Raw genomic sequence first — 144,179 nt, forward strand, 5'->3', positions numbered from 1 at the left:
ATTTTAATTTGATTTTACGTTTTAAAGTTAATTTGTTTTAATTGCCGGTGCTTTTAGTGTCCCCTTCCCTTTTATAGGGGGCACTGGGGAAAAATTGTGATTTTAGTGCCCAAAAAAAAACAAAAAAAAAAGAAAAAACACAAAAAAAAACAAAAAAGGGGGGAAAAAAAAAAGGGCCTTGAAAATGTCTGGAGTGTCACCCAGGTCGGGTGGCACCGTTTAATGTTTTATGTTTTGCAGGTGAACTCCAAAAAGAGTTTCATGCACAAGGAACCAAGAGTGGAGCTGCTAGCAACTTGAGCTCCTGCCTGCAGAGCCCTGAGACCAGCCCAGGAAGAGAAGGAAGAAAGGGGCTTCAACACCAACTTCTATCCAGAGGGAGAGGAGGAGAACAGAAAACATTGCACAAGGAACCAATCGTGAAGCAGTAGAGGCGTGTCCTGCTCAGTTGGAGCTGTGAGCAGTGAGTGGAGCAGCTAGCAACTTGAGCTCCTGCCTGGAGAGCCCTGAGACCAGCCCAGGAAGAGAAGGAAGAAAGGGGTTTCAACACCAACTTTTACCCAGAGGGAGAGGAGGAAAAAGCAGAAAACTTTCAACATCTTTACCATTCTGCAAGGAGTTGGAGAGAGGGGGAAAAGACCAACAACATCTAGTGTGGAAGGAGAGAGACTCTACCATTCTACAGGTGGGTGTGGGTGCATTTCCCAAAAAGACTTTGTTGTATCGGTGGGGGGAGGAAAGAAGACCACTGAGGGCCGGAACATCGCGGGGGGTGTGTGTGTGTGTGGTAGTGTGCGTGGGGGCCGTGCTTACAACTAGGCCCCCCCCCCACAATTGGAACCCCCCCCACCCCCCCCCCATTTGCCTAGCCTGGGATAGCTGGAGCTACCAGGCTGAAGATTGTCATTAATCACCCTATTAAAGATCGTTTAGGATTGTGTGCCTGGTGGCTCCAGCTACCCCAGGTGAAGACGTCTTCTCCCCCCACCTGAAGACCAACCCAAAGACTGTGTTTTTTGTGTGTGTTTTGCCATCTGGGGAGTGCACCCACCCACAGCTGCGAGAGGAGACCTGCCCTCGCAGCCCCCCGCCCTTCCCACCCCCCTCTCTCTTTCTCCGTTACCCTCTGTTTCTCCCCTCTCTCTCTGAGGCCCCTTTTCTTCCTAATTTTAAAAAAAAACCAATTAAGACAACTGAGCAGAGGGAGCAAGGCCTCTCCCCAATTGCCAACGAGGGGAGAGGTGCCTCGTTAAGGGCTCCTTTGCTCAGTTAAATATACAAGGCCATTAAAGACCATTAAGGCCTGTGACTTTGGGGTGGGTGTAGCCCTTAAAGGGACCCCGTGATGGCGACCCCATCCACGCCGGTGGCGGGGCCAGCGAAGACATATGCGCAGGTGGCAACCGCTTCCACGGCACCTCCTGCGCCACCCGCTGCCCTGCCACCATTCAGACTCATTACGAAGAAACACGGGGTCAAGAGCTACACTCACCCCACAATGAGCATCGAAGAGTGCGTGCGGGCGATGGCTGGGGTAGTCGGCCCCTCGGCCATTGTCGCGGCCTCCAAGATGTCTGGGAAGGCTGTTTTCTTCCTGGGGTCGGAGCGGGCGGTGTCCCTGGCCCTCGAAAGGGGGCTCACGGTGGGCGGGACGTTCCTGCCGGTGGATCCTCTCGAGGCCACCGCGCAGAGGGTCATCGTGTCGAACGTCCCGCCCTTTGTTCCCGCTGAGCTCCTCCTCCCTCACCTACAACAACTGGGGGAGGTAAGGTCGGGGATCAACCCCATACCGCTCGGCCTCAGGGAGAACAGCCTGCGCCACGTGTTCTCCTTCCGCCGCCAGCTCTTTGTCCGGCTGGCGCGGGAGGAGACGACGGAGGGGAATTTTAATGTGGTGCACGAGGGGACTGCCTACCGCGTCTTCTGGACGTCGGACGGCGTGCGGTGCCATGCCTGCAGGGAGGTGGGGCATGTTCGTAAGAACTGCCCCGCCTCCAAGGCCGCCAAACCACCGAAGGCGGCCAAGGCTGGCGCCGCCGCCACCCCTCCCCCTAGTTGCGTCCGCGTGCCGGGAGCCGTAGGTGCGCGGGCATCGTCGGAGGCCTTTGTTTTCAGGGCCTCCGGCGGGGGGGAGGGAGAGCGTCCGACCGGAAAGAAGGCGCGGAAGAAGGCAAAACATCAAGAGGCGGGTCCCCTCGGTGCGCCAGATAATTTGATCACCGCGCTCAGCCCAACCCAGTCACCGGCGAGCGCGTGGTGCCCCGAGCCCGTGCCCGAGCCCTTGAATAACACCACAGAGGGGCCCGGGCGCGGGAAAGGAAAGGAAAAGGGGGGGGCGGAGCGGGAGGCCTCGGCAGACATGGGGGTCTCCCTGCCTCCGCGCGCCCCCAGGAACAAAAGGAGGCACGGCTCCGATGAGACGGAGGGGGAACAACATCCCTCCGTGGAGGAGTTGGTGCCCGCCGCGTGTCCCGCGTCCCCAACCAGCGCCCCCAAGCAGCGCCGTAGGCGGGAGGAGTCTGTCCCCGGGGAGGGTGAGACAGTTGAGGCTGCCCAGCCTCTGCCTCCCGGGGATGGAGTGGAAGATCTGCCTGTCGTGGGGGGCGTGGGGACCGCGGAGGAATGCGTAGCCGCCGGGCCGGGCGTCCCGGGGACTGAGGCGGGCGAGGCCGAAAAGGCCGAACCTGAGCCCGCCCAGCTATTATCCAACTTCCCCCGGGAGTCGCTCGACCCGGCAGAAACACAATTTATGGGTTTTAATGACACTGTAGATGCTGGGCCGGGGGGTGGCAGCGGGGAGGGGGAGGAACACCCACCCTCGCCCCTTACTTTGGAGCTGGTGCACTTGGAGGGCCTGGGGATTTCCTATGGCCGGGTCTCTCCTTGTTCCCCGGTTCCTGGGGCGGAGGGGGAACCCCTTCCGCTGTCATTTCCCGACCCAGCACCATTTTTAAAAGAGCCCAGTGGGGACTCCTCTGCCGACGATCCTGGGGGTGGGATCGGGGCAGTGCCAGGGCCGGTTGGAGCGGCCGGTTCATTTGCCGTACCTTGTGCGGTCGATGGGCCGGCTGCTGGCGGCCACCTCCCGGAGGAGGATGGGGACTCGGTGGGGGACGCGGGAGAAGAACTAGAGACCACCGCCAGGGAGGCGGTGGATCTGCTCGCGGCCGCCGCTGAGGCCCTCCTCATTCCTGCAAAGGAACTCCGGGACTTTTTGGCCCAGAGCCGGGGTCGCCGCGACCAAGCCCGACTGGCCCTGGAAAAATGGTCCGAGCCGGAGCTGATCAAGGGGTCCGTCCGCGCCGCCGTTAAAACCTTGGCCGCGGGCGGGCCCTTGACAAAGGAGCAGCACCTTGAGCTGCGCGAGCTCGAGGGACTCCTCGCTGGGCTGCGGAGGGAGCGGAGTTCAACAAAAGACTCCGCTCCCTCCCCCACAATAGGTTAAGGTAGAGGTTGCACTATGCTTTTGCCATGAAGATAACCATAGCCAGCCTCAACATCAACGGCGGCAGAGGGGCACGCCGTAGATTTGACAATTTTTCGCTCCTGCGGGAGGGGAAATATGCGGTGTGCTTCCTGCAAGAAACCCACACCGTTCCGGGAGACGAAGCCACGTGGCTCCTGGAATGGCAAGGAGAGGTCCGCATGAGCCACCTCACCGCCATTTCTAGTGGGGTGGCCATCTTGCTGGGCCCGCATTTTCAGCCGGAGATCTTGGGGGTCGAGGAGCCCGTGCCAGGCCGCTTGCTGCACGTAACGGTTCGCCTGGGGGACGTGCCGCTCCATCTCGTGAACGTGTACGCCCCTCATCCCGGCCCGCAGCAGACGCGCTTCTTTGAAGAGGTGTCCGCTCTTCTTGGCTCCGTCGACGTCGGCGACTGCATTGTCCTCGGGGGGGATTTTAACTGCACCCTCGAGGCGAGGGACCGCTCCGGTGCCCCGCAGTGCATGACGGCGATGGAGAAGTTGAGGGACCTGGTCGGGTCCTTCGACTTGGTGGACGTCTGGCGAAATCTCCACCCCGACTCCAGCGCCTTTACTTGGGTGAGGCCTGGAGCTGGATGGTCTAGAGTCGACCGCCTTTACGTGTCTCGGGCGTACGTTTCCTGCGTCCCGGCGGCCTCCATGCGGCCGGTGCCGTGTTCGGACCACCACCTGGTGTGGGCGGAGCTCGCTTCGCTCCGCGCGAGGACGGGGTCCGCGTACTGGCACTTTAACAACCGGCTGCTGGAGGACGTGCGTTTCCAGGACTCGTTCCGTCGATTCTGGTCCGACTGGAGAAGGAAGCAGGGGGGCTTCCCCTCCTTGAGGCTATGGTGGGACGTGGGCAAGGCTCACGTCCGCGTCTTCTGTCAAGAGTACGCGAGGGGGTCGACCAAGAGGCGGGCGGCCAGAGTCGGGCGCCTAGAAAAAGAGGTGCTCGACCTGGAATCCCGTCTCGGTCAAGTCGTCCGGGACCCGGCCCTGCGGACGGTGTACGAAGCGAAGAAGGCCGCGCTGAAGGACCTGCAGCTCGTCGGGTCCCGAGGCGCGTTCGTGAGGTCGCGGATCCGGTTCCTGCGGGATCTGGACCGCGGCTCCCCCTTCTTCTACTCGCTGGAAAAAAGGCAGAGTGTCCGTAAGCAGCTCTTGACGCTGCTGGCCGACGACGGCTCTCTCGTCTCGGATCCGGAGGGCGTCAACAACAGGGTCCGTGAATATTACGGGGCTCTGTTCTCTCCGGATCCGTCCAGCGAGGAAGCGCGTAGAGTTTTGTGGGAGGACCTGCCGAAGGTCGGCCCGGAGGGCGCCGAAAATCTGGAAGCTCCGCTAAGCCTGGCGGAGCTGACCGGTGCCCTCGCCCGGCTCTCGAGGGGAAAATCCCCGGGGCTGGACGGGCTGACCGTGGAGTTCCACAGGGCGTTCTGGGACGTCCTGGGGGGCGACTACGCGCGGGTCCTGGGGGAAAGTCTGGCGACCGGGGAGATGCCCCTCTCTTGGCGCAGGGCAGTCATCGTCCTGCTGCCTAAGAAGGGCGATCTCCGCCTCCTTAAGAACTGGCGCCCGGTCTCCCTCCTCAGCACGGACTACAAAATCTTCGCCAGGGCGATGTCTGCTCGCCTTGGTGCCGTGCTGGACCACATGATCCACCCCGACCAGTCCTACACGGTCCCGGGCCGGACAATCCACGATAACATCCATCTGGTCCGGGACCTCATCCATTGTTCCCAGGAGGCTGGTCTGTCGGTCGCCTTCCTATCCCTCGACCAAGAGAAGGCGTTCGACAGGGTGGATCACGACTATCTGCTCGGAACTCTGCGCGCTTTCGGGTTCGGGACGCATTTCGTCGCCCGGATCCGACTTTTGTACGCCGCCGCGGAGTGTCTGATTAAGGTTAACGGGTCCTTGACGGCGCCCCTTCGCTTTAGGAGAGGGGTGCGCCAGGGATGCCCCATGTCCGGCCAGTTATACGCCGTTTGCGTGGAGCCTTTCCTGCGCCTCTTGCGGACGAGGTTGACGGGACTGGCTCTGCAAGGGCCGGGCGTGGAGGTCGTCCTCTCAGCTTACGCCGATGACGTGCTCCTCGCGATAGAGGATCCCGCTGACCTGCGGAGGATGCGTGAGTGCCAGGAGATTTACTCGGCCGCGTCCTCCGCCAGGATCAACTGGGAGAAATGTTCCGGACTCCTGGTGGGTCAGTGGCGGGTGGACTCCCTGCCGGAGGAGCTCAGGCCTTTTGCCTGGAGCACGACCCATCTCCTCTATCTGGGAGTCTACCTTAGCCCCGACGAGGGAGCCTGGCCGGCGAACTGGCAGGAGCTGGAGGCCAAGGTCGCCGCTCGCCTAGGGCGCTGGACAGGACTGCTCCGAGTGCTGTCCTACAGGGGTCGAGCGCTAGTCATAAACCAGCTGGTGGCCGCAATGCTGTGGTACCGGCTGGTCACTTTGACCCCTCCCCCTGCGTTTGTCGCCAAGATACAGAAGAAGCTGGTGGACTTCTTCTGGAACAACAGGAAGCACTGGGTCTCTGCCGCGGTCTTGAGTCTCCCGCTTGAGGAGGGCGGTCAGTCGTTGGTGTGCGTCAGCGCCCAGCTCGCGACTTTCCGTCTTCAGACCCTGCAGAGATACCTTTACGTCGAGCCCCCTCCTAGGTGGTGCGCTCTGGCGAGGTATTTCTTCCGCCAGCAGCTCGACCTCAATTATGACACGCAGCTCCTGTTTGTGAACTTGGGGGGTGCCAGGACCGCCCTCCGGGAGCTGCCTGTCTTTTACAGGGAACTCATCAGGGTCTGGAACAAAGTCTCCACCAAGCGCAGCTCTCCGCCGGCTGGAGTGGCGGCCGTCCTGCAGGAACCGCTGCTCGGGAATCCGTACCTCCACGGCCGAGGCTTTATGTGGCGGTCGGAAGAGAGGGCTGTGGCTGGTGAGGTGACCAGGGTCAGGGACCTGCTCGATGGCGGAGGAGCGGGCTGGATGGCGCCAGACACGCTGGCGCGGCGCCTAAATTCTGCCAACGTCCGCCACGCGGCCGATGCCATCGAGTCGCTAAAAACAGCTCTGGGCCCTGACTCCGTTAGGTGCATCGAGGAGGCTCAAGCACGTGGGGAGATCCCGTCCGAACTGACCCCCGTCCGGACGGAATTCCTCATCGGCGCCAAACCCCGGAACCTCCCTCGGGGGCCGGCGCCTCACAACTTGAGCCGCCTCGGGGAAATCCCCTCCGTGCCTTTCAGTTCCGCGCGGAGGGGTTTCCTGTACGGGCTGCTCCTGCACACCCTCAACTTTGCCATCCTCGCCGGCCGTCCGGACACGCCATGGCGTACCATCTTGCCGTCCGGAGGAGGCGGGGGTCCCCGATGGAGGGCACTCTACGCAGGGGTCCTCCCACTATTCATCGGGGACTTGGCCTGGAGGGTGGTGCACGGAGCAGTGCCGTGCAACAAATTTTTAAGCCGGTTCACGGACTCCCAGGCCGCCTGCAATTTCTGCGGTCTGGAGGAGTCCGTGTTCCATGTTTTTATGGAGTGCACAAGGTTGCAGCCCCTGTTCCACTATTTGAAGGGGCTGCTCCTGAAATTCTGGCTGCACTTCAGTCCCACTCTCCTGATCTTTGGGCACCCTGTGCGGAGGGGAGCGGGTAGGTCCGAAGGCCTCCTCGTAGGACTGCTCCTGGGCACGGCCAAGGGTGCCATCATCCGGTCCAGGCAGCGGGCGGTCGAGGGGGTCGTTCAACCTGACTGCCTGCCTCTCTTCCGCTCTTACATCCGGTCCAGGGTGTCCTTGGAGATGGAGCACGCGGTGTCCACCGGTACGCTCGCGGCCTTCCGCGAGAGGTGGGCACCGGAGGGACTGGAGTGCATCATCACGCCCGGCAACCAAATTTTAATTTGATTTTACGTTTTAAAGTTTAATTTGTTTTAATTGCCGGTGCTTTTAGTGTCCCCCTCCCCTTTTATAGGGGGCACTGGGAAAAAAGGAAAAATTTGATTTTAGTGCCCAAAAAAAAAAACCACAAAAAAAAACCCCAAAAAAACAAAAAAGGGCCTTGTAAATGTCTTGTGTGTGTCATCCAGGTCGGGTGGCACGGATACATGTTTTATGTTTTCGCAGGTAAACTCAAAAGAGTTTCATGCACAAGGAACCAATCGTGAAGCAGTAGAGGCGTGTCCTGCTCAGTTGGAGCTGTGAGCAGTGAGTGGAGCAGCTAGCAACTTGTGCTCCTGCCTGGAGAGCCCTGAGACCAGCCCAGGAGGAGAAGGAAGAAAGGGGCTTCAATACCAACTTTAACCCAGAGGGAGAGGAGGAAAAAGCAGAAAACTTTAAACATCTTTACCATTCTGCAAAGAGTTGGAGAGAGGGGGAAAAACCAAAACAACATCCAGTGTGGAAGGAGGGAGACTCTACATTTCAACAGGTGGGTGTTGGTGCATTTCCCCAAACAGACTTTGTTGTATCGGTGGGGGGAGGAAAGAAGACCACTGAGGGCCGGAACATCGCGGGGGGTGTGTGTGTGTGTGGTAGTGTGCGTGGGGGCCGTGCTTACAACTAGGCCCCCCCCCACAATTGGAACCCCCCCCACCCCCCCCCCCATTTGCCTAGCCTGGGATAGCTGGAGCTACCAGGCTGAAGATTGTCATTAATCACCCTATTAAAGATCGTTTAGGAGTGTGTGCCTGGTGGCTCTAGCTACCCCAGGTGAAGACGTCTTCTCCCCCCACCTGAAGACCAACCCAAAGACTGTGTTTTTTTGTGTGTGTTTTGCCATCTGGGGAGTGCACCCACCCACAGCTGCGAGGGGAGACCTGCCCTCGCAGCCCCCCCCCTTCCCACCCCCCTCTCTCTTTCTCCGTTACCCTCTGTTTCTCCCCTCTCTCTCTGAGGCCCCTTTTCTTCCTAATTTAAAAAACAAAACCCAATTAAGACAACTGAGCAGAGGGAGCAAGGCCTCTCCCCAATTGCCAACGAGGGGAGAGGGACCTCGTTAAGGGCTCCTCTGCTCAGTTAAAGATACGAGGCCATTAAAGACCATTAAGGCCTGTGACTTTGGGGTGGGTGTAGCCCTTAAAGGGACCCCGTGATGGCGACCCCATCCACGCCGGTGGCAGGGCCAGCGAAGACGTATGCGCAGGTGGCAACCGCTTCCACGGCACCTCCTGCGCCACCCGCTGCCCTGCCACCATTCAGACTCATTACAAAAAAACACGGGGTCAAGAGCTACACTCACCCCACAATGAGCATTGAGGAGTGCGTGCGGGCGATGGCTGGGGTAGTCGGCCCCTCGGCCATTGTCGCAGCCTCCAAGATGTCTGGGAAGGCTGTTTTCTTCCTGGGGTCGGAGCGGGCGGTGTCCCTGGCCCTCGAAAAGGGGCTCACGGTGGGCGGGACGTTCCTGCCGATGGACCCTCTCGAGGCCACCGCGCAGAGGGTCATCATATCGAACGTCCCGCCCTTTGTTCCCGCTGAGCTCCTCCTCCCTCACCTACACCAACTGGGGGAGGTAAGGTCGGGGATCAACCCCATACCGCTCGGCCTCAGGGAGAGCAGCCTGCGCCACGTGTTCTCCTTCCGCCGCCAGCTCTTTGTCCGGCTGGCGCGGGAGGAGACGACGGAGGGAAGTTTTAATGTGGTGCACGAGGGGACTGCCTACCGCGTCTTCTGGACGTCGGACGGCGTGCGGTGCCATGCCTGCAGAGAGGTGGGGCACGTTCGCAAGAACTGCCCCGCCTCCAAGGCCGCCAAACCACCGAAGGCGGCCAAGGCTGGCGCCGCCGCCACCCCTCCCCCTAGTTGCGTCCGCGTGCCGGGAGCCGTAGGTGCGCGGGCATCGTCGGAGGCCTTTGTTTTCAGGGCCTCCGGCGGGGGGGAGGGAGAGCGTCCGAGCGGAAAGAAGGCGCGGAACAAGAAGAAACATCTAGAGGCGGGTCCCCTCAGTGCGCCAGAAAGATTGACCACCGCGCTCGGCCCAACCCAGCCACCGGCGAGCGCGGGGTGCCCTGAGCCCGTGCCCGAGCCCTTGACCAATACCGCAGAGGGGCGCGGGCGCGGGCAAGAAAAGGAAAAGGGGGGGGCGGAGCGGGAGGCCTCGGCAGACATGGAGGTCTCCCTGACTCCGCGCGCCCCCAGGAACAAAAAGAGGCACCGCCCCAATGAGGCGGAGGGGGAACAACATCCCTCCGCGGAGGAGGCGGTGCCCGCCGCGTGTCCCGCGTCCCCCACCAGCGCCCCCAAATTGCGCTGCAGGCGCGAGGAGTCTTTCCCTGGGGAGGGTGAGGCAGGCGAGGCTGCCCAGCCGCTGCCTCCTGGGGAGGGCGTGGAAGATCTGCCTGTCGTGGGGGGCGTGGGGCCAGAGGAAGAATGCGTAGCCGCCGGGTCAAGCGTCCCGGGGACTGAGGCGGGCGGGGCCAAAAAGGCCGAACCTGAGCCCGCCCAGCCAATACCCAACTTCCCCCGGGATTTGCTCGACTCGGTAGAAACTGAAAAAATAGGAAAATTTAATGAATCCGTACACGCTGGGCTGGGGGGAGGCGGCGGGGAGGGGGGGGAAGAAAAACAACCCTCGCCCCCTACTTTGGAGCTGAGGGACTTGGTGGACCTGGAGAATTTTCTAAACCAGGTCTCTCCGTGTTCCCAGGTTCCTGGGGCGGAGGAGGAACCCCTTCCGCTGTCGCTTCCCGACCCAGCACCAATTTTAAAAGAGCCCAGTGGGGACTCCTCTGCCGACGATCCTGGGGGTGGGATCGGGGCAGAGCCAGGGCCAGATGGAGCGGCCGGGCCGTTTGCCGTACCTCGTGCGGTCGACGGGCCGGCTGCTAGCGGCGACCTCCCGGAGGGGGACGGGGACTCGGTGGAGGACGCGGGTGAAGATCTCGAGTCCATCGCCAGTGAGGCGGTGGATCTGCTCGCGGCCGCCACTGAGACCCTCCTCATTCCCGCAGAGGAACTCCGGGACTTTTTGGTCCAGTGCCGGGGTCGCCGCGACCAAGCCCGTCTGGCCCTGTAAAGATGGTCCGAGCCGGGGCTGCTCGTCACGTCCGTCCGCGCCGCCGCTAAAACCATGGCCGCGGGCGGGCCCTTATTAAAGGCTCAAGGCCTTGAGCTGCGCCGGCTCAAAAAGTTCCTCGCTGGGCTGCTGAAGGAGCAGAGTTCAACAAAAGACTCCGCTCCCTCCCCCACAATAGGTTAAGGTAGAGGTTGCACTATGCTTTTGCCATGAAGATAACCATAGCCAGCCTCAACATCAACGGCAGCAGAGGGGCACGCCGTAGATTTGACAATTTTTCGCTCCTGCGGGAGGGGAAATATGCGGTGTGCTTCCTGCAAGAAACCCACACCGTTCCGGGAGACGAAGCCACGTGGCTCCTGGAATGGCAAGGAGAGATCCGCATGAGCCACCTCACCGCCATTTCTAGTGGGGTGGCCATCTTGCTGGGCCCGCATTTTCAGCCGGAGATCTTGGGGGTCGAGGAGCTCGTGCCAGGCCGCTTGCTGCACGTAACGGTTCGCCTGGGGGACGTGCCGCTCCATCTCGTGAACGTGTACGCCCCTCATCCCGGCCCGCAGCAAACGCGCTTCTTTGAAGAGGTGTCCGCTCTTCTTGGCTCCGTCGACGTCGGCGACTGCATTGTCCTCGGGGGGGATTTTAACTGCACCCTCGAGGCGAGGGACCACTCCGGTGTTCCGCAGTGCATGACGGCGATGGAGAAGTTGAGGGACCTGGTCGGGTCCTTCGACTTGGTGGACGTCTGGCGAAATCTCCACCCCGACTCCAGCGCCTTTACTTGGGTGAGGCCTGGAGTTGGATGGTCTAGAGTCGACCGCCTTTACGTGTCTCGGGCGTACGTTTCCTGCGTCCCGGCGGCCTCCATGCGGCCGGTGCCGTGTTCGGACCACCACCTGGTGTGGGCGGAGCTCGCTTCGCTCCGCGCGAGGACGGGGTCCGCGTACTGGCACTTTAACAACCGGCTGCTGGAGGACGTGCGGTTCCAGGACTCGTTCCGTCGATTCTGGTCCAACTGGAGAAGGAAGCAGGGGGGCTTCCCCTCCTTGAGGCTATGGTGGGACGTGGGCAAGGCTCACGTCCGCGTCTTCTGTCAAGAGTACGCGAGGGGGTCGACCAAGAGGCGGGCGGCCAGAGTCGGGCGCCTAGAAAAAGAGGTGCTCGACCTGGAAGCCCGTCTCGGTCAAGTCGTCCAGGACCCGGCCCTGCGGACGGTGTACGAAGCGAAGAAGGCCGCGCTGAAGGACCTGCAGCTCGTCGGGTCCCGAGGCGCGTTCGTGAGGTCGCGGATCCGGTTCCTGCGGGATCTGGACCGCGGCTCCCCCTTCTTCTACTCGCTGGAAAAAAGGCAGAGTGTCCGTAAGCAGCTCTTGACGCTGCTGGCCGACGACGGCTCTCTCGTCTCGGATCCGGAGGGCGTCAACAACAGGGTCCGTGAATATTACGGGGCTCTGTTCTCTCCGGATCCGTCCAGCGAGGAAGCGCGTAGAGTTTTGTGGGAGGACCTGCCGAAGGTCAGCCCGGAGGGCGCCGAAAATCTGGAAGCTCCGCTAAGCCTGGCGGAGCTGACCGGTGCCCTCGCCCGGCTCTCAAGGGGAAAATCCCCGGGGCTGGACGGGCTGACCGTGGAGTTCCACAGGGCGTTCTGGGACGTCCTGGGGAGCGACTACGCGCGGGTCCTGGGGGAAAGTCTGGCGACCGGGGAGATGCCCCTCTCGTGGCGCAGGGCAGTCATCGTCCTGCTGCCTAAGAAGGGCGATCTCCGCCTCCTTAAGAACTGGCGCCCGGTCTCCCTCCTCAGCACGGACTACAAAATCTTCGCCAGGGCAATGTCTGCTCGCCTTGGTGCCGTGCTGGACCACATGATCCACCCCGACCAGTCCTACACGGTCCCGGGCCGGACAATCCACGATAACATCCATCTGGTCCGGGACCTCATCCATTGTTCCCAGGAGGCTGGTCTGTCGGTCGCCTTCCTATCCCTCGACCAAGAGAAGGCGTTCGACAGGGTGGATCACGACTATCTGCTCGGAACTCTGCGCGCTTTCGGGTTCGGGACGCATTTCGTCGCCCGGATCCGACTTTTGTACGCCGCCGCGGAGTGTCTGATTAAGGTTAACGGGTCCTTGACGGCGCCCCTTCGCTTTAGGAGAGGGGTGCGCCAGGGATGCCCCATGTCCGGCCAGTTATATGCCGTTTGCGTGGAGCCTTTCCTGCGCCTCTTGCGGACGAGGTTGACGGGACTGGCTCTGCAAGGGCCGGGCGTGGAGGTCGTCCTCTCGGCTTACGCCGATGACGTGCTCCTCGCGGTAGAGGATCCCGCTGACCTGCGGAGGATGCGTGAGTGCCAGGAGATTTACTCGGCCGCGTCCTCCGCCAGGATCAACTGGGAGAAATGTTCCGGACTCCTGGTGGGTCAGTGGCGGGTGGACTCCCTGCCGGAGGAGCTCAGGCCTTTTGCCTGGAGCACGACCCATCTCCTCTATCTGGGAGTCTACCTTAGCCCCGACGAGGGAGCCTGGCCGGCGAACTGGCAGGAGCTGGAGGCCAAGGTCGCCGCTCGCCTAGGGCGCTGGACAGGACTGCTCCGAGTGCTGTCCTACAGGGGTCGAGCGCTAGTCATAAACCAGCTGGTGGCCGCAATGCTGTGGTACCGGCTGGTCACTTTGACCCCTCCCCCTGCATTTGTCGCCAAGATACAGAAGAAGCTGGTGGACTTCTTCTGGAACAACAGGAAGCACTGGGTCTCTGCTGCGGTCTTGAGTCTCCCGCTTGAGGAGGGCGGTCAGTCGTTGGTGTGCGTCAGCGCCCAGCTCGCGACTTTCCGTCTTCAGACCCTGCAGAGATACCTTTACGTCGAGCCCCCTCCTAGGTGGTGCGCTCTGGCGAGGTATTTCTTCCGCCAGCAGCTCGACCTCAATTATGACACGCAGCTCCTGTTTGTGAACTTGGGGGGTGCCAGGACCGCCCTCCGGGAGCTGCCTGTCTTTTACAGGGAACTCATCAGGGTCTGGAACAAAGTCTCCACCAAGCGCAGCTCTCCGTCGGCTGGAGTGGCGGCCGTCCTGCAGGAACCGCTGCTCGGGAATCCGTACCTCCACGGCCGAGGCTTTATGTGGCGGTCGGAAGAGAGGGCTGTGGCTGGTGAGGTGACCAGGGTCAGGGACCTGCTCGATGGCGGAGGAGCGGGCTGGATGGCGCCAGACACGCTGGCGCGGCGCCTAAATTCTGCCAACGTCCGCCACGCGGCCGATGCCATCGAGTCGCTAAAAACAGCTCTGGGCCCTGACTCCGTTAGGTGCATCGAGGAGGCTCAGGCACGTGGGGAGAACCCGTCCGAACTGACCCCCGTCCGGACGGAATTCCTCATCGGCGCCAAACCCCGGAACCTCCCTCGGGGGCCGGCGCCTCACAACTTGAGCCGCCTCGGGGAAATCCCCTCCGTGCCTTTCAGTTCCGCGCGGAGGGGTTTCCTGTACGGGCTGCTCCTGCACACCCTCAACTTTGCCATCCTCGCCGGCCGTCCGGACACGCCATGTCGTACCATCTTGCCGTCCGGAGGAGGTGGGGGTTCCCGATGGAGGGCACTCTACGCAGGGGTCCTCCCACTATTCATCGGGGACTTGGCCTGGAGGGTGGTGCACGGAGCAGTGCCGTGCAATAAATTTTTAAGCCGGTTCACGGACTCCCAGGCCGCCTGCAATTTCTGCGGTCTGGAGGAGTCCGTGTTCCATGTTTTTATTGAATGCACAAGGTTGCAGCCCCTGTTCCACTATTTGTAGGGGCTGCTCCTGAAATTCTGGCTGCACTTCAGTCCCACTCTCCTGATCTTTGGGCACCCTGTGCGGAGGGGAGCGGGTAGGTCCGAAGGCCTCCTCGTAGGACTGCTCCTGGGCACGGCCAAGGGTGCCATCAGCCGGTCCAGGCAGCGGGCGGTCGAGGGGTCGTTCAACCTGACTGCCTGCCTCTCTTCCGCTCTTACATCCGGTCCAGGGTGTCCTTGGAGATGGAGCACGCGGTGTCCACCGGTACGCTCGCGGCCTTCCGCGAGTGGTGGGCACCGGAGGGACTGGAGTGCATAATCACGCCCGGCAACCAAATTTTAATTTGATTTTACGTTTTTTAAGTTTAATTTGTTTTAATTGCCGGTGCTTTTAGTGTCCCCCTTCCCTTTTATAGGGGGCACTGGGGAAAATTGTGAATTTAGTGCCCAAAAAAAAAACCAAAAAAGAAAAATACAAAAAAAAAACAAAAAACAAAGGGGGGGAAAAAAAGTGCCTTGTAAATGTCTGGAGTGTCACCCAGGTCGGGTGGCACCGTTTAATGTTTTATGTTTTGCAGGTGAACTCCAAAAAGAGTTTCATGCACAAGGAACCAATCGTGAAGCAGTAGAGGCGTGTCCTGCTCAGTTGGAGCTGTGAGCAGTGAGAGAAGCAGCTAGCAACTTGAGCTCCTGCCTGGAGAGCCCTGAGACCAGCCCAGGAAGAGAAGGAAGAAAGGGGCTTCAACACCAACTTTAACCCAGAGGGAGAGGAGGAGAACAGAAAACTTTTAAACAACTTTACCATTCTGCAAGGAGTTGGAGAGAGGGGGAAAAGACCAACAACATCCAGAGTGGAAGGAGGGAGACCCAACATTCTACAGGTGGGTGTGGGTGCATTTCCCAAAAAGACTTTGTTGTATCGGTGGGGGGAGGAAAGAAGACCACTGAGGGCCGGAACATCGCGGGGGGTGTGTGTGTGTGTGGTAGTGTGCGTGGGGGCCGTGCTTTCAACTAGGCCCCCCCCCCACAATTGGAACCCCCCCCACCCCCCCACATTTGCCTAGCCTGGGATAGCTGGAGCTACCAGGCTGAAGATTGTCATTAATCACCCTATTAAAGATCGTTTAGGATTGTGTGCCTGGTGGCTCTAGCTACCCCAGGTGAAGACGTCTTCTCCCCCCACCTGAAGACCAACCCAAAGACTGTGTTTTTTGTGTGTTTTGCCATCTGGGGAGTGCACCCACCCACAGCTGCGAGGGGAGACCTGCCCTCGCAGCCCCCCCCCTTCCCACCCCCCTCTCTCTTTCTCCGTTACCCTCTGTTTCTTCCCTCTCTCTCTGAGGCCCCTTTTCTTCCTAATTTTTTTTAAAAAAACCCAATTAAGACAACTGAGCAGAGGGAGCAAGGCCTCTCCCCAATTGTCAACGAGGGGAGAGGTGCCTCGTTAAGGGCTCCTCTGCTCAGTTAATATACGAGGCCATTAAAGACCATTAAGGCCTGTGACTTTGGGGTGGGTGTAGCCCTTAAAGGGACCCCGTGATAGCGACCCCATCCACGCCGGTGGCAGGGCCAGCGAAGACGTATGCGCAGGTGGCAACCGCTTCCACGGCACCTCCTGCGCCACCCGCTGCCCTGCCACCATTCAGACTCATTACAAAAAAACACGGGGTCAAGAGCTACACTCACCCCACAATGAGCATTGAGGAGTGCGTGCGGGCGATGGCTGGGGTAGTCGGCCCCTCGGCCATTGTCGCAGCCTCCAAGATGTCTGGGAAGGCCGTGTTCTTCCTGGGGTCGGAGCGGGCGGTGTCCCTGGCCCTTGAAAAGGGGCTCACGGTGGGCGGGACGTTCCTGCCGGTGGACCCTCTCGAGGCCACCGCGCAGAGGGTCATCATTTCAAACGTCCCGCCCTTTGTTCCCGCTGAGCTCCTCCTCCCTCACCTACACCAACTGGGGGAGGTAAGGTCGGGGATCAACCCCATACCGCTCGGCCTCAGGGAGAACAGCCTGCGCCACGTGTTCTCCTTCCGCCGCCAGCTCTTTGTCCGGCTGGCGCGGGAGGAGACGACGGAGGGGAACTTTAATGTGGTGCACGAGGGGACTGCCTACCGCGTCTTTTGGACGTCGGACGGCGTGCGGTGCCATGCCTGCAGGGAGGTGGGGCACGTTCGCAAGAACTGGCCCGCCTCCAAGGCCACCAAACCACCGAAGGCGGCCAAGGCTGGCGCCGCCGCCACCCCTCCCCCTAGTTGCGTCCGCGTGCCGGGAGCCATGGGTGCGCGGGCATCATCGGAGGCCTTTGTTTTCAGGGCCTCCGGCGGGGGGGAGGGAGAGCATCCGACCGGAAAGAAGGCGCGGAAGAAGGCAAAACATCTAGAGGCGGGTCCCCTCGGTGCGCCAGATAATTTGATCACCGCGCTCAGCCCAACCCCGTCACCGGCGAGCGCGTGGTGCCCCGAGCCCGTGCCCGAGCCCTTGAATAACACCACAGAGGGGCCCGGGCGCGGGAAAGGAAAGGAAAAGGGGGGGGCGGAGCGGGAGGCCTCGGCAGACATGGGGGTCTCCCTGCCTCCGCGCACCCCCAGGAACAAAAGGAGGCGCGGCTCCGATGAGGCGGAGGGGGAACAACATCCCTCCGCGGAGGAGTCGGTGCCCGCCGCGTGTCCCGCGTCCCCCACCAGCGCTCCCAAATTGCGCTGCAGGCGCGAAGAGTCTGTCCCCGGGGAGGGTGAGGCAGTCGAGGCTGCCCAGCCGCTGCCTCCTGGGGATGGAGTGGAAGATCTGCCTGTCGTGTGGGGCGTGGGGACCGCGGAAGAATGCATTGCCGCCGGGCCGGGCGTCCCGGGGACTGAGGCGGGCGAGGCCGAAAAGGCCGAACCTGAGCCCACCCAGCCAATACCCAACTTCCCCCGGGAGTCGCTCGACCCGGCAGAAACACGAACTGATTTTAATGAAACTGTAGATGCTGGGCCGGGGGGTGGCAGCGGGGAGGGGGAGGAACACCCACCCTCGCCTCTTACTTTGGAGCTGGAGCACTTGGGGAGCCTGGGGATCTCCTATGGCCGGGTCTCTCCTTGTTTTCCGGTTCCTGGGGCGGAGGGGGAACCCCTTCCGCTGTCATTTCCCGACCCAGCACCATTTTTAAAAGAGCCCAGTGGGGACTCCTCTGCCGACGATCCTGGGGGTGGGATCGGGGCAGTGCCAGGGCCGGTTGGAGCGGCCGGTTCATTTGCCGTACCTTGTGCGGTCGATGGGCTGGCTGCTGGCAGCCACCTCCCGGAGGAGGACGGGGACTCGGTGGGGGACGCGGGTGAAGACCTAGAGACCACCGCCAGTGAGGCGGTGGATCTGCTCGCGGCCGCCGCTGAGGCCCTCCTCATTCCTGCAAAGGAACTCCGGGACTTTTTGGCCCAGAGCCGGGGTCGCCGCGACCAAGCCCGACTGGCCCTGGAAAAATGGTCCGAGCCAGAGCTGATCAAGGGGTCTGTCCGCGCCGCCGTTAAAACCTTGGCCGCGGGCGGGCCCTTGACAAAGGAGCAGCACCTTGAGCTGCGCGAGCTCGAGGGACTCCTCGCTGGGCTGCGGAGGGAGCGGAGTTCAACAAAAGACTCCGCTCCCTCCCCCACAATAGGTTAAGGTAGAGGTTGCACTATGCTTTTGCCATGAAGATAACCATAGCCAGCCTCAACATCAACGGCGGCAGAGGGGCACGCCGTAGATTTGACAATTTTTCGCTCCTGCGGGAGGGGAAATATGCGGTGTGCTTCCTGCAAGAAACCCACACCGTTCCGGGAGACGAAGCCACGTGGCTCCTGGAATGGCAAGGAGAGGTCCGCATGAGCCACCTCACCGCCATTTCTAGTGGGGTGGCCATCTTGCTGGGCCCGCATTTTCAGCCGGAGATCGTGGGGGTCGAGGAGCCCGTGCCAGGCCGCTTGCTGCACGTAACGGTTCGCCTGGGGGACGTGCCGCTCCATCTCGTGAACGTGTACGCCCCTCAGCCCAGCCCGCAGCAGACGCGCTTCTTTGAAGAGGTGTCCGCTCTTCTTGGCTCCGTCGACGTCGGCGACTGCATTGTCCTCGGGGGGGATTTTAACTGCACCCTCGAGGCGAGGGACCGCTCCGGTGCCCCGCAGTGCATGACGGCGATGGAGAAGTTGAGGGACCTGGTCGGGTCCTTCGACTTGGTGGACGTCTGGCGAAATCTCCACCCCGACTCCAGCGCCTTTACTTGGGTGAGGCCTGGAGTTGGATGGTCGACCGCCTTTACGTGTCTCGGGCGTACGTTTCCTGCGTCCCGGCGGCCTCCATGCGGCCGGTGCCGTGTTCGGACCACCACCTGGTGTGGGCGGAGCTCGCTTCGCTCCGCGCGAGGACGGGGTCCGCGTACTGGCACTTTAACAACTGGCTGCTGGAGGACGTGCGGTTCCAGGACTCGTTCCGTCGATTCTGGTCCGACTAGAGAAGGAAGCAGGGGGGCTTCCCCTCCTTGAGGCTATGGTGGGACGTGGGCAAGGCTCACGTCCGCGTCTTCTGTCAAGAGTACGCGAGGGGGTCGACCAAGAGGCGGGCGGCCAGAGTCGGGCGCCTAGAAAAAGAGGTGCTCGACCTGGAAGCCCGTCTCGGTCAAGTCGTCCAGGACCCGGCCCTGCGGACGGTGTACGAAGCGAAGAAGGCCGCGCTTAAGGACCTGCAGCTCGTCGGGTCCCGAGGCGCGTTCGTGAGGTCGCGGATCCGGTTCCTGCGGGATCTGGACCGCGGCTCCCCCTTCTTCTACTCGCTGGAAAAAAGGCAGAGTGTCCGTAAGCAGCTCTTGACGCTGCTGGCCGACGACGGCTCTCTCGTCTCGGATCCGGAGGGCGTCAACAACAGGGTCCGTGAATATTACGGGGCTCTGTTCTCTCCGGATCCGTCCAGCGAGGAAGCGCGTAGAGTTTTGTGGGAGGACCTGCCGAGGGTCGGCCCGGAGGGCGCCGAAAATCTGGAAGCTCCGCTAAGCCTGGCGGAGCTGACCGGTGCCCTCGCCCGGCTCTCGAGGGGAAAATCCCCGGGGCTGGACGGGCTGACCGAGGAGTTCCACAGGGCGTTCTGGGATGTCCTGGGGAGCGACTACGCGCGGGTCCTGGGGGAAAGTCTGGCGACCGGGGAGATGCCCCTCTCTTGGCGCAGGGCAGTCATCGTCCTGCTGCCTAAGAAGGGCGATCTCCGCCTCCTTAAGAACTGGCGCCCGGTCTCCCTCCTCAGCACGGACTACAAAATCTTCGCCAGGGCGATGTCTGCTCGCCTTGGTGCCGTGCTGGACCACATGATCCACCCCGACCAGTCCTACACGGTCCCGGGCCGGACAATCCATGATAACATCCATCTGGTCCGGGACCTCATCCATTGTTCCCAGGAGGCTGGTCTGTCGGTCGCCTTCCTATCCCTCGACCAAGAGAAGGCGTTCGACAGGGTGGATCACGACTATCTGCTCGGAACTCTGCGCGCTTTCGGGTTCGGGACGCATTTCGTCGCCCGGATCCGACTTTTGTACGCCGCCGCGGAGTGTCTGATTAAGGTTAACGGGTCCTTGACGGCGCCCCTTCGCTTTAGGAGAGGGGTGCGCCAGGGATGCCCCATGTCCGGCCAGTTATACGCCGTTTGCGTGGAGCCTTTCCTGCGCCTCTTGCGGACGAGGTTGACGGGACTGGCTCTGCAAGGGCCGGGCGTGGAGGTCGTCCTCTCGGCTTACGCCGATGACGTGCTCCTCGCGATAGAGGATCCCGCTGACCTGCGGAGGATGCGTGAGTGCCAGGAGATTTACTCGGCCGCGTCCTCCGCCAGGATCAACTGGGAGAAATGTTCCGGACTCCTGGTGGGTCAGTGGCGGGTGGACTCCCTGCCGGAGGAGCTCAGGCCTTTTGCCTGGAGCACGACCCATCTCCTCTATCTGGGAGTCTACCTTAGCCCCGACGAGGGAGCCTGGCCGGCGAACTGGCAGGAGCTGGAGGCCAAGGTCGCCGCTCGCCTAGGGCGCTGGACAGGACTGCTCCGAGTGCTGTCCTACAGGGGTCGAGCGCTAGTCATAAACCAGCTGGTGGCCGCAATGCTGTGGTACCGGCTGGTCACTTTGACCCCTCCCCCTGCGTTTGTCGCCAAGATACAGAAGAAGCTGGTGGACTTCTTCTGGAACAACAGGAAGCACTGGGTCTCTGCCGCGGTCTTGAGTCTCCCGCTTGAGGAGGGCGGTCAGTCGTTGGTGTGCGTCAGCGCCCAGCTCGCGACTTTCCGTCTTCAGACCCTGCAGAGATACCTTTACGTCGAGCCCCCTCCTAGGTGGTGCGCTCTGGCGAGGTATTTCTTCCGCCAGCAGCTCGACCTCAATTATGACACGCAGCTCCTGTTTGTGAACTTGGGGGGTGCCAGGACCGCCCTCCGGGAGCTGCCTGTCTTTTACAGGGAACTCATCAGGGTCTGGAACAAAGTCTCCACCAAGCGCAGCTCTCCGCCGGCTGGAGTGGCGGCCGTCCTGCAGGAGCCGCTGCTCGGGAATCCGTACCTCCACGGCCGAGGCTTCATGTGGCGGTCGGAAGAGAGGGCTGTGGCTGGTGAGGTGACCAGGGTCAGGGACCTGCTCGATGGCGGAGGAGCGGGCTGGATGGCGCCAGACACGCTGGCGCGGCGCCTAAACTCTGCCAACGTCCGCCACGCGGCCGATGCCATCGAGTCGCTAAAAACAGCTCTGGGCCCTGACTCCGTTAGGTGCATCGAGGAGGCTCAAGCACGTGGGGAGATCCCGTCCGAACTGACCCCCGTCCGGACGGAATTCCTCATCGGCGCCAAACCCCGGAACCTCCCTCGGGGGCCGGCGCCTCACAACTTGAGCCGCCTCGGGGAAATCCCCTCCGTGCCTTTCAGTTCCGCGCGGAGGGGTTTCCTGTACGGGCTGCTCCTGCACACCCTCAACTTTGCCATCCTCGCCGGCTGTCCGGACACGCCATGGCGTACCATCTTGCCGTCCGGAGGAGGCGGGGGTCCCCGATGGAGGGCACTCTACGCAGGGGTCCTCCCACTATTCATCGGGGACTTGGCCTGGAGGGTGGTGCACGGAGCAGTGCCGTGCAACAAATTTTTAAGCCGGTTCATGGACTCCCAGGCCGCCTGCAATTTCTGCGGTCTGGAGGAGTCCGTGTTCCATGTTTTTATTGAGTGCACAAGGTTGCAGCCCCTGTTCCATTATTTGAAGGGGCTGCTCCTGAAATTCTGGCTGCACTTCAGTCCCACTCTCCTGATCTTTGGGCACCCTGTGCGGAGGGGAGCGGGTAGGTCCGAAGGCCTCCTCGTAGGACTGCTCCTGGGCACGGCCAAGGGTGCCATCAGCCGGTCCAGGCAGCGGGCGGTCGAGGGGGTCGTTCAACCTGACTGCCTGCCTCTCTTCCGCTCTTACATCCGGTCCAGGGTGTCCTTGGAGATGGAGCACGCGGTGTCCACCGGTACGCTCGCGGCCTTCCGCGAGAGGTGGGCACCGGAGGGACTGGAGTGCATCATCACGCCCGGCAACCAAATTTTAATTTGATTTTACGTTTTTTAAGTTTAATTTGTTTTAATTGCCGGTGCTTTTAGTGTCCCCCTTCCCTTTTATAGGGGGCACTGGGGAAAATTGTGAATTTAGTGCCCAAAAAAAAAACAAAAAAAGAAAAAAACAAAAAAAAAACAAAAAAAAAAAGGGGGGGGAAAAAAAGTGCCTTGTAAATGTCTGGAGTGTCACCCAGGTTGTTTGGCACCGTTTAATGTTTTATGTTTTGCAGGTGAACTCCAAAAAGAGTTTCATGCACAAGGAACCAATCGTGAAGCAGTAGAGGCGTGTCCTGCTCAGTTGGAGCTGTGAGCAGTGAGAGAAGCAGCTAGCAACTTGAGCTCCTGCCTGGAGAGCCCTGAGACCAGCCCAGGAAGAGAAGGAAGAAAGGGGCTTCAACACCAACTTTAACCCAGAGGGAGAGGAGGAGAACAGAAAACTTTTAAACAACTTTACCATTCGGCAAGGAGTTGGAGAGAGGGGGAAAAGACCAACAACATCCAGTGTGGAAGGAGGGAGACCCAACATTCTACAGGTGGGTGTGGGTGCATTTCCCAAAAAGACTTTGTTGTATCGGTGGGGGGAGGAAAGAAGACCACTGAGGGCCGGAACATCGCGGGGGGTGTGTGTGTGTGTGGTAGTGTGCGTGGGGGCCGTGCTTACAACTAGGCCCCCCCCCCCACAATTGGAACCCCCCCCCACCCCCCCACATTTGCCTAGCCTGGGATAGCTGGAGCTACCAGGCTGAAGATTGTCATTAATCACCCTATTAAAGATCGTTTAGGATTGTGTGCCTGGTGGCTCGAGCTACCCCAGGTGAAGACGTCTTCTCCCCCCACCTGAAGACCAACCCAAAGACTGTGTTTTTTGTGTGTTTTGCCATCTGGGGAGTGCACCCACCCACAGCTGCGAGGGGAGACCTGCCCTCGCAGCCCCCCCCCTTCCCACCCCCCTCTCTCTTTCTCCGTTACCCTCTGTTTCTCCCCTCTCTCTCTGAGGCCCCTTTTCTTCCTAACAATTAAGACAACTGAGCAGAGGGAGCAAGGCCTCTCCCCAATTGTCAACGAGGGGAGAGGTGCCTCGTTAAGGGCTCCTCTGCTCAGTTAATATACGAGGCCATTAAAGACCATTAAGGCCTGTGACTTTGGGGTGGGTGTAGCCCTTAAAGGGACCCCGTGATGGCGACCCCATCCACGCCGGTGGCAGGGCCAGCGAAGACGTATGCGCAGGTGGCAACCGCTTCCACAGCACCTCCTGCGCCACCCGCTGCCCTGCCACCATTCAGACTCATTACAAAAAAACACGGGGTCAAGAGCTACACTCACCCCACAATGAGCATTGAGGAGTGCGTGCGGGCGATGGCTGGGGTAGTCGGCCCCTCGGCCATTGTCGCAGCCTCCAAGATGTCTGGGAAGGCCGTGTTCTTCCTGGGGTCGGAGCGGGCGGTGTCCCTGGCCCTTGAAAAGGGGCTCACGGTGGGCGGGACGTTCCTGCCGGTGGACCCTCTCGAGGCCACCGCGCAGAGGGTCATCATTTCAAACGTCCCGCCCTTTGTTCCCGCTGAGCTCCTCCTCCCTCACCTACACCAACTGGGGGAGGTAAGGTCAGGGATCAACCCCATACCGCTCGGCCTCAGGGAGAACAGCCTGCGCCACGTGTTCTCCTTCCGCCGCCAGCTCTTTGTCCGGCTGGCGCGGGAGGACACGACGGAGGGGAACTTTAATGTGGTGCACGAGGGGACTGCCTACCGCGTCTTCTGGACGTCGGACGGCGTGCGGTGCCATGCCTGCAGGGAGGTGGGGCACGTTCGCAAGAACTGGCCCGCCTCCAAGGCCGCCAAACCACCGAAGGCGGCCAAGGCTGGCGCCGCCGCCACCCCTCCCCCTAGTTGCGTCCGCGTGCCGGGAGCCATGGGTGCGCGGGCATCGTCGGAGGCCTTTGTTTTCAGGGCCTCCGGCGGGGGGGAGGGAGAGCGTCCGACCGGAAAGAAGGCGCGGAAGAAGGCAAAACATCTAGAGGCGGGTCCCCTCGGTGCGCCAGATAATTTGACCACCGAGCTCAGCCCAACCCCGTCACCGGCGAGCGCGTGGTGCCCCGAGCCCGTGCCCGAGCCCTTGAATAACACCACAGAGGGGCCCGGGCGCGGGAAAGGAAAGGAAAAGGGGGGGGCGGAGCGGGAGGCCTCGGCAGACATGGGGGTCTCCCTGCCTCCGCGCACCCCCAGGAACAAAAGGAGGCGCGGCTCCGATGAGGCGGAGGGGGAACAACATCCCTCCGCGGAGGAGTCGGTGCCCGCCGCGTGTCCCGCGTCCCCCACCAGCGCTCCCAAATTGCGCTGCAGGCGCGAAGAGTCTGTCCCCGGGGAGGGTGAGGCAGTCGAGGCTGCCCAGCCGCTGCCTCCTGGGGATGGAGTGGAAGATCTGCCTGTCGTGGGGGGCGTGGGGACCGCGGAAGAATGCATTGCCGCCGGGCCGGGCGTCCCGGGGACTGAGGCGGGCGAGGCCGAAAAGGCCGAACCTGAGCCCACCCAGCCAATACCCAACTTCCCCCGGGAGTCGCTCGACCCGGCAGAAACACGAACTGATTTTAATGATGCTGGGCCGGGGGGTGGCAGCGGGGAGGGGGAGGAACACCCACCCTCGCCTCTTACTTTGGAGCTGGAGCACTTGGGGAGCCTGGGGATCTCCTATGGCCGGGTCTCTCCTTGTTCTCCGGTTCCTGGGGCGGTGGGGGAACCCCTTCCGCTGTCATTTCCCGACCCAGCACCATTTTTAAAAGAGCCCAGTGGGGACTCCTCTGCCGACGATCCTGGGGGTGGGATCGGGGCAGTGCCAGGGCCGGTTGGAGCGGCCGGTTCATTTGCCGTACCTTGTGCGGTCGATGGGCTGGCTGCTGGCGGCCACCTCCCGGAGGAGGACGGGGACTCGGTGGGGGACGCGGGTGAAGACCTAGAGACCACCGCCAGTGAGGCGGTGGATCTGCTCGCGGCCACAGCTGAGGCCCTCCTCATTCCTGCAAAGGAACTCCGGGACTTTTTGGCCCAGAGCCGGGGTCGCCGCGACCAAGCCCGACTGGCCCTGGAAAAATGGTCCGAGCCGGAGCTGATCAAGGGGTCCGTCCGCGCCGCCGTTAAAACCTTGGCCGCGGGCGGGCCCTTGACAAAGGAGCAGCACCTTGAGCTGCGCGAGCTCGAGGGACTCCTCGCTGGGCTGCGGAGGGAGCGGAGTTCAACAAAAGACTCCGCGCCCCCCCCCACAATAGGTTAAGGTAGAGGTTGCACTATGCTTTTGCCATGAAGATAACCATAGCCAGCCTCAACATCAACGGCGGCAGAGGGGCACGCCGTAGATTTGACAATTTTTCGCTCCTGCGGGAGGGGAAATATGCGGTGTGCTTCCTGCAAGAAACCCACACCGTTCCGGGAGACGAAGCCACGTGGCTCCTGGAATGGCAAGGAGAGGTCCGCATGAGCCACCTCACCGCCATTTCTAGTGGGGTGGCCATCTTGCTGGGCCCGCATTTTCAGCCGGAGATCTTGGGGGTCGAGGAGCCCGTGCCAGGCCGCTTGCTGCACGTAACGGTTCGCCTGGGGGACGTGCCGCTCCATCTCGTGAACGTGTACGCCCCTCATCCCGGCCCGCAGCAGACGCGCTTCTTTGAAGAGGTGTCCGCTCTTCTTGGCTCCGTCGACGTCGGCGACTGCATTGTCCTCGGGGGGGATTTTAACTGCACCCTCGAGGCGAGGGACCGCTCCGGTGCCCCGCAGTGCATGACGGCGATGGAGAAGTTGAGGGACCTGGTCGGGTCCTTCGACTTGGTGGACGTCTGGCGAAATCTCCACCCCGACTCCAGCGCCTTTACTTGGGTGAGGCCTGGAGCTGGATGGTCTAGAGTCGACCGCCTTTACGTGTCTCGGGCGTACGTTTCCTGCGTCCCGGCGGCCTCCATGCGGCCGGTGCCGTGTTCGGACCACCACCTGGTGTGGGCGGAGCTCGCTTCGCTCCGCGCGAGGACGGGGTCCGCGTACTGGCACTTTAACAACCGGCTGCTGGAGGACGTGCGTTTCCAGGACTCGTTCCGTCGATTCTGGTCCGACTGGAGAAGGAAGCAGGGGGGCTTCCCCTCCTTGAGGCTATGGTGGGACGTGGGCAAGGCTCACGTCCGCGTCTTCTGTCAAGAGTACGCGAGGGGGTCGACCTGCCGGTGGAGCTCAGGCCTTTTGCCTGGAGCACGACCCATCTCCTCTATCTGGGAGTCTACCTTAGCCCCGACGAGGGAGCCTGGCCGGCGAACTGGCAGGAGCTGGAGGCCAAGGTCGCCGCTCGCCTAGGGCGCTGGACAGGACTGCTCCGAGTGCTGTCCTATAGGGGTCGAGCGCTAGTCATAAACCAGCTGGTGGCCGCAATGCTGTGGTACCGGCTGGTCACTTTGACCCCTCCCCCTGCGTTTGTCGCCAAGATACAGAAGAAGCTGGTGGACTTCTTCTGGAACAACAGGAAGCACTGGGTCTCTGCCGCGGTCTTGAGTCTCCCGCTTGAGGAGGGCGGTCAGTCGTTGGTGTGCGTCAGCGCCCAGCTCGCGACTTTCCGTCTTCAGACCCTGCAGAGATACCTTTACGTCGAGCCCCCTCCTAGGTGGTGCGCTCTGGCGAGGTATTTCTTCCGCCAGCAGCTCGACCTCAATTATGACACGCAGCTCCTGTTTGTGAACTTGGGGGGTGCCAGGACCGCCCTCCGGGAGCTGCCTGTCTTTTACAGGGAACTCATCAGGGTCTGGAACAAAGTCTCCACCAAGCGCAGCTCTCCGCCGGCTGGAGTGGCGGCCGTCCTGCAGGAACCGCTGCTCGGGAATCCGTACCTCCACGGCCGAGGCTTTATGTGGCGGTCGGAAGAGAGGGCTGTGGCTGGTGAGGTGACCAGGGTCAGGGACCTGCTCGATGGCGGAGGAGCGGGCTGGATGGCGCCAGACACGCTGGCGCGGCGCCTAAATTCTGCCAACGTCCGCCACGCGGCCGATGCCATCGAGTCGCTAAAAACAGCTCTGGGCCCTGACTCCGTTAGGTGCATCGAGGAGGCTCAAGCACGTGGGGAGATCCCGTCCGAACTGACCCCCGTCCGGACGGAATTCCTCATCGGCGCCAAACCCCGGAACCTCCCTCGGGGGCCGGCGCCTCACAACTTGAGCCGCCTCGGGGAAATCCCCTCCGTGCCTTTCAGTTCCGCGCGGAGGGGTTTCCTGTACGGGCTGCTCCTGCACACCCTCAACTTTGCCATCCTCGCCGGCCGTCCGGACACGCCATGGCGTACCATCTTGCCGTCCGGAGGAGGCGGGGGTCCCCGATGGAGGGCACTCTACGCAGGGGTCCTCCCACTATTCATCGGGGACTTGGCCTGGAGGGTGGTGCACGGAGCAGTGCCGTGCAACAAATTTTTAAGCCGGTTCACGGACTCCCAGGCCGCCTGCAATTTCTGCGGTCTGGAGGAGTCCGTGTTCCATGTTTTTATGGAGTGCACAAGGTTGCAGCCCCTGTTCCACTATTTGAAGGGGCTGCTCCTGAAATTCTGGCTGCACTTCAGTCCCACTCTCCTGATCTTTGGGCACCCTGTGCGGAGGGGAGCGGGTAGGTCCGAAGGCCTCCTCGTAGGACTGCTCCTGGACACGGCCAAGGGTGCCATCAGCCGGTCCAGGCAGCGGGCGGTCAAGGGGGTCGTTCAACCTGACTGCCTGCCTCTCTTCCGCTCTTACATCCGGTCCAGGGTGTCCTTGGAGATGGAGCACGCGGTGTCCACCGGTACGCTCGCGGCCTTCCGCGAGAGGTGGGCACCGGAGGGACTGGAGTGCATCATCACGCCCGGCAACCAAATTTTAATTTGATTTTACGTTTTTTAAGTTTAATTTGTTTTAATTGCCGGTGCTTTTAGTGTCCCCCTTCCCTTTTATAGGGGGCACTGGGGAAAATTGTGAATTTAGTGCCCAAAAAAAAAAACCAAAAAAGAAAAACACAAAAAAAAAAGGGGGGGAAAAAAAAGGGCCTTGTAAATGTCTGGAGTGTCACCCAGGTCGGGTGGCACCGTTTAATGTTTTTATGTTTTGCAGGTAAACTCAAAAGAGTTTCATGCACAAGGAACCAATCGTGAAGCAGTAGAGGCGTGTCCTGCTCAGTTGGAGCTGTGAGCAGTGAGAGAAGCAGCTAGCAACTTGAGCTCCTGCCTGGAGAGCCCTGAGACCAGCCCAGGAAGAGAAGGAAGAAAGGGGCTTCAACACCAAATTTAACCCAGAGGGAGAGGAGGAAAAAGAAAACTTTAAACATCTTTTACCATTCTGCAAAGAGTTGGAGAGAGGGGGAAAAGACCAACAACATCCAGTGTGGAAGGAGGGAGACTCTACATTTCAACAGGTGGGTTTGGGTGCATTTCCCAAAAAGACTTTGTTGTATCGGTGGGGGGAGGAAAGAAGACCACTGAGGGCCGGAACATCGCGGGGGGTGTGTGTGTGTGTGGAAGTGTGTGTGGGGGCCTTGCTTACAACTAGGCCCCCCCCACAATTGGAACCCCCCCCACCCCCCCACATTTGCCTAGCCTGGGATAGCTGGAGCTACCAGGCTGAAGATTTTCATTAATCATCCTATTAAAGATCGTTTAGGAGTGTGTGCCTGGTGGCTCTAGCTACCCCAGGTGAAGACGTCTTCTCCCCCCACCTGAAGACCAACCCAAAGACTGTGTTTTTTGTGTGTTTTGCCATCTGGGGAGTGCACCCACCCACAGCTGCGAGGGGAGACCTGCCCTCGCAGCCCCCCCCCTTCCCACCCCCTCTCTCTTTCTCCGTTACCCTCTGTTTCTCCCCTCTCTCTCTGAGGCCTCTTTCTTCCAAATTAATAATAAAAAAAAACCAATTAAGACAACTGAGCAGAGGGAGCAAGGCCTCTCCCCAATTGCCAACGAGGGGAGAGGTGCCTCGTTAAGGGCTCCTCTGCTCAGTTAAATATACGAGGCCATTAAAGACCATTAAGGCCTGTGACTTTGGGGTGGGTGTAGCCCTTAAAGGGACCCCGTGATGGCGACCCCATCCACGCCGGTGGCAGGGCCAGCGAAGACATATGCGCAGGTGGCAACCGCTTCCACGGCACCTCCTGCGCCAACCGCTGCCCTGCCACCATTCAGACTCATTACGAAGAAACACGGGGTCAAGAGCTACACTCACCCCACAATGAGCATCGAAGAGTGCGTGCGGGCGATGGCTGGGGTAGTCGGCCCCTCGGCCATTATCGCGGCCTCCAAGATGTCTGGGAAGGCTGTTTTCTTCCTGGGGTCGGAGCGGGCGGTGTCCCTGGCCCTCGAAAGGGGGCTCACGGTGGGCGGGACGTTCCTGCCGGTGGATCCTCTCGAGGCCACCGCGCAGAGGGTCATCGTGTCGAACGTCCCGCCCTTTGTTCCCGCTGAGCTCCTCCTCCCTCACCTACAACAACTGGGGGAGGTAAGGTCAGGGATCAACCCCATACCGCTCGGCCTCAGGGAGAACAGCCTGCGCCACGTGTTCTCCTTCCGCCGCCAGCTCTTTGTCCGGCTGGCGCGGGAGGAGACGACGGAGGGAAATTATAATGTGGTGCACGAGGGGACTGCCTACCGCGTCTTCTGGACGTCGGACGGCGTGCGGTGCCATGCCTGCAAGGAGGTGGGGCACGTTCGCAAGAACTGCCCCGCCTCCAAGGCCGCCAAACCACCGAAGGCGTCCAAGGCTGGCGCCGCCGCCACCCCTCCCCCTAGTTGCGTCCGCGTGCCGGGAGCCGTAGGTGCGCGGGCATCGTCGGAGGCCTTTGTTTTCAGGGCCTCCGGCGGGGGGGAGGGAGAGCGTCCGAGCGGAAAGAAGGCGCGGAACAAGAAGAAACATCTAGAGGCGGGTCCCCTCAGTGCGCCAGAAAGATTGACCACCGCGCTCGGCCCAACCCAGCCACTGGCGAGCGCGGGGTGCCCTGAGCCCGTGCCCGAGCCCTTGAACAACACCACAGAGGGGCCCGGGCGCGGGCAAGATAAGGAAAAGGGGGGGGGGGCGGAGCGGGAGGCCTCGGCAGACATGGAGGTCTCCCTGACTCCGCGCGCCCCCAGGAACAAAAAGAGGCACCGCCCCAATGAGGCGGAGGGGGTACAACATCCCTCCGCGGAGGAGGCGGTGCCCGCCGCGTGTCCCGCGTCCCCCACCAGCGCCCCCAAATTGCGCTGCAGGCGCGAGGAGTCTTTCCCCGGGGAGGGTGAGGCAGTCGAGGCTGCCCAGCCGCTGCCTCCTGGGGAGGGCGTGGAAGATCTGCCTGTCGTGGGGGGCGTGGGGCCAGAGGAAGAATGCGTAGCCGCCGGGTCGAGCGTCCCGGGGACCGAGGCGGGCGGGGCCGAAAAGGCCGAACCTGAGCCCGCCCAGCCAATACCCAACTTCCCCCGGGATTTGCTCGACTCGGTAGAAACTGAAAAAATGGAAAAGTTTAATGAATCCGTACACGCTGGGCTGGGGGGAGGCGGCGGGGAGGGGGGGGAAGAACAACAACCCTCGCCCCCTACTTTGGAGCTGAGGGACTTGGTGGACCTGGAGAATTTTCTAAACCAGGTCTCTCCGTGTTCCCAGGTTCCTGGGGCGGAGGAGGAACCCCTTCCGCTGTCGCTTCCCGACCCAGCACCAATTTTAAAAGAGCCCAGTGGGGACTCCTCTGCCGACGATCCTGGGGGTGGGATCGGGGCAGAGCCAGGGCCAGATGGAGCGGCCGGGCCGTTTGCCGTACCTCGTGCGGTCGACGGGCCGGCTGCTAGCGGCGACCTCCCGGAGGGGGACGGGGACTCGGTGGAGGACGCGGGTGAAGATCTCGAGTCCATCGCCAGTGAGGCGGTGGATCTGCTCGCGGCCGCCACTGAGACCCTCCTCATTCCCGCAGAGGAACTCCGGGACTTTTTGGTCCAGTGCCGGGGTCGCCGCGACCAAGCCCGTCTGGCCCTGGAAAGATGGTCCGAGCCGGGGCTGCTCGTCGCGTCCGTCCGCGCCGCCGCTAAAACCATGGCCGCGGGCGGGCCCTTATTAAAGGCTCAAGGCCTTGAGCTGCGCCGGCTCAAAAAGTTCCTCGCTGGGCTGCTGAAGGAGCGGAGTTCAACAAAAGACTCCGCTCCCTCCCCCACAATAGGTTAAGGTAGAGGTTGCACTATGCTTTTGCCATGAAGATAACCATAGCCAGCCTCAACATCAACGGCGGCAGAGGGGCACGCCGTAGATTTGACAATTTTTCGCTCCTGCGGGAGGGGAAATATGCGGTGTGCTTCCTGCAAGAAACCCACACCGTTCCGGGAGACGAAGCCACGTGGCTCCTGGAATGGCAAGGAGAGGTCCGCATGAGCCACCTCACCGCCATTTCTAGTGGGGTGGCCATCTTGCTGGGCCCGCATTTTCAGCCGGAGATCTTGGGGGTCGAGGAGCCCGTGCCAGGCCGCTTGCTGCATGTAACGGTTCGCCTGGGGGACGTGCCGCTCCATCTCGTGAACGTGTACGCCCCTCATCCCGGCCCGCAGCAAACGCGCTTCTTTGAAGAGGTGTCCGCTCTTCTTGGCTCCGTCGACGTCGGCGACTGCATTGTCCTCGGGGGGGATTTTAACTGCACCCTCGAGGCGAGGGACCGCTCCGGTGCCCCGCAGTGCATGACGGCGATGGAGAAGTTGAGGGACCTGGTCGGGTCCTTCGACTTGGTGGACGTCTGGCGAAATCTCCACCCCGACTCCAGCGCCTTTACTTGGGTGAGGCCTGGAGTTGGATGGTCTAGAGTCGACCGCCTTTACGTGTCTCGGGCGTACGTTTCCTGTGTCCCGGCGGCCTCCATGCGGCCGGTGCCGTGTTCGGACCACCACCTGGTGTGGGCGGAGCTCGCTTCGCTCCGCGTGAGGACGGGGTCCGCGTACTGGCACTTTAACAACCGGCTGCTGGAGGACGTGCGTTTCCAGGACTCGTTCCGTCGATTCTGGTCTGACTGGAGAAGGAAGCAGGGGGGCTTCCCCTCCTTGAGGCTATGGTGGGACGTGGGCAAGGCTCACGTCCGCGTCTTCTGTCAAGAGTACGCGAGGGGGTCGACCAAGAGGCGGGCGGCCAGAGTCGGGCGCCTAGAAAAAGAGGTGCTCGACCTGGAAGCCCGTCTCGGTCAAGTCGTCCAGGACCCGGCCCTGCGGACGGTGTACGAAGCGAAGAAGGCCGCGCTGAAGGACCTGCAGCTCGTCGGGTCCCGAGGCGCGTTCGTGAGGTCGCGGATCCGGTTCCTGCGGGATCTGGACCGCGGCTCCCCCTTCTTCTACTCGCTGGAAAAAAGGCAGAGTGTCCGTAAGCAGCTCTTGACGCTGCTGGCCGACGACGGCTCTCTCGTCTCGGATCCGGAGGGCGTCAACAACAGGGTCCGTGAATATTACGGGGCTCTGTTCTCTCCGGATCCGTCCAGCGAGGAAGCGCGTAGAGTTTTGTGGGAGGACCTGCCGAAGGTCGGCCCGGAGGGCGCCGAAAATCTGGAAGCTCCGCTAAGCCTGGCGGAGCTGACCGGTGCCCTCGCCCGGCTCTCGAGGGGAAAATCCCCGGGGCTGGACGGGCTGACCGTGGAGTTCCACAGGGCGTTCTGGGACGTCCTGGGGAGCGACTACGCGCGGGTCCTGGGGGAAAGTCTGGCGACCGGGGAGATGCCCCTCTCTTGGCGCAGGGCAGTCATCGTCCTGCTGCCTAAGAAGGGCGATCTCCGCCTCCCTAAGAACTGGCGCCCGGTCTCCCTCCTCAGCACGGACTACAAAATCTTCGCCAGGGCGATGTCTGCTCGCCTTGGTGCCGTGCTGGACCACATGATCCACCCCGACCAGTCCTACACGGTCCCGGGCCGGACAATCCACGATAACATCCATCTGGTCCGGGACCTCATCCATTGTTCCCAGGAGGCTGGTCTGTCGGTCGCCTTCCTATCCCTCGACCAAGAGAAGGCGTTCGACAGGGTGGATCACGACTATCTGCTCGGAACTCTGCGCGCTTTCGGGTTCGGGACGCATTTCGTCGCCCGGATCCGACTTTTGTACGCCGCCGCGGAGTGTCTGATTAAGGTTAACGGGTCCTTGACGGCGCCCCTTCGCTTTAGGAGAGGGGTGCGCCAGGGATGCCCCATGTCCGGCCAGTTATACGCCGTTTGCGTGGAGCCTTTCCTGCGCCTCTTGCGGACGAGGTTGACGGGACTGGCTCTGCAAGGGCCGGGCGTGGAGGTCGTCCTCTCGGCTTACGCCGATGACGTGCTCCTCGCGATAGAGGATCCCGCTGACCTGCGGAGGATGCGTGAGTGCCAGGAGATTTACTCGGCCGCGTCCTCCGCCAGGATCAACTGGGAGAAATGTTCCGGACTCCTGGTGGGTCAGTGGCGGGTGGACTCCCTGCCGGAGGAGCTCAGGCCTTTTGCCTGGAGCACGACCCATCTCCTCTATCTGGGAGTCTACCTTAGCCCCGACGAGGGAGCCTGGCCGGCGAACTGGCAGGAGCTGGAGGCCAAGGTCGCTGCTCGCCTAGGGCGCTGGACAGGACTGCTCCGAGTGCTGTCCTACAGGGGTCGAGCGCTAGTCATAAACCAGCTGGTGGCCGCAATGCTGTGGTACCGGCTGGTCACTTTGACCCCTCCCCCTGCGTTTGTCGCCAAGATACAGAAGAAGCTGGTGGACTTCTTCTGGAACAACAGGAAGCACTGGGTCTCTGCCGCGGTCTTGAGTCTCCCGCTTGAGGAGGGCGGTCAGTCGTTGGTGTGCGTCAGCGCCCAGCTCGCGACTTTCCGTCTTCAGACCCTGCAGAGATACCTTTACGTCGAGCCCCCTCCTAGGTGGTGCGCTCTTGCGAGGTATTTCTTCCGCCAGCAGCTCGACCTCAATTATGACACGCAGCTCCTGTTTGTGAACTTGGGGGGTGCCAGGACCGCCCTCCGGGAGCTGCCTGTCTTTTACAGGGAACTCATCAGGGTCTGGAACAAAGTCTCCACCAAGCGCAGCTCTCCGCCGGCTGGAGTGGCGGCCGTCCTGCAGGAACCGCTGCTCGGGAATCCGTACCTCCACGGCCGAGGCTTTATGTGGCGGTCGGAAGAGAGGGCTGTGGCTGGTGAGGTGACCAGGGTCAGGGACCTGCTCGATGGCGGAGGAGCGGGCTGGATGGCGCCAGACACGCTGGCGCGGCGCCTAAACTCTGCCAACGTCCGCCACGCGGCCGATGCCATCGAGTCGCTAAAAACAGCTCTGGGCCCTGACTCCGTTAGGTGCATCGAGGAGGCTCAAGCACGTGGGGAGATCCCGTCCGAACTGACCCCCGTCCGGACGGAATTCCTCATCGGCGCCAAACCCCGGAACCTCCCTCGGGGGCCGGCGCCTCACAACTTGAGCCGCCTCGGGGAAATCCCCTCCGTGCCTTTCAGTTCCGCGCGGAGGGGTTTCCTGTACGGGCTGCTCCTGCACACCCTCAACTTTGCCATCCTCGCCGGCCGTCCGGACACGCCATGGCGTACCATCTTGCCGTCCGGAGGAGGCGGGGGTCCCCGATGGAGGGCACTCTACGCAGGAGTCCTCCCACTATTCATCGGGGACTTGGCCTGGAGGGTGGTGCACGGAGCAGTGCCGTGCAATAAATTTTTAAGCCGGTTCACGGACTCCCAGGCCGCCTGCAATTTCTGCGGTCTGGAGGAGTCCGTGTTCCATGTTTTTATTGAATGCACAAGGTTGCAGCCCCTGTTCCACTATTTGAAGGGGCTGCTCCTGAAATTCTGGCTGCACTTCAGTCCCACTCTCCTGATCTTTGGGCACCCTGTGCGGAGGGGAGCGGGTAGGTCCGAAGGCCTCCTCGTAGGACTGCTCCTGGGCACGGCCAAGGGTGCCATCAGCCGGTCCAGGCAGCGGGCGGTCGAGGGGGTCGTTCAACCTGACTGCCTGCCTCTCTTCCGCTCTTACATCCGGTCCAGGGTGTCCTTGGAGATGGAGCACGCGGTGTCCACCGGTACGCTCGCGGCCTTCCGCGAGAGGTGGGCACCGGAGGGACTGGAGTGCATCATCACGCCCGGCAACCAAATTTTAATTTGATTTTACGTTTTAAAGTTTAATTTGTTTTAATTGCCGGTGCTTTTAGTGTCCCCCTCCCCTTTTATAGGGGGCACTGGGAAAAAAGGAAAAATTTGATTTTAGTGCCCAAAAAAAAAAAAAAAAAAAAAAAGGGGGCCTTGAAAATGTCTGCTGTGTCACCCAGGTCGGGTGGCATGGTTTTAATGTTTTATGTTTCTGCAGGTTAACTCAAAAGAGTTTCATGCACAAGGGACCAATCGTGGAGCAGTGGAGGTGTGTCCTGCTCAGTTGGAGCTGTGAGCAGTGAGAGCAGCTGCTAGCAACTTGTGCTCCTGCCTGGAGAGCCCTGAGACCAGCCCAGGAACAGAAGGAAGGAAGGGGCTTCACCACCAACTTCTATCCAGAGGGAGAGGAGGAGAACAGAAAACATTTAACATCTTTTTACCATTCTGCAAGGAGTTGGAGAGAGGGGGAAAAACCAACAACATCCAGTGTGGAAGGAGGGAGACTCTACAATTCTACAGGTGGGTGTGGGTGCATTTCCCAAAAAGACTTTGTTGTATCGGTGGGGGGAGGAAAGAAGACCACTGAGGGCCGGAACATCGCGGGGGTTGTGTGTGTGTGTGTGGTAGTGTGCGTGGGGGCCGTGCTTACAACTAGGCCCCCCCCCCACAATTGGAACCCCCCCCACCCCCCACATTTGCCTAGCCTGGGATAGCTGGAGCTACCAGGCTGAAGATTGTTTTCTTAATCACCCAATTAAAGATCGTTAGTAGTGTGTGCCTGGTGGCTCCAGCTACCCCAGGTGAAGACATCTTCTCCCCCCACCTGAAGACCACCCCAAAGACTTTTTGTTTTGCCATCTGGGGAGTGCACCCACCCACAGCTGCGAGGGGAGACCTGCCCTCGCAGTCCCCCCCCCCCTTCCCACCCCCCTCTCTCTTTCTCTGTTACACTGTTTCTCCCCTCTCTCTCTGAGAGCCCTTCCTTCCAAATTTAATTCAAAAAAAAAACCAATTAAGACAACTGAGCAGAGGGAGCAAGGCCTCTCCCAATTGCCAACTAGGGGAGAGGTACCTCGTTAAGAGCTCCTCTGCTTCAGTCTTTTAGATAAGAGGCCTAATTAAGACCATTAAGGCCTGTGACTTTGGGGTGGGTGTAGCCCTTAAAGGGACCCCGTGATGGCGTCCCCATCCACGCCGGTGGCAGGGCCAGCAAGGACGTATGCGCAGGCGGTGTCCACATCCACGGCACCTCCTGCGCCACCCGCTGCCCTGCCACCATTTAGATTAATTACTAAAAAACACGGGGTCAAGAGCTACACTCACCCCACAATGACCATCGAGGAGTGCGTGCGGGCGATGGCTGGGGTAGTCGGCCCCTCGGCCATTGTCGCAGCCTCTAAGATGTCTGGGAAGGCCGTGTTCTTCCTGGGGTCGGAGCGGGCGGTGTCCCTGGCCCTTGAAAAGGGGCTCACGGTGGGCGGGACGTTCCTGCCGGTGGACCCTCTCGAGGCCACCGCGCAGAGGGTCATCATTTCAAACGTCCCGCCCTTTGTTCCCGCTGAGCTCCTCCTCCCTCACCTACACCAACTGGGGGAGGTAAGGTCGGGGATCAACCCCATACCGCTCGGCCTCAGGGAGAACAGCCTGCGCCACGTGTTCTCCTTCCGCCGCCAGCTCTTTGTCCGGCTGGCGCGGGAGGAGACGACGGAGGGGAACTTTAATGTGGTGCACGAGGGGACTGCCTACCGCGTCTTTTGGACGTCGGACGGCGTGCGGTGCCATGCCTGCAGGGAGGTGGGGCACGTTCGCAAGAACTGCCCCGCCTCCAAGGCCACCAAACCACCGAAGGCGGCCAAGGCTGGCGCCGCCGCCACCCCTCCCCCTAGTTGCGTCCGCGTGCCGGGAGCCATGGGTGCGCGGGCATCGTCGGAGGCCTTTGTTTTCAGGGCCTCCGGCGGGGGGAAGGGAGAGCGTCCGACCGGAAAGAAGGCGCGGAAGAAGGCAAAACATCTAGAGGCGGGTCCCCTCGGTGCGCCAGATAATTTGACCACCGCGCTCAGCCCAACCCAGTCACCGGCGAGCGCGTGGTGCCCCGAGCCCGTGCCCGAGCCCTTGAATAACACCACAGAGGGGCCCGGGCGCGGGAAAGGAAAGGAAAAGGGGGGGGCGGAGCGGGAGGCCTCGGCAGACATGGGGGTCTCCCTGCCTCCGCGCACCCCCAGGAACAAAAGGAGGCGCGGCTCCGATGAGGCGGAGGGGGAACAACATCCCTCCGCGGAGGAGTCGGTGCCCGCCGCGTGTCCCGCGTCCCCCACCAGCGCTCCCAAATTGCGCTGCAGGCGCGAAGAGTCTGTCCCCGGGGAGGGTGAGGCAGTCGAGGCTGCCCAGCCGCTGCCTCCTGGGGATGGAGTGGAAGATCTGCCTGTCGTGGGGGGCGTGGGGCCAGCGGAAGAATGCATTGCCGCCGGGCCGGGCGTCCCGGGGACTGAGGCGGGCGGGGCCGAAAAGGCCGAACCTGAGCCCGCCCAGCCAATACCCAACTTCCCCCGGGAGTCGTTCGACCCGGCAGAAACACAAACTGATTTTAATGAAACTGCAGATGCTGGGCCGGGGGGTGGCAGCGGGGAGGGGGAGGAACACCCACCCTCGCCTCTTACTTTGGAGCTGGAGCACTTGGGGAGCCTGGGGATCTCCTATGGCCGGGTCTCTCCTTGTTCTCCGGTTCCTGGGGCGGAGGGGGAACCCCTTCCGCTGTCATTTCCCGACCCAGCACCATTTTTAAAAGAGCCCAGTGGGGACTCCTCTGCCGACGATCCTGGGGGTGGGATCGGGGCAGTGCCAGGGCCGGTTGGAGCGGCCGGTTCATTTGCCGTACCTTGTGCGGTCGATGGGCTGGCTGCTGGCGGCCACCTCCCGGAGGAGGACGGGGACTCGGTGGGGGACGCGGGTGAAGACCTAGAGACCACCGCCAGTGAGGCGGTGGATCTGCTCGCGGCCGCCGCTGAGGCCCTCCTCATTCCTGCAAAGGAACTCCGGGACTTTTTGGCCCAGAGCCGGGGTCGCCGCGACCAAGCCCGACTGGCCCTGGAAAAATGGTCCGAGCCGGAGCTGATCAAGGGGTCCGTCCGCGCCGCCGTTAAAACCTTGGCCGCGGGCGGGCCCTTGACAAAGGAGCAGCACCTTGAGCTGCGCGAGCTCGAGGGACTCCTCGCTGGGCTGCGGAGGGAGCGGAGTTCAACAAAAGACTCCGCTCCCTCCCCCACAATAGGTTAAGGTAGAGGTTGCACTATGCTTTTGCCATGAAGATAACCATAGCCAGCCTCAACATCAACGGCGGCAGAGGGGCACGCCGTAGATTTGACAATTTTTCGCTCCTGCGGGAGGGGAAATATGCGGTGTGCTTCCTGCAAGAAACCCACACCGTTCCGGGAGACGAAGCCACGTGGCTCCTGGAATGGCAAGGAGAGGTCCGCATGAGCCACCTCACCGCCATTTCTAGTGGGGTGGCCATCTTGCTGGGCCCGCATTTTCAGCCGGAGATCTTGGGGGTCGAGGAGCCCGTGCCAGGCCGCTTGCTGCACGTAACGGTTCGCCTGGGGGACGTGCCGCTCCATCTCGTGAACGTGTACGCCCCTCATCCCGGCCCGCAGCAGACGCGCTTCTTTGAAGAGGTGTCCGCTCTTCTTGGCTCCGTCGACGTCGGCGACTGCATTGTCCTCGGGGAGGATTTTAACTGCACCCTCGAGGCGAGGGACCGCTCCGGTGCCACGCAGTGCATGACGGCGATGGAGAAGTTGAGGGACCTGGTCGGGTCCTTCGACTTGGTGGACGTCTGGCGAAATCTCCACCCCGACTCCAGCGCCTTTACTTGGGTGAGGCCTGGAGTTGGATGGTCTAGAGTCGACCGCCTTTACGTGTCTCGGGCGTACGTTTCCTGCGTCCCGGCGGCCTCCATGCGGCCGGTGCCGTGTTCGGACCACCACCTGGTGTGGGCGGAGCTCGCTTCGCTACGCGCGAGGACGGGGTCCGCGTACTGGCACTTTAACAACCGGCTGCTGGAGGACGTGCGGTTCCAGGACTCGTTCCGTCGATTCTGGTCCGACTGGAGAAGGAAGCAGGGGGGCTTCCCCTCCTTGAGGCTATGGTGGGACGTGGGCAAGGCTCACGTCCGCGTCTTCTGTCAAGAGTACGCGAGGGGGTCGACCAAGAGGCGGGCGGCCAGAGTCGGGCGCCTAGAAAAAGAGGTGCTCGACCTGGAAGCCCGTCTCGGTCAAGTCGTCCAGGACCCGGCCCTGCGGACGGTGTACGAAGCGAAGAAGGCCGCGCTGAAGGACCTGCAGCTCGTCGGGTCCCGAGGCGCGTTCGTGAGGTCGCGGATCCGGTTCCTGCGGGATCTGGACCGCGGCTCCCCCTTCTTCTACTCGCTGGAAAAAAGGCAGAGTGTCCGTAAGCAGCTCTTGACGCTGCTGGCCGACGACGGCTCTCTCGTCTCGGATCCGGAGGGCGTCAACAACAGGGTCCGTGAATATTACGGGGCTCTGTTCTCTCCGGATCCGTCCAGCGAGGAAGCGCGTAGAGTTTTGTGGGAGGACCTGCCGAAGGTCGGCCCGGAGGGCGCCGAAAATCTGGAAGCTCCGCTAAGCCTGGCGGAGCTGACCGGTGCCCTCGCCCGGCTCTCGAGGGGAAAATCCCCGGGGCTGGACGGGCTGACCGTGGAGTTCCACAGGGCGTTCTGGGACGTCCTGGGGAGCGACTACGCGCGGGTCCTGGGGGAAAGTCTGGCGACCGGGGAGATGCCCCTCTCTTGGCGCAGGGCAGTCATCGTCCTGCTGCCTAAGAAGGGCGATCTCCGCCTCCTTAAGAACTGGCGCCCGGTCTCCCTCCTCAGCACGGACTACAAAATCTTCGCCAGGGCGATGTCTGCTCGCCTTGGTGCCGTGCTGGACCACATGATCCACCCCGACCAGTCCTACACGGTCCCGGGCCGGACAATCCACGATAACATCCATCTGGTCCGGGACCTCATCCATTGTTCCCAGGAGGCTGGTCTGTCGGTCGCCTTCCTATCCCTCGACCAAGAGAAGGCGTTCGACAGGGTGGATCACGACTATCTGCTCGGAACTCTGCGTGCTTTCGGGTTCGGGACGCATTTCGTCGCCCGGATCCGACTTTTGTACGCCGCCGCGGAGTGTCTGATTAAGGTTAACGGGTCCTTGACGGCGCCCCTTCGCTTTAGGAGAGGGGTGCGCCAGGGATGCCCCATGTCCGGCCAGTTATATGCTGTTTGCGTGGAGCCTTTCCTGCGCCTCTTGCGGACGAGGTTGACGGGACTGGCTCTGCAAGGGCCGGGCGTGGAGGTCGTCCTCTCGGCTTACGCCGATGACGTGCTCCTCGCGGTAGAAGATCCCCCTGACCTGCGGAGGATGCGTGAGTGCCAGGAGATTTACTCGGCCGCGTCCTCCGCCAGGATCAACTGGGAGAAATGTTCCGGACTCCTGGTGGGTCAGTGGCGGGTGGACTCCCTGCCGGAGGAGCTCAGGCCTTTTGCCTGGAGCACGACCCATCTCCTCTATCTGGGAGTCTACCTTAGCCCCGACGAGGGAGCCTGGCCGGCGAACTGGCAGGAGCTGGAGGCCAAGGTCGCCGCTCGCCTAGGGCGCTGGACAGGACTGCTCCGAGTGCTGTCCTACAGGGGTCGAGCGCTAGTCATAAACCAGCTGGTGGCCGCAATGTTGTGGTACCGGCTGGTCACTTTGACCCCTCCCCCTGCGTTTGTCGCCAAGATACAGAAGAAGCTGGTGGACTTCTTCTGGAACAACAGGAAGCACTGGGTCTCTGCCGCGGTCTTGAGTCTCCCGCTTGAGGAGGGCGGTCAGTCGTTGGTGTGCGTCAGCGCCCAGCTCGCGACTTTCCGTCTTCAGACCCTGCAGAGATACCTTTACGTCGAGCCCCCTCCTAGGTGGTGCGCTCTGGCGAGGTATTTCTTCCGCCAGCAGCTCGACCTCAATTATGACACGCAGCTCCTGTTTGTGAACTTGGGGGGTGCCAGGACCGCCCTCTGGGAGCTGCCTGTCTTTTACAGGGAACTCATCAGGGTCTGGAACAAAGTCTCCACCAAGCGCAGCTCTCCGCCGGCTGGAGTGGCGGCCGTCCTGCAGGAGCCGCTGCTCGGGAATCCGTACCTCCACGGCCGAGGTTTCATGTGGCGGTCGGAAGAGAGGGCTGTGGCTGGTGAGGTGACCAGGGTCAGGGACCTGCTCGATGGCGGAGGAGCGGGCTGGATGGCGCCAGACACGCTGGCGCTGCGCCTAAACTCTGCCAACGTCCACCACGCGGCCGATGCCATCGAGTCGCTAAAAACAGCTCTGGGCCCTGACTCCGTTAGGTGCATCGAGGAGGCTCAAGCACGTGGGGAGATCCCGTCCGAACTGACCCCCGTCCGGACGGAATTCCTCATCGGCGCCAAACCCCGGAACCTCCCTCGGGGGCCGGCGCCTCACAACTTGAGCCGCCTCGGGGAAATCCCCTCCGTGCCTTTCAGTTCCGCGCGGAGGGGTTTCCTGTACGGGCTGCTCCTGCACACCCTCAACTTTGCCATCCTCGCCGGCCATCCGGACACGCCATGGCGTACCATCTTGCCGTCCGGAGGAGGCGGGGGTCCCCGATGGAGGGCACTCTACGCAGGGGTCCTCCCACTATTCATCGGGGACTTGGCCTGGAGGGTGGTGCACGGAGCAGTGCCGTGCAACAAATTTTTAAGCCGGTTCACGGACTCCCAGGCCGCCTGCAATTTCTGCGGTCTGGAGGAGTCCGTGTTCCATGTTTTTATTGAGTGCACGAGGTTGCAGCCCCTGTTCCATTATTTGAAGGGGCTGCTCCTGAAATTCTGGCTGCACTTCAGTCCCACTCTCCTGATCTTTGGGCACCCTGTGCGGAGGGGAGCGGGTAGGTCCGAAGGCCTCCTCGTAGGACTGCTCCTGGGCACGGCCAAGGGTGCCATCAGCCGGTCCAGGCAGCGGGCGGTCGAGGGGGTCGTTCAACCTGACTGCCTGCCTCTCTTCCGCTCTTACATCCGGTCCAGGGTGTCCTTGGAGATGGAGCACGCGGTGTCCACCGGTACGCTCGCGGCCTTCCGCGAGAGGTGGGCACCGGAGGGACTGGAGTGCATCATCACGCCCGGCAACCAAATTTTAATTTGATTTTACGTTTTAAAGTTTAATTTGTTTTAATTGCCGGTGCTTTTAGTGTCCCCTTTCCCTTTTATAGGGGGCACTGGGGAAAATTGTGATTTTAGTGCCCAAAAAAAAAAACCAAAAAAAGAAAAACACAAAAAAAAACAAAAAAAGGGGGGAAAAAAAAAAGGGTCTTGTAAATGTCTGGAGTGTCACCCAGGTCGGGTGGCACCGTTTAATGTTTTATGTTTTCGCAGGTAAACTCAAAAGAGTTTCATGCACAAGGAACCCCAGGTCCCTCTGCACCGCAGCATGTTGTAATTTCTCCCCATTCAAATAATATTCCCTTTTACTGGTTTTTTTTCCAAGGTGGATGACCTCACATTTTCCAACATTGTATTCCATCTGCCAAACCTTAGTCCATTTGCTTAACCAATCCAAATCTCTTTGCAGCCTCTCTGTGTCCTCTACACAACCCGCTTTCCCACTAATCTTTGTGTCATCTGCAAATTTTGTTACACTACACTCTGTCCCCTCTTCCAGGTCTTCTATGTATATTGTAAACAGTTGTGGTCCCAGCACCGATCCCTGTGGCACACCACTAACCACCGATTTCCAACCCGAAAAGGACCCATTTATCCCGACTCTCTGCTTTATGTTAGCCAGCCAATTCTCGATCCATGCTAATATCTTCTGCAGTAACCTTTTGTGTGGCACCTTATCGAATGCCTTTTGGAAATCTAAATACACCACATCCATCGGTATACCTCTATCCACCATGCTCGTTATATCCTCAAAGAATTCTAGTAAATTAGTTAAACATGATTTCCCCTTCATGAATCCATGTTGCGTCTGCTTGATTGCACTATTCCTATCTAGATGTCCCGCTATTTCTTCCTTAATGATAGCTTCAAGCATTTTCCCCACGACAGATGTTAAACTGCGTTATATGTTATAACAAAATATTCCCAGCACTAGGAACCTTTATAGATCTATGGTTACTGTATTATGCCTATCCTCTGCATCAGGAAAGGTGAGTGACCCGGCAAAGCTTCATTCAAAACACATTCTAGCACATTCACTCACTATCACTTCTGAACAAATTAATGCAGCAGCCAAAATATTACAACAATTTCCATTTAAACAACTTTGAGCTGTCAGCACCCACTGGTATACCAACAAGTTAGAAAAAAGTAATTTAGTCCACTAACAGGAAAGGAATTGCTAAGGACCAATATTCTTCCTTATTTAAATAATTTTAATAATTGAAGTACTAAATAAAGGCGATATTGTTTATCTAGCCTTCTCCTTAAAGGCGCAACACAATGGCCGTGAAATTCGGGGTGTAGCGACAGCCGTTAAGGCCGGTTTTGCTGTGAAAATGGTGGCAACCTCGCTTCCTCCAGTGTGGAACACAGCAGCTGCCATTTTGGGGAGGTCATTATCGCTGTCATTGCTTGCGCTCATCTCCCACATGTAAATGTGCAGATTGTGACGTCAATCAGCATGCAATACTGAATTGACGCACAACTGTGATTTTGGACATCGCCGCTCTGGATTTGTCCTCTCCAAACCACGCACAGAAGAATGTGTGTGCAGCAGTAATACAGAGATGCTGCCAGCGCTTCTTAAAGGGACACACAGATCTTTCAGATAAGTTTCGATTTTATCTTTCGGACATCCTTTAATATTTTATTGAAGTAGCAGCTTGCTGCAATACTTTTAAAAAGTTGTTAAAGTGTGCAGGGAGTGCAGAGATGCTTGCAATGCAATAGGTGAGAACACCATTTGCTCCCAGTCCTGGGGCTCGAGTTGCAGTCCCCCTTGGGCTGCAACATCACATGGAGATGAAGCAGAAGCAGCAAATGGGACAAGCTGTTCGCAGAGGGAAGAGAAAGAAGCAGAAGAGGAGAAAGCAGAAGTACGGAAGCAACCCAAACAGCCACTTTCTGGCCAGGATATCCGGGATCATCTGCCTGCAGTACCAGTGAACACAACTCCAATTCTCCATTTAGCATTTATCCCATACCTTCCCATACCTCTGTTTCTGAGCATCACAGCATCCTCTTGGCCACGATGCTGAAATAAAAGCCCTCACAAAGCAAACTTTCCAATCCAATATTACATCAAAACATCAACTAATCACTCTTGTGCATTCCCTTAGTGACTGTCTTGCATCTGCCTTTTCCTATCCTGGTGCTGTTACGCAGTGCTACCCCAGAAGCTGTAGCATGGCTGGTGGAAGCTGCTGACTTTCAATGGGGAAGGCTGGAGATGGCCTTGCAGAATGACCTTGAGGAGCTGGTGGCTGGGAGTGTGAAATCAGTTGATGATGTTTCTTCTTCTTCTTCACTCTCCTCTCCCTCTTCTTGTTGAACCACTGGTTGGGCAGGATGGATTTCTTTGTTGTCTAAAGTGAGATATAAAGTTGTGGTGAGGGGAGGGCGACGAAGCAAGAGCTGCATGATTACACCATGTACAGATTGTAAATCAGAAGAGATGGTGGTTGGGGAAAGTGGAATGTGAGAAGGAGGATAATATATGCAGATACCAGCATCTTGTATTCTTTCAGCCCTGCCACTGACCAAGGGCTCAGCCATGCCACTGCCAAGAGGCAGCACCATCTCCTCCAAGGTGGTGAGGTGAAGCTAGGAATGTGAGGTGTGCCTCGCGTTTGGTAGAGATTGAGAAGTGTGTGAGGTCTGTGGTGCAGTTGGAAGGAGATGGCTTTTGAAGATCATTCACTGACCTTGATCACTGGTCTGAGGTCATGAAACTTCTGGAGCCAGGTCCTGGAGCAATACTGCTGGCAATGACCACCTCAATGATCTTGACCTTCATCCTTCTTTCTTGAGGGTCTGCTGGCCCCCTGTGGTAGAACACCACCTCTTTACCCCCTGCACAAAGCTCAAGTGCTGCATCTGAGACCTTGTGTGCCCTTTCTCTGGAATGGTGAGCCATTTCTATTGGACCTATAGCACTTTTACCACTTTTTATATGGAGAAGGCAGTTCAGCATTAAGAGCTACAGACTGCCAGGTTTTGAATGATTTTTAATTATTTTATCAGAAAGCAGTTCACCTTTAAGGTCTGGAGACTGCCTTGAAAGCTAAGTGCCTAGCTTTAAGGAAGGGCAGTGTCACTCCAGCGAGCACACAGCTGAGCTGAGCTCACTCCTGCTGAGTCACCGGGCTGTGTGTTAAAATCATTAAAATTAGCAGGCAGCACCAAATTGACCCGCTGCCTGTGCTTTTTGAACAGGCATGGCATATCTTGCATCGCAGTGCCCGCACCCATTTTTAGCAGTATCGAATTTCCCGGCCATCAACAACAAAAGCAATAACAACTTGTATTTATATAGGGCCTTTAACATAGTGAAAATTCCCAAGGCATTTCACAGGAGTATTATGAGACAAAAATTTTGACGATGTGTCGCATAAGGAGAAATTTGGGCAGGTGACCAAAAGCTTTGTCAAAGAGGTAGGTTTTAAGGAGCGTCTTGAAGGAGAAGGCAGAGAGGTTTAGGCAGGAAGTTCCAGAGCTTTGGGTCTAGGCAACAGAAGGCACGACCACCAATGGTTTAACGATTATAATCAGGGATGCTCAAGAGGGCAGAATTAGAGGAGCGTAGACAACTCGGGGGATTGTGGGGCTGGAGGAGATTACAGAGATAGGGAGTGGTGAGGCCATAGAGGGATTTGAAAATGAGGATGAGAATTTTGAAATCGAGGCGTTGCTTGACCAGGAACCAATGTAGGTCAGCGAGCACAGGGGTGATAGATGAGTAGGACTTGCTGCGAGTTAGGACACGGGCAACTGAGTTTTGGATCATCTCTCGTTTACATAGGGTAGAATGTGGGAGGCCAGCCAGGAGTGCCTTGGAATAGTCAAGTCTAGTGGTAACAAAAGCATGGTTGAGGGTTTCAGCAGTGGATGAGCTGAGGCAGGGGCAGAGATGGAATTCGATGGTGAATTACTGTTATGTTTGTGGCCTTGAATGATCATACTAAGTATATTTTCTCTATGTTTCTGTCATAAAATCTAGCTGATGGGTAGGGTATCTAGGTGAGCTGACTAGAGGTGCAGAGGCTGTTGTTGGAGCATGGAATTGCGTGGGTGAAACCCAGCAGTAAGGTCAGTGCATTGGATGCTCTGATTTGAGCTTGATTGAGGCAATAAATTTTGACATTATGGTTTTGCGTTGCCACGCTGCGCAGTGGGCATGATGCACACCCGGCTAAGACAATCTCAAGTCCATTACTTAAAGGGACAATGTAGAATTGGAATTTGGAGGAACCATGTTGGTTGGTTGCACAAAGAGTAAGGGCAGCACCCAGATTCAATGATGCTTCCCTGGAATTACTGCTGGGTGTAGTCAGGAGCAGAAGGGAAATAGTTTTCCTCAACAGTGGTAAGGAAGAAACCTGTATCTTTCACCAAGAAGGCATGATGGAGGTAGTTGAGAAAGTGAGCTGCATAAATGTTGTGCCCTGTTCTTGGCTGCAGTTCAGGAAGCAGTTTAATGACCTAACCAAATCAGGAAAAGTGAATACATTTGCTGATTCACCTCCATCCTGTGCTTTAAGCCCCCGCTACATTCACTCTGTCTTGCCAAGCGTACTCCATCACATCATTCAACGTTCAACAGCCCTCAGACTTCACTTACTATGCACTTCATCACTTCCCCATTTACACATCCACCATTGCCACTCACCCCAATTCTTATACAATGTGATGCATCTGTCTCATTGTCATCCTCATCTAATGTACTGCGTCCATCGGTGAATACCTGACTTTCAGTCACTCACAGCTCTGTATTTTTGCCCTTGTAGAAGAGGTTGCAAATTTCAAGGGAGTGGGTCAGAACTGGAGGTGGGCTGCACAAATAGCCCAGTTCACAGATTCAGATTCAGAGGAGGATGCCATGGGGATAAGTGACACACCTGCATCCCTCTCAATCGGAGATGGAGAGACAAGAAACTTGCAGATGGCCGGTGACAAATATCTGACACACATGCTGACTTTATTTCATCAACGACTGAACTATGAGAAGACTGAGGATGGTGATTGTTGAGATCGTTACTTTGTCCTGCCTAATTCAAATCCCTATCTTTTGTCTTCCAGGCCTTCACGCATACAGCAAGAGTCGCTGGATATGCATGAGGACAATTCCTCAGAGGAATTCAATCACTAACTTGATTGAATTTTTCGAGGAGGTAACCAGAGGGTCGATGAGGGCAGTGCGTATGATGTAGTGAATATGGATTTTAGTAAAGCTTTTGATAAGATCCCACATGGCAGACTGGTCATGAAAGTAATAGCCCATGGGATCCATGGCAAAGTTGAAAATTGGATCCAAAAGTGGCTCAGAGGCAGGAAGCAAAGGGGAATGGTTGATAGCTGTTTTTGAAACTGGAAGGCTGTATCCAAGGGATTCAGTGCTGGGGCCCTTGCTTTTTGTGGTATATATCAATGACTTGGATGTAAATGTTGGGGGTATGATTAAGAAGTTTGCAGATGACAGGTCAGGTGGGCAGAACAGTGGCAAATGGAATTCAATCCGGATAAGTGTGAGGTAATGCATTTGGGGAGGTCGAACAAGGCAAAGGAATACACATTAAATGGTAGGATACTGAAAAATGTAGAGGAACAAGTGCATGTCCACAGATTCCTGAAAGTAGCAGGCCAGGGAGATGAGGTGGTTAAGAAGGCATATGGAATACTTGCCTTTATTAGTCGAGGCATGGAATACAAGAGCAAGGAGGTTTTGCTTAAACTGCATAAAACACTGGTTAGGCCGCAGCTGGAGTAGTGTGTGCAGTTCTGGTCACCATATTACAGGAAATATGTGATTGTACTGGAAAGGGTGCAGAGGAGATTTACAAGAATGTTGCCTGGACTGGAGAATTTTGGTTATGAGGAAAGATTGGAGATGCTGGGTCTGTTTTCTTTCAGAGGATATAATTATGAGGGGCCTGGATAGAATGGATAGGAAGGACCTGTTTCCCTTGGTGGAGAGGTCAACAACCAGGGGGCATAGAATTAAAGTAATTGGAGGGAGGTTTAGAGGAGATATGAGGGGAAATTTCTTCACCCAGAGGGTGGTGGGGATCTGGAACTCACTGCCTGAAAGGGTGGTAGAAGCAGAAACCATCAACACATTTAAAAAACACTTGGATGTGCACTTAAAGTGCCGAAACCTACAGGGCTACGGACCAAGAGCTGGAAAATGGGCTTAGGCTGGATAGCTCTTGGTTGGCCGGCACAGACACGATGGACCAAAATGGCCTCCTTCTGTGCTGTAAATTTCAAGGATTCTATGATTCTAGGACCTCATTCCTTCTGAGGGTGCACCATCACAGGATGTTAAGCCTTGCACCAGTGCAAATACTCAAACTTCAGTGGGACCAGTTAGTTGTGTTTTCTATGGTGATGCACAATTCATAAGTGAGCACAAGCCGGCACTGATGGTAGGGATAGGTGTGGAGAGTCCACTTCATGGGGCCGCAATCCTCTCTAAGCTCTGCTCAGCTGAACACAGATGCTGAATCCCGGGGGCTATTGTTGAGAAGGATATTGCCAGAGGTGCATCAGCAACTTAAACAGGTACTGAGTGACGAACCATACATACTCTCCACAATAGCGGAGAGGATGGCGGAGTCCAACTCGAACACTAGTGGATTGGTGGTGCAGATAATTGGGAGAATGACTGTCATGGAGAGAGTGGCCACTTCCATGGAGCTTCAAGAATGACTCAGAAATGAGTCCATGCAGGCCATGATCACAGCCGTGCAGACTTTCGATGCCAACATGTCTGCCGCCTTAAACAGGATAACAGTTATCTTATCCGTGGCCTTACAATGATCTTCACCAAGCTGGTCTTCAGTATAGTGGTAGGAGTGATGTGGCCCTGGCACTGGAGAGGGATGATGAGGAAAGGGGACATAGAAACATAGAAACATAGAAAATAGGTGCAGGAGTAGGCCATTTGGCCCTTCGAGCCTGCACCACCATTCAATAATATCATGGCTGATCATTCACCTCAGTACCCCTTTCCTGCTTTCTCTCCATACCCTTTGATCCTTTTAGCCGTACGGGCCATATCTAACTCCTTCTTGAATATATCCAATGAACTGGCATCAACAACTCTCTGCGGTAGGGAATTCCACAGGTTAGCAACTCTCTGAGTGAAGAAGTTTCTCATCATCTCAGTCCGAAATGGCTTAGCCCTTATCCTTAGACTGTGTCCCCTGGTTCTGGACTTCCCCAACATCGGGAACATTCTTCCTGCATCTAACCTGTCCCGTCCCATCAGAATTTTATATGTTTCTATGAGATCCTCTCTCATCCTTCTAAAGTCCAGTGAATACAGGCCCAGTCGATCCAGTCTCTCCTCATATGTCAGTCCAGCCATCCCAGGAATCCGTCTGTTGAACCTTCGCTGCACTCCCTCAATAGCAAGAATGTCCTTCCTCAGATTAGGAGACCAAAACTGAACACAATATTCCAGGTGAGGGCTCACCAAAGCACTGTACAACTGCAGTAAGACCTCCCTGCTCCTATACTCAAATCCCCTAGCTATGAAGGCCAACATACCATTTGCCTTCTTCACCGCCTGCTGTACCTGCATGCCAATTTTCAATGACTGATGCACCATGACACGCAGGTCTCGTTGCACCTCCCCTTTTCCGAATCTGCCGCCATTCCAATAATATTCTGACTATGTGTTTTTGCCCCCAAAATGGATAACCTCACATTTATCCATATTATACTGCATCTGCCATGCATTTGCCCACTCACCTAACCTGTCCAAGTCACCCTGCAGCCTCTTCGCGTCCTCCTCACAGCTCACACCATCACCCAGTTTAGTGTCATCTGCAAACTTGGAAATATTACACTCAATTCCTTCATTTAAATCATTGACGTATATTGTAAATAGCTGGGGTCCCAGCACTTAGCCCTGCAGCACTCCACTCGACACTGCCTGCCATTCTGAAAAGGACCTGTTTAACCCGACTCTCTGCTTCCTGTCTGCCAACCAGTTCCCTATCCACGTTAGTACATTACCCCCAATTCCATGCGCATTAATTTTGCACACCAATCTCTTGTGTGGGACCTTGTCAAAAGCCTTTTGAAAGTCAAAATACACCATATCCACTGGTTCTCCCTTGTCCACTCTACTAGTTACATCCTCAAAAAATTCCAGAAGATTTGTCAAGCATGATTTCCCTTGCATAAATCCATGCTGATTTGGACCGATCCTGTCACTGCTTTCCAGATGCGCTGCTATTTCATGTTTAATAATTGATTCCAACATTTTTTCCAATACTGATGTCAGGCTAATCAGTCTATAATTACCTGTTTTCTCTCTCCCTCCTTTTTTAAAAAGTGGTGTTACATTAGCTACCCTCCAGTCCATAGGAACTGATCCAGAGTCGATAGATTGTTGGAAAATGATCACCAATGCATCCACTATTTCTAGGGCCAATTCCTTAAGTACTTTGGGATGCAGACTTTCAGGCCCCAGGGATTTATCGGCCTTCAATCCCATCAATTTCCCTAACACAATTTCCCGCCTAGTAAGGATATCCTTCAGTTCCTCCTTCTCACTAGACCCTCAGTCTCCTAGTATTTCCGAAAGGTTATTTGTGTCTTCCTTCATGAAGACAGAACCAAAGTATTTTTCAACTGGTCTGCCATTTCTTTGTTCCCCATTATAAATTCACCTGAATGACTGCAAGGGACCTACGTTTGTCTTCACTAATCTTTTTCTCTTCACATATCTATAGAAGCTTTTGCAGTCATTTTTTATGTTCCCGGCAAGCTTACTTTCATACAATATTTTCCCTCTCCTAATTAAACCCTTTGTCCTCCTCTGCTGAATTCTAAATTTCTCCCAGTCCTCAGGTTTGCTGCTGTTTCTGGCCAATTTATATGCCTCTTCCTTGGATTTAACACTATCCTTAATTTCTCTTGTTAGCCACGGTTGAGCCACCTTCCCTGTTTTATTTTTTACTCCAGACAGGGTTGTACAATTGTTGAAGTTCATCCATGTGATCTTTAAATGTTTGCCATTGCCTATCCACCATCAACCCTTTAAGTATCATTTGCCAGTCTATTCTAGCAATTCACTTCTCATACCATCGAAGTTACCTTTCTGAAAGTTCAGGACCCCAGTCTCTGAATTAACTGTGTCACTCTCCATCTTAATAAAGAATTCTACCATATTATGGTCACTCTTCCCCAAGGGGCCTCGCATAACAAGATTGCTAATTAGTCCTTTCTCATTACACATCACCCAGTCTAGGATGGCCAGCCCTCTCATTGGTTCCTCGACATATTGGTCTCGAAAACCATCCCTAATACACTCCAGGAAATCATCCTCCACCATATTGCTACCAGTTTGGTTAGCCCAATCTATATGTAAATTAAAGTCGCCCATGATAACTGCTGTACCTTTATTGCACGCATCTCCAATTTCTTGTTTGTGCTGTCCCCAACCTCACTACTACTGTTTAGTGGTTTGTACACAACTCCCACTAGCGTTTTCTGCCCTTTGGTATTCCGCAGCTCCACCCATACAGATTCCACATCATCCAAGCCAATGTCCTTCCTTACTATTGCGTTAATTTCCTCTTTAACCAGCAACGCCACCCCACCTCCTTTTTTTTCTGTCTATCCTTCCTGAATGTTGAATACCCCTGGATGTTGAGTTCCCAGCTTTGGTCACCCTGGAGCCATGTCTCCGTGATGCCAATTATATCATATTCATTAATTGCTGCCTGTGCAGTTAATTCATCCACCTTATTACGAATACTCCTCGCATTGAGGCACAGAGCCTTCAGGCTTGTCTTTTTAACACACTTTGCCCTTTTAGAATTTTGCTGTAATATGGCCCTTTTTGATTTTTGCCTTGGGTTTCTCTGCCCTCCACTTTTACTTTTCTTCTTTCTATCTTTTGCTTCTGCCCCCATTCTACTTCACCCTGTCTCCCTGCTTAGGCTCCCATCCCCCTGCCGTATTAGTTTAACCCCTCCCCAACAGCACGAGCAAATACTCCCCCTAGGACATTGGTCTCGATCCTGCCCAGGTGCAGACCGTCCAATTTGTACTGGACCCACCTCCCCCAGAACCGGTTCCAATGTATCAGGAATTTGAATCCCTCCCTTCTGCACCTCTCCTCAAGCCACGTATTCATCTGAGCTATCCTGCGATTCCTACTTTGACTAGCACGTGGCACTGTAGCAATCCTGAGATTACTAGCTTTGAGGTCCTACCTTTTAATTTAATTCCTAGCTCCATAAATTCTGCTTGCAGGATCTCATCCTGTTTTTTACCTATATCGTTGGTACCTATATGCACCACGACAATTGGCTGTTCACCCTCCCGCTCCAAAATGTTCTGCAGCCGCTCCAAGACATCCTTGACCCTTGCACCAGGGAGGCAACATACCATCCTGGAGTCTCGATTACGGCCGCAGAAACCCTATCTATTCCCCTTACAATAGAATCCCCAACCACTATAGCTCTCCCACTCTTTTTCCTGCCCTCCTGTGAGCAGAGCCATCCACAGTGCCATGAACTTGGCTGCTGCTACCCTGTCCTGATGAGTCATCCCCCTCAACATTACCCAAAGCGGTGTATCTGTTTTGGAGGGAGATGACCACAGGGGAACTCTGCACTACCTTCCTTCCACTGCTCTTCCTGTTGGTCATCTATTCCCTATCTACCTGAGTAACCTTTACCTGCGGTAAGACCAACTCACTAAACGTGCTATTTACGGCGTCCTCAGCATCGCGGATGTTGCAGAGTAAATCCACCCGCAGCTTCAGTGCCGCAATGTGGTCTGTCAGGAGCTGCAGCAGGATACACTTCCTGCACATGTAGTCTTCAGGGACACTGGAAATGGGAAATCCATTCAAAGCGCTCCCACTTGTCACCCGTTGCCCCCCCCCCCCCGCCTCACCCCCACAATCCTGTACCCAACATGCTGTATTATCTCCAATGGTCGAGTTTGCCCCTGCAGGTGGAGCAGTCCGTGGCGGTGTCCTCAGGGGCTCCAAAACCCACAGGTAATAGGCTAAAAGCATCTCAGCAATCAGGACAGGGATCTGAGCAGCCTGCCTCTATCTCTGCCAAAGCCAAACAGGATGCACCAAGTAGAAGTGAAAGGAAGCATAAGAAAAAGCTGTTGTAATTCACCAAGTGCATGCTCATGGGTGTTTAACAAAATGTTATGTTGTTAAATTTCTTTTTGTTATAACGACACATAAAATGTGTCGATTAGCACCACTTCCACGTCTTGCCCATTATTGCGTCCTGAGTGTCGTTTCACTTGTTTCATGATGAATATATGACAGGACCCATTGGCCAGACGCGCAGTGGGTGGCTGCGTGGTTGATGGACTGTTTAGTGCAAAGGGAGGTGGGTGTTTCTGCTGGTGGGAGTCACCACTCGCTATGACGGCAGCTCTGTCTTCCCGAGCAGCAATGTATGCAGCTGGTCTGCGATGGGTGCCCCACATTGATATTCCTCCTTCTCCTCTTCCTCTTCAATGTTCTTCTCGTCCTCCTCCTACCTGCAATCCTCTCTGCTTCGCAATGTTGCACAGGACGCAGCACACCACTATTATTCTACAAATCCTTGCTGGCGAATACTGAAGGGCACCTCCAGACCTATCTAGGGACCTGAATCGCACTTTCAACATTCCAATGGCTTGCTCTCTGATACACCTGGTGGTCATGTGGCTCTTGTTGTAGTGCTCCTTGACCATATTAGTAGGGTTCCTTATAGGTGTCATCAGCCAGGTTTGAAAGTTCTTAATGAATACATTGTGTCTGTTTTCGCAAAAGAGAGGGGTGATGCAGACACTGCTATTGAGGAGGAGTGTGATATACTAGATGAGCTAATCATAGTGAGAGAGGAGGTATTAAGGGGTTTTGCAGCTTTAAAAGTGGATAATTCCCCAGGCCCGAATGAAATGTATCCCAAGTTGTTAAGCGAAGCAAAAGAGGAAATAGCAGAGGCTTTGACCATCGTTTTCCAATCATCTATAAAAGAACATAAGAACATAAGAAATAGGAACAGGAATAGGCCATACGGCCCCACGCGCCTGCTCCGCCATTCAATAAGATCATGGCTGATTTGATCATGGACTCAGCTCCACTTCCCTGCCCGCTCCCCATAACCCCTTATCCCCTTATCATTTAAGAAACTGTCTATTTCTGTCTTAAATTTATTCAATGTCCCAGCTTTCACAGCTCTCTGAGGCAGCGAATTCCACAGATTTACAACCATCATGAGAATAAATTTCTCCTCATCCCTGTTTTAAATGGGCGACCCCTTATTCTAAGATCATGCCCTCTAGTTCTAGTCTCCCCATCAGTGGAAACATCCTCTCTGCATCCATCTTGTCAAGCCCCCTCATAATCTTATACATTTTGATAAGGTAATCTCTCATTCTTCTGAATTCCAATGAGTGGAGACCCAACCTACTCAACCTTTCCTCAAAAGTCAACCCTCTCATCTCCGGAATCAACCTAGTGAACATAAGAACGTAAGAAATAGGAGCAGGAATAGGCCATAAGGTCCCTCGAGCCTGCTCCGCCATTCAATAAGATTATGGCTGATCTGATCATGGACTCAGCTCCACTTCCCTGCCCGCTCCCCATAACCCCTTATCCCCTTATCATTTAAGAAACTATTTATTTCTGTCTTAAATTTATTTAATGTCCCAGCTTTCACAGCTCTCTAAGGCAGTGAATTCCACAGATTCACAACCCTCTGAGAGAAGAAATTTCTCCTCATCTCAGTTTTAAATGGGCGGCCCCTTATTCTAAGATCATGCCCTCTAGTTCTAGTCTCCCCACCAGTGGAAACATCCTCTCTGCATCCACCTTGTCAAGTCCCCTCATAATCTTATATGTTTCTATAAGATCACCTCTCATTCTTCTGAATTCCATTGAGTAGAGGCCCAACCTACTCAACCTTTCCTCATAAGTCAACCCACTCATCCCTGGGATCAACCTAGTGAACCTGCTCTGAACTGCCTCCACAGCAAGTATATCCTTTCGTAAATATGGAAAATGTTATGTATGGAGAAAGAGTCAGACTGAACACTGTGAGCTCAAAGTAAAGTGTGACCTTAGTCTTTTACTGCAGGTCTCCAGAGTGCCTCTCCAACTGTGAGGCCTCCTTAAATACCTGTGCTCCCAAGAGATTATGGGATGAGCCCTCTGGTGACTGTACGGAGTAAATACAAGATTACATAGCAACACTCCCCTCCCCCCGCCCCAAAGTCAATGGTGTAACTATTTACAATGTGAATCGAACTGGGGCCCTTCTTGTCCTGTTTGATTGTCTTGGTGTGAAAGCTGGTATTGTTGATTCATTTGTTGGGCCCTCACTGGGCTGCTGTGTAACTGGCCTTGTTGGGCTGCCTGGTGTGTTGAGTCCTGCTGGGCTTCTGTGGATGATGGGTCCTGCTTCGTGGTCAACCAGTCGGGAGCAGCGTCGAGGAGGTGCGTGGAGAGGCGTAAGTTCCGGGGTCGGCGAGAGGCCTATAAAGGCCCAACGCGGCAGCAGTCGGGAGCAGCGTCGAGGAGGTGCGTGGAGAGGCGTGAGTTCCGGGGTCGGCGAGAGGCCTATAAAGGCCCAACGCGGCGGCAGTCAGGAGCAGCGTCGAGGAGGTGCGTGGAGAGGCGTGAGTTCCGGGGTCGGCGAGAGGCCTATAAAGGCCCAACGCGGCAGCAGTCGGGAGCAGCGTCGAGGAGGTGCGTGGAGAGGCGTGAGTTCCGGGGTCGGCGAGAGGCCTATAAAGGCCCAACGCGGCGGCAGTCAGGAGCAGCGTCGAGGAGGTGCGTGGAGAGGCGTGAGTTCCGGGGTCGGCGAGAGGCCTATAAAGGCCCAATGCGGCAGCAGTCGGGAGCAGCGTCGAGGAGGTGCGTGGAGAGGCGTGAGTTCCGGGGTCGGCGAGAGGCCTATAAAGGCCCAACGCGGCAGCAGTCGGGAGCAGCGTCGAGGAGGTGCGTGGTGAGGCGTACTGGTGCAGCTACAGGGAGAAGGCAAAAAAGAAGTAGAAAGAAACAGAAAGGTGACGTCACAGCCAAGGGGGTAAGTGATTGGCTGGTGATTGGTGAGTAGTTTTTCTTTTTTCTCTTCGATAACAGTGAGTAAACTTTAGCATTGTTGTTGCTTATCAAAGGGTTAAGTCATGGCAGGACAGCTCGGTCACGTGTTATGCTCCTCCTGTACCATGTGGGAACTCAGGGACGACACCAGTGTTCCTGACGACTACGTGTGTGGGAAGTGTATCCGCCTCCAGCTCCTGACGGACCGCGTTGCGGAGTTAGAGCTGAGGGTGGATTCACTCTGGAGCATCCACGATGCTGAGAATGACGTGAGTAGCACGTGTAGCGAGTTGGTCGTACAGTAGGGAAAGGGTCCACAGCCAGATAGGGGATGGAAGATCAGCAGAAAGAGCAGTGCAAGGAAGGTAGTGCAGGGGTCCCCTGTGGTCATCCCCCTGCAAAACAGATACACTACTTTGGGTACTGTTGGGGGGGATGACTCATCAGGGGAGGGCAGCAGCAGCCAAGTTCATGGCACCATGGCTGGCTCTGTTGCACAGGAGGGCAGGAAAAAGAGTGGGAGAGCGATAGTGATAGGGGATTCAATTGTAAGGGGAACAGATAGACGTTTCTGCGGCCGCAACCGAGACTCCAGGATGGTATGTTGCCTCCCAGGTGCAAGGGTCAAGGATGTCTCGGAGCGGGTGCAGAACATTCTAAAAAGGGAGGGAGAACAGCCAGTTGTCGTGGTGCACATTGGTACCAACGACATAGGTAAAAAAAGGGATGAGGTCCTACGAAACGAATTTAAGGAGCTAGGAGCTAAATTAAAAAGTAGGACCTCAAAAGTAGTAATCTCGGGATTGCTACCAGTGCCACGTGCTAGTCAGAGTAGGAATCGCAGGATAGCGCAGATGAATACGTGGCTTGAGCAGTGGTGCAGCAGGGAGGGATTGGAACCGGTTCTGGGGGAGGTGGGACCAGTACAAACCAGACGGTCTGCACCTGGGCAGGTCCGAAACCAATGTCCGAGGGGGAGTGTTTGCTAGTGCTGTTGGGGAGGAGTTAAACTAATATGGCAGGGGGATGGAAACCAATGCAGGGAGACAGAGGGAAACAAAAAGGAGACAAAAGCAAAAGACAGAAAGGAGATGAGGAAAAGTGGAGGGCAGAGAACCCAAGGCAAAGAACAAAAAGGGCCACTGTACAGCAAAATTCTAAAAGGACAAAGGGTGTTAAAAAAACAAGCCTGAAGGCTTTGTGTCTTAATGCAAAGAGTATCCCTAATAAGGTGGATGAATTAACTGTGCAAATAGATGCTAACAAATATGATGTGATTGGGATTACAGAGACATGGCTCCAGGATGATCAGGGCTGGGAACTCAACATCCAGGGGTATTCAACATTCAGGAAGGATAGAATAACAGGAAAAGGAAGTGGGGTAGCATTGCTGGTTAAAGAGGAGATTAATGCAATAGTTAGGAAGGACATTAGCTTGGATGATGTGGAATCTATATGGGTAGAGCTGCAGAACACCAAAGGGCAAAAAACGTTAGTGGGAGTTGTGTACAGACCTCCAAACAGTAGTAGTGATGTTGGGGAGGGCATCAAACAGGAAATTAGGGGTGCATGCAATAAAGGTGCAGCAGTTATAATGGGTGACTTTAATATGCACATAGATTGGGCTAACCAAACTGGAAGCAATACGGTGGAGGAGGATTTCCTGGAGTGCATAAGGGATGGTTTTCTAGACCAATATGTCAAGGAACCAACTAGGGGGGAGGCCATCTTAGACTGGGTGTTGTGTAATGAGAGAGGATTAATTAGCAATCTCATTGTGCGAGGCCCCTTGGGGAAGAGTGACCATAATATGGTGGAATTCTGCATTAGGATGGAGAATGAAACAGTTAATTCAGAGACCGTGGTCCAGAACTTAAAGAAGGCTAACTTTGAAGGTATGAGGCGTGAATTGGCTAGGATAGATTGGCGAATGATACTTAAGGGGTTGACAGTGGATGGGCAATGGCAGACATTTAGAGACCGCATGGATGAACTACAACAACTGTACATTCCTGCCTGGCGTAAAAATATAAAAGGGAAGGTGGCTCAACCGTGGCTATCAAGGGAAATCAGGGATAGTATTAAAGCCAAGGAAGTGGCATACAAATTGGCCAGAAATAGCAGCAAACCTGTGGACTGGGAGAAATTTAGAACTCAGCAGAGGAGGACAAAAGGTTTGATTAGGGCAGGGAAAATGGAGTACGAGAAGAAGCTTGCTGGGAACATTAAGACGGATTGCAAAAGTTTCGATTGATATGTAAAGAGAAAAAGGTTAGTAAAGACAAACGTAGGTCCCCTGCAGTCAGAATCAGTGGAAGTCATAACGGGGAACAAAGAAATGGCAGACCAATTGAACAAGTACTTTGGTTCGGTATTCACTAAGGAGGACACAAACAACCTTCCGGATATAAAAGGGGTCAGAGGGCCTAGTAAGGAGGAGGAACTGAGGGAAATCCTTATTAGTCGGGAAATTGTGTTGGGGAAATTGATGGGATTGAAGGCCGATAAATCCCCAGGGCCTGATGGACTGCATCCCAGAGTACTTAAGGAGGTGGCCTTGGAAATAGCGGATGCATTGACAGTCATTTTCCAACATTCCATTGACTCTGGATCAGTTCCTATTGAGTGGAGGGTAGCCAATGTAACCCCACTTTTTTAAAAAGGAGGGAGAGAGAAAGCAGGGAATTATAGACCGGTCAGCCTGACATCGGCAGTGGGTAAAATGATGGAATCAATTATTAAGGATGTCATAGCAGCGCATTTGGAAAGAGGTGTCATGATAGGTCCAAGTCAGCATGGATTTGTGAAAGGGAAATCATGCTTGACAAATCTTCTGGAATTTTTTGAGGATGTTTCCAGTAGAGTGCACAAGGGAGAACCAATTGATGTGGTATATTTGGACTTTCAGAAGGCTTTCGACAAGGTCCCACACAAGAGATTAATGTGCAAAGTTAAAGCACATGGGATTGGGGGTAGTGTGCTGACATGGATTGAGAACTGGTTGTCAGACAGGAAGCAAAGAGTAGGAGTAAATGGGGACTTTTCAGAATGGCAGGCAGTGACTAGTGGGGTACCGCAAGGTTCTGTGCTGGGGCCCCAGCTGTTTACACTGTACATTAATGATTTAGACGAGGGGATTAAATGTAGTATCTCCAAGTTTGCGGATGACACTAAGTTGGGTGGCAGTATGAGCTGCGAGGAGGATGCTATGAGGTTGCAGAGCGACTTGAATAGGTTAGGTGAGGGGGCAAATGCATGGCAGATGAAGTATAATGTGGATAAATGTGAGGTTATCCACTTTGGTGGTAAAAACAGAGAGACAGACTATTATCTGAATGGTGACAGATTAGGAAAAAGGAGGTGCAACGAGACCTGAGTGTCATGGTACATCAGTCATTGAAGGTTGCCATGCAGGTACAGCAGGCGGTTAAGAAAGCAAATGGCATGTTGGCCTTCATAGCGAGGGGATTTGAGTACAGGGGCAGGGAGGTGTTGCTACAGTTGTACAGGGCCTTGGTGAGGCCACACCTGGAGTATTGTGTACAGTTTTGGTCTCCTAACCTGAGGAAGGACATTCTTGCTATTGAGGGAGTGCAGCGAAGGTTCACCAGACTGATTCCCGGGATGGCGGGACTAACCTATCAAGAAAGACTGAATCAACTGGGCTTGTATTCACTGGAGTTCAGAAGAATGAGAGAGGACCTCATAGAAATGTTTAAAATTCTGATGGGTTTAGACAAGTTAGATGCAGGAAGAATGTTCCCAATGTTGGGGAAGTCCAGAACCAGGGGTCACAGTGTAAGGATAAGGGGTAAGCCATTAGATGAGGAGAAACTTCTTCACCCAGAGACTGGTGAACCTGTGGAATTCTCTAACACAGAAAGTTGTTGAGGCCAATTCACTAAATATATTCAAAAGGGAGTTAGATGAAGTCCTTACTACTAGGGGGATCAAGGGGTATGGCGAGAAAGCAGGAATGGGGTACTGAAGTTGCATGTTCAGCTATGAACTCATTGAATGGCGGTGCAGGCTAGAAGGGCTGAATGGCCTACTCCTGCACCTATTTTCTATGTTTCTATGTTTCTAACCGTGGTGTGTTAGGGGATCAAAAAAGGTAGGGTCCAAGGTGCGTTGCTCAGGATAGTCCGTGAATCTGAGTTTGATTTGGTCCAAGTGTTTCTGGTGAATGAGTCCATTTGAAAGTCTGCTTTCTATCTGTTCATGCAGATCAGGGTGAACGAACGAGAGCCTTGTCTTTAGTGCTCTTTTTATGAGCAGTTCAGCAGGTGGGATCCCAGTGAGCGAGTGGGGTCTCGTGCAGTAGCTAAGCATGACTCGGGATAGGCGAGTCTGCAGTGAGCCTTCAGTTACCCTCTTCAAGCCTTGCTTGATGGTTTGCACTGCTCTCTCTGCTGACCTTTGGACGCTGGTTTAAACGGGACAGATGTGACATGTTTGATCCCGTTACGGGTCATGAATTCTTTGAACTCAGCACTGGTAAAACATGGCCCGTTGTCGCTCACCAGGACATTGGTTAGGCCATGTGTGGCAAACATGACCCACAGGCTTTCAGTAGTGGCAGCGGACGTGCTAGCCGACATTATCACACATTCAATCCACTTGGGGTACGCATCAACAACCACAAGGAACATTTTACCCAAGAACGGGCGTGCATAGTCGACATGTACATTGGACCACGGTTTGGAAGGCCAGGACCGTAAACTTAGCGGCGCCGCCCTGGGTACATTGCTTAACTGCGAGCATATATTACATACGTGAACACATGACTCTAAGTCCGCATCGATACTGGGCCATCACATATGGGATCTGGCTATCGCTTTCATCATTACGATGCCTGGGTGGGTACTGTGGAGGTCATTGATGAAGGTGTCTCTGCCCTTCTTGCGAACCACTACACGATTGCTCCACAGAAGGCAGTCTGCCTGTATAGACATTTCATCTTTGCGCTGCTGGAATGGCTTTATTTCTTCCTGCATCTCCACTGGGACCCTGGACCAGCTCCCATGAAGCACATAGCTTTTGACTGGGGATAATAAGGGGTGCTGGCTCATCCAGGTTTTGATCTGCCGGGCAGTGACGGAGTAAAAGCTTTTACCGATATATAAAACGGAAAAGAGTAACTAAAGTAAATGTTGGTCCCTTAGAAGATGAGAAGGGGGATTTAATAATGGGAAATGTGGAAATGGCTGAGACTTTCAACAATTATTTTGCTTCGGTCTTCACAGTGGAAGACACAAAAACCATGCCAAAAATTGCTGGTCACGGGAATGTGGGAAGAGAGGACCTTGAGACAATCACTATCACTATGGGGGTAGTGCTGGACAGGCTAATGGGACTCAAGGTAGACAAGTCCCCTGGTCCTGATGAAATACATCCCAGGGTATTAAAAGAGATGGCGGAAGTTATAGCAGATGCATTCGTTATAATCTACCAAAATTCTCTGGACTCTGGGGAGGTACCATCGGATTGGAAAGCAGCTAATGTAACGCCTCTGTTTAAAAAAGGGGGCAGACAAAAGGCAGGTAACTATAGGCCGGTTAGTTTAACATCTGTAGTGGGGGAAATGTTTGAAGCTATCATTAAGGAAGAAATAGCAGGACATCAAGATAGGAATAGTGCAATCAAGCAGACTTAACATGGATTTATGAAGGGGAAATCATGTGTAACTAATTTACTGAAATTCTTTGAGGATATAACGAGCATGGTGGATAGAGGTGTACCGATGGATGTGGTGTATTTAGATTTCCAAAAGGCATTCGATAAGATGCCACACAAAAGGTTACTGAAGAAGATAAAGGTACGCGGATAAAGGTCAGAGGAAATGTATTAGCATGGATCGAGAATTGGCTGGCTAACAGAAAGCAGAGAGTTGGGATAAATGGGTCCTTTTTGGGTTGGAAATCGGTGGTTAGTGGTGTGCCACAGGGATCGGTGCTGGGACTACAACTGTTTACAATATACATAGATGACCTGGAAGAGGGGACAGAGTGTAGTGTAACAAAATTTGCAGATGGCACAAAGATTAGTGGGAAAGCAGGTTGTGTAGAGGACACAGAGAGGCTGCAAAGAGATTTAGATAGGTTAAGCGAATGGGCTAAGGTTTGGCAGATGGAATACAATGTTGGAAAATGTGAGATCATCCACCTTGGAAAAAAAAACACTAAAAGGGAATATTATTTGAATGGGGAGAAATTACAACATGCTGCGGTGCAGCGGGACCTGGGGGTCCTTGTGCATGAATCCCAAAAAGTTAGTTTGCAGGTGCAACAGGTAATCAGGAAGGCGAATGGAATGTTGGCCTTCATTGCGAGAGGGATGGAGTACAAAAGCAGGGAGGTCCTGCTGCAACTGTACAGGGTATTGGTGAGGCCGCATCTGGAGTACTGCGTGCAGTTTTGGTCACCTTACTTAAGGAAGGATATACTAGCTTTGGAGGGGGTACAGAGACAATTCACTCGGCTGATTCCAGAGATGAGGGGGTTACCTTATGATGATAGATTGAGTAGACTGGGTCTTTACTCGTTGGAGTTCAGAAGGATGAGGGGTGATCTTATAGAAACATTTAAAATAATGAAAGGGATAAACAGGATAGAGGCAGAGAGGTTGTTTCCACTGGTCGGGGAGACTAGAACTAGGGGGCACAGCCTCAAAATATGGGGGAGCCAATTTAAAACCGAGTTGAGAAGGAATTTCTTCTCCCAGAGGGTTGTGAATCTGTGGAATTCTCTGCCCAAGGAAGCAGTTGAGGCTAGTTCATTGAATGTATTCAAATCACAGATAGATAGATTTTTAACCAATAAGGGAATTAAGGGTTGCGGGGAGCAGGCGGGTAAGTGGAGCTGAGTCCACAGCCCGATCAGCCATGATCTTGTTGAATGGCGGAGCAGGCTCGAGGGGCTAGATGGCCTACGCCTGCTCCTAATTCTTATGTTCTTATGTTCTTATGTTTTGTTCTTTTGTTCTTATTAATGTTGGGGAAGTCCAGAACCAGGGGTCACAGTCTAGGGATGGGGGGTGGGCCGTTTAGGACCGAGATGAGGAGAGACTTCTTCACCCAGAGAGTGGTGAGCCTGTGGAATTCTCGACCACAGAAAGTTGTTGAGGCCAATTCACAAATATATTCAAAAAGGAGTTCGATGTAGTCCTTACTACGAGGGGGATCAAGGGGTATGGCGAGAAAGCAGGAATGGGGTACTGAAGTTGCATGTTCAGCGATGAGCTCACTGAATGGCGGTGCAGGCTGGAGGGGCCGAATGGCCTACTCCTGCACCTATTTTCTATGTTTCTATGTTTCTATTGCTCACTCTCAAATACTTCCACAACCATGGCTAGATCTGCGGGCTGCACCATTTCCACCCCCGTGGTGGGCAATGGCAGCCTACTGAGAGCATCGGCGCAGTTTTTTGTGCCTGGCCTGTGGTGGATGGCGTAGTTGTATGCGGACAACATGAGCGCCCATCTCTGGATGTGGACCGATGCGTTGGTATTTATCCCTTTACTCTTAGAAAACAGGGATATGAGTGGCTTATGGTCACTTTCCAATTCGAACTTTAGCCCAAACAGGTATTGATGCATTTTCTTTACCCCATAGACACACGCTAACGCTTCTTTCTCAATCATGCTGTCGGCTCTCTCAGCCTTAGACAAACTCCTGGATGCAAAAGCAACCGGTTGCAGTTTCCCAAAATCATTAGCTTGCTGCAATATATACCCAACGCCATATGACGACGCATCACATGCTAGTACCAAACGCTTACATGGATCATACAACACAAGCAATTTGTTTGAGCATAACGATTTTTTTGCTTTTGCAAAGGCATTTTTTTGGCTTTTGCCCCATATCCATTTCTCCCCTTTTCGTAGTAAGACATGCACTGGTTCTAACAGTGTGCTGAGACCCAGTAAGAAGTTACCAAAGTAGTTCAGGAGTCCCAGAAACGACGGCAGTTCCGTCACGTTCTGTGGCCTCGGTGCATTCTCGATTGCCTGCGTCTTTGTGTTGGTGGGACTGATGCCGTCCGCTGCGATTCTTCTCCCCAGGGACTCCACTGCAGGCGTCAGGAAAACGCACTTCGAGCGTTTTAACCTGAGCCCTACGCAGTTGAGTCGACTAAGAACCTCCTCCAGGTTCTGCAGATGCTCGACTGTGTTCCGACCTGTGACCAAGATGTTGTCCTGGAAGACCACGGTGTGCGGGACTGACTTCAGTAAACTTTCTATGTTTCTCTGGAATATCGCCGCCGCTGATCGAATTCCAAACGGGCATCTATTATAAATAAAAAGACATTTGTGCGTGTTGATGCAGGCGAGGGCCTTCGATGATTCCTCCAGTTCCTGCGTCATGTAGACTGAAGTCAGATCCGGCTTCATGAACATCTTTCCTCCCGCCAGCGTTGCAAAGAAGTCGTTGGCCGTTGGTAGTGGGTATTGATCCTGCAGGGAGAAACGATTGATAGTTACTTTGTAATCGCCACAAATTCTGGTGGTGCCATCTCCCTTGAGGACTGGGACAATAGGACTGGCCCACTCGTTGAACTCGATCGGTGAAAGGATGCCCTCTCTTTGCAGCCGGTCTAGCTCGATCTCTACCCTTTCTCTTATCATGTACGGTACTGCTCTTGCCTTGCGATGGATAGGTCGCGCCCCCGGAATTAGGTGTATCTGCACTTTTGCTCCTTGGAACTTCCCGATGCCTGGTTCAAACAGCGAAGGAAATTTATTTAAGACCTGGGCACACGAAGTGTCGTTAGCGGGTGATAGCACTTGGACATCGTCCCAGTTTCAGCGTATCTTTCCCAGCCAGCTCCTGCCGAGCAGAGTGGGACCATCACCCGGTACCACCCAGAGTGGTAGCTTGTGCACCGCTCCATTGTAGATCTTTACAGTAGCACTGCCGATTACGGGAATCAATTCTTTTGTGTAAGTTCTTAGTTTCGTGCGAAGGGGAGTTAAAACTGGCCTTGAGGCCTTGTTGCACCACAACCTTTCGACTTTTTGCCCATGATGGACTGCCTCGCGCCCGTGTCCAGCCCCATTGACACCGGGAGTCCATTTAGTTCAACATTCAGCATTATCGGGGCACAATTCGTGGTGAATGTGTGCACCCCATATACCTCTGCCTCCTCGGTCTGAGGCTCTGATTCGTCGTGATCCTCCGTGGATCTGTCCTCCTCTGCAACATGGTAGTTTTCAGGTTTAACAGGATTTGCAGCTCGCCTGCACACTCGTTGGAGGTGTCCCATTGTTCCACAGCCCTTGCAAACGTACTCTTTGAAATAGCATGAATGGAAACGATGATCACTCCCGCAGTGCCAACAAGGTGTTAATGGCCTTGCATTCATCATCCTTGATGGTGGACTCTGATACATCTGTGGATGTGCAGCTGCAGGCATGTGTGACCTGCCCTGTACGTTATGATTTGAAAATAACATCACTTTGTTCACAGTACTTGTAGCAGCACTTGTGTGCTGAGAGGTTTGCTTTGTATTGTCACTTGTGGCAATGAATGGCTGAGTTATCGCTATGGCCTTACTCAAGGTTGGGGTCTCTACAGTCAAAAGTTTGCGAAGTATGGTTTCGTGGCCAATGCCAAGTACGAAAAAGTCTCTGAGCATGTGCTCCAAATGTCCTTCAAATTCGCAATGTCTGCAAGGCGTCTTAGCTTGGCGGCATAACTCACCACTTCCTGGTCTTCAGACCTTTTGTAGGTGTAGAACAAACTTGTTGGGGCATCCGAAATGGAGGAGGACTCTCCATAGACCCTCATGGTTGACAGTGTCAAAGGTCTTTGTAAGATCGAAAAAGGCCATGTATAAGGGCTGGCGCTGCTCGCTACATTTTTCCTGCAACTGTCGCGCTGCAAAGATCATGTCTGTTGTGCCCCGTAGGGGACGAAATCCACATTATGATTCCGGGAGGAGCTCCTCTGCCACAGGGAGAAGACAATTGAGGAGAACTCGAGCGACAACTTTCCCAGTGGCTGATAGCAGGGAGATTCCCCTGTAGATGCCGCAGTCGGACTTGTCCCCTTTTTAAAAAATGGTCACAATCACTGCATCTCTGAGATCTCCCGGCATGCTCTCCTCCCTCCAGATGAGAGAGATGAGGTCATGTATCCGTGCCAACAGCGCCTCTCTGCCATACTTTAGCGCCTCAGAAGGGATTCCACCCGCACCCATAGCCTTGTTATTCTTGAGCTGTTTTATGGCTTTGTCTACCTCGCCTGCTTCACGATGACATGCAGGCCATGATCCTTACCAACGGATCCATTACAGATCCAATCCACATCCGGACCGGGGTCAAACAGGGCTGCGTCATCACCCCAACCCTCTTCTTAATATTCCTCGTCACCATGCTCCACCTCACAATCAACAAGCTCCCCGCTGGAGTGGAACTAAACTACAGAACCAGTGGGAAGCTGTGTAACCTACGCCGCCTCCAGGCCAGGTCCAAGATCACTCCATCCTCTGTCATGGCGCTGCAGTATGCGGACGACGCCTGCGTCTGCGCACTTTCAGAGGCTGAACTCCAGGATATAGTCAATGTATTCACTGAGACATATGAAAGCATGGGCCTTACGCTTAACATCCGTAAGACAAAGGTCCTCCACCAGCCTGTCACCGCCGCACAGCACTGCCCTCCAATCATCAAGATCCACGGCGCGGCCCGAGACAACGTGGACCATTTCCCATATCTCGGGAGCCTCTTACCAACAAAAGCAGACATTGATGTAGAGATTCAGCATCGCCTCCAATGCACCAGCGCAGCCTTCGGCCGTCTGAGGAAAAGAGTGTTTGAAGACCAGGCCCTCACATCTACCACCAAACTCATGGTCTACAGGGCTGTAGTAATACCCGCTCTCCTGTATGGATCTGAGGCATGGACGATGTACAGAAGGCATCTCAAGTCGCTGGAGATATATCACCAACGATGTCTCCGCAAGATCCTGCAAATCCCCTGGGAGGACAGGCGTACCAACATCAGTGTCCTCGACCAGGCTAACATCCCCAGTATTGAAGCACTGACCACACTCGATCAGCTTCGCTGGGCAGGCCACATAGTTCGCATACTAGATACGAGACTCCCTAAGCAAATGCTTTATGCGGAGCTCCTTCATGGCAAACGAGACAAAGGAGGACAGCGGAAATGTTATAAGGACACCCTCAAAACCTCCCTGGTAAAGTGCGACATCACCACTGACACCTGGGAGACCCTGGCCGAAGACCGCCCGAGGTGGAGAAAGTACATCCGGGAGGGCGTCGAGCTCTTCGAGTGTCAACGCAAAGAGCATGAAGAGGCCAAGCGCAGGCAGCGGAAGGAGCGTGCGGCAACCAGCCCCACTGACCCCTTCCCTCGACGAATGTCTGTCCAACCTGTAACAGGGTCTGTGGCTCTCGTATCGGACTGTTCAGCCATCAAAGAACTCATTTTAGGAGTGGAAGCAAATCCTCCTCGATTCTGAGGGACTGCCTATGATGATGAGGTGTAGAACCGGTACCTCGCCATCAAAACGCTTTCCTTCGGGTTCAAATGATCTCGGATCAGTGTGCACAAATCATCATACGATTTCTCCATGGGTTTCGCTGGAGCGAGCAGATTCTTCATGAGGCTATACGTTGGTGCCCCACAGACGGTGAGGAGGATCGCCCTTCATTTGGCAGCGACCTCTTCCCCATCTAGCTCATTGGCCACGAAGTATTGGTCGAGTTGCTCCTCAAAGGTTTCCCAATCATCTCCCTCCAAGAATTTCTCCAGGACGCCCACTGTTCTCTGCATCTTTGGGTTCGCTATCTGTATCTCGTCGCCAGTTGTTATGTATGGAGAAAGAGTCAGTCTGAACACTGTGAGCTCAAAGTAAAGTGTGACCTTAGTCTTTTATTGGAGGTCTCCAGAGTGCCTCTTCAACCTGTGAGGCCTCCTTAAATATCTGTGCTCCCAAGGGATTATGGGATGAGCCCTCTGGTGGCTGTACAGAGTAAATACAGCTTTACATATGTAGCAGAAACCAAAATTGCATGCAGTATTCCAGGCGTGGCCTCACCAATACCCTGTACAGCTGCAGCAAAACTTCCCTGCTTTTATACTCCATCCCCTTTGCAATAAAGGCCAAGATTCCATTGGCCTTCCTGTACCTGCAAACTATCCTTTTGTGTTTCATGCATAAGTACCCCCAGGTCCTGCTGTACTGCAGCACTTTGCAATCTTTCTCCATTTAAATAATAACTTGCTCTTTGATTTTTTTCTGTCAAAGTGCACGACCTCACACTTTCCACCATTATACACTTCTGCCAAGTTCTTGCTCATTCACTTAGCCTATCTATGTCCTCCTGCAGCCTCTATGTCCTCCTCACACATTACCCTTCCTCCCATCTTTGTATCGTCAGCAAGCTTGGTTACGTTACACTCGGTCCCTTCTTCCAAGTCGTTAATATAGATTGTAAATAGTTGGGGTCCCATCACTGATCCTTGCGGCACCCCACTAATTACTGATTGCCAACCAGAGAATGAACCATTTATCCCAACTTTCTGTTTTCTGTTAATTAGCCAATCCTCTATCCATGCTAATATATTACCCCCAACCCCGTGAGCTTTTATCTTGTGCAGTAACCTTTTATGTGGCACCTTGTCAAATGCCTGCTGGAAGTCCAAATATACCACATCCACTGGTTCCCCTTTATCCACCCTGTTTGTTACATCCTCAAAGAATTCCAGCAAATTTGTCAAACATGATTTCCCTTTCATAAATCCATGCTAATGCTGCCTGACCAAATTTTGTTTTATAAATGTCCTGCTACTGCTTCTTTAATAATGGACTCCAACATTTTCCCAATCACAGATGTTAGGCTAACTGGTCTATAGTTTCCTGCTTTTTGTCTGCTTCCTTTTTTAAATAGGGGCATTTAAATTACCTGGATTCCCCAGAATCCAGGGAATTATGGTAAATTACAACAAATGTATCCACTATCCCTGCCGCTACTTCTCTTGAGGCCCTAGGATGCAAGTCATCAGGTCCAGGGGATTTATCTGCCCTTACTGAGCACCGCCTCCTTAGTGATTGTGATTGTGTTAAGTTCCTCCCCTCCTAATTCCCCGGTCTCGTCATCTGAGGGACCAACATTTACTTTAGCCACTCTTTTCCTTTTTATAGATCCAAGTTTCGGCTGGAGCTGCTCCTATTTTTTGGAGCAACTAGTTTAGTTTGGAGTATCTTAGAAATCACAATTCTCGGCATTTAGTTTGCTCCACTTCTAGTGAGTTAGTTTAGTTTCGTTTTAGTTCTATTTTTTTTTCAAAAGGATGCGTTACCCGCCATTTACGCCTGTTTTTCAAGTTTAGGCAGCGAAAAGTTACTCCAAACTAATTTAGAATGGAGTAAATCTCCACTTTTATACGCTCAGAAAAACCTTGCATGCACTTTAGAATTAGGCGCAGATAGCCAGAGATAGGGGGTGGGGGAAAGGAAGTTAGAGGGAAGTTAGAGGATTTTCCAAAGCATTAAACGCTTCACTTTTGCCAATAAAGAGCCACAATCAATAAATCAACCAATAAATCAATAAATCAATCAATCAATCAAAAAATCCAAAATTAAAAAAGTAAAAACATAAAAAAATAAAAAATCAATCAATAAATAAAAAAGTAAAAGTTTCTACTCAGCTACTGCAGCACCTATCCGTTCAGAAGCACCGGGAGCTCTCCAACAGCCTGCCAAAGAGCTGGCCAGGCAGGCCCCGCTACCGAGGAGGTGTTCGGGCAGGGCCCGCCACTAAGGGGGAGTTCGGGCGGGCCCCACCGCCGAAGAGCTGCTGGTCGGGCGGGCCCCAAGGAGGTAAAGACAGTGGCAACGAAGCGAGGCAAGGGACGGTGAGGCAGGCCACTCGGCTCAGGATTGGGGCAGCGAACTTCGCAATGTCCCTTCGGCCAGGGATAGGGTCGCCCGGAGACAGGCCGCGCTGGGAGGGCCAGGAGCTACTGCGCACGCGTGCAGACTCCACTGCGCAAGCGCGCAGCTGCCAGCACTCTTTTCGGCGCAGGGCTGTAGCTCCGCCCTCACCTGCTTGTGCTGATCCGCGCCGACTGCTAAACAGGCCTGCTGAACATCGAGAATTGCGAGGTAAGTTTTGGCGCGCTTTTGTTCTACAAAATAGGCGGGCCTCTCGGAGGTGCGCTGTTCTGCAGGACAGCCGAAACTTGGGCCCTATATAGCTGTAGAAACTCTCGCTATCTGTTTTTATATTTTGTCCTAGTTTACTTTCATAATCTATCTTCACTTTCTGAATCATTTTTTTAGTCATTCTTTGCTGGCTTTTAAAAGCTTCCCAGTCTTCTGTCCTCCCACTAGTTTTGGCCACTTTGTATGCCCTTATTTTTAATTGGATACCATCCTTTATTTCTTTAGTTAGCCATGGGTGGCTATCTTTTCTCTTACACCCTTTCCTCCTCACTGGAATATATTTTTCTTGACAGTTGTGAAATATCTCCTTAAATGTACACCACTGTTCATCAACCGTCCTACACTTTAATCTATTTTCCCAACACTGCCCTCATACCTTCATAGTTTCCTTTATTTAATCTATTTTCCCAGTCCACTTTAGCCAACTCTGACCTCATACCTTCATAGTCTCCTTTATTTAAGCTTAGTACGCAGGTTAGAGATCCAACTCTAACCCTACAGGTGTGGTGCCAGAGGACTGCTAACATGGTACCTTTGTTTAAGGAGGAAGAAAGGGATAGACCGAGTAATTACAGGCCAGCAAGCTTAACCTCAATGGTGGGAAAGCTATCGTAAAAATAACCTAAAGGACAGGATAAATCTTCAATTAGAAAGACATGGATTAATCAAGGACAGTCAGCATGGATTTATTCAGGGAAGATTATGTCTGACTAACTTGAGTGAATTTTTCAAAAAGTAATTAGGAGGGTCGATGAGGGCAGTGCATATGATGTAGTGTATATGGATTTTAGCAAAGCTTTTGATAAGGTTCCACATGGCAGACTGCTCAGGAAAGTAAAAACCCATAGGATCCACGGCAAATTGGCTAGTTGGATCCAAAATTGGCTCAGAGGCAGGGAGCAAAGGGTAATGGTTGATGGATGTTTTTGTGACTGGAAGAATGTTTCCAGTGGGGTTCCGCAGAGCTCAGTACTAGATCCCTTGCTTTTTGTGGTGTACATCAATGATCTAGACTTAAATATAGAGGGTATGATTAAGAAGTTTGCAGATGATACTAAAATTGGCTGTGTGGTTGATAATGAAGAGGAAAGCTGTGGACTGCAGGAAGATATCAATCAACTGGTCAGGTGGGCAGAACAGTGGCAAATGGAATTCAATCCAGAGAAGTGTGAGGTAACGCATTTGGGGAGGGGTAACAAGAAAATGGAATACACATTAAATAGTAGGACACTGACAAGTGTAGAGGAACAAAGGGTCCTTGGAATGCATGTCCACAGATCCCTGAAGGTAGCAGGTCAGGTAGATAAGGTGGTTAAGAAGGCATACGGAATGCTTGCCTTTATTAGTTGAGGCATAGAATATAATAGAAAGGGGTTATGCTTGAACTGTATAAAACACTAGTTAGGCCACAGCTGGAGTACTGCATGCAGTTCTAGTGATCACATTACAGGAAGGACATGATTTCACTGGAGAGGGTACAGTGGAGATTTACGAGGATGTTGCCGGGAGTGGAGAATCTTAGCTATGAGGGCAGATTGGATAGGCTGGGTTTGTTTTCCTTGGAACACACAAGGCTGAGGTTTATAAAATTATGAGGGGCCTAGATATAGTGGATAGAAAGGGCCTATTTCCTGTCATGTATGTAACCTTCATTTAACAACACTGCAATATGGTATATACTTGAGAAATGCACACATTGACCACAGGGGGTGAACTTGTGGGAGACACTCCTCACCTGGTCATCCAGGTAAATAAAGGGAGGTCCCACGCAGGGTCATCACTTCTTGGTCCTGTGAATAAAGGTGCAGGTCACAGAGTGACCTTGTCCATAGAATGTGCCTCGTGTGGATTTTTGGTATTATGTAAGGACTTTACAGTGGCGACAAGAAACAGGAATCAACGACCCACGAGAAAGGCCATCGGTAGCACAGAGGAACGGTACTGTGTTGGTGAGGACTGGGACGATTTCATTGAGAGGCTTCAGCAGAGCTTTGTCACGAAGGATTGGCTGGGAGATGCACCGGCCGACAAGAGAAGGGCTCATCGACTGACCAGCTATGGATCTAAGACTTACGCGCTCATGAAAGACCTGCGAGCACCCGAGAAGCCGGCGGACTAAACCTTTGAAGAGCTCAGCAAGCTAATCAGTGAGCACCTCAAACAGGCGAGCAGCATACACATGGCCCGGCACAAATTTTATACCCACCGACGTCGGGAAGGACAGAGCATACCGGACTTCGTTGTGGACCTCCGGCGCTTGGTCAGCCTCTGTAAGTTCACAGACGCCTGCAGGGGGGAGATGCTAAGGGATTTCTTTATTGAGGGCATCGGTTATGCTGGGATTTTCAGAAAGTTAATCGAGACCAAGGACTTGACCTTGGAAGCGGCGGCGTTGTTGGCTCAGACTTTTATGGCGGGGGAGATAATATACGCGCGCAACCCTGACTCCAACGTGGCGATGGATCGGGGGTCAATATCATAAACGCGACTCAGAGCCCAGGAGGCAGGCAAGGGCAGTTCGACATACCCCAGGCAGCAACAGACCCCAGAACAGGCTTTCAACACAGACAATGGCAGGCTGAACGGACATTTACGCCATCCCAGTGGACAATGCATTCTGAGATGGGGCCATTGACACCCACTAACAGGGTGCTCAAGAGCAGTCAAAGGGACAATCAGCAAGGAATGCCTGGTAACAGCTCTTTTGTTCACAACAATGGGAATCTCAGTTCATGCTGGAGGTGTGGGGACAGACATGCTGCCAGGACTTGCAGGTTTCAACAGTTCGCCTGCAGAAATTGTAACCTCACTGGCCATTTAGCCAGAATGTACAGGAAGCCTGCGACCAGGCTAATTTACGAGGCGGATGGACCAGAAGAGGGGTCTGCGAGGCAGGATGACGCGTGGGGCAAATCAATGGACGCTGAAGTTCAGCAGGTTCATGTGGCAAACATTCACAGCTCATATACCAAACCACCACCTATGATGATGAAGGTCCTATTAAACGGCATCCTGGTATGCATGGAGCTGGACACGGGAGCCAGCCAGTCACTCATGAGCGTTCAACAATTCAAAAAGCTATGGCCACTCAAAGCCAGCAGACCCAAACTAGAACGCATTGAGACTCAATTACGGACGTACACCAAAGAAATCATTCCAGTGTTAGGCAGTGCAATGTTAGCTGTCACACATAATGGATCAGTGAACCAGCTGCCGTTTTGGATTGTCCCGGGCAATGGTCCCGCACTGTTGGGGAGGAGCTGGTTAGCTGAGATGAACTGGAAATGGGGGGATGTGGACGCAGTGTCATCTGTGGAGAGAAGTTCATGCTCACAGGTCCTACAGCAATTTGAGTCACTACTCCAACCTGGCATCTGGATGTTCAAAGGTACCAAAGTAGTGATTCGCATCACCCCAGATGCCAGACCAGTGCACCACAAAGCCAGAGCTGTGCCATATGTGATGCGGGAGAAAATTGAAAGCGAATCGGACCATTTGCTGAGAGAGAGCATCATCTCGCCCCATTGTTCCCGTCCTAAAAGCGGATGGCTCGGTCAGGATCTGTGGCGACTACAAGGCCACTATCAACCGGGTGTCCCTACAAGACCAATACCCACTTCCAAGAGCGGAAGATCTTTTTGCCACGCTAGCAGGCGGCAAGCTGTTCATCAAGTTGGGACCTCACTTCAGCCTACATGACCCAAGAACTGGCCGACGAATCCAAACTACTGACCACAATCACCACGCACAAGGGACTGTTTGTTTATAACAGGTGCCCATTTGGTATTCGATCAGCGACCGCGATCTTTCAAAGAAACATGGAAAGCCTGCTCAAATCCATTCCTGGAACGATTGTATTCCAGGACGATATCCTCATCATGGGTCGGGACACCGAGGAACACCTCCACAACCTGGAAGAGGTACTATGCCGACTAGACAGGGTAGGACTGTGACTCAAGAAACCTAAATGTGTGTTTTTGGCTCCCGAGGTCGAGTTTCTGGGCAGGAGGGTTGCTGCTGATGGGATTCGGCCCACCGAATCCAAAACAGAGGCGATTCGACGAGCGCCCAGGCCCTGCAACACATCAGAGTTGCGTTCATTTCTGGGACTCTTGAACTATTTTGGGAACTTTCTGCCGAACTAAAGCACATTGTTGGAGCCGCGACACGTGCTCCTGCATAAGGGTTGCGATTGGTTTTGAGGGGACTGTCAAGAACGGGCTTTCAATCGGGCGTGTAACCTACTCTGTTCAAATAAGTTGTTGACCCTGTACAACCCCTGTAAGAAATTGGTTCTGACATGTGATGCATCGTCCTATGGGGTTGGGTGCATGTTGCAGCAGTACAATGCTGAGGGGCAACTCCAACTTGTGGCTTATGCCTCCAGGTCGCTCTCTCAAGCAGAACGTGGATATGGGATGGTTGAGAAGGAAGCATTCGCATGTGTCTATGGGGTGAAAAAGATGCACCAGTACCTTTTTGGCAGGAGGTTCGAATTAGAAACGGACCACATGCTGTTAACATTGCTGTTGTCAGACAGCAAGGCTGTCAATGCCAATGCGTCAGCTCGCATACAGTGATGGGCTCTCAGGCTGGCTGCGTATGACTACTCCATCCGGCACCGGCCCGGCACTGAAAATTGCATTGACGCGCTCAGCAGGCTTCCACTGGCCACCACTGAGGGGGCAGCGGAGCAAAGCGCTGAGATGGTCATGGCCGTTGATGCCTTTGACAGTGCAAGCTCCCCCATCACAGCCCGCCAGATCAAAATCTGGACCAACAGAGATCCCCTCCTATCTTTGATTTAGAAATGTGTCCTGACTGGGGATTGGGCGTCCGCACACGGTGCATGCCCTGAGAAGGTCAGACCGTTTCACAGGTGGATGGATGAGCTCTCCATGCAAGCCAACTGCCTACTATGGGGCAGCTGGGTAGTCATGCCCCAGAGAAGCAGGGAAGCTTTCATCAGGGAACTCCACAGCGAGCACCCAGGCATCGTTCTGATGAAAACCATTGCCCGGTCACACGTTTGGTGGCCGGGAATTGATTCAGACCTGGAACACTGTGTTCACAGGTGCAGGATGTGTGCTCAGCTGGGAAATGCCCCCAGGGAGGCCCCGCTCAGCCCATGGCCCTGGTCCACCAGGCCATGGTCATGCATTCACGCAGACTACGCGGGTCGTTCATGGGGAAAATGTTTCTCATCGTGGTTGATGCGTACTCGAAATGGATCGAGTGCATCATTTTGAATTCATGCATGACATCCAACACTGTGGAGAGTCTACTTGCGATCTTTGTGACCCACGGTTTGCCGGACATCCTTGTTAGCGATAAAGGCCCATGTTTCACTAGCTACAAATTCCGGGAGTTCATGTCGGGTAATGGCATCAACCATGTCAGGACAGCACCCTTCAAGCTGGCCTCCAATGGCCAGGCGGAACGTGCGGCCCAAATCATAAAACAAGGCATGCTCAGGATTCAAGGTCCCTCCCTTCATTGCCACCTATCGTGCCTCCTACTGGCCTATAGGTCCCGACCTCACTCGCTCACGGGGGTCCCGCCCACAGAGCTCCTTATGAAACGTACACTCAAAACTCGGCTGTCCCTCATTCATCCTGTCTTGTCCGACATTGTTGAAGGCAAGCATCAGTCCCAAAATGAGTACCATGACCGAAATTCAAGGGGGAGATGTATAGAAATTGGTGACCCCGTATTTGTTCTCAATCACGCTTTGGGGCCCAAATGGCTTGAAGGTACTGTAATAGACAAAGAGGGGAATAAGGTCATCGTGGTTAAACTTAACAATGGGCAGATGTGCCGCAAGCATCTGGGCCAAGTAAAAAAAACGGTTCAGCATGGACTCTGAGGAACCTGAGGAAGATCATGAGATGGTATTCACACCACCGCCAGTGAACGAGCAACAAGAGCATTCAGAGCCATGCGCAGTCCCTGTGGTCAGCCCGGACAGGCCGGAATAGAAACATAGAAACATAGAAAATAGGTGCAGGAGCAGGCCATTCAGCCCTTCTAGCCTGCACCGCCATTCAACGAGTTCATGGCTGAACATGAAACTTCAGTACCCACTTCCTGCCATCACGCCATACCCCTTGATCCCCCGAGTAGTAAGGACTTCATCTAACTCCCTTTTGAATATATTTAGTGAATTGGCCTCAACTACTTCCTGTGGTAGAGAATTCCACAGGTTCACCACTCTCTGGGTGAAGAAGTTTCTCCTTATCTCGGTCCTAAATGGCTTACCCCTTATCCTTATACTGTGACCCCTGGTTCTGGACTTCCCCAACATTGGGAACATTCTTCCTGCATCCAACCTGTCCAAACCCGTCAGAATTTTAAACGTTTCTATGAGGTCCCCTCTCACTCTTCTGAACTCCAGTGAATACAAGCCCAGTTGATCCAGTCTTTCTTGATAGGTCAGTCCCACCATCCCGGGAATCAGTCTGGTGAATCTTCGCTGCACTCCCTCAATAGCAAGTATGTCCTTCCTCAAGTTAGGAGACCAAAACTGAACACAATACTCCAGGTGTGGCCTCACCAAGGCCCTGTACAACTGTAGCAACACCTCCCTGCCCCTGTACTCAAATCCCCTCGCTATGAAGGCCAACATGCCATTTGCTTTCTTAACCGCCTGCTGTACCTGCATGCCAACCTTCAATGACTGATGTACCATGACACCCAGGTCTCGTTGCACCTTCCCTTTTCCTAATCTGTCACCATTCAGATAATAGTCTGTCTCTCTGTTTTTACCACCAAAGTGGATAACCTCACATTTATCCACATTATACTTCATCTGCCACGCATTTGCCCACTCACCTAACCTATCCAAGTCACTCTGTAGCCTCATAGCATCCTCCTCGCAGCTCACACTGCCACCCAACTTAGTGTCATCCGCAAATTTGGAGATACTACATTTAATCCCTTCGTCTAAATCATTAATGTACAATGTAAACAGCTGGGGCCCCAGCACAGAACCCTGCGGTACCCCACTAGTCACTGCCTGCCATTCCGAAAAGTACCCATTTACTCCTACTCTTTGCTTCCTGTCTGACAACCAGTTCTCAATCCACGTCAGCACACTACCCCCAATCCCATGTGCTTTAACTTTGCACATTAATCTCCTGTGTGGGACCTTGTCGAAAGCCTTCTGAAAGTCCAAATATACCACATCAACTGGTACTCCTTTGTCCACTTTATTGGAAACATCCTCAAAAAATTCCAGAAGATTTGTCAAGCATGATCTCCCTTTCACAAATCCATGCTGACTTGGACCTATCATGTCACCATTTTCCAAATGCGCTGCTATGACATCCTTAATAATTGATTCCATCATTTTACCCACTACTGAGGTCAGGCTGACCGGTCTATAATTCCCTGCTTTCTCTCTCCCTCCTTTTTTAAAAAGTGGGGTTACATTGGCTACCCTCCACTCGATAGGAACTGATCCAGAGTCAATGGAATGTTGGAAAATGACTGTCAATGCATCCGCTATTTCCAAGGCCACCTCCTTAAGTACTCTGGGATGCAGTCCATCAGGCCCTGGGGATTTATCGGCCTTCAATCCCATCAATTTCCCCAACACCATTTCCCGACTAATAAAGATTTCCCTCAGTTCCTCTTCCTTACTAGACCCTCTGACCACTTTTATATCCGGAAGGTTGTTTGTGTCCTCCTTAGTGAATACTGAACCAAAGTACTTGTTCAATTGGTCTGCCATTTCTTTGTTCCCCGTTATGACTTCCCCTGATTCTGACTGCAGGGGACCTACGTTTGTCTTTACTAACCTCTTTCTCTTTACATACCTATAGAAACTTTTGAAATCCGCCTTAATGTTCCCTGCAAGCTTCTTCTCGTACTCCATTTTCCCTACCCTAATCAAACCCTTTGTCCTCCTCTGCTGAGTTCTAAATTTCTCCCAGTCCCCAGGTTCGCTGCTATTTCTGGCCAATTTGTATGCCACTTCCTTGGCTTTAATACTATCCCTGATTTCCCTAGATAGCCACGGTTGAGCCACCTTCCCTTTTTTATTTTTACGCCAGACAGGAATGTACAATTGTTGTAATTCATCCATGCGTTCTCTAAATGTCTGCCATTGCCCATCCACAGTCAACCCCTTAAGTATCATTAGCCAATCTATCTTAGCCAATTCATGCCTCATACCTTCAAAGTTACCCTTCTTTAAGTTCTGGACCATGGTCTCTGAATTAACTGTTTCATTCTCCACCCTAATGCAGAATTCCACCATATTATGGTCACTCTTCCCCAAGGGGCCTCGCACAATGAGATTGCTAATTAATCCTCTCTCATTGCACAACACCCAGTCTAAGATGGCCTCCCCCCTAGTTGGTTCCTCGACATATTGGTCTAGAAAACCATCCCTTATGCATTCCAGGAAATCCTCCTCCACCGTATTGCTTCCAGTTTGGCTCGCCCAATCTATGTGCATATTAAAGTCACCCATTATAACTGCTGCACCTTTATTGCATGCACTCCTAATTTCCTGTTTGATGCCCTCCCCAACATCACTACTACTGTTTGGAGGTCTGTACACAACTCCCACTAACGATTTTTGCCCTTTAGTGTTCTGCAGCTCTACCCATATAGATTCCACATCATCCAAGCTAATGTCTTTCCTAACTATTGCATTAATCTCCTCTTTAACCAGCAATGCTACCCCACCTCCTTTTCCTTTTATTCTATCCTTCCTGAATGTTGAATACCCCTGGATGTTGAGTTCCCAGCCCTGATCATCCTGGAGCCACGTCCCCGTAATCCCAATCACATCATATTTGTTAACATCTATTTGCACAATTAATTCATCCACCTTATTGCGGATACTCCTTGCATTAAGACACAAAGCCTTCAGGCTTGCTTTTTTAACACCCTTTGTCCTTTTAGAATTTTGCTGTACAGTGGCCCTTTTTGTTCTTTGCCTTGGGTTTCTCTGCCCTCCACTTTTCCTCATCTCCTTTCTGTCTTTTGCTTTTGCCTCCTTTTTGTTTCCCTCTGTCTCCCTGTATAGGTTCCCATCCCCCTGCAATATTAGTTTAACTCCTCCCCAACAGCACTAGCAAACACTCCCCCTAGGATATTGAATCACCACAGGGGACAGACACGCAGGCCAAGGCTCAACAGCCAGAGCCCCAACTGCGGCGCTCCATGAGGGAGCGCAGACCACCCGAAAGACTTAACCTGTGATCCCAATAAGACATTGGGGGGGAGGTGATGTCATGTATGTAACCTTCATGTAACAACACTGCAATTCTGTATATACTTGAGAAATGCACACATTGACCCCAGGGGGTGAACTTGTGGGAGACACTCCTCACCTGGTCATCCAGGTATATAAAGGGAGGTCCCACGCAGGGTCATCACTTCTTGGTCCTGTGAATAAAGGTGCAGGTCACAGAGTGACCTTATCCATAGAATGTGCCTTGTTTGGATTTGTGGTATTGTGTAAGGACTTTACATTTCCCTTAGCAAACAGGTCAACAACCAGAGGGCATAAATTTAAAGTAATAGGTAGAAGGTTTAGAGGGGATTTGAGGGGAAATTTCTTCACGCAGAGCATTGTGGGGGTCTGGAACTCACTGCCTGAAAGGGTGGTAGAGGCAGAAGCCCTCACCACATTTAAAAAGTACTTGGATGTGCATCTGAAGTGCTGTAACCTGCAGGGTTACGGACCACGAGCTGGAAGGTGGGATTAGGCTGGATAGCCGCTTGTTGACCTGCGTGAACATGATGGGCTGAAATGGCCTCCTGCCTTGCTGCAAACTTCTATGATTCTATGACTCTATGTCTCCCTTGTCCCCTATGATCCAGCTTCTTGGAAAGAAAAGGTCTGGAATAATGGACTGCTGTAGCATGAATACATCTCGACAGTACCCAGGGAATCTGGCACACACCTGTAAGAACCTCTTCTTGTAGTTGCACACCAGCCGCGTATTGATGGAATAATATCCCTGGCATTGATAAAACCTCCTGATTACTGTGGTGGTGCTTAGTTTTCCAGATATGTGCAATCGATTGCACCCTGTACCTATGGGAATCCAGCTAGAGCAGCGAATCTGAGTGCCCGCTCATTCTGGCGATTGTCATAAAAACATAAGAAATAGGAGTAGGAGAAGGCTATATGACACCTCGAGCCTGCTCCGCCATTAAATATGATCATAACTGATCCGATTATGGACTCAGCTCCACTTCTCTGCTCACTCCCCATAACCTCTTAATCTCTTATCGGTTAAGAAACTGTCAATCTCTGTCTTAAATTTATTCACTGTCCCAGATTCCACAGCTCTTTAAGGCAATGAATTCCACAGATTTACAACCCTCTGAGTGATGAAATTCCTCCTCATCTCAGTTTTAAATCGGCGGCCCCTTATTCTAAGATTATGCCCCCGAGTTCTAGTCTCCCCAATCAGTGGAAACATCCTCTCTGCATCCACCTTGTCAAGACCCCTCATAATCTTATACGTTTCGATTAGATCACCTCTCAATCTTCTGAATTCCAATGAGTGGAGGCCCAACTTACTCAACCTTTCCTTATAAGTCAACCCCCTCATCTCCGGAATCAACCTAGTGAACTTTCTCTGAACTGCCTCCAAAGCAAGTATATCCTTTCGTAAATATGGAAACCAAAACTGCACGCAGTATTCCAGGTGTGGCCTCTCCAATACTCCGTATAACGATAGCAAGATTTCCCTGCTTTTATACTCCATCCCCTTTGCAATAAAGGCCAAGATTCCATTGGCCTTCCTGATCACTTGCTGTACCTGCATACTAACCTTTTATGCTTCATGCACAAGTACCCCAGGTCCAGCACTTTGCAATTTTTCTCCATTTAAATAATAACTTGCCCGTTGATTTTTTTCTGCCAAAGTGCATGGCCTCACACTTTCCAACATTATGCTCCATCTGCCAATTTTTTGCCCATTCACTTAGCCTGTCTATGTCCTTTTGCAAATTTTTTGTGTCCTCCTCACACATTGCTTTTCCTCCCATCTTTGTATCGTCAGCAAACTTGGCGATGTTACACTCGGTCCCTTCTTCCAAGTCGTTAATATAGATTGTAAATAGTTGGGGTCCCAACACTGATTCCTGCGGCACCCCACTAGTTACTGATTGCCAACCAGAGAATAAATCATTTATCCCAACTCTCTGTTTTCTGTTAGTTAGCCAACCCTCTATCCATACTAATATATTACCCCCAACCCCGTGAACATTTATCTTGTGCAGTAACCTTTTATGTGGCACCTTGTCAAATGCCTTCTGGAAGTCCAAATACACCACATCCACTGGGTCCTCTTTATCCACCCTGTTTGTTACATCCTCAAAGAATTCCAGCAAATTTGTCAAACATGACTTTCCCTTCATAAATTCATGCTGACTCTGCCTGACCGAATTTTGTTTTCCAAATGTCCTGCTACTGCTTCTTCAATAATGAACTCCAACATTTTCCCAACCACAGATGTTAGGCTAACTGGTCTATAGTTTCCTGCTTTTTGTCTGCCTCCTTTTTAAAATAGAAGTGTTACTTTTGCAGTTTTCCAATCTGCTGGGACCTCCCCAGAATCCAGGGAATTTTGGTAAATTACAACCAATGTATCCACTATCCCTGTCGCTACTTCTCTTAAGACCCTAGGATGCAAGCTATCAGGTCCAGGGGATTTATCTGCCTTTAGTCCCATTCTCTTACTGAGTATCACGTTCTTATTGATTGTGATTGTGTTAAGTTCCTCCCCCTTATTGTTGGGATATTTTTAGTGTTTTCAACCTTAAGGACTGATACAAAATATTTGTTCAGAGTTTCTGCCATCTCTATATTCCCTATTACTAATTCTCCAGTCTCGTTGTCTAAGGGAAACATTTACTTTAGCCACTCGTTTCCTTTTTATATACCTATAGAAACACTTGCTATTTGTTTTTATATTTTGTGCTAGTTTACTTTCATCGTCTATCTTCCCTTTCTTAATCATTTTTTTAGTTATTCTTTGCTGACTTTTAAAAGCTTCCCAATCTTCTGTCCTCCCACTAGTTTTGGCCACTTTGTATGCCCTTGTTTTTAATTGGATACCGTCCTTTATTTCTTTAGTTAGCCACGGATGTCATCACAGGGGATGTTTACAAAATTCCCAGCCCAAGCAGCAATGCATCCGTCACCTGCCTCATGTATTTATGTGCAGTGGGCTGTGAAATGTCTCTGGTAGCACCTTGGACGGAACCAAAGGTGAAAAAATTGAGGGCAGTGGTGACTTTCACAGCTATTGGTAATGCCGGTTGCCAGGTCCAGCAGGGAACAAGTCTTCTTCTAGGAGGCTGCAGATATCTGCGACCAGCTGATGTGACAGTCTCAGCCTGCGGAAGTGCTGCTCTTCCAAAAGGTCAAGGAAGCTGAGCCTTTGTCTGTACACCCTGTGATGTGGGTAGTGCCTCTTCTTGCTTATGCCGCTTTCTTCTGCACCTCTTTCCATGCACCTCTCTCCTGTGCACGTCGCTCCTGTGCACCTCTCCTGTGCATCTCTCCTGTACATCTCTCCTGTGCATCTCCCTCCTCTGCACCTCTTTCCTGTGCACCTCTCTCCTGTGCACCTCTCTCCTGTGCACCTCTCTTGTGCACCTCTCCTATGCACCTCTCCTGTGCATCTCCCTCTTCTACGCCTCTTTTATGTGCACCTCTGTCCATGCACCTCTCTCTTATGCACCTCCCTCCTCTGCACCTTTGCCCTGTGCTCTCCTGTGCACCTCTCTCCACTACACCTCTCTCCTCTGCATGTCTTTCCTCTGGATGTAAACGGCTGAGCGCCGACATTCAGCGGTGTTGCTGCCTGTTGGGAAATTTGGTTGTGGTTTTTCAAGGGTACTAAGAATCATTACCTCACCTACTACCATCATGGAAATCATGACGTCAGTACACATACAACGCCTCGTTGTTGGCGGTCTCACCAAATTCCCTTTTGGTGCCTCACTTACCGGCTGGCAGGGAACACGCCACAAAAAGTTGGCATTTACAAGTCAAGATTAGGATGCCGGGGTGGTATTTAATGGGAGTTGCAGCCGGGTGACAGAGGTTACAGTGAGTGCTGTGTTTTCTCCTTGCAGAGTGCTAGGTGTTGGCATGCTACGGCTGCTGACTACTCAGCTTCATTATTAGCATTTCTCAAACATTGGTGGGTTTCAGGTCGGATACATTGGCAAGTAGCATCTCGCTGTTACCTTCTGCAACTTAATGGGGACAGTGCTGGCACACCACGTCGTCCTGCGGTGAAGACCAAAGGTGCCGGCTACACAGACGGGTTATGGCCAATGTGGGTCCACGCCAGAGGAGAGGCCGCAGATCTCGGGGCAGGAGGCCGTACAGACGTAGGGTTGACTGTGCGCATTATTCGTACCTTGATATGTCTGAGACGCAGTGCATAAGGAGGCTACGGTTCAGCAAGGAGGTGGTCACGGAACTCTGACACCTCCTGCAGACATACCTGGTATCTGAAATCAACACCAGGACCTCGCTGTCAGTGACAGTGAAAGTGACAGTAGCACTCAACTTCTACGCTACCGGGTCCTTCTGGTCTCCTGTAGGCAACATCTCACAGTTTGCAGTACATTGCTGCATTCGCCATGTGACCGACACTCTTTACAGCCATGAACTTTATGAACTTTATGCTCGGCGATCAGGTATGGCGCCACCAGAGTGACCTTCTACCAGCCTTGCTGCAGGCACTGAGACCCCATTGAGGAGGAGCAGCAGGCATGTGAGGGGGAAGAAGGGATGGAAAATCACTGAACAAGACCCATTACATAAAGACTACATAAAGTTCAGTATGTCCAGGGAAGACCTGGATGAGCACTCCCGTGGCTTCGCCAGGATAGTGGACTTCCCCAGGGTTCAGGGGGCCATTGATTGCACGCATGTGGCATTGAGGGCCCCGCCTCAAGATGGAGAGCTGTTTCAGAATCCCAATGGCTACCAATCCCTCAATGTTCAGCTGGTCTGTGAACACAGGTAGATGATCCTCGCTGTCAATGCCCGATATCCTGGCACCTGCCACGATGCCTTCATCCTGCGGGAGAGCAGTGTGCCACAACTGTTCCAGCCATCGCATGGAGGGAGTGGCTGGCTCATCGGCGACAAAGGATATGGTCTCGCCACGTGGCTGATGACACCCCTCCGCAATCCCACCACCCCTGCTGAGCAGCGTTACAACACCAGCCATACCACAACCCGGGCCATTTTCGAACAAACTATCGGGGTTCTGAAGCAGTGTTTCCGCTGCCTTGACCGCTCTGGAGGGGTATTTCAGTACTCACTTGATAGAGTGTCCATGTTCACCATTGTGTAATGCATGTTGCACAATGGGGCCATCATGAGGGGCCAGCCATTACCACCAGAGATGGCAAATCTGCCTCAGGAGGAGGACGACGATGAGCAGGAAGACAAGGAGCTTCAGTCACGGAAGAGGCAGCCTAACACAGTGGTGGCTGCAAGGGCTGCTCGTCAAAGGCGTATCGCACATCGATTCCAGTGAGTGGTGCAAGATGTGCTGAATGGCCAACCTATTCACCTGGCGATCTGCTGAATATGTCACGCCCCACCCTCTAAGCCTCCTTGTATACAAATGGCAATACAAGAATGTGACAATTCAAACTAATTTTTATTCACAACAAAAACCATAGTGTGCTGCAAAGAAGCACAAAAGAAAGCCCTCATATACAGCAAATAATTATGCAAAACAAGACCCCTTCAAACATTATCACCCACATCCAAGTGCAACTATTTACATGAGTTCATATATGAACAAGGTCAGCATCTCTGGCCACTATCACACAATTCTTTAGTGGGTCTTGCTCAGTGATTTCCTATCCCTTCTTCTCCCTCACATGCCTACTGCTCCTCCTCAATGGGGTCTCAGTGCCTGCAGCAAGGCTGGTAGAAGGTCACTCTGTTGGCCCCGCTGCCACAGCTGATGGCCTAGCAGGATGTACTGAACCAGCTTGTGCCCTGGAATGGCCGGCTGCAGACTGCATCACTTCACCATGGGCGGCAGCACTCTGGTCTTGATGGGTTGCAGAGAGCGGCAGGTGCGAGGGCGGAATGATGTCGTCCTGAGAGAGGACATCAGGTTCCAACAGGCCCGACACACTGCTACTCCCCCGGGGCCGAGCCTCAGCATCTGGACCAATTTGGGTGAGCAGAGATTGCTGCCCTGCTTCAGCAATGTTAGGTCCCCATTGGACTCATGGGGCCCCAGACATGATGGCAGCGGTCAGTGCCCGCATGGCATCAAGTTGGCTCTGCATTAGCACAGATTGCAACTGCAGCACACCACAGAGCTGATTGATGCCACCACGCACTGATGACATGACAGTCTGCAGGCCAACCAAAGCATTGGCCTGGTGCTCAATGGCTACTGCCACATCAGCCATAGCCCGTGCCAGTATATCTGGGACCCCATGGTCAATTGTAGCCTCTAACATCCACTGGTATCTACCAAGGAGGGGCTCGGTGGGCTGCTGAGAGGTATGTGCAAACGTGAGGTGGACTCCTCCATCCTCACAGCTAGTGCATCGATACTCTCGGGCACCCTTGCCAATGCACCCAGCAGATCGCTATGCAACTGCAGGGGTTGCGGCAACCTCCAATTCGGCCTCCTCATCAGAGTGTGGTTGAGCATCACTCAGGCGTGCACTCACCTTCCGGGGAACTGGCTCCCAGGTTTCCCCTCCCCCGTGGTGTTGCTGCGTGCCATTGGGTCCAGAGCATCGCCCACCTCCATTTCCCCGACCATGCCTGTTGTGTATGTATATACCCTGTACACTCAATGTACAGTTACATAAGACCACTGAATGTATCTTCACCCTGTATACACTATGCCTGTACCACCAGAGGGTGCAACTGGTGGAGACCTTGGGGTCACCTGCACACTGCAGGTAACCAAGCATAAAAGGGAGCTCACCTTATTGTACCCTTATTCAGGAGCTGCAATAAATGGACTAAGGTCACAACAGTTCAAGTACAATACCTTACCTTGTGGAGTCATTACTAGAGTGCTTACAGACACAATAACTGGTGATGAGATTACGAATTTCCACGTGAAACATGGCTAACCTTGGCAACTTTCAACAATTCGCTGATGGGGAAGATTGGGATGTCTTTGTGGAAAGGCTCGAACACTACTTCATCGCGAACAACCTGTTGGAGACACACCGACCTCGCTGGTTGATAAGCGCTGAGCTATCCTGCTCAGCAGTTGTGGACCCACCGTTTATGGCCTTGTCAGGGACTTGCTAGCCCCAGAGAAGATGACAACCAAAACGTACATGGAGCTCGTAACAATGATACAGGAACAGCTCAAGCCTAAAGAGAGTATCCTCACAGCCAGACACCGGTTCCACACACACCGGCAGTCCAAAGGCCAAGAAATCGCAAAATACACTGCAAACCTGAGACGATTGGCTGCACCGTGTGATTTTGGCGACCACCTCACTGAAGCACTGAGGGACAACTTTGTTATTGGAACCGGCCCCGAGGGCCTCCTCCACAGACTGCTCTCTGCGGACATCACGGTCACCCTGCAGAAGGCAATCAACATCAGCCAGGCATTCATGGCCTCGGCCTGCGATTCCAAGAGGATGATGACTCACCCCCAGGACTCTAAACTGGCAAGTACTGGGAACCGACTGTCGCCTTTTAGAGGCATTCTGCTACCCCGAGTCCCGCAACCCTGAGTCCATCACATGGAGCCAACCGACCAACCCCATGCTGGTGCTGTGGAGGAAATCACAGGGCCCACCGGTGCCGATACAAAGACTACACTTGCAAAGGCTGCAACACTAAAGGCCATCTCCAGCTGAAGAGTTGGCTGATCACCCGGGCTCCAGCGTGATGAAGATGAAGAGAGAGTCCAGGAGGCAGCTCAGCCCCAGGAAGAGGTATACGGAGTGTTTACCTGCTCCATGGAGAGTTCCCCATTGAAAATGGAAGTCGAAATTAACGGTGTCCCAGTCTCGATGGAGGTCGACAGAGGGGCGAGCCAATCACTGATGAATCAGGCGGCCTTCAAGGAACTCTGGGACAATCCCACCGAACGACCTAAAATGCTCCTGATCCAGGTAAAGCTGCCCACTTATACAAACGACACCATCCCAGTCGTTGGCAGCGTGGATGTCCAGGTGTCCTATGGCGGTGCGATGCACGAGTTACCTTTGTGGATCGTTGCTGGTGATGGTCCAACGCTGCTAGGAAGAAGATGGATGAAACAAATCCAAATTTGTTGGAGCTGGGAAAACCTCCAGGCCCCGGCAATCGACGTCCTATGCGGCCCCAGATTTGGATCCACCACAGCACCTGAAAATCCAACCGTCCAACTCGACTGCGTGGCGACGACACAGACCGCACTACCCAACGGCGAGGTGATCCAACCCAAACGACCAAACCTCACCTTCGGGGCTCAAGTGGCAGGACTCCGAAGGGAGAAGATCGGTGCAGAAGGTAAATTCCCGGCTTCTGTGGCAGAACCTGGGGAGAAAAGGATCATTGCAGCCTACCTCGTGGAGAGAGAGAAGATGGCGCCCGCACCACGAGTTGAAGCGCCTGAAATCAAGATGGCCACCACCAGACCACAAGGGGCAGCATTGAGGGAGCAACACATGATGCCAAGCAGCGAACCGGATTGGGGTAAAGATTGCACGGCCCTTAAAGGAGACCGGCAACCCAGCACAATTAAAGGGACAGTGCCACTCTTTGTACAGCGATGCCGATGATACTCATGTAAAAGATGTAACTAACAAATGCAAGTATCTAAATGTAGCTTTAATCAGCAATGCCGGCAGGATACATGGAACAGGTGTAATTGACAAATGCAAGTATCTAAATGTAACATTGTACAGCGATGCCACTAAAGGGTAAAGATGTAATTGACAAATGCGAAGATGTAATTGACAAATGTGAATTTGTAAAGACAACTAACAATGTCGAGTCGGGTGATTGCAGTCAGGGCCAATGTATCATGAATGCAAATGATGGAATAATGTGTGATGCCGGGATCTATATGTACGCCGACAAAACCAAGGGCAACCTCCCATGGGAAGCATCCAGGTCCAGCGGGTTACCCGATCATGTAGCCTGCACCTCCGGGACCAATGTGATGCCCCAGGGAGTGTGGACGTACACAGTGGGAGCATACCCACTGCAGGGCCAGCGATCAGCGGACGGCACAGGCACCACTACTGGCACCCTGCCCCAGATCGGTCCTATCTCTCTGGCCACCAGGGCCAGTACCGGGAGCAAGAGGCCAGCACCCTCCAGCCCTCCCGACGGGACCTGGGATGACCAGGCTCCCACCACCGCTGAAGGGCAGCAGGGAGACTCTGCAGCCCTCAAAGGAGGACAGGGAGGCCACACATTTCTGTGGCTCGGCCCACCACTAGGCAACGGCAAGGGCCCTGAGACTCAGCCAGGGGAGCGATCCGAGCCCACCCAGCTGGCAGAGGGCGCAGCGCCGCCATCAGACAACCTTGTCACAGTCCGGTTACTCTGGAACTAGCATCCTCACCCACTTGCACCTACACCCCAGGAGCAAGACTGTAATACCATGTATGTACCTTACCTGTAATATGTACTTGTTCCACTACTACTAAACCCAAACAGTGATGTAACTAATCCTAATTTTTATTCTCTATCCATGTATGCAAATGCAGATGCCGAGCCACACACATGGTCTATGTATGGGGGGGGGGGGGGGGGGGAGGGAAATTGGGGTATGTAGCCATGGACACACATGGATCACACCCAGAACCCACTCAAACCCCATTGCAACCGCCAACTGTACACTGCTGACCATTTCCTAACATCGTGACGATAAGGACTTGGGGGTCTACAGGGAGAGAGCCATTCCCAAGCACAGACAAAGTGCAAGGGCTTTGGGCACTCAAGTCGAGGGCCAGAGAACACAGTGCAAAGGCCAGTGTCACAAGACTTAGGGGGGAGTGATGTTGTGTATGTATATACCCTGTACACTCAATGTACAGTTACATAAGACCACTGAATGTATCTTCACATTGTATACAGTATTCCTGTACCACCAGAGGGTGCAACTGGTGGAGACCTCAAGGTTACCTGCACACCGCAGGTAACCAAGTATAAAAGGGAGCTCACCTTACTGTACCCTCATTCAAGAGCTGCAATAAATAGACTAAGTTCACAACAGTTCAAGTAATTACTAGTAGTAATTACCTCGTTCAGTAATTACTAGAGTGCTTACAGACACAATAATGCCTTCCTCCAAAAAGGTGCTGGCCCCACTCTCTGAGGCGGCTGGCTCCTTGGTAATACCAGGGAGCTGTCCTCCGCCTCCTCCTCCTCTCCACCATTGCTTGCAATCGAAGGCTGACGTGCAGGCTCCTGTCTGTCTGGTTGATCATCTGACAGCACAAAGCCAGAGAAGAGTGGTTACCTGCAGGGGAGGGGGCCAGGACCGGGAAAGGTGTTCGGAAATGCCAGTCTTGTGAAAAGTGGTGAAGTGGTGCAGGACTGAGTGGCATGCCAGAAGCTGCAAAGGAACTCAACATACCGTCATTGTCCCAAGGGAGCTCAGCCTCACCCACCGCCACCGCACCCACTTGTGCGCCCATCAGACCTGAGATGCATTCTTCCAGTGCAGTTCGGGGTTGCAGATCAGGGTCCCTTCCTCCGGTCAGCATCTGTTCCCTTCTATTATGGGCTAGCTTGGCCTGCAAGATTAAACAGAACATCAGAGTTAGTGCCCTTCTAGCCGTCTATCTGAAGTGACTTACATAGTTCAGAACATGTTACTGTATCAGAGTCCACAGGTCGATGTAACCTTGATTAGCTGTGAATACTTGGTGTGGCAATGCTTGAATGAGAAGGATGAGGACCTAATAGTTATGGTGATGATTCCATTTTACAGACGCAGATGAAGACTGAGGAGGTAGCAAGATGAGGGGTGGGTCGCAACAATGGAGTAGGAAGGTTAACAGCGCATGCAGGCCCTTGGAGTGGGTGAGGCTGCAAATGCGAACGTTGCATCTGAGCTCACCCACGTAGAGCATAGGGTCAGATACATTCACACTGAGGAGAGACATTGAGCTCAGAGCATGGCATGTGCAGGTTAATGTAAAATATACTCACTCTCAGCAACTTAGTCATGTCATTCCACTTCTTGCTGTTATGTAGGTAAACTTGTATATACCTTGTATTGCCACCAAAGGGCTCATCCCCTGGAGTCCCAAGGGATCCCACAATCCGTTGGGAGCACAGGTACTTAAGGAGGCCTCACAGGCTGGAGAGGCACTCTGGAGACCTGCAATAAAAGACTAAGGTCACACTTTGAGCTCACAGTATCCAGTCAGACTCTTTATTCATATAGAATAACTGCTGACAAGATACAGATGAAGAACCAAACGATGCAGAGAACAGTGGGCACCATAGAGAAATTCTCGGAGGGAGATGATTGGGAAGACGCCTTGCAGGACATTGCGAATTTGAAGGACATTTGGAGCACATGCTCAGAGACTTTTTAGTACTTGGCATTAGCCATGAAGTGATACTTTGCAAACTTTTCACTGTAGAGACCCCAACCTTGAGTAAGGCCACAGCGATAGCCCAGGCCTTCATTGCCACCAGTGACAAGACTATGCAAATCTCTCAGCACATGAGTGCTGCTACAAGTACTGTGAACAAAGTGATATTGTTTTCAAATTACAACGTACAGGGCAGGTCACACATACCTACAGCTGCATGTCCGCAGATGTCTCATAGTCCATCATCAAGGGTAATGAATGCAAGGCCATTAACACTTTGTTGGCGCTGCGGGGGTGATCATCGTTTCTATTCATGCCGCTTCAAAGGGTACATTTGTAAGGGCTGTGGAACAATGGGTCACCTCCAATGTATGTGCAGACGAGCTGCAAACCCTGTTAATCCTGCAAACCACCATGTTGCAGAGGAGGACAGATACACGGCGGATCACAATGAACCAGAGCCTCAGGCCGAGAAGGCAGAAGTATATGGAGAGCACCCACTTACCACAAAGTATCCCCCGATAATGCTGAAGGTTGAATTAAATGGACTCCAGGTGTCAATGGAGCTGGACACAGGCATGAGCCAGTCCATTATGAGCAAAAAGACTTTCGAAAAATTGTGGTGCAGCAAGGCCTCAAGGCCAGTCTTGACTCGCATTCGCACGAAACTGAGAACTTACACAAAGGAACTGATTCCCGTAATCGGCAGTGCTACTGTAAAGGTCTCCTGCGATGGAGCGGTGCACAAGCTACCACTCTGGGTGGTATCGGGCGATGGTCCCATGCTGCTCGACAGGAGCTGGCTGGGAAAGATACACTGGAACTGGGACGACGTCCGAGCGCTCTCGTCCGCGGATGAAACTTCGAGTGCCCAGGTCTTAAACAAGTTCCCTTTGCTGTTCGAACCAGGCATCGGGAAGTTCCAGGGAGCAAAAGTGCAGATCCACCTAATTCTGGGGGCGTGACCGATCCATCACAAGGTGAGAGCAGTACTGTACATGATGAGAGAAAGGGTAGAGATCGACCTGGACCGGCTGCAACGAGAGGGCATGATTTCGCCGATCGAATTCAATGAGTGGGCCAGTTCGATTGTTCCAGTCCTCAAGGGAGATGGCACTGTCAGAATCTGTGATGATTACAAATTAACGATCAATCGTTTCTCCCTGCAGGATCAATACCCACTACCAAAGGCTGATGACCTTTTCGCTATGCTGGCAGGAGGAAAGACGTTCATGAAGCTAGACTTGACCTTGGCCTTCATAATGCAGGAGCTGGAGGAATCATCGAAGGGCTTCACCTGCATCAACACGCACAAAGGCCTCTTCATTTCTAACAGATGCCAGGTTTGAATTCGATCAGCCGCGGCGATATTCCAGAGAAACATGGAAAGCTTACTGAAGTCGGTCCCACGCACATTGGTCTTCTAACACCACATCTTGGTTACAGGTCGGGACACAGTCGAGCATCTGCAGAACCTGGAGGAGGTTTTTAGTCAACTCAACTGCATGGGTCTCAGGTTGAAACGCTCGAAGTGCATTTTCCTGGCGCCTGAAGTGGAGTTCCTGGGGAGAAGAATCATGGCGGACGGCATCAGGCTCACTGATTCGAAGACAGGCAATCCAGAACGCACCGAGGCCACATAACGTGACAGAACTGTGGTCGTTTCTAGGACTCCTGAACTACTGTGGTAACTTCTTACCGGGTCTCAGCACACTGTTAGAACCACTGCACACCTTACTTCATAAAGGAGATGAATGGGTATGGGGCAAAAGCCAAGAAAAGGCCTTTGTAAAAACTGGAAAATTGTTATGCTCAAACAAATTGCTTGTGTTGTATGATCCATGTAAGCGTTTGGTACTAGCATGTGATGCGTCGTCATACGGTGTCGGGTGTGTATTGCAACAAGCTAATGATTTTGGAAAATTGCAACTGGTTGCTTATGCATCCAGAAGTCTGTCTAAAGCTGAGAGAGACTACAGCATGATTGAAAAAGAAGCATTAGCGTGTGTTTATGGGGTAAAGAAAATGCATCAATATCTGTTTGGGCTAAAATTTGAATTGGAAACTGACCATAAGCCACTAATATCCCTGTTTTCCGAAAGTAAGGGGATAAATACGAATACATCGACCCGCATCCAGAGCTGGGTGCTCACGTTGTCCATCTACAACCAAGCCATCCGCAGAAAACTGTGCCAATGCTCTCAGTAGGCTGCCATTATCCACCACGGCGGTGGAAATTGCGCAGCCCACAGATTTAGTCATGGTTATGGAAGCATTTGAGAGTGGGCAATCACCCGTTACAAACCGACAGATTAGAACCTGGACGTGCCAGGACCCCTTACTGTCCCTAGTAAAAAATTGTGTGCTTCACGGGAGCTGGTTCAGTGTCCCAGTGGAAATTCAGAAAGCGCTAAAGCCGTACCAAGATGAAATGTCTTAACAGGCAGATTGCCTTCCGTGGGGCAATCGGGTAGTGGTCCCCAAGAAGGGCAGAGACACTTTCATCAGTGACCTCCACAGTACCCACCCAGACAACGTAACGATGAAAGCGATAGCTAGATCCCATATGTGGTGGCCCGGTATCGATGCGGATTTAGAGTCCTGCGTGCACAGATGTAACACATGCTCACAGTTAAGCAATGCACCCAGGGAGGCACCACTAAGTTTATGGTCTTGGCCCTCCAAACTGTGGTCCAGGGTCCATGTCGACTATGCAGGCCCGTTTTTGGGTAAAATGTTCCTTGTGGTCGTAGATGCGTACTCCAAATGGATTGAATGTGAGATAATGTCAGCAAGCACATCCACTGCCACCACTGAAAGCCTGCGGACCATGTTTGCCACGCACTGACTACCTAATGTCCTTGTGAGCGACAACGGGCCATGTTTTACCAGTGCTGAGTTTAAAGAGTTCATGACTCGTAACGGGATCAAACATGTTACATCTGCCCCGTTCAAACCAGCATCCAATGGTCAGGCAGAGAGAGCAGTGCAAACTATAAAGCAGAGCCTGAAGAGGGTAACTGAAAGCTCACTGCAGACTCGCCTGTCCCGAGTTCTGCTTAGCTATCGCATGAGACCCCACTCACTCACTGGGATTCTACCCGCTGAACTGCTCATGAAAAGAGCACTTAAGACAAGGCTCTCGTTAGTTCACCCTGATCTACATGAACAGGTAGAGAGCAGGGGCTTCAACAAAGAACATTTCATGATAGCGCAAATGTGTCACTCGAAATTCAAATCAATGATTCTGTATTTGTTTTGAATTATGGGCAAGGTCTCAAGTGGCTTCCCGGCACTATTGTGGTCAAAGAGGGGAGCAGGGTGTTTCGGGTCAAACTTTCAAATGGACTCATTCACCGGAAACTCTTGGACCAAATCAAACTCAGATTCACGGACTATCCTGAGCAACCAACTTTGGACCCTACTTTCTTTGACCCCCCCAACATACACACCAGTGGCAACGACACTGTGGTTGGCCACAAAGCAGAACCCATCACCCGCAGCAGCCCAGCAGGACTCACCACACCAGGCACCCCAGCAAGGCCAGCTGCACAGCAGCCCAGCGAGGATCCAACAAATGATTCACCAAAAACTGCATTTGCACCGAGACGATCAACCAGGGAAAGAAAGGCCCCAGATCGACTCACCTTGTAAATAGTTACACTGTTGACTTGGGCGGGGGGGGGGGAGTATTGTTATGTATGTAAACTTGTATATACCTTGTACAGCCATCAGAGGGCTCATCCCCTGGAGTCCCCAAGGGATCCCACAATCCCTTGGGAGGACAAGTATTTAAGGAGACCTCACAGGCTGGAGAGTCACTCTGGAGACCTGCAATAAAAGACTACAGTCTTTTAATTTACTTTGAGCTCACAGTATCCAGTCAGACTCTTTATTCATATGTAATACTTGCGACATTGGGTCGCTGTCCTGGGCACCATATTAGTTGCTGAGACGCTTTGAGTGACATCTCTCCATAGACATCAAAATATCTGTGGCTGTGGCCTCCTGCCAGCCTCGGTCCACAGCAACTCCCGCCACCTCTCCAGGACATCAGCAGTGCATCGACGGCGGCGTCCGAGAACCTGTGAGCGTGCTGACGAGCTGCTGCTGGGTCTGCCATCTTCCCACTCTGAGTGAGTGCATGGGAAGCAAATATAAGCATGAGGCAGTGCCGTGCCCAATCACCGCCAGAATTCAATCCAAATGGCACCAGTATGTCTGTGGCGCAGTTACAAATGCTGATTACCGGCTCTAGAGTAGCGCGCAATGCCTGATTTAATGCTGCAATCCTCTCTTTAGGCGGTAAAACTCAATCTCGTGGCTGGTGGTAAAATCTCCACTCCGGTGGCGTCACCACCTCCAAAATGGTGATACCGAATTTCGACCACCGGAGTCTTTATTGAGTTCGGGCTATCTGAAGTTGATAGACCCCCCAAGAAATCCACCTTCAACTGGTCTCCTTTTTACTGGTCAGTTTCCTGAGTCCCGAGAAACCCATGCTGGAGGCATTAAATCAGAAGTCAAGTTAAATTCCAATGAAAAAGCACCCATTTGCATACAATTATCACCCTAAATAATGTCTTAATTGCCCACCCGCCTGTGCTAAGGATCATGCCAACTGTAGTGAGCAGGTTACTCACACACAGCCAAGTGCAGTTCAGTGAAACCTGGAAGTTGGCGCGTTGGAGTCGGATTGTGGTTGCGATTATATTTTTCGCCGAATTTAACCGTGCACCCGATCCCAGCCCACCTGTTCTTGCCTGTTAAAATTCCCCCCATTCTGTTTCGAACAATCAAGTCTATACAGAATAAGTGCTGATTGCATGGAAAAGCTAAGATCCACACAAGAACATAAGAACATAAGAAATAGGAGCAGGAGTAGGCCATACAGCCCCTCCAGCCTGCTCCGCCATTCAATGAGATCATGGCTGATCTTCAACCTCAACTCTACATTTCTACACTATCCCTATATGCCTTGATTCCCTTAATATTCAAAAATCTATCAATCTCTGTCTTGAATATACTCAACCACTGGGCATCTACAGTCCTCTGGGGTGGAGAATTCCACAGATTCACTAACCTCTGAGTGAAGAAATTTCTCCTCAGCTCAATCCTAAATGGCCGACCCCTTATTCTGAGACTGTGACCCCTGGCTCTAGACTCCCGAGCCAGGAGAAACATTCTCCCTGTATCTACCCTGTCAAGGCCTTAAGAATTTTATGGCTGGGAAATTGCATAGCGCCCTGTTTGGGGATGGTAACATCCGTGAGGCGGGAGTTCCTGCGCCAGGCGAGGAAGTTCCCCCCCGACTCGCGAATTTGGGGTTACCGTCCCAGAGAGGAAGTTGAGCGCAAAAAACTTCCCCTTCCCCTCTGAGGAGGCAGAGGGAGTGGGGCGCAGCACTACGCACTGGGCCACATAGCGTTGCCACATAGAAGGGGCCCTCCTCTTCATTAAAGGGAAGGGCCAAGCTGCAGACTCTGCTGGGACCTACCTGGACCACCGGGGAGCGAGGTTCCGTGCCATCGGCCCAGCACGCATGCAGAGTGCCAGCATGCTAGATCGCAGCACGGACCCTGTGTTTAAAGAGGCAACGGGCCGTGACAGGTAAGTCGGCTGATTTTTTAGAAAGGCGCACACCACCTCCCGTTCAACTAGCACCTCACGAGCGACCAGCCACCGTGTATGTGTCCCGAAAGTTGTCGCTGGCATCACCCCGAGCAGCTTCAGGGGGCACTCCCAAATTTTCGCTCCTGAGCAGTGATGACGTCATTATCGCCAGCGCAGTAGAGCGGGGCGCTAACGGTTACTGTCACCATTAAACTCCCGCAGAATTTAGCGGGAGTCATTAGCGGGGGAGCTAACGGGAGGAGCAAACGACCCCAATTTCTCCCCCTGTATGTTTCAATGAGATCACCTCTCACTCTTCTAAATTCTGGGGAGTTGTATATAAATGCACATTGTTATTAAATCATTAATGCAGAAAAACCTATTGACCACCCCTCTCATCACAGTCGTGCGCTCTTTGTGGAATGATTCCAGGGATTTTGGTTGCATTACTCCACCTAAAACTCTTTGGGGGTAATTCTGCGGGAAGGATTCTGACTGGCCAGTCGGCAGCGCATTCCCTGTCATTTTCCGATGAGGATTGCTGCCAGCGTACACTTGAAAAGCCTGGGATCATGCAATGATCTCTCTCTGTCAACTTCCTCACACCAGTCCTAAACTTGCTTTTTGCTGTACCCTCTTGTCCTACTGGTTACGGTTTACTATTTTTACACCATTTACCATCTTATCGCTCAGGTCTCATCTCAGTTGCCTCCTCTTTAGTCAAGTTGGATATATACCTGAAAAAGATGTTTGCAGGGCTATAGGGAAAGAGCAAGGGAGTGGGACTAATTGGATAGCTCTTTCAAAGAGCCGGCACAAGCAGGATGGCCGAATGGCCTCCTTCTGTGCAGTAAGATTCAATTAAGTCAGAGCTCAATTCTCTGATGCTGGCCGTCAGCCTAGTCGATTATCTTCGTATCGCCTCCAGGGATCAAAGGCCTCCCCGCGCGTAGATCCAGTGATCCAAAACTGGACAAAGTACACAAAAAGACACAGTGGCAGTTTGGGGGAATGGGGGAGACCTGTACTGTCATGTATGTATGCTTGGGGTTACTAGCCACCAGGGGGCGCCACTGTCAGAGGTCATTGGGCTGTACGCACGTGTGTGCAGGCCAGGTATATAAAGCAAGCCACCATGTAATGTGGACACTTTGGGCCCGAATAAAGTTGAGCCAGGTTTGCACCTCAGTGAGTTTATAGTATTCAGTCTATCAAGTTATTACATACATAACATTTGGCAACGAGATAACTCAAAAACCTTCTCATGCAAAATGAGCACCATTGGAATTCTGGAGAGATTCGTGGAGGGAGAGGACTGGTCGGATTTTATCGATCGCCTGGACCAGTACTTCGTGGCCAACAAAATGGAGGATGCTACTAACGTAGTTAGGCACAGGATGGTTTTCCTCACTGTTTGCGGTCTGAAAACATATGGCCTCATAAAGAATCTCCTCTTGCCTGCACGTCCAACGGACATGGACTATGATGAATTGTTTGCTCTGGTACGTGACTATCTCAAACCAAATGAAGGCATCATCATCTCATGCTATCGATTCTACACGCATGTTCGTTCTGAGGGCCAGGATGTGTCAGAATTCGTCGCCGACCTGAGACGTCTTGCTGGGCCATGTAAGTTCGAAGACGCGTTGAGGGACATGCTGCGAGATTTCTTCGTAATAGGAATCAACCATGAGGTGATCCTCCGGAAGTTATTGGCTGCAGAGATGTTGGATTTGAGCAAGGCCATCGCGATTGCCCAGGCATGCATGATGACGGATGATAATTTAAGGCAGATATCATCAAGAGTCGGAATTCCACGGCAAGTACTGTAAACAAGATTGTGTCATCGTATGGCAGAGATGCTTAATGCATGGCCTACTTGACTGCATATGCGAAACCTGTGGCTGCTCAAAGTCCGCCAACGGGTATGAATCCGATTTCACCCTGTTGGCATTGTGGGGGCAATCATCAGCACCATCAGTGGCATTTTAAACAGTATATCTGTAAAGGCTGTCCGAAAGTGGGGCATCTTCAGCGAATGTGTCCACAACTAAGCAAGCGTGCTGCGACTTATCACGTGGATGATGACAACCAGTCCAGTGCAAACCTGGATATGCAACCCAAGGAGGAAGTGTATGGACTGCATTCGTTCCTGCCAAAGAGCCAACTGATAATGGTTAATGTGAAACTAAATGGTGTGCCGGTATCGATGGAATTGGACATGGTTGCGAGTCAGTCGATAATGAGCCAAAGGACATTCAACAAGCTGTGGGACACTAAGGCTGTGAAGCCTAAGCTGAGTCCAATCAATGCCAAGTTGCGTACTTACACCAAATAACTCATACCGGTGATTGGTAGTGTAGTCGTCAAGGCGACGTATGATTGTGTGCTCCATGACCTACCGTTATGGATCGTTCCAGGAAATGCTGTTAGGCAGGAATTGGCTCGAAAAAATCAAATGGAATTGGAATGATATCAAAGCTTTGTCATCGGTGGATGACACTTCGTGTGCTCAAGTGCTGAGCAAGTTTCCCTCGCTGTTTGAACCGGGCATCGGCAATTTCACGGGAGCCAAGGTGCAGATTCACCTGAACTCGGGTGCGAGACTCGTCCATCACAAAGCTCGGGCTGTTCCCTACATGATGAGGGAGAAGGTCGAAATTGAGCTGAACAGACTCCAACGTGAAGGGGTCATATCACCGGTCGAAGTTAACGAGTGGGCCAGTCCCATTGTTCCTGTGTTGAAGAGTCCTGGCACTGTAAGCGGTTTTGATCCTAGCCCAATTGCTAGATGGACAGTTCGAATCGCCCCCGCCTTGTGAAAATTCTATACCCTGGCGATTATTATTCAGAGTGTAAATGGAATAAGTCACGGACAAGAATGCTTCAGTGAAAAATCGTATTTATATTTATTTGGTCTAACATACACTGGCTAAAACATGCACTACTAAATGAAGGAGAATAAGATCCAGGTTACAAACAACATACATACAGTACAGAACTGAGGACCAGTAACATGCAGTAATTCCCTTGTTGCTATGGTGGATTCTAACTCCACCCCTACCAACAAATTACCTAGTTGCAGCCCCTTCGCCTGGCTAAACCAAATGAAGCTTCCTCCCCAGAATAGTCCCAAAAAAGTTTCACTTCTGAGAAAAACCCTGAGCCCTTACACCTCACCAAGGCCACCTCTGGTTACTGGCTTGGGACACTCGTGACCATGCTCACCACCACACATAGTTGGTCTCGATCGATCAGCTCAGCTCTGGGAAGTCACTGCCTGGAGGCCGTACGCTGTGAGGGGTATGCAGTTCTCAATCTCAGCGGCTTCTTCTGCGGAACTGCGGCTTCCTCCTCTGGTACTTCTTCTTGTTACGTCAATCTTGGTGGAGCAAGAGCGAGAGGGAGCAAGAGTATGGTGGGAAAAAGTCTATCTTTATAGCAGTCTTGCTACCCCTTTCTTTCCCGCCAATCTTTAAAATCCTTTTGTTTCTAAGCACTCCGGTGCTTAGTCAGTGCTGGGCCATCATCAGACCCATGTGCATTCCGTGATTGGACTAATGGCCCTGAGTCTGGGACATATCTCGGTCTTTGTGTTGGGAAAAAACTGGTTCCTCTTCGGCTGGCCAGGCTAGTGGGTTCATTGTTCTGCTTCTCTTCTGAGATGGAGGTGAGAAGTGATTTTGCATATTAGAGTGGCTTTCTAATCTGGTTACTGGCTTCAAGTTAATGAGTGCCTCAGATTCCTGAGCCCCTTTGTCAATAGCCCCCTTCCTTTTGCTAGGACTGGTGGGCGAACCCGTATATCCTGGATTTTGTCACAGCCAACCGCCATGCAGTCTCTAGAGTTTTAACAAACCAGCTTTTGCACGTATCTGCACAGGGTAATCCCATCACAGGGAAAATACCCTCAGAAAAAAACACATAAAATCCATGAAATATTCTCGACTGAGTCCATTCTTTAAACATAATCTTTGCGATCTCTTCAGCACTGTCAGGATTTGTGGAGACTACAAGGCTACGATTAACCGATTTTCAAAACAGGATCAGTACCCATTACCGAAGGTGATGACCTGTTTGCAATGCTAGCCGGTGGGAAGTCGTTCACTAAACTGGATCTGACATCAGCCTATATGACACGGGAACTCGTCAATACATCGAAGAAACTTACATGCATCAACACTCATAAAGAACTGTTTATCTACAACAGGTGTCTTTTGGAATTCGCTCAGCTGCAGCCATATTTCAGAGGAACATGGAGAGTCTACTGAAGCCCGTCCCTAGAACCGTCGTGTTTCAAGATGACATTCTGCTCACAGATCGTGACACTGCCAAACACCTGAACAACCTTGAAGAGGTTCTACATCATCTGGACAAAGTGGAACTCAGGCTGAAACGTACGAAGTACGTCTTCATGGCACCAGAAGTCGAATTTCTGGGGAGGAAGATTGCTGCTGATGGCATCAGGCCTACGGACTCGAAAACCAAGGCCATCAAAAATGCACCCAGGCCTCAGAATGTGACGGAGCTGCATTCGTTCCTTGGTCTACTCAACTACTTCGGTAATTTCTTACCTAGATTGAGCACTTTATTAGAGCCACTGCACATGCTGCTCAGAAAAGGCGACAACTGGGTTTGGGGTGTGTCTCAAGATAGAGCTTTCGAGAATCTGCTTGGCTCTAACAAGTTGCTGGTACATTACGATCTGTGTAAGCGTCTAGTATTGGCCTGTGATGCTTCATTATATGGGGTTGGCTGCGTGCTCCAACAAGCTAATGAATTGGGTAAACTACAACCTGTTGCGTATGCTTCGAAAAGTTTGTCAAAGGCGGAAGGGCCTACAGCATGATAGTAAAAGAAGCTTTAGCCTGTGTGTATAGGGTTAAAAAGATGCATCAGTACCTGTTTGGTCTTCATTTTGAACTCAAAATGGATCACAAGCCACTCATTTCATTGTTTTCGGAAAACAAAGGTATCAATACCAATGCATCGTCCCACATCCAGAGGTGGGCACTGACATTATCTGCCTATGATTATGTCATTTGCCATAGACCTGGCACTGAGAATTGTGCCGATGCACTGAGCTGTCTGTCATTGCCCATACCGGAGGTGGAGACACCACAACCTGCAGACCTACTGTTAGTAATAGAATCTTTTGAGAGTGAAGGAACCCCTGTCACAGCTCAACAAGTTAAGACCTGGACCAGACAGGATCCAATTTTATCAGTTGTTAAACATTGTGTCCTTAGTGGTGATTGGTCTGCTATACCTATGGAAATGTGTGATGAGACAAAACCTTGCAACCGTCGCAAAGACGACTATCCATTCAGTCAGATTGTTTACTGTGGGGTAATCGTGTTGTTATGCCTAAGAAAGGCAGAGAGATATCTGTACATAATCTACACAGCACTCATCCCGGTATTGTCATGATGAAAGTCATCGCCAGGTCTCACGTATAGTGGCCTGGAATTGACTCTGATCTGGAATCATGTGTGCATCAGTGCAACACTTGCATGCAGCTAAGCAACGTACCAGCGGAATCGCCGCTGAGTCTGTGGTCGTGGCCATCTAAATCATAGTCCAGGATCCACATCGACTTTGCGGGTCCTTTCCTGGGTAAGATGCTTTTTGTTGTGGTGGATGCATTTTCCAAGTAGATAGAGTGTATAATTATGTCTTCCAGTACATCCACAGCTATCATTGAGAGCCTTCATGTCATATTTGCTACTCATGGTCTGCCCGACATCGTTGTGAGCGACAACGGATCTTGCTTCACAAGTCTGGAGTTTCAAGAGTTAAACATGTGAGGTCAGCACCATTCAAACTTGCTTCTAATAGTCAAGCAGAGGCGTACTGTCCAAACAATCAAGCAGAGTATGAAATGTGTAACTCAGGGTTCACTGCAGACTCGCTTATCATGCATATTGCTTAGTTACAGGACAAGACCCCATATGCTTACTGGGGTCTCCCCTGCTAACTATTGATGAAGAGAGGTCTCAAGACCAAGCTCTCCCTCGTCCATCCTGACTTGAACGATCATATTGAAAACAGACGTCTAAATCAGCATTGGTATCATGATCGTGCTGCTGTGTCATGCGACATCTCTGTTAACGATCCTGTGTATGTGCTAAATTATGGTCAAGATCCCAAGTGGGTACCCGGTACTGTTACGTCCAAGGAGGATAATAAAGTGTTTATTGTCAAGCTCAAGAATGGGCAAACATGCAGGAAACATGTTGATCAGATAAAGCTGCGGCATACGGATGAACTGGAACAAGTTGAGGAAGAAATGATCAGTGATCAACCAACCTATATTCATTCATCAGAGGACTCCGCCGTCATCAATGAATCTGGACTTTCAATCTCTGACATCGTCATTGCCACTCCCATCAGATCGGCTACCCAGCCCCCAGTCATAACTGACTCAGAACGCTCACCCAGAACTGGAGTTGAACTGAGACGATTAATTTGTGAGCAGAAAGCCCCGGACCGTCTTAACTTGTAAAAAGACTGATACTAAGATCTTGAAGGGGGATGTTGTCATGTATGTATGCTTGGGGTTACGAGCCACCAGGGAGCACCACTATCGGAGGTCATTGGACTGTACGCACGCGTGTGCGGGCCAGGCATACAAAGCAAGCCACTGTGTAATGTGGGCACTTTGGGCCCGAATAAAGTTGAGCCAGGCTTGCACCTGAGTGAGTTTACAGTATTCAGTCTATCAAGTTATTACATACATAACATACACAGAACAGCAAAACAAAGATGCAGGTGGGCAGCTCCTTCCAGCCTCCCTGCCCCCTCTCCAACTGCTATGCACACTTGTGTTGCTTTGTACTTACAGATGATGAGCCAGATAAGCCTTAGCCTGCCCGTCAGCCATCATCACATGAAAGGGAGGATGAGGAGGATGTGGAGATGTATGTGACCTCAGAGCGGGACTCGTCCTCAGTACCAACGAGTGGGAAATCCAGCGCGGTGGAGGACATCACCACGTTCCTGAGGCTTGTTGATCCTGACGCTCCTGACCCCAGTGGCCTGCAGCAACACGCAGTGCGAGGGGAAGCTTGGGGGCCAGCTGCCTGGAGGGTAAGTCGGCCCAGGAATCTTGCTCAGGCAGATGAGGACCTGGATTGGGAGGCTATGTCCAGGGAGTCCAAGCAGATGCACCACGAGATTATGGGTGCATTGGGGAGGGTGCCACAGAGCATGGATGCATTTACGTAAGAACATAACATAAGAACATAAGAAATAGGAACAAGAGTAGGCCATACGGCCCCTCAAACCTGCTCCGCCATTCAATAAGATCATGGCTGATCTGATCATGGACTCAGCTCCACTTCCCCGCCCGCTCCCCATAACCCCTTATCCCCTTATCGTTTAAGAAGCTGTCTATTTCTGTCTTAAATTTATTCAATGTCCCAGCTTCCACAGCTCTCTGAGGCAGCGAATTCCACAGATTTACATGCTTCAGAGAGAAGACAATTCTCCTCGTCTCTGTTTTAAATGGGCGGCCCTTTATTCTAAGATCATGCCCTCTAGTTCTAGTCTCCCCTATCAGTGGAAACATCCTCTCTGCATCCACCTTGTCAAGACCCCTCATAATCTTATACATTTTGATAAGATCAACCCTCATTCTTCTGAATTCCAATGAGTAGAGGCCCAAACTACTCAACCTTTCCTTATAAGTCAACCCCTCATCCCCAGAATCAATTTAGTGAACCTTCTTCTCTGAACTGCCTCCAAAGCAAGTATATCCTTTCGTAAATATGGAAACCAAAACTGCACGCAGTATTCCAGGTGTGGCCTCACCAATACCTTGTATAGCTGTAGCAAGACTTCCCTGCTTTTATACTCCATCCCTTTTGCAATAAAGGCCAAGATACCATTGGCCTTCCTGATCACTTGCTGTACCTGCATACTAACCTTTTGTGTTTCATGCACAAGTGCCCCCAGGTCCCGCTGTACTGCGGCACTTTGCAATCTTTCTCCATTTAAATAATAACTTGCTCTTTCACACATTGCTTTTCCTCCCATCTTTGTATCATCAGCAAACTTGGCTATGTTACACTCAGTCCCTTCTTGCAAGTTGTTAATATAGATTGTAAATAGTTGGGGTCCCAGCACTGATCCCTGCGGCACCCCTCTAGTTACTGGTAGCCAACCAGAGAATGAACCATTTATCCTGACTCTCTGTTCTCTGTTAGTTAGTTAATCCTGCTCAAGCATTGTCCATGCCTCTCAGCAGTCCACTGAGCCCATCCTTGCCCAGCTAAACCAGAAAGCGGGCTCAACGAGTGACAGTGGGGTCACAGAGGTGATAGCGCATGCCATGGTTGATGTGGCAGCATCCATGACTTCAGCGTCTGAAGCCACGCAAGATCTTCGTGATGTCATGCAGACGCAGGTTGCAGGCATACAATCTCAGACTGCTGCGTTTCAAACTCTGTCTGCCCTGATGCAGTCTCAGAGTGCTGCCGTGCAAGCAGGGACTACTGCTATCCTCTCTGTCATCCCCACCGTCGGACAGGGAACAGACGGTGCTGCAGCAGGTCCACATCTGTGTGGCACATATTGCTCCTGATGCTCTGGTACCGCCCTGGAGAAGTGGCAGTGTACCACTGGAAATGGAAGGTGCTGTCCTTCCTCATGATGACAGCAATCCAGCTCCCAACACTGCCGGTCTGCCTCTGTACCCGCCACAGCCTGCACCCCAGCCATCCGAGACTGCTGCCGACCATCGTGAAGCAGTGCAGTCAGCAGTCGGGCCTTCCATGCCCACAGCTGGTCCAGGGCATCATCGTAGGCCGTCTGACCTGAATCCCTCAGACAAAGAGCAGCCCTCAAGCGGCCTGGCTGCAAGCACTGCAGCCATATTGAGGAGGAGCAGTAGGCATGGAAGGGGGGGTGAGGCAGAGGGGTGGGAAATGCCAGCGCAAGACACACTGAGGAAAAGTGGCCCCATGAAGCCTCTATACATATGTTATGCAGTATCATCTTTTGCATTCTTTGAAGGAGCGGTGCTCCATGTTGTTTTATTTGCGGGTGTGGGGTTGTATGAGGAATGTTTGAAAAATAAAATGTTACTTTGACGGTCTCCTTCAACCTCTGGTGTATGACTGTGGACTAGTGACGGAGATGTGGCATTATCTTGGCACAATGCGCGGTCATTATTAGCTGCGTCCCTCAGCTCCCTCCATTTAAGCAAACCGATGCCTTATGAGCCACCGCCGAATAGCCCTGGTGCTGCCAACATTGGCACGCTGCCTCCTCTGTGGCTGCTACTGGTCCTTATCTCCTTGCTGGATATTTGGGGCGTCGCCAGGCTCCTATTCCTTTTCCTCCTCCTCACCTGCGTCCTCCTGAGGTGGGCTTGCGATCCGCACTGACAAGGCCTGGGCTCTCATGATGGCCAGGTTGTGCAGCATGCAGCACACTACAATGAATAGTGAGACCTGGTAAGGGGAATATTGAAGGCTGCCTCCAGAGTGTTGCAGGCATCGGAATCGCTGCTTCAGGACCCCTATAGTCTGCTCTATGATGTTGGCTCCCATTGTAGCGTTCCTCCGGCTCTGTGGTGGGGTTGCAGAAGAGGTCATTAGCCACGTGGCCAGGCCGTATCTCTTGTCCCCGAGGAGCCAGCCTCAGCATTCCCAGTCGAGGCACAGTGTTCTCCCGCAGGATAAAGGGATCATGTGCGTTTCCAGGATAGCGAGCATTGACTTTGAGGATGCGTTGCGTGTGGTCGTACACCAGCTATACATTTAGTGAATACCTCTGCATTCCTGAATGGTGCTCGCAAGGCCACGTGTGTGCAGTCAATTGCTCCTTGCAACCTCGGGAAGCCAGCTATCCTGGCAAACCCACATGCGCGCTCATCCTGTTTCTCCCTGGTCATTGGGAAGTTAATGAAGTCCATTCTGCACGTCGAGAGAGCCTGTTTGATGTTGCGGATGCAGTGATGTGCTGCGAATTGTGAGATGCTGCATGTGTCCCCTGATGGAGCCTGGAAGGAGCCGGAGTGCCACCGTGACCTTCACTGCAACGGGAAGCGCAATCCTGGTGCCGTGTGAGGCTGCAGGCTTTCCTGCAGAAGATAACATATCTCTGTAATGACCTCCTTTCGGAAGTGCAGCCTTCTGACAAACTGCTCCTCGGACAGGTCCAGGTTTGAGCATTGCCGCCGGTAAAGCCATGGGGGGGTAAGGCCTCCTGCCCTGATGTCTAGGGGCTCTTCTCCTTTGGCCATCGCCATGGCCAACAGCCCTTCTCTCTTGATGCAGCACTGCTAGAGCATGTAGAATGTGACCATTAATGTTCTCAAAATGACTTTTTCTCGAGTTGAACTGTTATGTGTGTCTACCACTGCAAACTCAGAGGTTAAATCATTAATGTATATTGGGGGACATTGGGGGCGCGAGCCTGGATGACACTGTGGAGCCCACTCCATCTGTTGGCGCTACCTCAGATGAGGCAGAGGGGGACACTGCTGGCAGCACCATGTCACTGCTTCCTACAGTCACACGCGCCAGCTCAGATACTGGGAGTACGCGGTTAGATCTATTGGACATAACAGAGGGGTCTGCACTGGGTGTTGCACCGGGGCCTAGCGGGCTGCTAAGGGAACCTCGTGCCATCTCTGCAGGGGAGGCAAGTGCACACCAGAGTTCTGCTGAAGAGGATTCAGCCCATCGATGTTGGGGCTTATGAAAGAAGGGTGGAGGCCATGCATTCCCAGATGTTGGGGGCAGTGGCAAGGATGCCAGAGAGGCTGGAAGTGGTCAGGAGCGTGGAGGAGTCTACCTCCCACATTGTCGACAGCTCTGCGCACACCATGGAGCCCTTCATTACCAGTGTGCAGACGATGGTGGACTCCCAGAGTGACCGTGCGGATCGAGTTGTGATGCCGTGACTTGTTGGGGATGTGGCAGCTGCCATTACAGCACAGTGAACGAGCGTCTGAGTGCTGCTCTGAAGAGGATGCGCTCATGCACTCTGGGCAACAGGCCACGTAGCGCCTTATTGCTGTCATCTCTGGTGGCTTTGAGACTGTGGCTGCTCTCATGCAGTCTCAGCTGGATGCCACACGACAGCTCAGTGTTGCCTTCGCGGCTGGGTCCACCACAGGCCACGGAGGACCGTCCTGTGTGGTGCGACGGCACCGATCTGTGCTCCCTCAGATTGGTGCCGGTGTTAATGTGCTGCCCCTGGGGATTGGTGCAGGCCCCTTGGACCAGGATGATGATGTGCTCTCTCAGGATCACAGCAGTCCTGACCCCAGAGCTGTCACTCTGCCATTGCCAACAAGCATGGACTCACCCGAGCCAAGGCCGACTGAACGCACCGAGGAGGATGTGGCCCATTCTGTAGCCGGAGGGCCAGAGCTGGTGGAGGGCATCCTAGAAGGACATCTGTGGCTTCTACACCTGAAACACAGCAGCCTTCCCAGAGCCATGAGGCAGCCAAAGGGGAGACACTGCAGCGTAGTAGTAGGATAGGTTAGTGTAAGATGGGTAATAAGAAAATGCACAAGGGTGAGAAATGATTATGTGTATGTTTTTTGCACCTTTCTTTATTCTGTAATGAATCTTTATTTTGTGTTCCTATATCTGGGCAGGTGTATCATTTGACTATGGGCAATGATGTCTGAAAGAACTCATTGGGATAGCCATGGAGTTGCAAAGATGAAGGGTGATTGTGGGCATTAACTCATCGGAAACGAGCAGCAATGAGACAGGTCTGCACTTCCCTTGCAGGATTGTGATGGCAACAACACCTCCTGGGTGGCTGGCGATGTGCATCCTGGTCCTCCTCCTACTCCTCCTGCATCTCCTCCTCCTGCACCTCCTCCTGAGGTGCTATTGCTGGATCGACCTCCATTGGCTGGACCCTCATGATTGCCAGGTTGTGAAGCATGCAGCAGATGACCATAAACAGGGAGACCCGCTCAGATGAGTACTGCAACACTTCACCAGAGCGGTCCAGGCAACAGGACCTCTGCTTGAGGATCCCGATGCAGTACTCAATTATGAACCTGGTGGCTGAATGAGATTCGTTGTAAGCATGTTCGCCAGCAATCTGGGGTTGCAAAGGGGAGTGAGTAGCTAAGTGCACAGTGGATATCCCTTGGCACCAAGCAGCCATCCACAATCCTGGTTTGGGCCTGAAAAGATGGCGGACACACTGCTCTGGCGCAGGATGAAGGCATCGTTGCTGCTGTCAGGATATCGGGCATCCACTGCCATGATTCTGCAATGGTGGTCGCACACCAGCTGCACATTCAGGGAGTGGAATCCCTTTTGGTTCATGAACACCTCCGCATGTGTTTGTGGCACCCTCAGACCAACAAGTGTACAGTCGATGGCGCCCTGCACCCTGGGGAACCCCACACTCCAGACAAATCCGGTCTGCTGCTCCACCGGCTTCTCCCTGCTCATCGGGAAAGAAATGTATTCCAACCTTCTCTTGTAGAGAGCATCTGTCACTTGATGGATGGAGCAATGGGCGGGGAACTGAGAAATGTTAGAGATGTCTGTAGTTGCAGATTGGAAAGATCCAGTTGCATAAAAGTTTAGTGCAAGGTCACCTTGGTCTCCATGCTCAGCGCTGTCCTCAGCCTTGTCTGATGCAGCAGATCTGGGCACAGGAGATTGCACAGCTCCCTGAGGATGTTCTTCCTGAATTGGAGCCTGCGGAGACATTGAAACATAGAAACATAAAAATTAGGTGCAGGAGCAGGCCATTCGGCCCTTCGAGCCTGCACCGCCATTCAATAAGGTCATGGCTGATCATTCAACCTCAGTACCCTTTTCCTGCTTTCTCTCTATACCCCTTGATCCCTTTGACCGTAAGGGCCATATCTAACTCCCTTTTGAATATATCTAACGAACTGGCCTCAACAACTTTCTGTGGTAGAGAATTCCACAGGTTAACCATTCTCTGAGTGAAGAAGTTTCTCCTCATCTCGGTCCTAAATGGCTTACACTTTATTCTTAGATTGTGACCCCTGGTTCTGGAACTCCCCAGCAACGGGAACATTCTTCCTGCCTCTAACCTATCCAATCCCGTCAGAATCTTCTATGTTTCTATGAGATCCCCTCTCATTCTTCTAAACTCCAGTGGATACAAGCCCAGTTGATCCAGTCTCTCCTCATATGTCAGTCCTGCCATCCCAGGAATCAATCTGGTGAACCTTTGCTGTAGTCCCTCAATAGCAAGAATATCCTTCCTTAGCAGACCAAAACTGAACACAATATTCCAAGTGTGGTCTCACTAAGGCTCTATACAACTGCAGTAAGACCTCCCTGCTCCTATATTCAAATCTTCTAGCTATGAAAGCAAACATGCCATTTGCCTTCTTCACCGCCTGCTGTACCTGCATGCCAAACTTCAATGACTGATGTACCATGACATCCAGATCTCGTTGCACCTCCCCTTTTCCTAATCTGTCACCATTCAGATAATATTCTGCCTTCCTGTTTTTGCCACCAAAGTGGATAACCTCATACTTATCCACATTATACTGCATCTGCCGTGCATTTGCCCACTCACCTAACCTGTCCAAGTCACCCTGCAGTCTCTTAGCTTCCTCCTCACAGCTGACACCGCCACCCAGCTTAGTGTCATCTGCAAACTTGGAGATATTACACTCAATTCCTTCATCTAAATCATTGATGTATATTGTAAAAGCTGGGGTCCCAGCACTGAACCTTGCGGTACCCCACTAGTCACTGCCTGCCATTCTGAAAAGGACCCGTTTATCCCAACTTTCTGCTTCCTGTCTGCCAACCAGTTCTCTATCCACATCAGTATATTACCCCCAATACCATGTGCTTTGATTTTGCATACGAGTCTCTTGTGTGGGACCTTGTCAAAAGCCTTTTGAAAGTCCAAATACACCACATCCACTGGTTCTCCCTTGTCCACTCTACTAGTTACGTCTTCAAAAAATTCTAAAAGATTTGTCAAGCATGATTTCCCTTTCATAAATCCATGCTGACTTGGACCGATCCTGTCACTGCTTTCCAAATGCGCTCCTATTTCATCTTTAATAATTGATTCCAACATTTTCCCCACCACCGATGTCAGGCTAACCGATCTATAATTCCCCGTTTTCTCACTCCCTCCTTTTTTAAAAAATGGTGTTACATTAGCTACCTTCCAGTCCATAGGAACTGATCCAGAGTCGATAGAATGTTGGAAAATGATCATCAATGCATTCACTATTTCTAGAGCCACTTCCTTAAGTACTCTGGGATGCAGTCTCTCAGGCCCTAGGGATTCATCAGCCTTCAATTACATCAATTTCCCCAACACAATTTCCTGACTAATAAGGATTTCCTTCCATTCCTTCTTTTCACTAGACCCTCAAACCCCTAGTATTTCCAGAAGGTTATTTGTGTCTTCCTTAGTGAAGACATCTGTGAGCTCCATGAAGGAAAACTGGTGCCTGTAGACCCTTGCACAATAAGGCCTTCTTCCCCCAACTCTATGCTGGGCCCCTCCTATGGCAGCTGGCTGCTTGCCTTCTCCCTCATCCTCTTCATGCTCCTCAGCCTCTGGATGCTGTTGCTGGCAAGCATCTCCCTCATCTGCATCCTGCCTTCTTTGGATCTCGCCCACTATCTGGTGCAGGGGATCAGCGTACTGACCCTCCTCCTCACGCCAGCTCCTTCCTGGCCAACTTTTCTGCCTTGAGATCTGTCACCATTCCCAGGCCTTTCTCTATGTTGAGCAGCCACATCTACTGTCTCCCTTGCCCGCTGCCTTTGGAGCTGCTGCTGACTGCGCCGCCTTTTCCTGCGTACCTCCCTGCCACGCACAATGTGCGCAAGGCATTCCCCTGCTAGCATTGAGCCCATTGCAACTGCAGGCTCAGCCTTCACTATGAGGCCTCTGTGGCATACAGATGGAGGCCACTAGTATTCAATGCCGATCTGAAAAGGACGATTAAGAAAGTTTTCAGAAGTCCAAAAATGTTTTGACAGAAAAAATGGCGATTCAGGCAACACTCCTTTCACCTCGGCTCGCGGTCTTGAGCCGGCACAGTGCACCGACACAAAAAGCTGTCGGGGGCACCGTCAGGTGGCAGGTCTATTTTTTTATAATGAATTTAGCTTCCGGGGCGGAGAGGCAGTGGTGAGTACTTTGATAATGTCTTTAAGGCCGGATCCACAAGACCGCGGCGGAAGTGGGGGGAATGGGGCAGAAGTCAACAACGTTTCAGAAACCCCCGAGGAGAATTTAGCTGGCAGCGGCCATTGGACTGCAACTCGGCGGCCAGTCGACTCCGCCCCTTTCTGGCGGTAAGAGGCCTTTTCGGGAGGTTGAATTTCAGCCCCATGGAATCAAGGTGGGTAAATGGAGTTAACATTCAGATCAGCCGTGATCTAATTGAAAGGCAGAACATGCTCAAGGGGCTGAATGTCCTATTCCTGCTCTTATGTTCCGACGTCCGCACTCAGACAAAAACATCTTAAATCCATCAAATTGACCTTCTTAAAATTGGTCCAATTTTGTTTCGGTTTTTAATAACCTCTCCAATCCTTGTCATGAAAAGGTGATCAGATCGCAAACATTAAGGCCTCCTCTGTGCTGTAAATTTCTATGAATCTATGATTATGATCGCTGGTACTTAAAGCCTCACCCACCTTTTTGTTGGAGATTTGATTGTTCATGATGTTTTTTCCTCTTATTAGCTCTTTTGCAAACTGAGTCATAAAACTGTCTTCCATTAACTCTAGAAATTCCTTCCCTGTCTTATCATTATTATCTCAATCAATTTCTGGTAAGTTGAAATCTCCAATTATTAAAGTTGGTCCCTTATTAGTAACCGTTCTATATTTCTTTGTTTCTATGTTTCTTCCTTATCTCATCCCACAGTTCCAGATCATGGCATTCACCCTGGTCTAGGGTCTACAGCATACATCTGCACAGCTCCCTGAGGATGTCCTTGCTGAATTGCAGCCTGCAGAGACATTGGTCATCTGTGAGCTCCATGATGGAAAACTGGTACCTGTAGACCCTTGCACAATATAGTTTATCTCTGCGACCATCTGATAATTCTACCCGGGCAGGACCGGAACCAATGTCCTAGGGGGAGTGTTTGCTAGTGCTGTTGGGGAAAAATAACATGGCAGGGGGATGGGAAACTATGCAGGGAGACAGAGAGAAAGAAAATGGAGGCAGAAGCAAAAGATACAAAGGAGAATAGTAAAATTGGAAGGCAGAGAAACCCAAGGCAAAAAACAAAGAGGGCCATATTACAGAAAAATTCTAAAGGGACAAAGTGTGTTAAAAATACAAGCCTGAAGGCTCTGTGCCTCAATGCGAGGAGTATTCAGAATAAGGTGGACGAATTAACTGTGCAGATAGCAGTTAAAGGATATGATGAAATTGGCATCACGGAGACATGGCTCCAGGGTGACCAAGGCTGGGAACTCAACATCCAGGGGTATTCAACATTCAGGAAGGATAGGCAGAGAGGAAAAGGAGGCGGGGTGGCGTTGCTAATTAAAGAGGAAATTAATGCAATAGTAAGGAGGGACATTAGCCTGAATGATGTGGAATCGGTATGGGTGGAGCTACGGAATTCCAAAGGGCAGAAAACGTTAGTGGGAGTTGTGTACAGACCACCAAACAGTAGTAGTGAGGTTGGGGACAGCATCAAAGAAGAAATAAGGGATATGTGCAATAAATGTACAGCAGTTATCATGGGCGACTTTAATCTACATATTGATTGGGCTAACCAAACTGGTAGCAATGCGGTGGGGGAGGATTTCCTAGAGTGTATTAGGGATGGTTTTCTAGGCCAATATATCGAGGAACCAACTAGAGAGCAGGCCATCCTAGACTGGGTGATGTGTAATGAGAAGGGACTAATTAGCAATCTTGTTGTGCGAGGCTGCTTGGGGAAGAGTGACCATAATATGGTAGAATTCTTTATTAAGATAGAGAGTGACACAGTTAATTCGGAAACTAGGGTCCTGAACTTAAGGAAAGGTAACTTTGATGGTATGAGGCGTGAATTGGCTGGAATAGACTGGCAAAGGATACTTAAAAAGTTGATGGTGGATAAGCAATGGCAAACATTTAAAGATCACATGGATGAACTTCAGCAATTGTACATCCCTGTCTGGAGTAAAAATAAAATGGGGAAGGTGGCTCAACCGTGGCTAACAAGGGAAATTAAGGATAGTGTTAAAGCCAAGGAAGAGGCATATAAATTGGCTAGAAAAAGCAACAAATCTGAAGACTGGGAGAAATTTAGAATTCAACAGAGAAGGACAAAGGGTTTAATTTAGAGGGGGAAAATAGAGTACGAGAGGACGCTTGCAGGGAACATAAAAACTGACTGCAAAAGATTCTATAAATATGTGAAGAGAAAAAGATTAGTGAAGACAAACGTGGGTCCCTTGCAGTCGGATTTTATGTGACCGTATGCATGGTAAACTATCCCTCCTCATCCTTTCAACCTATCGGCAGCCTTTGGCACCATTACCACACCATTCTCTTCAACATCTCTCCTCTGTCGTCCAGCTCGGTGGAACTGTCCTTGCCTGATTCCATGTTTATCTATCGAATTTTAGCCAGAGAATCACCTGCAATGCCTGCTCTTCCTACTTCTGCATCATTACCTCTGGAGTCTCCCAAGGATCTTTCCTTGGGCTCCTTCTATTTTTCATTTACATGCTGCCCCTCAGCGATATCATCTGAAAACACATCAGGTTCGACATGTACGCTGACAACATTCAGTTCTACCTCACCACCACCGCTCTTGACCCCTGCACTGTCTCTGATTCGTCACACTGTTTGTCCGACAGCAGAAAGTTCCTCGAACTACATTTTGGGAAGACTGAAGCCATGTCTTTGGTCCCTGTCACAAACTCCATTCGCTGACCACCGTTTCCATCCCTGGTAACTGTCTAAAGCTGAGCTAAACTGTTTGCAACCTTGGTGTTGTATTTGACCCCAAGATGAGCTTTCAACTGCATATCCGCTCTATCACCAAGATTACCTAATTCCACCTCCAGAACATAACCCGACTCTGACCCTGCCTCAGCTCAACTGCTGCTGAAACCCTCATCCATGCCTTTGTTACCTCTAGACTTGACTATACCAATGCTCTCCTGGCCGACCACCCATCTTCTATCCTACATAAACTTGAGCTTATCCAAAACGCTGCTGCCTGTACATTAACTCGCACCAAGTTTTGTTCACTCATCACCCCTGCGCTCGCTGACCTACATTGGCTCCTGGTCTGGAAACAGTTTGATTTTAATATCCTCATCCTTGTTTTCCAATCCCTTCATGGCCTCACCTCTCCCTATCTCTGTAACCTCCTCCAGTCTTACAAGCTCCTGTGATATCTGCACTCCTCCAATTCTGCCCTCTTGCGCATCCCTGATTTTAATTGCTCCACCATTGGCAGCCGTGCCTTCAGCTGCCAAGGCCCTAAGCTTTGGAATTCCCTCCCTAAACGTCTCCATCTTTCTACCTCTCTCTCGCCTCCTTTAAGACGCTCCTTAAAACCTACCTCTTTGACCAAGCTTTTGATCATCTGTCCTGATATCGCCTTCTATGGCTCAGTGTCAAAAACATTTTTAATGATAATGCATTTGTTAGCACCTTGGTACATTTTGCTATGTTAAAGGCTCTATATAAATTTGAGTTGTTGTTGTATCAGAGCTGGTGGATGAGGAAAATCAGCCAGAGAGGTGTTCCGCTGGCTCGACGCTGAACCCTACCAGTTCTAGCAATTTCCTTTTAGATGTGACACTAGACACTGAATACACCCATCCATATAAAAGAACTTTAGTCAAAGATTGCTACATTGCAGCAAAGCACCACAGTACTTTTTCACCACCTGAGGCATGCGCCCCAATAATGCCACAATGACCCCAAGGCCTGTCCTCCATATGTAAATTACTTGAGTCGATGGTGCAGGCAAGAAGTGGGCATAAGTCCTGCCCCACTGAAGATCTGCTGCCTTTACGACGATAGAGGAAAATCTACTCCTTATTTATGGTCTTTACCATAAAGAACTTGTATTATATTTACAGACAATGTGGTTGAGGGGCAGCATGTATATGAGTGATTGGAGGAGGTCAAGGATAGATCCGTGGGGGACTCCAGCGGTAACGGTGCAGGGGCACAAAGAGAAGCTGTTCCAAGCTGCGACGGCATAGATAACAGTGGAAGCAGGCGAGAGCAGTCCCACCCAGCTGGACAACAGAGGAGCGTTGGAGGAGGATATAGGGAGATGGTCTTTCACACAGTAGTTATTCCTGTGATGACGTGAAACTGGTCATTTCTTAGCATAATGGTGGCAAAGTTTAAAATATATTATTAAGCTACATTACACCTAGCAACCTTTTAAAAATGTAGTCCCTACTAAATTCATCTGCAGTTAGTTTTCAAAATCGGCAAGGTTTAGTACCACTGTTTAGCCACATGAGGGCGCAATAGACCAGAGGTAGTTAAAGATTCACATTCTAAATACCAAACGGAAATTATTGTCAGAGGTTATTGCAAGATTTCACCAGATATAGGTCAGGGAGGCCATCTTAGCTCACCCGCCCAGAAACAAAACTTACATGTTTACTATTTGCTGACCGTCATGGGGGCCCATTGATCCTCAAAACTAATCCAGCAGCATTAAGGCTGAGTTTTCAGTATTAAAGTTACAAAAAAATTAAAACAGTACGTCATATTATTTGGGGAGATTTCCATTCTTCAAAACCCTTATGTAGTACTGGAGAGCAGGTAATCTAAAGGAGGTTGAGAAGAGTTATAAAGGGAGCGACTAAGAGAAGTGAAATTCAAAGGCATGTGAGAGAAGTACAATTAGGATGGAATCTGTAGGGTCGATTTTAACCCTTCCACTCCAGTCTGGCGCAAACTAAGCAGGCTGTTACAATAGTTGCAATGACTTACCTGCACTGAGACCACTGTCTTCCCGTGGGTTGTGATCGTAACCTATTCTTCTGAGCAGGCGAGAGGGACATCTGGGTCTTTCTTTAAACATGCATATCGGGCTACGATTATGTCATCGGAGCCTGACTGCAATTTTAACCGGAGGCCTGCACGGGGAAGCCAACCTGACAGCTAGACGAACCTGTGCCAGAAGAGGCCCAGAAAGGTATGTGGATTTTATTTTTTATATGATTTATTTGTAGGCCAGGAGGATTAGAGTGCATCTCCGGGCCCCACAAAGAAACCGTTGACCTCCCCGTCCCCTGGCGTTCCTGCCCTGACTGCAATGCCCTCCTGATCCTCTGCCACACTGAACCACTTATCTGAGTGACAGAGACCGTTCCTTTGGATAACTGATAGTGGCCTCCTGCCATCCAACATCCTGCTTCCACCTCCTGCTGGGTTTGCGAGGGGGGTGGAGGGGGGGAAGACAAATTGGGCCTATGCAGATGAGGCCCAGGAGTTAAAATCTCCCAGTCCTCACACTACAGACGTTCAATAGGTTTGTCCTTTGCCTCCGTTCCTGCCTGCTCAACTCCCACCCACAAATCAAATCAGCCCTTAAGAGTTGTGTTTGCTATGGAATATTGATAGAGGAAGAGATGTAGAAATTGTTGATCAAAAAGCTCAAGGAAAGTCTTCTAACCTTAGAGAGGAGGGTACAGGTACTAGACTTGGTTAGTTAGTCATTACAGATTAGTGAAATGGGCCTGACTCAAAAAGCATTGTCATATATTAAAACGTTATGTTCTCTTTATCAATCTGGCATTTCTCAAGTGTTTTTTTCACACAAGTGTGGAGATGTGACATATTTATGCCATCTAACTGTTATTCTCAATGGTTTGAGTTAAGGATAACGGTTTTTCATACTGGTAAGGAATGTCTGTAGTACAAACACAATCTGTTCTGGAGTACTTATCAGAGACTTTATGGCTTTAATTAGTTTAAAGCTGAAAAGGGAGGGTGAACAGCCAGTTGTCATGGTGCATATAGGTACCAACGATACAGGTAAAAAAATGGGATGAGGTCCTACAAGACGAATTTAGGGAGCTAGGAGCTAAATTAAAAAGTAGGACCTCAAAAGTAGTAATCTCAAGATTGCTACCAGTATCATGTGTTCGTCAGAGTAGGAATCGCAGGATAGCTCAGATGAATACGTGGCTTGAGCAATGGTGCAGCAGGGAGGGATTCAAATTCCTGGGACATTGGAACCGGTTCTGGGGGAGGTGGGACCAGTACAAACCGGACGGTCTGCACCTGGGCAGGACCGGAACCAATGTCTTAGGGGGTGTGTTTGCTAGTGCTGTTGGGGAGGAGTTAAACTAATATGGCAGGTGGATGGGAACCTATGCAGGGAGAAAGAGGGGAAGTAGAATTGGGGCAGAAGCAAATGATAGAAAGAAGAAAAGTAAAATTGGAGGGCAGAGAAACCCAAGGCAAAAAGCAAAAAGGGCCACATTACAGCAAAATTCTAAAGGGGCAAAGTGTGTTAGAAAGACAAGTCTGAAGGCTCTGTGCCTCAATGCGAGGAATATTCAGAATAAGGTGGATGAATTAACTGCGCAGATAGCAGTTAACGGGTGTGATGTAATTGGCATCACGGAGACATGAATCCAGGGTGACCAAGGCTGGGAACTCAACATCCAGGGGTATTCAACATTCAGGAAGGATAGACAGAAAGGAAAAGGAGGCGGGGTGGCATTGCTAGTTAAAGAGGAAATTAATGCAATAGTAAGAAAGGACGTTAGCTTGGATGATGTGGAATCGGTATGGGTAGAGCTACGGAATACCAAATGGCAGAAAATGCTAGTGGGAGTTGTGTACAGACCATCAAACAGTAGTAGTGAGGTTGGGGACAGCATCAAACAAGAAATTAGGGATGCATGCAATAAAGGTACAGCAGCTATCATGGGTGACTTTAATCTACTTAGTGATTGGTCTAATCAAACTGGTAGCAATGCGGTGGAGGAGGATTTCCTGGAGTGTATTAGGGATGGTTTTCGAGACCAATATGTCGAGGAACCAACCAGGGAGCTGGCCATCCTAGACTGGGTGATGTGTAATGAGAAAGGACTAATTAGTAATCTTGTTGTGCAAGGCCCCTTGGGGAAGAGTGACCATAACATGGTAGAATTCTTTATTAAGATGGAGAGTGACAGTTAATTCAGAAACTAAGGTCCTGAACTTAAGGAAAAGTAACTTCGATGGTTTGAGGCATGAATTGGCTAGAATAGACTGGCAAATGATATTTAAAGAGTTAACGGTGGATAGGCAATGGCAAATATTTAAAGATCACATGGATGAACTTCAGCAATTGTACATCCCTGTCTGGAGTAAAAATAAAATGGGGAAGGTGGCTCAACCATGGCTAACAAAGGAAATTAAGGATAGTGTTAAATTCAAGGAAGAGACATATAAATTGGCCAGAAAAAGCAGCAAACCTGAGGACTGGGAGAAATTTAGAATTCAGCAGAGGAAGACAAATGGTTTTATTAAGAGGGGGAAAATAGAGTACGAGAAGAAGCTTGCCGGGAACATAAAAAATGACTGCAAAAGCTTCTATAGATATGTGAAGAAAAAAAGATTAGTGATGACAAACGTAGGTCCCTTGCAGTCAGATTCAGGTGAATGTATAATGGGGAACAAAGAAATGGCAGACCAATTGAACAAATACTTTGGTTCTGTCTTCACGAAGGAAGACACAAATAACCTTCCAGAAGTACTAGGCGACCGAGGGTCTAGTGAGAAGGAGAAACTGAAGGATATCCTTATCAGGCAGGAAATTGTGTTAGGGAAATTGATGGGATTGAAGTCCGATAAATCCCCGGGGCTTGATAGTTTGCATCCCAGAGTATTAAAGAACTGGCCCTAGAAAAAGTGGATGCATTGGTGATCATTTTCTAACAGTCTATCAACTCTGGGTCAGTTCCTATGAACTGGAGAGTAGCTAATGTAAAACCACTTTGTAAAAAGGGAGGGAGAGAGAAAGCGGGTAATTATAGACCAGTTAGCCTGACATCAGTAGTGGGGAAAATGTTGGAATCAATTATTAAGGATGAAATAGCAGCGCATTTGGAAAGCAGTGACAGGATCAGTCCAAGTCAGCATGGATTTATGAAGGGGAAATCATGCTTGACAAATCTTCTGGAATTTTTTGAGGATGGAACGAGTAGAGTGGACAAGGGAGAACCAGTGGATGTGGTGTATTTGGACTTTCAAAAGGCTTTTGACAAGGTCCCACACAAGAGATTGGTGTGCAAAATGAAAGCACATGGTATTGGGGGTAATATACTGACGTGGATAGAGAACTGGTTGGCAGACAGGAAGCAGAGAGTCGGGATAAACGGGTCCTTTTCAGAATGGAAGGCAGTGACTAGTGGAGTGCCGCAGGGCTCAGTGCTGGGACCCCAGCTCTTTACAACATACATCAATGATTTAGATGAAGGAATTGAGTGTAATACTCCAAGTTTGCAGATGACACTAAACTGGGTGGCGTTGTGAGCTGTGAGGGGGACGCTAAGAGGCTGCAGGGTGACTTGGACAGGTTAGGTGAGTGGGCAAATGCATGGTAGATGCAGTATAATGTGGATAAATGTGAGGTTATCTATTTGGGGTCAAAAAAGCGAAGACAGAATATTATCTGAATGGCGGCAGATTAGGAAAAGGGGAGGTGCAATGAGACCTGGGTGTCATGGTTCATCAGTCATTGAAAGTTGGCATACAGGTACAGCAGGTGGTGAAGAAGGCAAATGGTATGTTGGCCTTCATAGCTAGGGGATTTGAGTATAGGAGGTCTTACTGCAGTTGTACAGGGCCTTGGTGAGGCCTCACCTGGAATATTGTGTTCAGTTTTGGTCTCCTAATCTGAGGAAGGACGTTCTTGCTATTGAGGGAATGCAGCGAAGGTTCACCAGACTGATTCCAGGGATGGCTGGACTGATATATGAGGAGAGACTGGATCAACTGGGCCTTTATACATTGGAGTTTAGAAGGATGAGAGGGGATCTCATAGAAACATATAAGATTCTGACGGGACGGGACAGGTTAGATGCAGGTAGATTGTTCCCGATGTTGGGGAAGTCCAGAACCAGGGGACACAGTCTAAGGATAAGGGGTAGGCCATTTAGGACTGAGATGAAACATAGAAACATAGAAAATAGATGCAGGAGTAGGCCATTTGGCTCTTTGAGCCTGCACCACCATTCAATAAGATCATGGCTGATCATTCCTTCAGTACTCCAAGAGGAGAAACTTCTTCACTCAAAGAGTTGTTAACCTGTGGAATTCCCTGCTGCAGAGAGTTGTTGATGCCAGTTCATTGGATATATTCAAGAGGGAGTTAGATATGGCCCTTATGGCTAAGGGGATCAAGGAATATGGAGAGAAAGCAGAAAAGGGGTACTGAGGGAATGATCAGCCATGATCTTATTGAATGGTGGTGCAGGCTCGATGGACTGAACGGCCTACTTCTGCACCTATTTTCTATGTTTCTATGTTATGGCTTTTCCATGGCTTGAACTAGCTGAGGTCAGTTTTACAGACATGTCCCAGCATTCAGTTCAGCAATTGAGCTCCATTTTGGTGGGCATATTTCAAGCTAAAACCTCAATTTTAGACAGTTTACAGGGCATTAGGAACATAAGAACATAAGAAATAGGAGCATGAGTAGGCCATTTGGTCCCTCGAGCTTGTTCTACCATTTAATAAGATCATGGCTGATCTGATCATGGACTCAGTTCCACTTCCCTGCCTGCTCCCCATAACCCCTTATTGCTCAAAAATCTGTCTATCTCCACCTTAAATATATTCAATGACCCAGCCTCCACAGCTCTCTGAGGCAGAGAATTCCATAGATTTACAACCCTCTGAGAGAAGAAATTCTTCCTCCTTCCTCATCTCAGTTTTAAATGGGCGGCCCCTTATTCTGAGACTATGCCCACTCGTTTTAGTTTCCCCTATGAGTGGAAATATCCTCTCTGCATCCACCTTGTCGAGCCCCCTCATTATCTTATATGTTTCGATAAGATCACCTCTCAGTCTTCTGAACTCCAATGTGTACAGGCCCAACCTACTCAACCTATCTTCATAAATCAACCCCCTCATTTCGGGAATCAACCTAATGAACCTTCTCTGAACAGTCTCCAATGCAAGTATATCCTTCTTTAAATATGGAGACCAAAACTGGCAGGATTCATTCCCCAATGAATCTTGCCAGCACCTTCAGCAATTTATGGGGCATTTTTCCGACAGCCCGAAGGTGTGTGCGGAAACTAGGACTTCAGATGGAATGAATAGACTGCAGGCTAATTTAGATACACTGGGAGAAATGGCCGCGGCATGACGGATGTCCTTCAATGTGGATAAATGCAGTGTGATGCATTTGGGTTACGGTAATTCTAGGCATGTGTGTACTATGCCGGATTACCTTCTTGAGGCTGTAGAGAAGGAAAGGGACCTGAGGGTAATGTTTCATGAAACACTGAAAGCTTATGGCCAGAACTGCGAGGCAGCAGAGAAAGCTGATAGGCTGTTCGGATGTACTGCACAGCAAGATAGTTAAATACAAAACTACAAACACAGTACTTGCTCTGTACAAGACCTTGATACGGTTTAATCTAGAGTATTTTGGTCCCCTCAGATGGCATGGGATACCAAGGCCCTTCCATGCGACTACATGACTGTGGGAGTAGGTTGATGATGATGCACATAGGCTGCACCATGTCTGGATGGGATAGGCCAGTGGACAAGGTTGCCTTTTCGGTATTCTCATTTATATGTTTGAAAGAATCGTCACAAAATTCAAATAGGAGATGCAAAGAAATGGTCTCTGCAGTGTTTAGTAAAGCAAAGAAATGGTCTGCAGAATACTTGCAGTGTTTAGTAAAGGAAAGATTGCACTAATAAAATAAAAGGTAGGCAATTTGTTTTGAGAATAATGATGCTGCTTTCATAAATAACTGGGGGTTCATGTTCAGGATCAAAAGGATTTTTGCAGGACAGATGGGCTGCACCTAAACAAACCAGATACAATGAGAGTTGCAAGGTACATTGAGTCAGCTGTCAAGAATCAGTTGAAATAGCACATCAAAAACAATTGTTCAACAATATCAAAATTGTCACATGCAGGGTATATTCAGCTGTACTAGTTTTTGGCCAGATGAGGGCACTGCAAATTCCTGATATGAAAGAAGTTACAGAACTAATGCTCTCACCAGCTGTGGACACACCACTCCACTGACACTGCTCACTGTATAGCCTTTATCAACTTGTGTTGCTACTGTTAGTGATTTATATATCTGTATTTCCAAATCTATTTGCTCCAGTACCCCATTTAATTTCTTACCTATCACTCCCTCACCACTGGCGCACCATACCATCGACAAGAAGCACTGCAGGAACTCGCCACGGCTTCTTCGACAGCACCTCCTAAATCCGTGATCTCCACCACCTAGAAGGACAAGGGCAGGAGACACATGGGAACATCATCATCTCCAAGTTACCCTTCAAGTCACACACCATCCTGAATAGAAAATATGTCGCCTTTCCTTCATCGTCGCTGGGTCAAAATCCTGGAACTCCTTCCTTAACAGCACTGTGGGAGTACCTTCACCACATGGACTGCAGCAGTTCAAGAAGGCGGCTCACCACCACCTTCTCAAGGGCAATTAGGGATGGGCAATAAATGCTGGCCTTGCCAACGACGTCCAAATCCCATGAATGTAATTAAAAAAGGAATAACTGCCCTTCTTATTCCTCCTACAAAATGAACCACCTCACACTTCACTATATTGAATTTAATTTACCATTTATCTACCTAATCTACAAGGCTGTTTATGTCTTTCTGTATTTTGGTGCAGTTCTCCACATTATTAGTTATACCCCATTGCAAATGTCAACACCATACCTCCAATTTCTGAGTCCATTTACGTATATGATGATCAACAGTGGTCCCAGCACAGATCCTCACAGGACTCCACTTCCCACTTTCTGCCAGTTTGAGAAACTTCCATTAACTCTTACCCTATTTTCTGTTTTGGTAGCCATCTTTTAATTCACTCCACCTGGCCTCTGATTCCACATGTCCTGATTTTTGTCCTGAATCTATTATGTGGCACCTTATCAAAGACCTTCTGCAAGTCCATGTTTACCACCCTTGAGAAGGTGATGCTGAAATTTCTTTATGAACTATTGCAGTCCATGTGAAGGTGTAACCAAATGCTGTTAGGAATTCTTTATTGCAGTTTCATACAACTGAGTAGCTTGCTAAGCCACGTCAGATAGTAATTATTTGTCAACAAAATCAAAGATTCTACTAGTATCTGACATTAAGCTAATTAAGGTCCCACACAAGAGATTGGTGTGCAAAATCAAAGTGCATGGTATTGGGGGTAATGTACTGACGTGGATAGAGAACTGGTTGGCACAGGAAGCAGAAAGTCGGGATAAACGGGTCCTTTTCAGAATGGCAGGCAGTGACTAGTGGAGTGCCGCAGGACTCAGTGCTGGGACCCCAGCTCTTTACAATATACATTAACGATTCAGATGAAAGAATTGAGTGTAATATCTCCAAGTTTGCAGATGACACTCAACTGGATGGCGGTGTGAGCTGTGAGGAGGACGCTAAGAGGCTGCAGGGTGATTTGGACAGGTTAGGTGAATAGGCAAATGCATGGCAGATGCAGTATAATGTGGATAAATGTGAGATTATCCATTTTGGGGGCAAAAATACGAAGGCAGAATATTATCTGAATGGCGGCAGATTAGGAAAAGGGGAGGTGCAACGAGATCTAGTTGTCATGGTTCATCAGTCATTGAAAGTTGGCATGCAGATACAGCAGGCGGTGAAAAAGGCAAATGGTATGTTGGCCTTCATAGCTAGGGGATTTGAGTATAGGAACAGGGAGATCTTACTGCAGTTGTACAGGGCCTTAGTGAGGCCTCACCTGGAATATTGTGTTCAGTTTTGGTCCCCTAATCTGAGGAAGGACATTCTTGCTATTGAGAGAGTGCAGCGAAGGTTCAGCAGACTGATTCCATGGATGGCTGGATTGTCATATGAGGAGACACTGGATCAACTGAAGAAGAAGAGATTTTTTTTGCGGGGGCTGGGGCGGTGGGGGAATAACCTGCCGCCATCTCGGTTGAGATGGAAGAGGCACCGGGACCAAGCGGTGTGCAGGTGGCGACGCCAAGGCGCGTCACATTGTAAACGCCGACCCCACAGAGGTCTAGTCAGCGTGGCGAGCAATCGCCTGTCTTGGAGGACCAGACAGAGAGCTTGATTTCCCTGTGCAGGGAGACGGTCGCAATTGGTCGTGACCTTATCCACAGATTCGAGGGATTCTCTGCGAACTGGAGCCAGTTTCCAGCATCCTGGAGCGAGTTCTGCCAGAACTTCTCCAATTAGTCTTCTGAGCAGAAACATAGAAACATAGAAAATAGGTGCAGGAGTGGGCCATTCGGCCCTTCTAGCCTGCACCGCCATTCAATGAGTTCATGGCTGAACATGCAACTTCAGTACCCCATTCCTGCTTTCTCGCCATACCCCTTGATCCCCCTAGTTGTAAGGACTACATCTAACTCCTTTTTGAATATATTTAGTGAATTGGCCTCAACAATTTTCTGTGGTAGATAATTCCACAGGTTCACCACTCTCTGGGTGAAGAAGTTTCTCCTCATTTCGGTCCTAAATGGCTTACCCCTTATCCTTAGACTGTGACCCCTGGTTCTGGACTTCCCCAGCATTGGAAACATTCTTCCTGCATCTAACCTGTCTAAACCCGTCAGAATTTTAAACATTTCTATGAGATCCCCTCTCATTCTACTGAACTCCAGTGAATACAAGCCCAGTTGATCCAGTCTTTCTTGATATGTCAGTCCCGCCATCCCGGGAATCAGTCTGGTGAACCTTCGCTGCACTTCCTCAACAGCAAGAATGTCCTTCCTCAAGTTAGGAGACCAAAACTATACACAATACTCCAGGTGTGGCCTCACCAAGGCCCTGTACAACTGTAGTAACACCTCCCTGCCCCTGTACTCAAATCACCTCGCTATGAAGGTCAACATGCCATTTGCTTTCTTAACCGCCTGCTGTACCTGCATTCCAACCTTCAATGGCTGATGTACCATGACACCCAGGTCTCGTTGCACCTCCCCTTTTCCTAATCTGTAACCATTCAGATAATAGTCTGTCTCTCTGTTTTTACCACCAAAGTGGATAACCTCACATTTATCCACATTATACTTCATCTGCCATGCATTTTCCCACTCACCTAACCTATCCAAGTCACTCTGCAGCCTCATAGCATCCTCCTCGCAGCTCACACTGCCACCCAACTTAGTGTCATCCGCAAATTTGGAGATACTACATTTAATCCCCTCGTCTAAATCATTAATGTACAATGTAAACAGCTGGGGCCCCAGCACAGAACCTTGCGTTACCCCACTAGTCACTGCCTGCCATTCTGAAAAGTACCCATTTACTCCTACTCTTTGCTTCCTGTCTGACAACCAGTTCTCAATCCACGTGAGTACACTACCCCCAATCCCATGTGCTTTAACTTTGCACATTAATCTCTTGTGTGGGACCTTGTCGAAAGCCTTCTGAAAGTCCAAATACACCACATCAACTGGTTCCCCCTTGTCCACTCTACTGGAAACATCCTCAAAAAATGAGGAGACCTTGGAGGCTATTCGGCAGCAGACAGCCGTGACCAATGCCCTACGGCATGCGTTGCTGGCTGGACACGGCGCTGCACCCCAAGGTGTCGTGTCTGCTCGCAGCGAAACTCCGAGCACGCAAGCGAGTACGGAGGGCACAGTTCCTCCGGACTCTGGAGTAGAGCTTCAGGCTTCTGCTTCCTCTCCATCACCTCCACCACAGCAGGAAATCTTGACATCCCACTCTGCACGACGTCTTGGTGTCGGTCTGCGTAGACCAAAACGGGCGGGTGGGGTGCGAACACGGGGAGGGACAGGATCTGGAGGGAAACGTGGCCGCAGGTAGGGAGGGGGGAGTGCTTTTCTGTGTAGTTCACTTGCTGTTATCAATTTATTTTACTCTTGTTATTGTTCTTGTTATTGTTACTAAATTGGCCAATTGTATTCAATCGTTAAATGTTCACTTGTTCACTTTTTATCATTACTTAACTGTTCACTTTCCATTCTTTCTGAAATGGCCACTTGTTAGCGTTACTGAAATGGCCACTTGTTCTTTAAAATGTTCAATTTATTTTTCTAACGTTTTGGGGATTTTGTGGGAAGGGTGGGTTGGTGCGGGGGGTTGTGGGGTTGGAGGGAGGGTGTTGTTCATTAGTTCTTAAAAAATATATATTTTTGTTAATATAAAAATAATTTCCACAACTTTTGTACCTTCTCTTTTATTTACATAGGTTTTACAATATACAGTTCTTCATGCAGATTTGTTTGTTTATTCTGTTTCACCATGGAATATCATTGAATAACTTCAGTGTGTAAAAACTGTTTATTAAATAATTCCAATATATCATGAGATCTATTTAGCATAGATAATGTGATAACATCTTCCCTGTCCCAAATTTCTGAGTACAATTTGCATCAATTTTATTCTCTAAATAACTTAGAACAATTCTCCACCCTTCCTCAGAGGCAAAAAATGGTGTCCGTAGTGCCCATTTCCCTCTCTGAGGCCTTGAAAAAGCAACTATTTTTGAGCACTCTTTTGGGCCTTGCATCGGCCCAGCGAAGTGCATGCTAAGTGCTGAAACTTGGGATGGGCCTTGTGTGGGCGATCATTTGGGCGATCATCTCAGCGATCAAAGTAGAAACTTGGGGGACTATTTTCCGGTGATAATTTGGGCCTAATTTCCACTTTTTGCTCAAAATGGGCAATAGCGGTCCATTTTGGGTGATAGATGGGCCATAGATGGGCGATGTGAAGTGGAAAGTCTAGCCCTCTGTTTCTAGCCTATAGTTCCCTGGGTTAGTTCTATCTTTTTTTTGAAGACATGAATTGGATTGGTGTTTGCTAGCTCTCTGGCAGTATTTTTTTTTGTATTGAATTTTTATATATTGATCCTATTATCTCCTCGCTTGATTTTCTGAATATAGACGGTTCTTGGTTCTGAATTGAATGGGTGAGTCCAAATTGCAGCATCCCACGTCTTGTGAACACAGAACACAGCATTAAACCAGTTCAGCAAGTTTCCCAAGAACAATTGCCAGCAATCATCATAGGCAGTCCCTCGAAACAAGGATGACTTGCCTCCACGCCAAAAAAGGATAAGTTCACAGGTGTTCCAATGAAGGACCTAAAATTCCAGGTCTTGAACTATATCCTGAAGGGTGGAAGATGCCTGTGCGTGGATTTTTTTAATGTGTGGTGGCCGTTGCACACCAGGCAGCAATAACCTGTGCAGGAAAGTAAATAGCGTCCCTTGCTTTTAACAAAAACCAAATACTACGGATGCTGGACTCTGAAATAAAAACAGAAAATGCTGGAAATACTCAGCAGGTCAGGCAGCATCTGGAGAGAGAAAAAGAGTTAACATTTCAGGTCAGTGATCCTTCATCAGAACTGGAAAAAGTTAGAGAAGTAACTGGTTTTTAAGCAAGTGTAGGGGCAGGGAAAGGGGGAGGGGAGGAAAGAATAACAGGGAAGGCCTGTGATAGGGTGGAAGGCAGATTCACAAACAAAAGGGATGATGCTGCAAGGCAAAAGGAGATGGTAATCGGACAAGTTAAGAAACAAAAGATGAGTCGGAATGCTGAAATGGATCGCGCTGGAGGTGGCGGAAATAGCGGCAAATGATCTGTTAAATGTGGAGACTGATGGGGTGAAAGGTGAGGACAAGATTCCTCTGCCATTTCTGCCACCTCCAGCGTGATCCTACCACCAAACATATCTTCCCCTCCTTTGCCCTTTCAGCATTCCAAAGGGACCGCTCCCTCCGCGACACCCTGATCCATTCCTCAATCACACCAGCATCCCCTCCCCTTCCCATGGCACCTCCCCATGCAAGCGCAGGAGATACAACACCTGCCCTTTTACCTCCTCCCTTTCCTACTGTCCAGGGCCCCAAACACTCCTTCCAGGTGAAACAGTGATTTACTTGTACTTCTTTCAATTTAGTATACTGTATTCATTGCTCACAATGTGGTCTCCTCTACATTGGGGAGACCAAACATAGATTGGGTGACCACTTTGGAGAACACCTCCATTCAGTCCGTAAGTGTGACCCTGAGCTTCCGGTCGCCTCTCACTTTAATTCGCCGCTCCACTTCTACTCTGATCTCTCCATCCTCGGCTTCTTACACTGTTCCAATGAAGCTCAATGTAAGCTCCAGGAACAGCATCTCATCTTTTGTTTCGGCACTTTACAGCCTTCCAGACTCAACATCGAGTTCATCAATTTCAAATTATAACATAAGAACATAAGAAATAGGAGCAGGAGTAGGCCATACGGCCCCTCGAGCCTGCTCCGCCATTTAATTCGATTATGGCTGATCCGATCATGGGCTCAGGTCCACTTCCCTGCCTGCTCCCCATAACCCCTTGATCCCTTATCGGTTAAGAAGCTATCGATCTCTGTCTTAAATTTATTCAATGTCTCGGCTTCCACAGCTCTCTGAGGCAGTGAATTACACAGATTTGCAGCCCTCAGAGAAGAAATTCCTCATCATCTCAGTTTTAAATGGGCAGCCCCTTATTCTAAGATTATGCCACCTAGTTCTAGTCTACCCTATCAGTGGAAACATCCTCTCTGTATCCACCTTGTCAAGCCCTCTCATAATCTGATACATTTTGATAAGATCACCTCTCACTCTTCTGAATTCCAATGAGTAGAGGCCCAACCTCCTCAACCTTTCCTCACAAGTCAACCCTCTCATCCCCGGAATCAACCTAGTGAAACTTCTCTGAACTGCCTCCAGAGCAAGTATATCCTTTCATAAATATGGAAACCAAAACAGTTGGAGTGGATTTTCGGACATAACAAAGCAGGATGGGGTAAGCCACCATGAAATGAACTTTGTACCAAAAAGCCTATCTGCTGTCCCTGATATGAACTCTGCAGCAACAAGTGACTCCTGGCCAGGTGCAGGTCACTGTTTCATAGAAAGCTTTGCAACAGAATAACTAACCACAAAAGATACAGAGGAAGGGCCCCCAAACTCGCGCCATGCAATCAGGTTTCACTGGGACTAAAAAGTTGTATGTAAATGAATTGCGTTGCCATATGGATTGATTGGCTGTATGTAAATTAATTTAACTGATTGTATTCCACCCCCTGTAAACTGCTTATAACCCCGCGGCACAAGGCACTCGGGGAAGAAGGTGATTCGCAGATCGCGGTATCTCAACTCTTCTCCCAGAGCTCTGTTGGCAATAAAGTTGTTTCTCTTACTTTACTAGAGCCTATGTGAATTTATTTTCATTAAAAAATACTGTAAAGTCCTGTCCCCTCAGTACAGATTCACACGAGGCATGTAGTGGAGTCAAGGTCACTCTGGACCTGCACCTTTTATTTCACAGTTCTCAAATGCTGCACTTGCCTGAGACCTGTGCTTATATACCTGTCTCTTGCAAGTGCACCCCTGGTGGTAAGGTATGCTGGTGGTTACAGGTCATATCTTATTACAGTCATGTATAGCATGTTGGGATACAGTTATATCTAATAATGTAAGATACATGACATCACCCTCCCCCAAGGTCTTATTGTATTTATAAGTTCAGTCTCTCAGGTGGTCTACGCTCTCGCATGGAGGGTCTGAGTTGTGGTTCAGTTGTTTGCCTTGGTGTCTGTTTTTCTTTGGGTGTGGTTGCTGGTATCTCGCCTGGGCTGTCTGTTTCATTTGGTGTGATTGTTGTTGACTCGCCTGGGCTATATGTTGGGGTTGCCCTTTCCTCGGGTTGTTCCCTCTGTCTGTCCACCAGGTGTGTGCGAGTTCCACATTGTAGTCTGCCTCTGGTTCCGCAGTGTTGTTGGTAAATCTGCTTTTGACTTGGTCTACATGCCTCCGGCAGGTTTTGCCATTGTCCATTTGTACTACCAGTAGCCTGTTTCCTTCCTTGCCCGTTACTGTCCCTGCAAGCCATTTGGGACCCCTGCCATAGTTTAGTACAAACACTTTGTCCCCTATCTCATTCCATCTTCCCCTCGAATTTCTGTCATGGTACTCAGTCAGCTTACAGGGCTTTGCCTCAACGATTTCGTGCATGTCTGGGAGGATTAATGAGAGCCTTGTTTTTAAAGTCCTTTTCATCAACAGTTGCACGGGGGGGATCCCAGTCAGTGAGTGCGGACGAGATCTGTATGCCAACAGCAGTCACGACAGGTGACCCTGCAGCATGGGACCTTGGATTTTGAGCATATGCCTTGTTTAATGATTTGCACTGCTCTCTCCGCTTGGCCGTTGGAGGCCGGCTTGAACGGTGCCGTCTTGACATGATCAATTATAAAGTCTTGGAATTCTGCACTGGTGAAGCACGGACCATTGTCACTGTCTAATATGTCAGGGATTCTGTGTATTGCAAACATGGTTGCGAGGCTCTCCACAGTGATGGAGGTTGTGCTCGAGTTTAAAATGGTGCATTCGAAATACTTTGAAAATGCATTTACAACTACGAGGAACATTTTGCCCATGAATGGGCCCACATAGTCTACGTGCACCCGTGACCACGGTTTTGTAGGCCAGGGACTCAGTGGAGCCTCCCTGGGGGCATTGCTGAGTTGGGCACAAATGGTGCACCTTCAGACGCAGAGCTCCAAGTCCGCGTCAATACCAGGCCACCAGACATGGGATCTGGCTATGGCCTTCATGAGAACGATCCCCGGGTGCTCGCGGTGGAGCTCCCGGACAAATGCCTCTCTGCCTCGCAGAGGCATGACTACTCGGCTGCCCCACATCAGGCAGTCTGCTTGTAGTGATAGCTCATGCATGCACCTGTGAAAGGGTTTTAATTCCTCGGGGCAGGCATCGCGAGCCTCTGCCCAGTCACTGGTTAGGACACATCGTTTTACTAAGGATAACGTGGGGTCGCTGGTCGTCCAGGCTCTGATTTGGCGAGCCGTCATGGGCGAACCTGTGGATTCAAAGGTATTGATTGCCATGACTATTTCACAGTCCTGTTCGTCAGACCCTTCCGTGGTCGCCAGGGGTAGCCTGCTCAGTGCGTCGGCACAGTTGTCTGTGCCTGGTCTGTGCCTTATGGTATAGTCGTAGGACGCCAGCATGAGTGCCCATCGTTGAATTCGCGCCGAGGCGTTGGTGTTTATTGCCTTGCTCTCGGATAGGAGGGACGTGAGGGGCTTGTGGTCGGTTTCTAACGCGGACTTGGCCCTGAAAAGGTATTGGTGCATCTTTTTGACACCGTACACACATGCGAGCGCCTCCTTCTCTACCATTCTGTGCCCGCGCTCCGCCCGCGAAAGTGACCCGGAGGCATAAGCTATGGGTTGTAATTTGCCCGCAATATTGACATGTTGCAAAACGCACCCAACCCCATACGCTGACGCATCGCATGTGAGAACTAGCTTTTTACCTGGGTCAAAGAAAGTCAAAAAACTGTTGGAACACAGAAGATTGCATGCCTTATTGAAGGCGCGTTCCTGGGCGTCCCCCCAAAATCAATCACACCCCTTCCTGAGTAGCACGTGGAAGGGCTCCAGCAGCGTGCTTAAGTTCTGCATAAAGTTCCCAAAGTAATTGAGTAGCCCGAGAAAGGCGCGCAGTTCTGAGACATTCCGGGGTCTGTGTGCCAGGCGAATTGCTTCTGTTTTGGACTCTGTTGGGCGGATTCCATCAGCGGCAATCCTTCTGCCCAAAAATTCAACCTCGGGTGCGAGAAACAGGCACTTGGATTTCTTGACTCATAGGCCTACCCGATCCAACCGCTTTAGTACTTCCTCCAAATTACGGACATGGGAGTCAGTGTCCCTGCCCGTGATAAGTATGTCATCTTGAAATACAACCGTCCCCGGGATGGACTTGAGCAGACTCTCCATGTTGCGCTGGAATATGGCAGCTGCCGACCTGATGCCGAATGGGCATCGATTGTAAATGAAAAGGCCTCGATGTGTGATGATGGTGGTGAGTAGCTTGGATTCCTCGGTCAATTCTTGCGCCATACACGCAGATGTGAGGTCTAATTTTGAAAAAAGTTTACCTCCAGCCAATGTGGCAAATAAGTCCTCCGCTCTGGGCAGCGGGTACTGGTCCTGTAGGGAGACTCTGTTTGTGGTAGATTTGTAGTCCCCACAGATTTGTACGGATCCATCAGGCTTCATGACTGGGACGATGGGACTTGCCCAGTTGCTAAATTCCACAGGTGATATAATGCCTTCCCGCAGAAGCCTGTCTAGTTCGTGTTCAATCTTTTCCCTCATCACATAGGGTACAGCTCTGGCCTTGTGATGGACCGGTCTAGCATCCTGTGTGATGTAGATTTTGACTTTGGCCCCTTTGAAAGTGCCCACACCTGGCTAAAAGAGATGTTCAACTCGCTTTATAACTGTTGAGCAGGAGGTCCGTTCCTCTAATGACATCGCATGGACATCATCCCATTTCCAGTTTAGTTTTGCCAGCCAGCTTCTCCCCAGCAGTGCTGGGGGTTCTCCGGGGACAATCCACAGGGGAAGTCGGTTCACTGTCCCTTTGTGTGTGACAGAGAGCATGGCGCTGCCGAGGACTGGTACGATTTCTTTGGTAGAGGTCCTTAGTTTGGTGTCGACCCTTGTGAGTTTTGGTCTGTCTCTTTTATGCGGCCACAGTTGTTCAAATTGTTGAGCGCCCACGAGAGATTGACTCGCTCCCGTATCCAGCTCCATGTTGACAGATATCCCATTGAGTAGGACCATCATCATTATAGGAGGCGTCCTGTCGTAGGAGCAGCGGCCATTGATCGTGTTGACCCGCTGTACATCGGTGTCCCGGGTACTGTCCCCTCCGTCTTCTGGTCCGCTTTCTGACCCATCCGATTCGGATACCAGCCGAGCTGCCGTTTTTTTGCACATGTGGGCCAAATGTCCTGTATATTCACAGTTCCTGCAAACAGCCTGCTAAAATCGACATTCCCTTGATGAGTTCCCACCCCCACACCTCCAGCACAGACTGCTTGCAAAGAATGAGCTGCGTCTGGCTGATCTCTCTTGAGCTTCTCTCAGTTTGTAGTTGATTGCTCATATTGTGAGTTGATGAGGTGTGAACGGCCATTCCTGTGGCCTTTGATGGCTTCTGTTGGCACTGCTTGCTGTCGAGAGCCTGTTCTGCTTGTTCTGCCAGTTTTGTCTGTGTGTGGGGGTAGCAGCTTGTTTCGTGCTGTGAACTTCTTGTTCCAATATTTCATTAGTTGTCGTACCTGCATTGCAAATCAACTTCGTTTCTTCTTCCCCTACCAAGAATGTCTGTGCAACCAGTGCTGCTGCCTCTAAGGTCAGGTTCTTGGTCTCTATGAGCTTTCGGAATATGCCTGCGTGGCCTATTCCTTCAATGAAAAAGTCTCTCAGCATTTCTCTCCTCAGTTCATCGGAGAACTCACATAAACTAGCCAACCTCCGAAGTTCCGCCACAAAGTCGGGTATGCTCTGGCCCACGCAGCATCTGTAGTTGTAGAACCTGTGTCTGGCCATGTGTAGGCTGCTCACTGGCTTCAGGTGGTCTCTTACCAGTGTGCTCAATTCTTCAAACGACTTGCTTGCTGGTTTCCCGGGTGCCAACAGATCCTTCATTAGAGCGTATGTTTTTGAGCCACAGCTGGTCAAGAGATGGGCTCTTCTCTTGTCTGCCTTATCATCGCCTAACCAGTCTTTGGTTACAACTCTTTGCTAGAGCCTTTCTATAAAGTCCTCCCAATTGTCTCCCGCTTTGTACTTTTCATCTGATCCGTTGTTCGCCATTCTGTGGATTCTGTAATCCAGTAACCCGTCGCCACTGTAAAGTCCTGTCCCCTCAGTACAGATTCACACGAGGCATGTAGTGAAGTCAAGGTCACTGTGGACCTGCACCTTTTATTTCACAGTTCTCGAATGCTGCACTTGCCTGAGACCTGTGCTGATATACCTGCCTCTTGCAAGTGCACCCCCGGTGGTAAGGTATGCTGGTGGTTACAGGTCATATCTTATTACAGTCATGTATAACATGTTGGGATACAGTTATATATAATAATGTAAGATACATGACAAATACTGTGCCCAGTATTCCAGGTGTGGCCTCACCAATACTTTGTGTAACTGTAGCAAGATTTCCCTACATTTATACGTCATCCCCTTTGCAATAAAGGTCAAGATTCCATTGGCCTTCCTGATCATTTGCTGTACCTGCATACTAACCTTTTGTGTTTCATGTACAAGTACCCCCAGGTCCTGCTGTACTGCAGCACTTTGCAATTTTTCTCCATTTAAAAAATAACTTGTTCTTTGATTTTTTTCTGCCAAAGTGCATGATCTCACACTTATCATCATTATACTCCATCTGCCAAATGTTTGCCCACTCACTTAGTCTGTCTATGTCCTTTTGCAGATTTTTTGTGTCCTCCTCACACATTGCTTTTCCTCCCATCTTTGTATCGTCAGCAAACTTGGCTACGTTACACCCAGTCCCTTCTTCTAAGTCGTTAATATAGATTGTAAATAGTTGAGGTCCCAATACTGATCCCTGCGGCACCCCTCTAGTTACTGATTGCCAACCTGAGAATGAACCATTTATCCCGACTCTCTGTTTTCTGTTAGTTAGCCAATCCTCTATCCATCTAATATATTACCCCCAACCCCGTGAACTTTTATCTTGTGCAGTAACCTTTTATGTGGCACCTTGTCAAATGCCTTCTAGAAGTCCAAATACACCACATCCACTGGTTCCCCTTTATCCACCCTGTGTGTTAAAGAATTTCAGCAAATTTGTCAAACATAACTTCCCCTTCATAAATCCGTGCTGACTCTGCCTGACTGAATTATGCTTTTCCAAATGTCCTGCTACTGCTTCTTTAATAATGGACTCCAACATTTTCCCAACCACAGATGTTAGGTTAACTGCTCTATAGTTTCCTGCTTTTTGTCTGCCTCCTTTTTACATTTCCAATCTGCTGGAACCTCCCCAGAATCCAGGGAATTTTGGTAAATTACAACCAATGCATCCACTATCCCTGTCACTATTTCTCCAGACCCTAGGATGCAAGCCATCAGGTCCAGGGGATTTATCCGCCTTTAGTCCCATTATCTTACTGAGTGATTGTGATTGTGTTAAGTTCCTCCCCCCCTATAGCCTCTTGACTATCTGCTCTTGGAATATTGTTTGTGTCCTCTACCGTAAAGACTGCCCCTACTTTTTTTTCTGTTTTTTTTCTCTCTTTCCTACGGCAGCTGTTGATGATTCTGCGCTCTTCATTTACACCGTATCTAGACTCTTTTGTTACTTAACTTGTCCGATTACCATCGCCTTTTGCCTTGCAGCATCATCCCTTTTGTCTCTTAATCTCTTTTCCCCTTTCCCTTCCCCTACACTTGGTTAAAAACCTGTTACATCTCTAACTTTTTCAAGTTCTGACGAAGGGTCATCAACCTGAAATGTTAACCCTGTTTCTCTGTCCACAGATGCTGCCTGACCTGCTGAGTATTTCCAGCATTTTCTGTTTTTATTATCCCTTCCTTTTTACCTTTGTTTGAAAAGTACTACAAACAACATACATGCATAGGATAAGATAGATGGGAAAAGACCAGCTGGTCCATCAAGCCTGTCCCAAACAGTCATGCTGCAACTAAGCACCATGACCCTCATAGTGTTCCCTGCCATCACCTCCTGGGAGAGCCAAAAAAAGATTTTTAAAAACCCGAGGCCAATTCAGGGAAAGAAAATCTGGGAAATTCCTCTCCGCCCGTGAGTTTGATCGAAGCAAGTTCAGATCACAATGACCATGAGCAATCTTCCGTTTAAGCTGCACGTACAGCGCTCAAAGGAACACGTGCAGCCAGCTTGTCGGATTTTCAAAGCAAAAACCACGCATGCGCGGTATCTTGAACGGCCTGTGCAGCACCTTAAAGGGGCCACACACCACCAAACAAAATTACAGGGAACATTGACCATGTGTCACATCATCCAACATCCCACCTATCTTTTGACTGTCGTGATCGTAGTCACAGCAAGGAACAATCTTCCAGCTTCTTTTTGTATTGATGCAGTGAATCCACACTCACCCCATGAGCCAGCAAATTGTTCCAAGCATTGACCACCCTCTGTACATCTAACCTAGTTCTATGTTTACAAAGTTTATATACATCACGTCTGACCTTCTGGCCATTAAATGACATCTTGTGATGTGCTTGTTATTAACACTAATCCCTGTTGGAAGAACTAGATTTCAGAATTACTCCTGTAGCATCTTATCACGTAGCTCAGAAATTTTTCAAAATGTTTCACTACAATGAGGTAGTTGGAAGTACAGTTACTTCTTTAGGCAAACGAGGCAGCCATTTTTCACTCAGAAAGATTCCACAAATAGTAATGAGATGATTGACCAGTTTTTGTTAATATTGGTCGAGGAGGAATGTTGGTCAGAAAATCGGGAGAACTAGCTGTTCTTCTTTGACTAGTGCCATGGGATCTAAAGAACAGACAGACAGAGTCCCAGTTGAACATCTCATTCAAAGAACAGCAAAAATGTCATGATTTAAGTGCATTCAAATGCTAGTGCTGCTTTAAGGATGCAGTTATAGCACTCTATAGCTGTAGAGAATGAAACATATCCATTAATATAGGAGTTGTACTGTGGATTGGTACCCTTTACAAGAGAGCAGGGCTCTGCCCCTCCATATTTATGCACTTTGACAATGCTTCATTTCACCAGCAGCTAATTTTTAAAGTTAGGGTACAGTGATCATAACTGTCCACTACCTCATCTATAATGTATCAAAAATCTTAAATCTGTGTATACTTTCTGTCTGTATAACTTGACTTTCTGTTGATCACACTTTTTTGGAGTAAAATTGATCTTGGGGGGATAGCGAATCAGCAGCCCATTTTACATTAAGCTCCATTTTATTTTCCAACACAGCATAAACTTGGCCCAAAAGCATCCTAGAAACCAACGACTAACCAGAGACTTACCTTGATGGAGGTGAGGATCCATTTAAGTACAGCTTGTGAAGGCTGATTGCCAACTGGGTGGTTTTAGGAACATTGACAGCGGGTCGACAGCTCACTGTCAACCCGCCTCCTTGCTAGTTTCCCAAGTGTCAGGTCTGTCAGCACTTTATAGACCCAACACCAAGCGGCGGGGGAGGCAATTGACATTATTAACAGCTCGTTAAAAGGTACTTTATCAGCATTTTACCATGTATTTACCATTTTTCCAGCTTTCTGACGAGGTTCTCAGCACTCGGGATCATGTCAGGTCTTCAATGAGTATCCATTCTTCTGAATAGTTGGCAGCTGCAAAAGTGGTGTAAAATCTACAGCTTTCCAATCTTAGAAGCTGGAGCCTTCAGGATTTGGAATGCACTTTTGAGATTTATGCAGGTTGGACGTGTTTAGAGTAAAGTCTTTATTCATTGTCACCTCTTTGGAGCAACCTCTCTCACCATTGACAGATCGCTTCTGTCATCTCATCTTCAGCTGCCATCTATTCCATCAGCATCAGTGCCCTTGAAAAAATCTCACCTTGGTCTTTAGAATCTGTTAGCGCGCATGTTTTCCTGGAAGAATCACTCGATACTCGGGGTCAGATCCAACGGCAAAACGGCCTTTATTACGCCAGTGGGGAGAGAGCCTCTAGTTCAACTTCAGGCACTCCACTCCGCCGAACAAAGAAATTCATCGATATTTATATGTTTTACAACAGTTCATTCCAGTTACTCAGCCCACATCAGCTGGACACAATCTAATCATAATGATTATAGATTACATATAGGTTTCTTTGGGCCAATAGAATTAACCCCGATACATCAAGAGGCTGCATGATCAGTTCGTGACGGTTGGGGCTGATTCATGTCCGTGTGATGTTCTCCAGGCCTCCTTATCTCCATTACTCATGGGTTCTGCCGGTGCCTAGTTTCTTATCTTCAACATGGTTGCTAGGCGCCCCATCTGGAATCACTGATTTGAGGACATTCCGTACTAGGTACCACAATGTTCTGTATGATATCTTGTTTCAATTTGTTGATTCAAGACATTTCTGGTACCAGGCTCTGCAGGGTCAGCGCTCAGTCAGCAGTTTAGCTAACTTGGCTAACCGAGCCCCCATCATGCTTTGTGAAATCCCCTGGCAGCCACTTTATATCTGGCTAACATTTTTAAACATACATACATGTATACATATATTCAGCAGGTGCCTTTGCCTTTGAAAGTGCCCTACAACAATCCCCCCTTTCGGTAAGGGACTACGCCTAGTCCCCTTTAACCGACAATATTTTGTTAACGTATGCTACCCACCCCTTTTGATAGGTAATTATGCACCGCCCGGTACTCCCTGCCTCAGCGTGCTGGCCAGTCACGTGGTTTCGGGAGTTCCGGTTGCTTCGATCAAATTAATAAAAAGGTCAAATCCTCCTGCCCCTCTGTCAGACAGGCATTTTTAATTTCCCGGGACCTAGCTCAAGTCCTTCTTCATCGTGCGTGTTGCTTACATGATTGACAGGCCATGATGCCCGTCGTTATTGCTAGGACCAGTTGTCCCCCGCCTAGTATGTGTGAAGTTATTCGAATCCAGGAGTGGATGTTCACATTCATTCCCCAGTCCCAAACCTTCCTCCACCAACTCTGGTCTTGTAAGTCTATGTCGATCGGTATTTCGATGTCTAACCTGGGTGATGTGGTCTTGCCCAATCGTGACAGGTCGTAGTGGGGTAAAACAAAAATTTGGCTGTGGGATCGGGCATTGTTTCCCGTATTGCCCCGATATTCTCTAGCTGGTATAGGGGAAATGGTCCTGAGTTTTGTGTGACTATAGGTATCATCAGGGCTATTCCCACTCCGGCAGCTTTGCCCATTAGGCAGTTTGGGATCACTAGGTATACTCTAGTTAGTCCCTTCAGAGTGCAATTATCCAATGTCCCCTTCAGTTTGGCCAACTGAGCCAGATGTGGGCTGTCTATCCAGTCTGGCAACTCCCCCTTTGGATCTGATCGAGGTTGTGCCATATCTGTCCCACCATCCATAGGCCAGAAGCGTGACAGAGTTGCCCCTGTCTAAGTTTTCCAGTATCTTCTCTCTCTCTGTCAATAAGGTGATTGATTGTTTTTGTGTGAGCTTCCAGAACCGAGATGCCATCCAATTGGATTTCGGCACCCTCTCTTCCTAGTTCGGCTTGATCTTCCTGATTCCGCTCTGCCCGTTCTAATAGAAACATAGAAACATAGAAAATAGGTGCAGGAGTAGGCCATTCAGCCATTCTAGCCTGCACCGCCATTCAATGAGTTCATGGCTGAACATGCAACTTCAGTACCCCCTTCCTGCTTTCTCGCCATACCCCTTGATCCCCCTAGTAGTAAGGACTTCATCTAACTCCCTTTTGAATATATTTAGTGAATTGGCCTCAACTACTTTCTGTGGTAGAGAATTCCACAGGTTCACCACTCTCTGGGTGAAGAAGTTTCTCCTCAGCTCGGTCCTAAATGGCTTACCCCTTATCCTTAGACTGTGACCCCTGGTTCTGGACTTCCCCAACATTGGGAACATTCTTCCTGCATCTAACCTATCTAAACCCGTCAGAATTTTAAACGTTTCTATGAGGTCCCCTCTCATTCTTCTGAACTCCAGTGAATACAAGCCCAGTTGATCCAGTCTTTCTTCATAGGTCAGTCCCACCATCCCGGGAATCAGTCTGGTGAATCTTCGCTGCACTCCCTCAATACCAAGAATGTCCTTCCTCAAGTTAGGAGACCAAAACTGTACACAATACTCCAGGTGTGGCCTCACCAAGGCCCTGTACAACTGTAGCAACACCTCCCTACCCCTGTACGCAAATCCCCTCGCTATGAAGGCCAACATGCCATTTGCTTTCTTAAGCGCCTGCTGTACCTGCATGCCAAACTTCAATGACTGATGTACCATGACACCCAGGTCTCGTTGCACCTCCCCTTTTCCTAATCTGTCACCATTCAGATAATAGTCTGTCTCTCTGTTTTTACCACCAAAGTGGATAACCTCACATTTATCCACATTATACTTCATCTGCCATGCATTTGCCCACTCACCTAACCTATCCAAGTCACTCTGCAGCCTCATAGCATCCTCCTCGCAGCTCACACTGCCACCCAACTTAGTGTCATCCGCAAATTTGGAGATACTACATTTAATCCCCTCGTCTAAATCATTAATGTACAATGTAAACAGCTGGGGCCCCAGCACAGAACCTTGCAGTACCCCACTAGTCACTGCCTGCCATTCTGAAAAGTACCCATTTACTCCTACTCTTTGCTTCCTGTCTGACAACCAATTCTAAATCCACGTCAGCACACTACCCCCAATCCCACGTGCTTTAACTTTGCACATTAATCTCTTGTGTGGGACCTTGTCGAAAGCCTTCTGAAAGTCCAAATATACGACATCAACTGGTTCTCCCTTGTCCAATTTACTGGAAACATCCTCAAAAAATTCCAGAAGATTTGTCAAGCATGATTTCCCTTTCACAAATCCATGCTGACTTGGACCTATCATGTCAACTTTTTCCAAATGCGCCGCTATGACATCCTTAATAATTGATTCCATCATTTTACCCACTACTGAGGTCAGGCTGACCGGTCTATAATTCCCTGTTTTCTCTCTCCCTCCTTTTTTAAAAAGTGTGGTTACATTGGCTACCCTGCACTCGATAGGAACTGATCCAGAGTCAATGGAATGTTGGAAAATGACTGTCAATGTTTCCGCTATTTCCAAGGCCACCTCCTTAAGTACTCTGGGATAGAGTCCATCAGGCCCTGGGGATTTATCGGCCTTCAATCCCATCAATTTCCCCAACACCATTTCCCGACTAATAAGGATTTCCCTCAGTTCCTCCTCCTTACTAGACCCTCTGACCCCTTTTATATCCGGAAGGTTGTTTGTGTCCTCCTTAGTGAATACCGAACCAAAGTACTTGCTCAATTGGTCTGCCATTTCTTTGTTCCCCGGTATGACTTCCCCTGATTCTGACTACAGGGGACCTACGTTTGTCTTTACTAACCTTTTTCTCTTTACATATCTATAGAAACTTTTGCAATCCGCCTTAATGATCCCTGCAAGCTTCTTCTCGGACTCCATTTTCCCTGACCTAATCAAACCCTTTGTCCTCCTCTGATGAATTCTAAATTTCTCCCAGTCCCTGGGTTCACTGCTATTTCTGGTCAATTTGTATGCCACTTCCTTGGCTTTAATACTATCCCTGATTTCCTTTGATAGCCACGGTTGAGCCACCTTCCCTTTTTTATTTTTACACCAGACAGGAATGTAGAATTGTTGTAGTTCATCCATGCGGTCTCTAAATGTCTGCCATTGCCCATCCACAGTCAACCCCTTAAGTATCATTCACCAATCTATCCTAGCCAATTCACGCCTCATACCTTCAAAGTTACCCTTCTTTAAGTTCTGGACCATGGTCTCTGAATTAATTGTTTCATTCTCCATCCTAATGCAGAATTCCACCATATTATGGTCACGCTTCCCCAAGGGGCCTCGCACAATGAGATTGCTATTTAATCCTCTCTCATTACACAACACCCAGTCTAAGATGGCCTCCCCCCTAGTTGGTTCCTCGACATATTGGTCTAGAAAACCATCCCTTATGCACTCCAGGAAATCATTCTCCACCGTATTGCTTCCAGTTTGGCTAGCCCAATCTATGTGCATATTAAAGTCACCCATTATAACTGCTGCACCTTTATTGCATGCACCCCTAATTTCCTGTTTGATGCCCTCCCCAACATCACTACTACTGTTTGGAGGTCTGTACACAACTCCCACTAACGTTTTTTGCCCTTTGGTGTTCTGCAGCTCTACCCATATAGATTCCACATCATCCAAGCTAATGTCTTTCCTACCTATTGCATTAATCTCCTCTTTAACCAGCAATGCTACCCCACCTCCTTTTCCTTTTATTCTATCCTTCCTGAATGTTGAATACCCCTGGATGTTGAGTTCCCAGCCCTGATCATCCTGGAGCCACGTCTCTGTAATCCCAATCACATCATATTTGTTAATCCCTTCATCACCCCTTTAAGCTGCTCCAACCTTTCATTTAGCCTTGTATGTCCAGTGAGTTTACTATGGAGGTTCTGGCATTAAAACCAGCAGCAACATCATTAACTATTTCCCTCTTAGTCCTATGAACTGGCTCCTGTCCTTGGAATCTACTGGCACCCATGGCATCGGCAGCCTGCTGCATTACATTATACATTATACATTTTTCTTGCCTGCTCTGGACAATATTTCGACATCTGTATACCTGAGATATTGATCAGGACAGGCACAATTTCATGCTTAACATTATCATACAATAGTTCACCCTCGTTGAACAGCACGATCCCATTTTCCGGTCCCCTTGTAATTGTTGGACATGGCAATTCCATGGGCAGTGTGGTGGTTCTTATGGGGCGCGGTGTCGGAGCGGGTGAGAAGCATACATACAATGATATTGCGGCAGTCTCTACCTCCTCATAGTATCCACACAGCCCCACCCCCTTTTTGTGGGTGTCTAACGGTTGTGGCTGGGCAGGAGGCATGCAAATTATTCCAAAGGTACATTCATCGGGCCCCCCGGCCTCCCTTCGTCTAATGCAACTGCTCCTTGTACCCGTGGAGCATTGCACACATACTCTATTCTTATCTGGATTCACTTGCAGCCACGCGTTAAAATAAGTTCTGTCCTTGCTCCAGTCCTTGGCTGCTGGAATGCATATTCCGTCAGTCAAAGTAAACAAACCCTCATAGTTCATGTAGTTGTGTCTTTCCTGCGTGTGCTGTATCTCTCGTAGTCCGTCTTTATTATCCAGTGTTTGCGTGGGCCTTAAGGTTCCCAGTATCATGAGTCCCCAGAGTCGAAGTCGCCACTGCGGTCCCATCTCGGTGAGTGTTTGATCTGCAAATTTTAAACAGATAGCCTGGTCGTCACCAGGTGTTAGGTACTGGTCTACTTGTGTCGCGGTCACTCTGTGGAATCGGAGGTAAAGATTAGGTTATCCATATTCTTTATAGTCGTACCATCTCTATCACTTCATGTCCCTGTCTGGGCTGCCGTCGATTTTGCATTTGAGCTTGTTGTGCTCGAGCCTGCACGATGACCCATCTAAATATTATCCAAACTCCAATTAACACCAATGCCACCATTATTCCTCCAAACATCCCAGTCTGGTTTACTGTTAGGTTGGGTTTGTGGACTCCACTTACCCACCGTGGGGTACATTGGCACTATTGCCATAGGTGATGGTGCTATGACTGCACACTGCACTATCCGTCTGGTCCCGTTTTAAAAAGAAATCTCTTCCAGTCTATTTATCTTAGCTTTTAACTCTTGACCAGTTAGTTCTGTTTTATTTTTTATTCTGACTACCTCACCATTTCATCTGTCTGTCAGGTGAGTCTTCTTTATTTTATTAAGAAATTCAAATTAGTAAGGTTCAGTGTAAAACAGCTGTCAATGTTAAGGGTTAAGGGTTAACTCCTTTACAGGTTTGTAAGAAGGCTTCACGTGACTTCACGTAATCATCCAAATCTTTGTGCCTTCAAAACTTGCTTAAAAATTAGG

This window comes from Pristiophorus japonicus, chromosome 1, assembly GCF_044704955.1.
Source record: "Pristiophorus japonicus isolate sPriJap1 chromosome 1, sPriJap1.hap1, whole genome shotgun sequence".
NCBI lineage: Eukaryota > Metazoa > Chordata > Chondrichthyes > Pristiophoridae > Pristiophorus > Pristiophorus japonicus.